General features: G+C 43.4%; 2 protein-coding genes and 11 non-coding genes across 13 annotated transcripts; 1 reads left to right on the top strand and 12 right to left on the bottom strand.

Moving 5' to 3' along the window:
- Nucleotides 1-7,492: 7,492 nt before the first annotated feature.
- On the bottom strand, nt 7,493-15,928 carry LOC101734769. The gene is made up of 8 exons (XM_031899544.1): nt 15,860-15,928; nt 12,718-13,104; nt 12,300-12,629; nt 11,647-12,006; nt 8,803-8,901; nt 8,396-8,423; nt 7,928-8,030; nt 7,493-7,812 (listed from the first exon to the last, which is right to left on the bottom strand). Exons 1-8 carry the CDS (start codon nt 15,897-15,899, stop codon nt 7,654-7,656), a joined length of 1,506 nt encoding a protein of 501 aa, XP_031755404.1. The 5' UTR covers nt 15,900-15,928; the 3' UTR covers nt 7,493-7,653.
- A 1,766-nt stretch (nt 15,929-17,694) lies between these two features.
- trnap-cgg lies at nt 17,695-17,766 on the bottom strand. Its single transcript has one exon. It is a non-coding gene; the product is annotated as a tRNA-Pro (tRNA).
- Nucleotides 17,767-25,354: 7,588 nt separating this feature from the next.
- trnas-gcu lies at nt 25,355-25,436 on the bottom strand. Its single transcript has one exon. It is a non-coding gene; the product is annotated as a tRNA-Ser (tRNA).
- Nucleotides 25,437-25,815: 379 nt separating this feature from the next.
- Nucleotides 25,816-25,889, bottom strand: trnat-cgu. Its single transcript has one exon. It is a non-coding gene; the product is annotated as a tRNA-Thr (tRNA).
- Nucleotides 25,890-26,621: 732 nt separating this feature from the next.
- Nucleotides 26,622-26,693, bottom strand: trnap-cgg. Its single transcript has one exon. It is a non-coding gene; the product is annotated as a tRNA-Pro (tRNA).
- Nucleotides 26,694-28,358: 1,665 nt separating this feature from the next.
- On the bottom strand, nt 28,359-28,432 carry trnat-cgu. Its single transcript has one exon. It is a non-coding gene; the product is annotated as a tRNA-Thr (tRNA).
- A 107-nt stretch (nt 28,433-28,539) lies between these two features.
- On the top strand, nt 28,540-28,621 carry trnas-cga. Its single transcript has one exon. It is a non-coding gene; the product is annotated as a tRNA-Ser (tRNA).
- A 914-nt stretch (nt 28,622-29,535) lies between these two features.
- trnap-cgg lies at nt 29,536-29,607 on the bottom strand. The gene has a single exon. It is a non-coding gene; the product is annotated as a tRNA-Pro (tRNA).
- A 14,385-nt stretch (nt 29,608-43,992) lies between these two features.
- Nucleotides 43,993-73,819, bottom strand: LOC101734841. Its single transcript, XM_031899547.1, has 8 exons — nt 73,687-73,819; nt 67,428-67,823; nt 65,778-66,114; nt 63,077-63,445; nt 60,548-60,640; nt 59,617-59,644; nt 45,008-45,131; nt 43,993-44,907 (listed from the first exon to the last, which is right to left on the bottom strand). Exons 3-8 carry the CDS (start codon nt 66,088-66,090, stop codon nt 44,743-44,745), a joined length of 1,092 nt encoding a protein of 363 aa, XP_031755407.1. The 5' UTR covers nt 66,091-66,114; nt 67,428-67,823; nt 73,687-73,819; the 3' UTR covers nt 43,993-44,742.
- A 30,439-nt stretch (nt 73,820-104,258) lies between these two features.
- Nucleotides 104,259-104,332, bottom strand: trnat-agu. Its single transcript has one exon. It is a non-coding gene; the product is annotated as a tRNA-Thr (tRNA).
- Nucleotides 104,333-104,982: 650 nt separating this feature from the next.
- trnat-ugu lies at nt 104,983-105,056 on the bottom strand. Its single transcript has one exon. It is a non-coding gene; the product is annotated as a tRNA-Thr (tRNA).
- Nucleotides 105,057-105,413: 357 nt separating this feature from the next.
- Nucleotides 105,414-105,487, bottom strand: trnat-agu. Its single transcript has one exon. It is a non-coding gene; the product is annotated as a tRNA-Thr (tRNA).
- A 193-nt stretch (nt 105,488-105,680) lies between these two features.
- On the bottom strand, nt 105,681-105,754 carry trnat-ugu. The gene has a single exon. It is a non-coding gene; the product is annotated as a tRNA-Thr (tRNA).
- Between the last annotated feature and the right edge of the window lie 20,649 nt (nt 105,755-126,403).

Below are 126,403 nucleotides of genomic sequence, written 5' to 3'. Positions count from 1 at the left end.
CAGTCCATATAGGGCTTACAAATGGCCAAGCAAAGCCCTTATTTGCCACCACCAGGAAATGTTTGCATGCTTGTGTTGCTCTTTGTAAGGTTTGATATAATATCCTATATTCTCATATTCATATATGCATATATGTTGATACTTTGATACACTTTGATGCTTAGCATATACTCCATTTTAGAAATGTATCTCCATTTTGTAACAGCAACCAGCAAGGCTTGAACATCCCATAATAGTTGTTTTTCCCAATTAGTACCCTTGCACAGCTTGCATCTTATAGGATGTAAACCTTCAAAAAGTAACTTCATCCTATCTATGTACTCTATGTAAAATTTATGTCCCGCCTTGGCCGTCCTTGAAGAACGTCCTTGAGGATAATGAGGTTCTACTCTATTTTTTGGAAATGATTCCTTTGTATCTGCATGTACTCAAAAAGGGTATAAAAGCTATAATCACGTAAGAATAAATAGAACAAGTTTGAACTTCCATTCTGGTTGTGTCGTCCTTGTTCCCGTGCACATCTTTGTCCCGGCAGGAGGGCTCCCACGGCTTACTTGTTTTAGGATTTGCGGTCAAGAACCTTAAACACTCTTCAACATTTTTAAATCTAAAAGTAGTTCACAGGTAAAAACAGGTTGGGGACCCCTGTATTACAGGAACCAATACCCCCATGGCAGTCAGTGGGACATGAACATGGAGAACATTGTAGCAGCTGGAGTTTTTGCTTTGAATCTGTATAAATCATGCACTTTTCTCTTGTTTTCGGTGAGTGTGGGGAGTTGGGTTCCTTAGAAACCAATTAACAACTTTACACATCAATATCAACGGCCAACCAACTCAGGCAACTAAAGAAATAGCTCCAGCCCAGTAAATTAAAGAAGAAACCTACAGTGGCCATCAACATTGGGAAGAGATTCATTTGACGCTGCTCTTTGATTGTGTTGCTTTATTTTCAGTTAGATGAATAACACAATTGTTCCATTTGCTCTTAATAGACCGAAATTAGAATGAAATGTAAACATCTTGTGGGGGTGGAAAAGAGGAAACGCTCTAATTGTGAAGATGGGCCAGCAGCCAAGGGAAGTGACTGTGTGGGCAAAAGTAGAAGTTGGAGTCATATGATTGAGAAAGGAATGAGAAAGGAAAATATCATTCCGTGAGGTTTATCCATATTGTTAAATGTATGTATCATTAAACTAAAATCTGGGAATTGGGGAGTGGCCTGTCTGCGGCCAATGGGATTTTATATAAACCATGTGGCACACTGGGCAATCGTACCATACGTTCTTACAGTTGTAGGCTTAGGCTGCTCCCTGGATGGTCATTGGATACATGGGCTACTAGCATTGCCTTTTCCAAAAAAATTAGGCTAAAAGAAAGTCTACTTTTGTACCGGGAAGAGATATTTTTTGCATTTCAATTGCCTTTTACTCTGCTTGAATAAAGATTTTAATGTTAAGAATGTTTTTCTGGGACTTTACTTTTTCTTTCTCCTCTTTCTTTCTTTCTGGGGTGCAGCAAATGGGCAAGAACAACCTGTGCTCCATGTGGTATTCACAAAACTGGAGATGTGCAGCAGGGAAGGACCATGGTGACATGTGAAGCCCTCAGACTTATCGCCATCCCTCTAACCAATGGTTACAGTATCTACAGGTCGAAAGGAGTTTACTGAAACAAAACGCCTGTTATCTCAGAACCTGGTGATAGACCAGATGGTGTGAGGGTCCCCTAAAGGGCTAATATCAGTATTATATACTTGTTTACATGGAAAGCTATTTAGTAGAAACTAAGAAACAAATGGGAGAGTGACTTGGGCCCCCTGAATCATGACAAATGGACTGAACTCTTCGACTCTCCATTACTGGTCTCCCTTAACTATAGAGACAGAATGGTGCAGTTATACTTTGTACACCGGGTGTGCTTATACTCCTGCTAAACTATATCTGATTTTTCCCAGGACCCCTTCAGAATGTCCCAGATGCCACGCAGAAAATGCCCTAGTACAAATGGTAAGGGACTGCAGGCTTTCACCCCTCTTGGACTGAGGCCTTAGATAAACTAGACTCAGGTTTGGATTTGCAGATCCCAAAACCTGCTCTAGTGGATAAATCAAGGACTTTTCCATCAGCTAGATTGTATCTCCTTTATAGGTCTATGTAGAACTTATGGTCTATGAGAGTGGGTCTTCAACATCAGGTTTTCTGGTGGAACCCAGGAGACCCAGTCCCACACTGGCTGACTTTGTGTTCCAACAGTAACTGGAATGTTGCATATAAGCAAAACAATGGAGATATTTTGTACTTTTTTGATCATTATATTCCTTACGATGGTCAGTGTGGTGGCAGGGGGCTCAGTTGATATTACTGTCTCTGCTGAGCCCAAACTAAACCTATTGGTCAGTATCATTAACTGGCCAGAAGCTCAAAAGCTTATCTAGACCTTGGCAAACTCTGCCCTCTGAACTACTGTACATTAGTCCATTGTAGACATAACAAGCGCATTTGTATTTCCCCTCAGATCCCCCTGGTTGCACTTAATATCTCAGGAACTGCCGGTTGGGTAATAATGCAACTAAATGTGCAATAAGTCACAGAGCTAAAAGCAGAAGTGTGCCGGGCACAGACATCCTAGAGAATGAACATCATTAAGCTAATGGCCTGCATGTTACATCTTATAATTGTAACCCTTTCTTGGCACACTCACTTCTTTTGGGCTGTTTACTTGCATATCCAGGAGATTTTTAGTTCTCTTTGCAAATGTGAAAGATACTGGGAACTGGGATTTTAGCAGAGTGCCGCCACCTAGTGGACACTGAGGAGCACATCTCAAGGGGATTTCCACTAGGAAAAATAATCAGCACAAACTATGCAGCAAGGATAACTTTATATAACCATTGAAATAGAATAAAACAACTTTATGGATAACTCATTATCCTGCCCTGAGGAACCTGGGCAATCTATCCACTCCTGGCACAGTCTCTGTAGGTGCCCAGTCCCAACTTCAATCCGGATAGACCACAAACCTTTTATTCAGTTTAGTCCCTTCCAAAAAAGCTCTTAAGTCCCCCCAGGTAGCGCTACCTGCCCCAGGATTCATTCCCCTTTGGAAAGGTGGCTGCTCCCACATATCATCAGGCAAGCGAGCAATACCTGCCCTCACCACAAGGGGGGACACATGGAGATTCCACAGAGGACTCTGTAATCACCAGCAGCCCAGCAGACTTTGCAGTCTGAGCTTTCAACAATTGGTACAGGCTACTCATTCTGACTCTCTCTTAAGTGCTGGCAAACAGGGACCTACTTTATAAACTGCTGGGCCAACCCCTGATTTAGCTATTTCCAACTGAGCTTAGAATGGTTCCCTCCTTCCCATTCTGTTGCCAAGACACATATTTGTGAGCAACACCTGTGATTGTAGCTGGGGGTCCAGATGAATGCTATAGAAATAAATAGAGACTGACTCTGACAGGCTGATTTACTATTTATTTTTTTTTTTTATGGCCTTGAAAGTCGTATAAACTGGACGTGGTATGAATTCAAATTAAACTCGATCATTGCTGTATTTATAAAATGTCACAATAATGCTTGAATCGTTTGTATTATAACGAGTTTAGATGGACATTAGTTACCATGAATCCTCTTTATTTTTCCCAAACAGGAATTGCTCCAGCGACCATTTTAGGAGTGTTGGCGCTCATTCTTGGAAATCAATAACGTGTTTAAGTTTCTCTTGAAACTGTGTGAAATAGAAAACAATGATGGGATTAACTTCCCCTTGAATACATATGAGATAAAAAATGATGGGCAGGTTGACTTCTCCTTGAAACTGAGTGAACCAGAAAAGAAAACAATGAAGGATCAATCTAGTATAAATAAATCTAAAGCTACTGAACTTGTTAAGTAATCATTGAAGATGTTTCACTACTCATCCGAGCAGCTTCTTCAGTTCAACTGACTGGTATGGGAAGCCCTCAGCATATATACTCTTCCACTAATCCAATCACATTGAACGGGTATGGGAAGCCCTCAGCATATATACTCTTCCACTAATCCAATCACAATGGACGGGTATGGGAAGCCCTCAGCATATATACTCTTCCACTAATCCAATCACAATGGACAGGTATGGGAAGCCCTCAGCATATATACTCTTCCACCAATCCAATCACAATGGACGGGTATGGGAAGCCCTCAGCATATATACTCTTCCACTAATCCAATCACAATGGACGGGTATGGGAAGCCCTCAGCATATATGCTCTTCCACTAATCCAATCACAATAGACGGGTATGGGAAGCCCTCAGCATATGTACTCTTCCACTAATCCAATCACAATGGACGGGTATGGGAAGCCCTCAGCATATATACTCTTCCACTAATCCAGTCACCATGGACGGGTATGGGAAGCCCTCAGCATATATACTCTTCCACTAATCCAATCACAATGGACGGGTATGGGAAGCCCTCAGCATATATACTCTTCCACTAATCCAATCACAATGGACGGGTATGGGAAGCCCTCAGCATATATACTCTTCCACTAATCCAATCACAATGGATGGGTATGGGAAGCCCTCAGCATATATACTCTTCCACTAATCCAATCACAATGGACGGGTATGGGAAGCCCTCAGCATATATACTCTTACACTAATCCAGTCACCATGGACGGGTTTGGGAAGCCCTCAGCATATATACTCTTCCACTAATCCAATCACAATGGACGGGTATGGGAAGCCCTCAGCATATATACTCTTCCACTAATCCAATCACAATGGACAGGTATGGGAAGCCCTCAGCATATATACTCTTCCACTAATCCAATCACAATGGACAGGTATGGGAAGCCCTCAGCATATATACTCTTCCACTAATCCAATCACAATGGACGGGTATGGAAAGCCCTCAGCATATATACTCTTCCACTAATCCAATCACAATGGACGGGTATGGGAAGCCCTCAGCATATATACTCTTCCACTAATCCAATCACAATGGACGGGTATGGGAAGCCCTCAGCATATATACTCTTCCACTAATCCAATCACATTGGACGGGTAATGGGAAGCCCTCAGCATATATACTCTTCCACTAATCCAATCACATTGGACGGGTAATGGGAAGCCCTCAGCATATATACTCTTCCACTAATCCAATCACAATGGACGGGTATGGGAAGCCCTCAGCATATATACTCTTCCACTAATCCAATCACAATGGATGGGTATGGGAAGCCCTCAGCATATGTACTCTTCCACTAATCCAATCACAATGGACGGGTATGGGAAGCCCTCAGCATATATACTCTTCCACTAATCCAATCACAATGGACGGGTATGGGAAGCCCTCAGCATATATACTCTTCCACTAATCCAATCACAATGAACGGGTTTGGGAAGCCCTCAGCATATATACTCTTCCACTAATCCAATCACAATGGACGGGTATGGGAAGCCCTCAGCATATATACTCTTCCACTAATCCAATCACAATGGACGGGTATGGGAAGCCCTCAGCATATATACTCTTCCACTAATCCAATCACAATGGACGGGTATGGGAAGCCCTCAGCATATATACTCTTCCACTAATCCAATCACAATGGACTGGTATGGGAAGCCCTCAGCATATATACTCTTCCACTAATCCAATCACAATGGACGGTTATGGGAAGCCCTCAGCATATATACTTTTCCACTAATCGAATCACAATGGCACTTTGTAACTCTTCAGAAATTTGAAACTCACAGAGGTGTGAATGCTGTGGAGGAGAGGATTACTAAAGTATCATGCAACTCTTCAAAACAGGTGTTACTTGTTAGAGTTGCATGAATGGGTGTGTGAAGAGTTCTGAAACTGTTAGAACAGCATTGTATGTAGCAGACAGATGGTGTCGAAGGCCCCCGCCTCTGTTTAGGGATGGTTTCTCCACTTTAACTTGAATGGCCTCTTTTATACCACTTTCAAACCAGCGGTCTTCTTTGTCCAAAATTTGGACGTTGCTATTTTCAAAGGAGTGTCCCTTGTCTTTTAAGTGTAGAAATACAGCAGAGTCCTGGCCTGTAGTGTTCACCCCCCTATGCTGAGCCATTCGCTTGGAGAGCAGTTGCTTTGTCTCACCAATGTAAAGGTCGGTGCACTCCTCGCTACACTGGACTGCGTATACAACATTGCTTTGTTTTTCCTTTGGTGTTGGATCCTCTGGGGGTACGAGTTTTTGTCTCAGTGTGTTGCTAGGTTTGAAAAACGCAGGGATGTGGTGTTTGTTGAAAATTCTCCTGAGTTTCTCCGACACTCCTGCTACATATGGGGGTGACTATATTGCGCCTTCTCTCTGCCTCAGGGTGGTTATTCCTTTTGGGGTTCCTGTTGGGCTTAGTTGGGTATGTTTTTTTTATATTTGCCTCTGTACACTGCCAAGTTTGGTGTAAGATTTTACTTTACATGTAATGTTTGCCTGTACAGGCCCTCTATAATTCGGCTTTTTTGTTTAAATTTTTATTATTGTTTTATTTTTAAAATGGAACAAATTTACAGCATATCATAATGTGCAGCTGAACAATATTACAGGTCTGCGTCGTTATTACTTTTATGTTACAATCAAAGCTAATTGCATTCAACAGTAAAAACTGCATCCAGTTACGGCCCCAATGTTATGTCTTTGCCCTTATGTAATTAGCCCGCCCCCTGATAACATCACTCCACCCCCATTATCCGGCTTTTGCTGCTGGGAAAGGTGGCAAACCTAATCTTAGTTTATACCTTGGGGGGTGAGGAAGGTATTCACTCCATACAAATCAGTTTTTGTACATAGTTACATAGGGTTGAAAAAAGAGTCCATCAAGTTCAACCCTTCCAAGTAAACCCAACACCCCCAAACCTATACTTACCAATCTATACACTCACATACATAAACTATATATACAACCACTAATACTAACTGTAGATATTAGTATCACAATAGCCTTGGATACTGTGCTTGTTCAAGAACTCATCCAGGCCCCTCTTATAGGCATTAACAGAATCTGCCATTACCCCATCACTAGGAAGGGCATTCCCCAACCTCACTGCCCTCACCGTGAGGAACCCCCTACCCAACATCCCCCGGCAGGGCATTCCCCAACCTCACTGCCCTCACTGTGAGGCACCCCCTACCCAACATCCCCGGCAGGGCATTCCCCAACCCCCTCACTGCCCTCACCGTGAGGATCCCCCTACCTAACATCCCCCGGCAGGGCATTCCCCAACCCCCTCACTCCCCTCACCGCGAGGAACCCCCTACCCAACATCCCCCGGCAGGGCATTCCCCAACCTCACTGCCCTCACCGTGAGGCACCCCCTACCCAACATCCCCGGCAGGGCATTCCCCAACCCCCTCACTGCCCTCACCGTGAGGAACCCCCTACCCAACATCCCCCGGCAGGGCATTCCCCAACCCCCTCACTCCCCTCACCGTGAGGAACCCCCTACCCAACATCCCCCGGCAGGGCATTCCCCAACCCCCTTACTCCCCTCACTATGAGGAACCCCATCTTATGGTAAGACATTTTAGGTTCCCTTTCAAACTAGGCTCTTCTTGACCACCATGAGCTTTTTCTCCAACCACAAAGTTAATACTGTAGCTCATGTAGCTGGAGGAATCATAGTCTATGCCTACTGAATGGTCGAGTATACATCATTGGTGTTTGCTGTTTTCACCGTGGCATATAGGATCCGTGGGCTATCTTCAGGTTCAGTCCCTCCTGTCTTTTTCTTGTGTTTGTTTTCCAAAGCCCCCATGTTTAACTGGGCATAGAAAACTCCTCCAGACTCCTATAGGTAATGAAAGTCAAAAATGAGAGAAATGCCTTAATATATACTTACTTTCCCTTTGTGTACCAGTGATTTGCTATGAGCCTTTCTTTGTTGAGATCTTTATTTCTCTCACCTGTGGGCCATGTGTGATATCTGGATTATTTTCATACTCAGACTCCATGTTATTAAGCTGGCCTCTTGGAGGAACATCGGTCAATGTAAGGTCCATATTATCTCTGTGGAGAAGATCTATTGATGAACTGTATAATATGTACAACAGCAGAACTAGATGTAAATATTAATCTTACAGAGAAAGGTTACTTAGTGAGAAGGTTAAACCTTTCCCTGTTCGGTTTCAGGAATGTTCTATTTATCTAACATATCCATCACTTGACCCACATCCCTGTTCTGGTCAATGGAAGTGTAAAGGACAAAAATATCTGCTGTCACCAGTATCCATCCTGGTTCCCATTTAATATCTCATCACAGCATTGGTGTCTTTCAAATATGGCGGTATACAGGGTATTATTTATCTAATAGGGGGAAGGACAGCTATAATAAAGGAAAGGGCGGGCATATTTTGCATATATTTAATACTCACGGACTATTTCGTGACTTGAAAAATACACCTGAAAAATAACAAAATCTGTTATTATTTGAAGCATTTTTACGAGCAGACATAGTAGATGGTTCCCAAAAAGGGATGGATTGTTTGTTAGCAAGTGAAATAATCCAGAGATGATCGGCCAATCGATGATTGCTGCATCATATCCCTCCCCCCACAACATCATGGCCATGCCTCTTCTCCCCTGTGACATCGTGGCTCACTTCTTTGCCCCTGTGACGTCATCCCCCGCCTCCTGCCCAGTGAAGAAAGACATCAGAGGTGGCAACCCTACTCTGACCCCTGTACACATCGTTCTTAGTCTATGCCTAAAGCCTCAGCTACAGTGTTTAGTAGAACAGCAAATTTGGGAATCGTTGATTAAAAAGGGAAAATGTTCTCACCTCTTTTCTTTAGAAAGATCAGAGTTCCAAGCAGGAGAATCACAAGGAAGAAAATGGTAAGAGTGACGACTACAGGAACAATCCACTGATTCCCAGGGCCTGAATCAGAAATAGAAAGAAGCCAACCAGTTAGGAGATCATCATCAGTTGGGTGCAATAGATAGAATCTTAATTGGGTTTTGCCAAAGCATTGGATAATGCATACCCAAAAAATAATTACTTTCTAAGGCAGGGATCCCCAACGTTTTATACCTGTGAGCCACATTCAAATGGAAAAGGATTTGGAGAGCAACACAAGCATGAAAAAAGGTTCTGGGGGTGCAAATAAGAGCTATAACTGGCTATTTGGTAGCACCTATGTGGACTGGCAGCCTATAGAAGGCTCTCTTTAGCAATTACACTGGGTTTTATGCAACCAAAACTTGCCTCCAAGCCAGAAATTCAAAAATAAGTACCTGCTTTGAGGCCCCTGGGAGCAACATCCAAGGGGTTGGTGAGCAACGTGTTGCCCCCGAGCTACTGGTTGGGGAACACTGTTCTAAGGTCTTAATAAAGATGTTTGCACATGGATAGGAAACTAGGTACAAAATCATGTACAGAGGGTGGTTGTCAATGGTACATTCTTTACATGGATTAGTGTTCTTAGTGGGGCACCTCTGGGTTTTCTAACTTCTCTATTGGGCTTCCAAAATGGAAACAGAACTCCCACAAGGGACTGTGCTGGGTAGAGGTATGGTGGATCAAAGGGGTCAAATGTCACTGCAGATACAGTAAACGACCTGAAGAGGGAGTAGACTATCATGGTTGCAGTTATTGCTTTTACAGGCACATCAGAGGACATTATAGATAGATAGCAGGAATCTTTTTTTAAGTAAAAACTAGCAAAGTGACTAGCAATGGTAACAAGAGCAATTAATACATATTTTCAGCCCTGTATGGGGGGACATTTATTGAGAAAGTAGAGATAAAGTGAATAAAGGGTGATTATGACAGAAAGGGAAAACAAACAAGTATCTTTCAATAAAAATCACCTGTAAGTGAATCTTTGTCAGGAGGTGTCGGGCCAGGTGACCCTCCTGCATGAAATAATTTTTACTGTATATTATATAATCCAAAAGTAACTCTTTCCTGGCTCATGAGTAACATGTTGCTCCCCAACCCCTTGGATGTTGTTCCCAGTGGCCTCAAAACAGGTTCTTATTTTTGAAATTCGTGGTTCTAGACAAATTTTGGAGACCCTCCTGCAGGCTGCGAGTCCACTTAGGGGCTGCCATTCACAGCCCATATTTGGCACCCCCAGAAACTTTTTTATGCTTGTGTTGCTCCCCAACTCTTTATACATTTGAATGTGACTCATGGGTAAAAAAGGTTGGGGGTCTCTGGTATAGGATAATGGAAATTGAAATAAACATTCTCGTAAAATTCAATAAAAACGTTCATTTTCTCTATCTAATATTCTTATTAGACACTGGATAGTTTGCTTATAAATACCCCCCCCCACACACACACACACACACACACATTTTAGGCATAAATATAATTACTTTTTTGACAAATACATTTTGTTGCATAAGTTACAAATACATGAAGCCAGTGGTATAAGCATATTTGCATAGTGTAAAATAAACAATGAATAACCCCAAAACCTTCTCATCTTCTCTCAAGTCCCACAGAAAAACAAACTGACTTCTAGATCCCAAGCCACTTGATATTGAGGATCAAATCTGATCATGGGCATGCAAAACAAATTAAGGTTATCCAGTAAATATCTCCCCTCAATGTCCACATAAACCAGACCCAAATAGTACTTGGAACACTCTAGTTCCCTGCATTCACTCTACAGCAGGTAACATGGTGGCAGCAAGGTCCTCCACTTGCAAAAGAAGACCATTTGGGAGTTGTCCAACTACTACACTAATTGGAATCCCAGCTCTCTACATCACTTTTGATTCATAGCTCATCCACACTGAAGAATTTCCTGGATATTCAACCTGAAGGTCCTCATGAGAAGTATATATATAAGAAAAGGCCTTGGCACCTTAAATCTACTCTACTTCTAGTGGTGATGAAGGAAGGCTCTTCAACCTGAAGGTCCTTATAAGAAGAGGCCTTGGCACCTTATCTATATTCTACTTCTAGTGGTGATGAAGGAAGGATCTTCAACCTGAAGGTCCTCATGAGAAGTATGTATATAAGAAAAGGCCTTGGCACCTTATCTATATTCTACTTCTAGTGGCGATAAAGGAAGGATCTTAAACCTGAAGGTCCTCATGAGAAGAATGTATATAAGAAAAGGCCTTGGCACCTTATCTCTACTCTACTTCTAGTGGTGATAAAGGAAGGATCTTCAACCTGAAGGTCCTCATGAGAAGTATGTATATAAGAAAAGGCCTTGGCACCTTATCTCTACTCTACTTCTAGTGGCGATGAAGGAAGGATCTTCAACCTGAAGGTCCTCATGAGAAGTATGTATATAAGAAAAGGCCTTGGCACCTTATCTCTACTCTACTTCTAGTGGAGTTGAAGGAAGGATCTTCAACCTGAAGGTCCTTATGAGAAGTATGTATATAAAAAAAGGCCTTGGCACCTTATCTCTACTTCTAGTGGTGATGAAGGAAGGATCTTCAACCTGAAGGTCCTTATGAGAAGTATGTATATAAGAAAAGGCCTTGGCACCTTATCTCTACTCTACTTCTAGTGGTGATGAAGGAAGGATCTTCAACCTGAAGGTCCTTATGAGAAGTATGTATATAAGAAAAGGCCTTGGCACCTTATATCTACTCTACTTCTAGTGGCAATGAAGGAAGGATCTTGACTTATATACAATACAGTTAGCATCCTTACCTGACACATGCATCCTTGTTCCTTGCCCGTATTTGGCCTTTGTACTAAAATTATTAGTATTTTCACATGTTCGGAGGATGACAAAGCAGAAATATATGGTGTCATCAGTTGGTCCTACATTTCTTATGTGGAGATCTGCCTTCCCTCTCAGCTCTGTTCTGTCCATGTACGTAGGGTGGACCATCTTCTGGAAAGGGTGATAGGCAAAAAGTCCTGTTTCGTTACCCGCTCTCCAGAAAACCCCCTCCCATAAAGGGTCAGTGGTAGAACTGAATGTGCAGTTGATAGTGACAGACTGCCCTGTTTGGGCTGTGAATTCATTACTTTGATTGACGAATAGGCCATTTCTTATTCTTGAGGCTGCAGATAAAAACACCAGATGTTGAATTACAGACATTAACCAGCACCGTATTATTTTTTACACAGGTGACAATTTTTTTGCCTGTTTCGTCAAAAAATGGCAATGGGGAAACGTGGAAATTCGCTGTGAATCCATGTCTGCCTACAAATTTCGCCCATCACTAATGATTTTCTATCTATAATTTTCCCGCTTGACCTCGTTAATAAGCGAAAGCCAAACTAGGACTTCTGTACATCTACATTAATGGGCAGTTGTCAGTACAGTAATGGACAAGGTTGGTCAGTGTACTTACCTATAACCAGCTCTGTTCCCTGGAGTCTTTGTATTGTTTTTCCTTTTGCTATCACTTCACAACAGTAATATTTGCTGGTAGCAGAACCTGGGTTCTCTACACGCAATGAAACATCCCTGGGTGGGTCAATTAGTGAGAATCCTGTAAATGTATCTGATTGTAACATTTTATGCCATGTTATTAGATGTTGGTTCTTACTACAGATGCGACTGGAACTTCTCCACCATGTTACTGACTGTATTTCCTGTGGTGGGAAAACATAACAGGGTATAATGGGGTTTTCATTCACTAAAGCTGGAACCGCATCTGGCTGCTCAACTCTGGATTCATCTGTAGGCAGGAAATAGACAAAGTCACAGACATTCTGAGCTACAGGGTGGCACATAGACAAAAAGTCATGAGTCGGTTCTTCACTTACTTTGGAAGTTCAGGACTGTCCCATTGATATTTTGCACTGCTCCTGGGCTTGTGCCATGTAGTTCCACACGGCAGCAGAACATCGGCCCATCTGAGCGCCTGATCCCCTGGATTCGAAGAGACACCACATTCTGTTCCTTTGGGTTTCCCTCCAGGCTGATTCTCCCTGTGTACTCCCCATGGACCTGGTTCTCTGTGTGATTATAAATGGCTATATTTCTCCCACAGGTTCGGGATGTTGATGCTCTCCAATAAATTCTGACATCAGTGGAGCTTTCCCGCTGATTCCTGGGGTAACTGAACCAACAGGGGATAGTGACACTGCCCCCCTCGCACACTTCAACAGATTCATATTGATAGGTGCAGTAGGGGTTACAATGGATTCCTCCTGCAGCACAACAACAACAACACAACAATTTTAGTTGTCTATGAAGATTCTCATTCATCCATGAGATGATATACAGTATCTAGTAGAATTAAGTCTAAAACAACTGGACTTTTCTGAGCTTTTCTTGAAAATGTTTCACCACTCATCCAAATGGCTTCTTCAGTTCAAATAACTGGTAGGGAATTCCCCGGCATTTAAACCCTTGCCACTTTGACATCCTTACCCCGCACAACAGTTCTCACTTCCAGGCATGTACTTTGGAGGATTAACACCTGCCTCAATGAGAATCATGGTACCATTGTGACTGGATCATACCTTCTTACACCTGTCACTTTCAGCCAACACCTAACTGAATAAGTTCAATAGAACCATTGTGATTGGGGGTCTGTGACTGTACTACCCTCAAGGGTTTAAATGCCGGGGAATTCCCTACCAGTCATCTGAACTGAAGAAGCCACTGGTGGTGAAATATTTTCAAGAAAAATCTTGGTCAAGATTTGGCCTTTTTTGGCAGGATTCATATTTGGCCGAAATCCACACTCCTGGCCGAACCTTAATCCGAATTCTTAAAATCACGTGACTTTTTGTCATGTAAACACGGAAGTTGAAAATTTTAACCCTTCCAAAACCAGATTCGGTTTGCTATTCGGCCGAATCTGTCACAAACGATTCAGGGTTCGGACAAATCCAAAATAAAGTGAATTTGGAGCATTCCTATTCATTTTATTTAATGATTATACTGGAACATCTGGGGTTACTATGCTCATTATCCATTTTCTGTAGTAATTAAACTTGCATGTCTAGGCTTAAAATGCCCTTTATTCATTTAATTTAATGACAATATGCATAAGCATGTCTGAAGTTCCTATGCATGTTATCTATAGTATATATAGTAATTTTACTGGAATGTCTGGGGTTAAAATGCTCATTATTTATTTTCTGTCTTTATTATACTGGCATGTCTGGGGTTAATGTGCCCTTTATCCACTGTATTTAGTAATTTTGTTTTTTTAGTCATTATAGTAACACATCTGGGGCAAACAGGCTCACTATCCATTTTCTGCAGTAATTATACTGGCATACTATTTGTGCCCTTTAACCATTTTATTTGGTGATTATATGGGGATTAATATTGCTGTTGTTATCCATTTTATTTAGTGGGTATACTGGCATGTCTAGAGTTAATATGTCCTTTATATATTTTGTTTAGTTACACTGGCACATATGTGGTTATCTATTTTATATAGTTTTGCAGTTATTATACTGGCTTTGGAGTGGTACATAGGGGGAAACAAAATCTTGACTCAGTCTTTCTCTTTTTTAAATGTTGGGAGTAGTGATGGGCGAAAAGTTTCGCCAGGCATGGATTCGCGGCGAATTTCCGCGTTTCGCCATTGGCGGATTGTTTCGCGAAACGGATGAAAAATTTCGACGCGGAAAAATTCGCCGCACGTCCAAAAATTGTCGCCGGCGTCAAAAAAAGAATAGTCGCGGGCGACAAAATAATAGCCGCGGGCGACGAAACAATAGCGCGCGACGAAACAAGAGCCGCGCGACGAAACAAGAGCCACGAGACGAAACAAGAGCTGCGCGCGACGAAACAATAGCCGTGCGACAAAATAATAGCTGCGGGCGACGAAACAAGAGCCGCGGGCGACGAAACAAGAGCCGCGCGACGAAACAAGAGCCGCGGGCGACGAAACAAGAGCCGCGCGACGAAACAAGAGCCGCGGGCGACGAAACAAGAGCCGCGCGACGAAACAAGAGCCGCGCGACGAAACAAGAGCCGCGCTCGACGAAACAATAGTCGCGCAACAAAATAATAGCCGCGGGCGACAATTTTTTTTGTCGCACGACATTTTTGCCGTTTCGCGAATTTTTCGCCGTTTCGCGGATCTTTTCAAAGATTCGCGAATTTTTCGGCGAAGCGAAACGGAACAGATTCGCTCATCACTAGTTGGGAGGTATGTGTTTTCCGGATCATCCCCAGGTGAGTGCCCTGTGTATGATGGATTGTGACCTTGCTCTGATGGAGTGTGCTGAGCAGGGTTGGACTGGGCTGCCAGGATAACAGGAAAAAACCCGGTGGGCCCGGTGGCCCAGACCTCATCCTTGTTGCTGCTTTCCCAGCTGCCGATGTACTACCCTGACGCGTTTCACTTATGTGTGCTAAGGGGAGGATGTCTGGCGATTGGTGGGGGCCCTGCAGGGGGCATGGCCATCAGGGGCACCTTGGGGGGTGTGGGGCCCGGTGGCAGCAGCCCGGTGGGCCCTGCACCCCCAGACCGACCCTGGGGCCGAGAAAGGGTTACATGCATATAATTCATGACCTACAGCCTATTTATGTCTGTAAGTTACCCTCCCATATAGATTGTAAGCTCTATGGGGCAGGGACCTCCATCCTCTTGTGTCCTCGACTCTTAACTTATTGCAGCTGTATTTATCTTGTATTTATTGTTATACTTTGTATTTATCTATTATTATCTTATTAACCCCCTGTTTATATTAATCTATTCTACTGTACAGTGTTGTGTACATAAGTAGCGCTTTATCAATAAAGATATACATATATACAAACATGGAATATAACAAATCTCTTCTGGAACTGTCTTCATATTCAGGAGGAGGCCAATAACTACTTCAGCATCACACTAGAAAATTCCTTAGAGACCAACCAAATGCAACAAAACATCTCGGTCTTACCCAAAAGTACAATACACAGCCTGAGCGAGAAGAAGGCGATGGAAGCACTTACCATGAAGAGCCCCGAAAAAGAGGAGTGGGAACAAGTCCATTGCTTTCTGGTGAATGTGTGAATATAAAGGGTCTGATTACACTGAATAACAACATAACTTGCACCATTTCCTTTGAGTCATAGATTGAATTTAGTAACTGGTTCCCCTTTCTGGTACAGTGTGCAACCGAACCCAACCAGCCACAATGGAGATATCTCTAAATACCTGAAATGCAAACAATTGCATTAACTCACACGGAAAAAATGTTTTAGGCAAAAGTGTAATTAGCTATAAGCAGACTCTACAAATGATGGGAAAGGGGCCCTGTACCTTTCTCTCTATCTGCACCATGTGATGCATCTGTAATGTACCATGAGGGGCCCCCAACATTGAGGTGTATCTGGTCCTTTCATAGAAGTCCATGATATAACATGATAAAAGAATGAAGGATACAAACGCACTGGGTTTTTACAAAATCATATCTTTTATTGGGTTCAATTGGCCAAAATTTCCAAAAACATATTCTTTAAGCTCCTTTACGCTTCAAACCAGCAGTATCCTTAAAAAGCCTTGGGCTCGTCCAGGATCTCTCGCACCCAAAGCGAGAATCATACCCCTAGACCAACGAGCCTGTTCTGGGAGCCTGCGGCCTGGCTCTGGGCCCAGCTGCTTTGCCAAACCTACATTTGTGCCATGCTGCCCATCAAACAATGTCCTGGCCCCCAAAGCCAGGGCAGGCCCCAGTGGCACAATCGGTTAGCGCGCAGTACTTATATGGCAGTAACTGTTGGGCAATGCCGAGGTTGTGAGTTCAAGCCTCACCTGGAGCACAGCTGGCTCTTTTACATCTTGGTTAGTTTCGCCATATGCATGGTCAGCCGTCTAGGTGCTTTCCTGTAAGAAAGGAGGTTACGCCCCCCATCACCAAATACAGAGTTTCAAATCAAGTACAGAAATGAAAGGAGTTGCTCACATGTTGGCAGAAAAACCAGAGCTTCAAAAGTCAGCATGTCATGAAGCCTACATGTCTTATATGCTTAGAGAGGTGTTTATGCATGTGTGCATCTATATATGACTCTATGGTGAGGGTCATCAGGCTCAAACTTTTCTTCACTCGCTGAAAGAACTGAATGGGGCAAAGTCTCAGTTCTGGGCATTAACCCCGCAAGAGTTCCAACACTCTAAAGAGCATGGAAACCCTGCGCCGCCTTGGGGATGACAAAGAGCTCTTTGCAGGGCAGTTTTGAGAAAGCGCTGGGCAAAAGTGGCCTCAGGGCAACTGTTGCCACTCTAACCATACCAGAGGAAGCACTGACACCACTGCTGTCCACAGACAGCATCCATGGACAGGCCAGAACTGCATGGTGCTATTGTTGCAGAAACCAGGCCTTGTCCAGGATTTGAACCTAGAACCTCTCACACCCTAAGCAAGAACCAAACCCCTAGACCAACGAGCCAGCAGTGGGCTCTGCTATCCCATGTCACTCTGGTGTTTGTCGCTAACAGCCTTCGGGCCTTATTTTCAAAAAGTCTGCTTTCCCGAGCATGCCGTTATGGGTCTCACGCAGGTCCCTAATAGCTTGGCCATTTCTCTCCAATGACATGCTGCTCTCCAAATACACCGAGCGCCTGTTCAGCTACCTCCAAAAGAGGGGCTTTTGACTCTTTACGGATACCAGAGCTCTTCTGGCACAGCTTTCCTTTCATGAGGATTTCAAAGGACTGCACGAGGGAAGGCAAGGCCAGGTCATATAAGCTGTCCTAGTTCTTGCCTCTGTTGACCATTTGTGATCCTCGGGTTTCCATGCCCATCACTCGTCGGTGGCAGACTGATGCCGCTCATTCTAAATGTCTAGGGCTCGTCTGGGATTTGAACCCGGGACCTCTCACACCCGAAGCGAGAATCATACCCCTAGACCAACGAGCCAGACGTTGCACTTTTGGGGATGAACCAGCCCTGAGATGCACGGCCCAGCAACATGATTGAAATCACAAGACTGCACCATGTACCCCTCACTGAATATGCCTGTTGTAAACCCGAGTCTTGTCTTCTTTCCACATTGCATCTTTTATGCCTTTCATCCACCAGAATGGTACTTCTGCATGTTACCCTGGTGATGGATGCATCTGCTCCTTGAAGGAAAACATTTTATAACCTTCCTTTTGCAGGGATACATTTTCACCCGGTACCTCTAAAGCAAGGCATCCCCGTTGGCCAGTATCTGAGACTGAGAAGAAATTGCTCTAGTCTTGATGAATTTAAGAAGCAGGCACTGGATTAATGCAATAGATTCTTACAAAGAAGATATCCAAAACGGTGTTTGAAAAGAGTGTACCATAGAGCCCTTTTTGTGGAACGGGACACACTCTGTGTAGAGACAAAGACTGAAATAACACAACAATCTCAACAGCTCAGGTACATTGGCACTTTTAATAACCAATGGGGCAATATAAATTTGATTCTTGGAAATTTCTGGAATGTCTTAAAAGGTGACTGTGATCTAGCAAAAATTTTACCAGACAGACCTATTTTGGTAGCCAGGAGATCCGAGAGTCTCTCCGACATCTTGGTACATAGTCATTACTCTGAAACCAAAACTGCAAAGAAACACTTCTTGAGCTCAACTATAGGGTCCTATAAGTGTAATAATTGGGAAGCTTGCCAGTATATGAGGCCTACGAAGGTCTTTTGCAGTCCACACTCCGCACGGACTTATGAAATAAGACAATTTATCAATTGTCGGACATCTGGTGTGATTTATGTTGGAGACTGTACCTGCCCCAGGTTCTATGTAGGTAAAACTTTCAGGGAATTTAGAAAAAGGGTCTTAGAACACATCGGTATGATCATACATAAAAAGCACACTCCATTGGCGAGACACATCAGAGATTTTCATCAATCAGATGTACGGGAGATTTCCTTTTTTCGGTATTGAGAGAGTAAAGCTAGGTATCAGAAAGGGAGACATTGATAGAACCCTCTTGAGAAAGGAGTGCCAATGGATATACAGGCTACAAACTAACACCCCATTGGGTCTCAATGAAGGCTTCACTTATACCCCGTTCATTGTAAGATAAGTAGCATTCAACCAATGTCCTTTGGAAGATCCTTTTCATTTCTCCCCTTGCCTTGATTTTAAGGTATATTTATTATCAGCAACTCTTTTGAATACTTACCCTTATTCTTCTCCTTGTTTGATCATTTACAATATGGATTTTGATCTTCTCTTCAGTCATGCTATTATTATTACGATCACTCTACCCCTTTTGGGTTTATTCATTTATTATTTAATCATTACATTTTATATTTTTGGCTATGTGTGGGATTCAATAGCATGCAATTATAATCTTTGGCGCTTAGATAGTGCTTTATACACAATATACGTCATTACTAATTGACCATTTAAGGACATGAGGATCCGTGACTGTTTCATTGATTTCCCCTGATGAAGTCATTTTCATGATGAAATGCGTAGGGCAGGTGGGGGTGCAAACACGTAGGAGCCAGTTTAGTCAGTCTGCTAGCTGCACGCATTGAGAATAGGTGGCTCTTGATAGCCGCAGGCAGTAGAGGGAGTTGCCTGGGTACGGGAGTAAGGGGTTTGTGCGACCGGTTGGGAACCAAATAGGTGGCTCTTGATAGCCGTGGGATGTGTGGGGTGGCGGTCGGTGTGAGGTGAGTGCAGGTTGTTAAGTGAAGCCGGAATATTTGAGTGGCTCGTGATAGCCGTGGCCAGATTGGGGATGGTGGTTGGTGCGAGGAGAGTGCACAACGCTCAATGGGATTAGTTATTAAGCACCTGCCCTAGTTGTTGAATTAAGCAAATAGCTTTAAATAGCCTTGGTGAATTGGGAACTGGTGGCCTGTGTCCGCAAGGCTTATCTAAAGGCTGATGCCACATGTGGCGTTTTTATGCTGCGTAATTTCTAATTCTCTCAGCGGCTAAAAAACGCCTGATATCATCATCCATAGCAATAACTTTTTCATGGTGATGGTGGTTTTTCACGGTGAGGGCAGTGAGGTTGGGGAATGCCCTTCCTAGTGATGGGGTAATGGCAGATTCTGTTAGTGCCTTTAAGAGGGGCCTGGATGAGTTCTTGAACAAGCAGAATATCCAAGGCTATTGTGATACTAATATCTACAGTTAGTACTAGTGGTTGTATATATAGTTTATGTATGTGAGTGTATAGATTGGTAGGTGTGGGTTAGGTGTGCTGGGTTTACTTGGAAGGGTTGAACTTGATGGACTCTGGTCTTTTTTCAACCCTATGTAACTATGTAACTAAAAACCACACAATGCGTAAATACACTAGAAAACGCCTTAGCACGGAGTTTTCAAGCGTTGGCCGAAATACGCCAGTATTTACATAGTAACATAGTAACATAGTAACATAGTAAGTTGGGTTGAAAAAAGACATACGTCCATCAAGTTCAACCATAATGCCTATACCTAACCTGCCTAACTACAAGTTGATCCAGAGGAAGGCAAAAAACCCCATCTGAAGCCTCTCTAATTTGCCTCAGAGGGGAAAAAATTCCTTCCTGACTCCAAGATGGCAATCGGACCAGTCCCTGTATCAACTTGTACTGAGAGCTATCCCCCCTACCCCTGTATTCCCTCACTTGTACTGAGAGCTATCTCCCCTACCCCTGTATTCCCTCACTTGTACTGAGAGCTATCCCCCTACCCCTGTATTCCCTCACTTGTACTGAGAGCTATCTCCCCTACCCCTGTATTCCCTCACTTGTACTGAGAGCTATCCCCCTACCCCTGTATTCCCTCACTTGTACTGAGAGCTATCCCCCGTACCCCTGTATTCCCTCACTTGTACTGAGAGCTATCTCCCCTACCCCTGTATTCCCTCACTTGTACTGAGAGCTATCCCCCGTACCCCTGTATTCCCTCACTTGTACTGAGAGCTATCTCCCCTACCCCTGTATTCCCTCACTTGTACTGAGAGCTATCTCCCCTACCCCTGTATTCCCTCACTTGTACTGAGAGCTATCTCCCCTACCCCTGTATTCCCTCACTTGTACTGAGAGCTATCCCCCCTACCCCTGTATTCCCTCACTTGTACTGAGAGCTATCTCCCCTACCCCTGTATTCCCTCACTTGTACTGAGAGCTATCTCCCCTACCCCTGTATTCCCTCACTTGTACTGAGAGCTATCCCCCCTACCCCTGTATTCCCTCACTTGTACTGAGAGCTATCCCCCCTACCCCTGTATTCCCTCACTTGTACTGAGAGCTATCTCCCCTACCCCTGTATTCCCTCACTTGTACTAAGAGCTATCTCCCATAACCCTGTATTCCCTCACTTGTACTAAGAGCTATCTCCCATAACCGTGTATTCCCTCACTTGCTAAGAATCCATCCAGCCCCTTCTTAAAGCTATATAATGTATCAGCCAGTACGACTGATTCGGGGAGGGAATTCCACAACTTCACAGCTCTCACTGTAAAAAATCCTTTCCGAATATTTAAATGGAACCTCCCTTCTTCTAACCGGAGTGGGTGCCCTCGTGTCCGTTGGAAGGACCTACTGGTGAATAAAACATTAGAGAGGTTATTATATGATCCCCTTATATATTTATACATAGTTATCATGTCACCTCTTAAGCGCCTCTTCTCCAGTGTAAACAGACCCAACTTGGCCAGTCTTTCTTCATAACTGAGACTTTCCATACCCTTTACCAGCTTAGTTGCCCTTCTCTGGACCCTCTCTAGCTCAATAATGTCCCGTTTGAGCACTGGAGACCAAAACTGAACAGCATATTCTAGATGGGGCCTTACCAGTGCTCTGTAAAGGGGAAGAATAACCCCCTCCTCCCGTGAATCTATACCCCTTTTAATACAGCTCAGAACCTTGTTTGCCCTTGCAGCTGCTGCCTGGCATTGCTTGCTACAGCCAAGTTTATTATCTACAAGGACTCCAAGATCCTTCTCCATTATGGATTTGCCTAGTGCAGTCCCATTAAGGTTATACAGGGCTTGCATATTTTTACATCCCAGGTGCATGACCTTACATTTATCCACATTAAATCTCATCTGCCACTTAGCTGCCCAGATTGCCAGTTGGTCAAGATCCTGCTGCAGGGATGTCACATCCTGGATAGAATTGACTGGTCTGCAGAGTTTTGTGTCATCTGCAAACACTGATACATTACTCATAATACCCTCCCCTAAGTCATTTATGAACAAATTAAACAAAAGTGGACCCAGTACAGAACCCTGAGGGACCCCACTGAGAACCTTACTCCAAGTAGAGAATGTACCATTAACAACCACCCTCTGTACCCGATCCTGTAGCCAGTTTTCTATCCATGTGCAAACGACTTCACTAAGACCAATAGACCTTAGCTTAGAAAGCAGTCGTTTGTGGGGAACGGTATCAAATGCTTTGGCAAAATCCAAATAGATTATATCTACTGCATCCCCACTGTCCAGCTTCTTACTTACCTCATCATAAAAAGCAATTAAATTGGTCTGACATGACCTGTCCTTCATAAAGCCATGCTGATTACTGCTCATAATGCCATTCTCCACTACATAATTTTGAATGTGATCCCTTAACAAGCCTTCAAATAACTTGCCCACCACGGATGTCAAACTTACAGGCCTATAATTGCCAGGCTGAGATCTTATTCCCTTTTTAAATATGGGAGTGACATTCGCCTTCTTCCAATCACTAGGTACCATACCTGATGAAAGAGAGTCTGAGAATATCAGAAACAAGGGCCACTGCAATTCTGCCCCTAGCTCTCTCAGTACCCGAGGGTGTATTCCATCTGGCCCAGGTGCCTTGTTTACATTTATCGTGTGTAACCCTTTAAGCACCATATCCTGTGCCAACCACTGTGTAGTTGGAGCTGAGGCAACAGTGAAGCTATTGGGTGGGACTTGGCCCACTGGCTCCTCTACTGTATACACAGAAGAAAAGAACTGGTTAAGCACATCTGCCTTTTCTGTATCCGCTGTAACCATATTGTTATTATAACTCAATGGGGCCACACCCTCAACCTGCATCTTTTTACTATTAATATACTTAAAAAACTTTTTGGGGTTAGTCTTGGCCTCGGCTGCGATGCGCTCCTCATTTTCTATCTTTGCCTTCCGGATTGCTGTTTTACAACACTTGTTATAGTGTTTATATTCATTAAACGCAGCTACTGTCCCCTCTGACTTATATTTCTTAAAAGCTTTCCTTTTTCTCCCTATTAACTTCTTTACCTCAGAGTTAAGCCACATAGGGTGATTCTTAACACTTCTACTTTTTCTTATTAATGGAATGAATTGAGAACAGTAATGATTTAATATCATTTTAAATGACAACCATTTCTGCTCTGTATTTTTATCAGAAAACATAATGCCCCAATCTATGCCCTGAAGCGCTGCCCTTAAGGAGCTAAAATTTGCCTTCCTAAAATTCAGTGTCTTTGTTGCCCCCGTGTAAATTTGTTTCCTGCACCAAACATCAAATGAAATAACATTATGGTCACTATTACCCAGGGGTTCAACCACTTGCACATTTGCTATACGTTCTGGGACATTAGAGATCACTAGATCTAGTATAGCATTGTTCCTGGTTGGCTCCTCAACAACCTGTGACATAAAGTTGTCGTGCAGCAAGTTTATAAACTTGTTCCCATTTACTGTCCTGGCAGTACTATTGCCCCAGTCAATATCAGGGTAATTAAAATCCCCCATTATTATCACTTGCCCCAAACTAGCAGCCTTTTCTATTTGCAACAGGAGCTGGGCCTCCTCCTCTTCGCTTACATTAGGGGGTCTATAGCATACCCCTACAATTAGCTTGGTAGATTCTTTACTATCTGTGAGAAGCTCAACCCATAAGGATTCAGCTCCCTCTGTTACCCCCATCACTTCCTCCTTAATATTTGCTTTTAAGTCGTGCTTAATGAACAGACACACTCCTCCTCCTTTCCTATTGCCCCTGTCCCTCCGAAACAATGTATACCCCCCAATATTAACAGCCCAGTCATGAGACTCATTCAACCAAGTTTCAGCAACACCAATCACATCATATTTCCGCTCCAACGCCAGTACCTCCAGCTCTCCCATTTTACCAGTCAGACTCCTTGCATTGGTAAACATACATTTAATACTGGTTCCGGCGTGAGAATGACGTGTAAACAACTTATGGGCCTCCCTGCCATTATCAGTATCCCGAAGCAAGTCTCCTCCCCCAATTTTCCTTACTATGCCCACTACCTCATCTATCCTGTCTACCACAGAATTTCCCGCTGCACCCTCCCCCCCCACTCCTAGTTTAAAATCTCCTCCAACCCTCTAGCCATCTTTTCCCCCAAAGCAGCTGCCCCATCATCATTGAGGTGCAGCCCAGGTGCAGCCCAGGTGCAGCACAGCAAGCTATTCCTATGTATATACAAAGGCAGCTGCCAGACCTAGCGGAAATACACAGTGTTTTTCACTAGTTTGCACTATTAGCACCATGGGAAACGGGATTTGCTACGACACCAGTACTAGGCTGAAAAATGCCATAGTCAGGGGCTGTGTGGCTTGTGCAGCGTTTTTAGGCTGAGTAAAAACGCAGCGTAAAAACGCCACGTGTGGCATCAGCCTAAGAAGTAACGGCTTCTGATCCAATGCTGCAGTGTGTTTTTTTGACATCTGCACTAATTGGCTTCCTGCCTTCCCTCTCTAAAGATCCCGCACAACCCTTACTACATACATGTGACTTTAGATTGTTTGTCCGAATCGGTCATAACATCAGTACCTCTTCTTTATTGCATGTAAATACTAATTGATTGTTATCACTTGGTACTGAGTTTGGCTTGAACCTCCCCCGGGTTTATACCAACGGGCACACCCTAAACAGTGTAAATAAGTGTAAATATATGGAATTGACCCACGTGTTTTCTATCCCTCGTAATTATGCTCTGAAATTGACATCTTGATGAAATAAATCATGTGATTAGATTAACTCAGAGCATTTATATGTGCACAGTTTGTGTGTTTTTAACTTAACTTGATTTATCCATGCCACAGGTTGACATGGATTAAAGAATTAGGATCTTTATTTATTAGCGTCTACATCAATTATTACCTTTTAATGTAACATGAATTAAAAGTTATGTATTAATTTATTAATCAGATGAAGCACAAAATTTTTGCCTGTTTGAAGTATATTGAGCTAGGGCGGTAGACACCCTGTGTAATCTGATCTTGTGGTTACACTGAGTTTTCTGTTGTTTCTCCATACATTTTCTCTATATTTTTTTCACATAAAGACCTTTTTATCTGTGAAATGACTTCTTTGTAGTAGTCCTTTAGTAGGAGTAAGTCCTCGCGAGAACCTGTGACGGCCAAAGCGCTTCTTTGGGTGCACAGACCGTGCCATCTTTGTGCCAGTCTTGCTGATAGAAGACTGTTATGCATCGTCACTTAGATTTTCCATGCTATGCCATCAAACGTGGCTTTGAGAAAGCTTGCTTACGTATCATTCACTGTTTTAGCAATAAAAATAAAGCAGTCGACGAGGATGGGATTCGAACCCACGCGTGCAGAGCACAATGGATTAGCAGTCCATCGCCTTAACCACTCGGCCACCTCGTCTTGGCTTGAGCATCCGGGAAGCGATCTCTCAAACTCATGCAGAGGAGCCTCTTCTGCTCAGGGGAGAGACAGGGTGCCAGCCATTGCATTTGTTATGTTGCCCACCCTATTTCTTCTTCATTAATGGGTACATCCCAGGGTCTATGTTGACATACAGTGCCCAGAAATAGCGGACCTTGCTTTCATACTTATACTTCCTATGACTAGTTTATTAGACTACTTGAACCAGGTGGGGGAAGGGGTCGATGTACGCCCGCCTTTTGTATGGGAGGGACCTGCTTTTCCAGCCTGAGGATGAGATTTGCATGGGAAGGGCACTGGGGTTTTTAGGGGGCTGTCTCATACCTGGTGGAGGATGTAGGGCCAGTCACTTAAACAAAGGCACTGCTGAGATTTGAACTCAGGATCTCCTGTTTACGAGACAGGCGCTTTAACCAGCTAAGCCACAGCGCCCCTGGGATGCTGCGCTTTTACGTGTTTTGGATGGAGGGGGAAAATTGGTGCTCGTAATATGATATATTGCGTGTAGTGGTCGCTGACAAATGCTGTTGGGCCCTTACTAATTTCCTGCCGGTATGGCGACCTTTTCCCCCTCTATGAAAAAAATCTGAGCTCTTCTCCTTCAGGCTGTGTTTTTTCCCCCAGTGGGGAGGAGTGCTTCAGGTGGATGGGAGCATTTTTGGACCACTTGGGGACAAACAGCAAGTAAGCTGGTAAGTAGCAAATGGAAGATTATTTGTTTATAAAATGTTGCCATTGTCGTCTTGCGGCGCTTGGGCTCAAAAAAAGCGGTGACTTGTCCCAAGACCCCTTCTAATTTCTATGCTACGTAACCACGTACATGCCTACAATAAAACCATGCTGTATTCCAGTGGTGCTGGATTTGATTTTTCCCGGGTTGGGTTGTGCAATTTCAACCATGTTGTAGGTATTGCCTGACCACTTGGGAAGGTATGGGACAGCGTGGGTGCATTTTCACAGACCCTCGAGCGTTCCTTTTGGATCGTGGTGGGTCAGTCCAAAGTGCTGAATTAATCTGCCAATGCATTGCCATTTTCAGCAACTGTTCTTTGAATTCCAAGCACCTTCTGTTGTTAGGGGTCGCGGGAGCATTTTTTTGGACTTGCACCTGCATGAATCCTTGCAGAACTTCAGTGAGATGTTGTGGTATCCTTAAAATGCCTAGGGCTCGTCCGGGATTTGAACCCGGGACCTCTCGCACCCGAAGCGAGAATCATACCCCTAGACCAACGAGCCAGACGTTGCCCTTTTGGGGATGAACCAGCCCTGAGATGCACGGCCCAGCAACATGATTGAAATCACAAGACTGCACCATGTACCCCTCACTGAATATGCCTGTTGTAAACCAGAGTCTTGTCTTCTTTCCACATTGCATCTTTTATGCCTTTCATCCACCAGAATGGTACTTCTGCATGTTACCCTGGTGATGGATGCATCTGCTCCTTGAGGAAAAAAGTTTTAGAAAATTCCTTTTGCAGGAGAACATTTCTCCTATATTTTTTCACATAAAGTCCTTTTTATCTGTGAAATAACTTCTTTGTAGTAGTCCTTTAGTAGGAGTTTGTCCTCTCGCGAGAACTCGCGACGGCCAAAGCGCTTCTTTGGGTGCACAGACCGTGCCATCTTTGTGCCAGTCTTGCCGATAGAAGACTGGTATGCATTGTCTGTCATGTCTCCAGCATAGCTTCCATCATCTTTTTGTTTATTGTTACTCATTAGCAGTGACCGCCCTCTGCTGGCTGTTTGCTATAAATGCAGTGAAACATAAACAGAACAGTTTTTAGGTCATTTCTGAAAAGTGTCACAATGCTTCATTTTACCCCATTATGTACCACCACATTTTGTACCATATCAACATAAAACATTCTAAATATGAATGCCAGGGGTCTACTGAACAGTTTGATGCCCTATATGCATAGATTTACCAAACTATGTGGGGTACAGGGGCACCCAAATAAAAATAGTGCATATGAATTTTCACATATGACGCTCCGGCTCGTGCAGTTTTTGCACCCGGTATGTGTATTATGTGCCATAAGACGTCCTAACAGTACAGAGACCCTAGCAAACCATACATTTTCCGAAAGTACACATTCTGACAAAACAAAAATGGGTAAATACATCTTTCTACTGCAAACTACCAAACTACAAAGCTATGCTAAACAGAACGGTTTTTATGACATTTCTGAAAATCATCACAAAGCTTGCATTTTACCCCATTATGTACCCCACAAGCAAACAACAACTATGCATAACTGAAAATGCAATAAAATGGCTTAAAATGCAATAAAATACCTAAAAATGCACTAAAATCACAGAAAATGTAGTAAAAACTCCAAAATAATACACAAAAGGTATTGCGCAGTGCAGTTAGCGAATACGCTATCCACAATGGCAATAAAACATATTTTCAGGCAAGAATAAAAACGATGCAGTTGCAGAGAAAGCCTTGGATTGCAGGTATGTGCTATGGGGCCCCTGGGTGATTGTGCTCCAGGGGCCACTTGTTCCCCCCTCTGACTGTTGTCTAGGGGCTGGGGAACAAGTGAGGAGCAAAGGAGTGGTCTGAAAAACCACTCCTCCGCTCCCAAACCCAGAAGTGCAGCAGGACGTAGATTCTACGTCATGTGGCACTTAAAGGGTTAATGGGTACATCCCAGGGTCTATGTTGACATACAGTGCCCAGAAATAGCGGACCTTGCTTTCATACTTATACTTCCTACGACTAGTTTATTAGACTACTTGAACCAGGTGGGGGAAGGGGTCGATGTACGCCCGCCTTTTGTATGGGAGGGACCTGCTTTTCCAGCCTGAGGATGAAATTTGTATGGGAAGGGCACTGGGGTTTTTAGGGGGCTGTCTCATACCTGGGGGAGGATGTAGGGCCAGTCACTTAAACAAAGGCACTGCTGAGATTTGAACTCAGGATCTCCTGTTTACGAGACAGGTGCTTTAAACAGTTAAGCCACAGCGCCCACGGGATGCTGCGCTTTTACGTGTTTTGGACGGAGGGGGAAAATTGGTGCTCGTAATATGATGTATTGCGTGCAGTGGCCGCCGACAAAGGCCCGCGCCCGGAATGGCTGTGATGGCCGAGTGGTTAAGGCGTTGGGTTCGAAATCCAATGGGGTTACCCTGCACAGGTTCGAATCCTGTTCACAGCGTGGAGTTTTACAAAGCCCGACTGTTTAGATAACTAGCCAGTTGTACATGCCTGCTACTAAGGTGTCCCAGCTGGTTTTGGCATGCAAGGCAAATTGAGGGGAGGTGCTAGCCATGGATGTTTGTTTAATTGATGCGCAAAGCTTTGCAAAATAAAATATTTAGATATGTTAAGCAAGGTTATTTATTAGGTGGCTGACAAAATCCCACCCATAATGCCATTAACCAAACACCTGTCACAAGCGAGCTGGGTCCCGACAACTTTCTTTGAAAAGTGCTGTTGGGCCCTTACTAATTTCCTGCCGGTATGGCGACCTTTTCCCCCTCTATGAAAAAAATCTGAGCTCTTCTCCTTCAGGCTGTGTTTTTTTCCTCCAGTGGGGAGGAGTGCTTCAGGTGGATGGGAGCATTTTTGGACCACTTGCGGACAAACAGCAAGTAAGCTGGTAAGTAGCAAATGGAAGATTATTTGTTTATAAAATGTTGCCATTGTCGTCTTGCGGCGCTTGGGCACAAAAAAAGCTGACTTGTCCCAAGACCCCTTCTAATTTCTATGCTACGTAACCACGTACATGCCTACAATAAAACCATGCTGTATTCCAGTGGTGCTGGATTTGATTTTTCCCGGGTTGGGTTGTGCAATTTCAACCATGTTGTAGGTATTGCCTGACCACTTGGGAAGGTATGGGACAGCATGGGTGCATTTTCACAGACCCTCGAGCGTTCCTTTTGGATCGTGGTGGGTCAGTCCAAAGTGCTGAATTAATCTGCCAATGCATTGCCATTTTCAGCAACTGTTCTTTGAATTCCAAGCACCTTCTGTTGTTAGGGGTCGCGGGAGCATTTTTTTGGACTTGCACCTGCATGAATCCTTGCAGAACTTCAGTGAGATGTTGTGGTATCCTTAAAATGCCTAGGGCTCGTCCGGGATTTGAACCCGGGACCTCTCGCACCCGAAGCGAGAATCATACCCCTAGACCAACGAGCCAGACGTTGCACTTTTGGGGATGAACCAGCCCTGAGATGCACGGCCCAGCAACATGATTGAAATCACAAGACTGCACCATGTACCCCTCACTGAATATGCCTGTTGTAAACCAGAGTCTTGTCTTCTTTCCACATTGCATCTTTTATGCCTTTCATCCACCAGAATGGTACTTCTGCATGTTACCCTGGTGATGGATGCATCTGCTCCTTGAGGAAAATTTTTTTTTATATTTTTTTCTCATAAAGACCTTTGTATCTGTGAAATAACTTCTTTGTAGTAGTCCTTTAGTAGGAGTTAGTCCTCTCGCGAGAACTCGCGACGGCCAAAGCGCTTCTTTGGGTGCACAGACCGTGCCATCTTTGTGCCAGTCTTGCTGATAGAAGACGGGTATGCATTGTCGCTTAGTAATAAGAGCACAGGCTCCTCAAATGCATGGGGTTGCATACGCTTGAGTCCCCAAACTTTGCAGAGGAAGTAACTGGGTGACTTTTACTTTGAAGTGGGCACACCCACCAATCACAATTCGCCTATTGACTTTTATTGGTTTAAATTTATGTTGCTGTTCTTTAACTATTAATCCTAGTGTCCTGAGTTAGTCATTGGGTAACTGCAGTTCCAGGTTAGAAAAAGTGGGTGGAGCCACAAACCACCAATCAGATGTCAGCTACTGACTTTCAGTCCACTCAGATACTATTAAAACCAGGGTCCCCACACTTTGCACAGTGGTTTTTGCTATATAACTGTGTGTCCAAGGTTAGAACTTTTCACAGTTCGTCAGGAAGTAATTACGTACCAAGTTTAGAAAAGTGGGCGGAGCCAACAACAGCCAATCAGATTTCATTCCGTGAATTCATGTTTTTCAAACCAACATGAGGTTTGTTCTCAAACTTCCCTTTCTAGTTACTTTTATACACTTTCACTTGTTGGTGTAACTGTTCCTTTAACGGCCTCTGCTGACTAAGAGCAGGGGTTGTGTCCCCCTATAGCTGCCCAGTACTTGGTTTGGCCCAATAGACTGCATGCAGTGACCACTGACTACAATAGATAGTAGCTCCTGTGTATAGTAATCAGGCCTAGGGGTGACCCAGCCTTTATTGCGCCCTGATATACAGAGCCCCACTCAATTAATAAAAACCAATTAAATGGCCACAATTAATGTTTTTATAGGAAATACTGGTGCATCTTCTTTACAGGGCAATAACTAACATGTAGGCAAAGCTGCCAATACCCACAAACCATATCAGAATTTCACAAGTTCCCACAAGTCAGCTCTGTCAAGGGGAAGTTACACCATCCGGTGGTTACACTGTTGCAACCTAGGGTGCATCCACATGAGAAGAATTCACTCACGGTGCTAATGTTGTAGAATCATATAGACTCTAGCTATCTGTATAACAGAGCCTTCTGTCACAGTGGCACAGATCCTATCTGATCCTCCCCCCCCCATTGTAAGCAGCAGTCCTGCCCTGCTTTATGGCTGAGATTCTAGCTATCTGTATAACAGAGCCTTCTGTCACAGTGGCACAGATCCTATCTGACCCCCCCCATTGTAAGCAGCAGTCCTGCCCTGCTTTATGGCTGAGATTCTAGCTATCTGTATAACAGAGCATTCTGTCACAGTGGCACAGATCCTATCTGATCCCCCCATTGTAAGCAGCAGTCCTGCCCTGCTTTATGGCTGAGATTCTAGCTATCTGTATAACAGAGCATTCTGTCACAGTGGCACAGATCCTATCTGATCCCCCCATTGTAAGCAGCAGTCCTGCCCTGCTTTATGGCTGAGATTCTAGCTATCTGTATAACAGAGCCTTCTGTCACAGTGGCACAGATCCTATCTGATCCTCCCCCCCCCATTGTAAGCAGCAGTCCTGCCCTGCTTTATGGCTGAGATTCTAGCTATCTGTATAACAGAGCCTTCTGTCACAGTGGCACAGATCCTATCTGACCCCCCCCATTGTAAGCAGCAGTCCTGCCCTGCTTTATGGCTGAGATTCTAGCTATCTGTATAACAGAGCATTCTGTCACAGTGGCACAGATCCTATCTGATCCCCCCATTGTAAGCAGCAGTCCTGCCCTGCTTTATGGCTGAGATTCTAGCTATCTGTATAACAGAGCCTTCTGTCACAGTGGCACAGATCCTATCTGACCCCCCCCCCCATTGTAAGCAGCAGTCCTGCCCTGCTTTATGGCTGAGATTCTAGCTATCTGTATAACAGAGCCTTCTGTCACAGTGGCACAGATCCTATCTGACCCCCCCCCATTGTAAGCAGCAGTCCTGCCCTGCTTTATGGCTGAGATTCTAGCTATCTGTATAACAGAGCATTCTGTCACAGTGGCACAGATCCTATCTGATCCCCCCCATTGTAAGCAACAGTCCTGCCCTGCTTTATGGCTGAGATTCTAGCTATCTGTATAACAGAGCATTCTGTCACAGTGGCACAGATCCTATCTGATCCCCCCATTGTAAGCAGCAGTCCTGCCCTGCTTTATGGCTGAGATTCTAGCTATCTGTATAACAGAGCATTCTGTCACAGTGGCACAGATCCTATCTGACCCCCCCCCATTGTAAGCAGCAGTCCTGCCCTGCTTTATGGCTGAGATTCTAGCTATCTGTATAACAGAGCCTTCTGTCACAGTGGCACAGATCCTATCTGACCCCCCCATTGTAAGCAGCAGTCCTGCCCTGCTTTATGGCTGAGATTCTAGCTATCTGTATAACAGAGCATTCTGTCACAGTGGCACAGATCCTATCTGATCCCCCCATTGTAAGCAGCAGTCCTGCCCTGCTTTATGGCTGAGATTCTAGCTATCTGTATAACAGAGCATTCTGTCACAGTGGCACAGATCCTATCTGATCCCCCCATTGTAAGCAGCAGTCCTGCCCTGCTTTATGGCTGAGATTCTAGCTATCTGTATAACAGAGCATTCTGTCACAGTGGCACAGATCCTATCTGATCCCCCCATTGTAAGCAGCAGTCCTGCCCTGCTTTATGGCTGAGATTCTAGCTATCTGTATAACAGAGCATTCTGTCACAGTGGCACAGATCCTATCTGACCCCCCCCATTGTAAGCAGCAGTCCTGCCCTGCTTTATGGCTGAGATTCTAGCTATCTGTATAACAGAGCCTTCTGTCACAGTGGCACAGATCCTATCTGACCCCCCCATTGTAAGCAGCAGTCCTGCCCTGCTTTATGGCTGAGATTCTAGCTATCTGTATAACAGAGCATTCTGTCACAGTGGCACAGATCCTATCTGATCCCCCCATTGTAAGCAGCAGTCCTGCCCTGCTTTATGGCTGAGATTCTAGCTATCTGTATAACAGAGCATTCTGTCACAGTGGCACAGATCCTATCTGATCCCCCCATTGTAAGCAGCAGTCCTGCCCTGCTTTATGGCTGAGATTCTAGCTATCTGTATAACAGAGCCTTCTGTCACAGTGGCACAGATCCTATCTGATCCCCCCATTGTAAGCAGCAGTCCTGCCCTGCTTTATGGCTGAGATTCTAGCTATCTGTATAACAGAGCATTCTGTCACAGTGGCACAGATCCTATCTGATCCCCCCATTGTAAGCAGCAGTCCTGCCCTGCTTTATGGCTGAGATTCTAGCTATCTGTATAACAGAGCATTCTGTCACAGTGGCACAGATCCTATCTGATCCCCCCATTGTAAGCAGCAGTCCTGCCCTGCTTTATGGCTGAGATTCTAGCTATCTGTATAACAGAGCATTCTGTCACAGTGGCACAGATCCTATCTGATCCCCCCATTGTAAGCAGCAGTCCTGCCCTGCTTTATGGCTGAGATTCTAGCTATCTGTATAACAGAGCATTCTGTCACAGTGGCACAGATCCTATCTGATCCCCCCCATTGTAAGCAGCAGTCCTGCCCTGCTTTATGGCTGAGATTCTAGCTATCTGTATAACAGAGCATTCTGTCACAGTGGCACAGATCCTATCTGATCCCCCCATTGTAAGCAGCAGTCCTGCCCTGCTTTATGGCTGAGATTCTAGCTATCTGTATAACAGAGCATTCTGTCACAGTGGCACAGATCCTATCTGATCCCCCCATTGTAAGCAGCAGTCCTGCCCTGCTTTATGGCTGAGATTCTAGCTATCTGTATAACAGAGCATTCTGTCACAGTGGCACAGATCCTATCTGATCCCCCCCATTGTAACCAGCAGTCCTGCCCTGCTTTATGGCTGAGATTCTAGCTATCTGTATAACAGAGCATTCTGTCACAGTGGCACAGATCCTATCTGATCCCTCAGTGTAAGCCACACTCTCGTGCTGAGTGGAGGTGCTGTGAGGGAGCTCCTGTGAGGTGAACTTTCCCCAGGCCCTGTAAGGGTCTGGGGGGCTGTTTGTTTCCCGGTTTGGGGCTTAAAAAGAAAAACAAAAAACTGACTTTCTTTATTGTTGTGGAAAATGAAAAGAAGATTTTCTCTTCGTGTGAGGAATGAAAAGAAAGCTGTTGTTTCTGGAAGGAAAGGCTCAAGCCAGAAAATGGCGGCAGAAAGTGAAGTAAGTAAAGCTAAGCCCAAGAGAAAGAAGGTGGGAGGAAGGGAAGATAGTGGAAGCAGCATGGAGGAGGAGGATATGAATGAATCCTTTTCACAAACAATATCAGAAGATTTGGAAAGAACTCCAGTTTTGTTGCCTGATGAGCCTGACCCACAAACAAGCATGTCCCCCCCCGAGTATGCCTCCCATCCCTATGTCTGGCTCTGAAACCCCTCAAAGTGCCACCAATAGTCAGTTGTGTGAGACCCCTGCGCAATTATCCTCCAGTGACCTGTTGGGGGGTGACAGTGTGGAACCTGAGACCCCCGGGAGGAGCGGGGAGTTTGGTGCAAGTAAAGTAATGGCAGCTGGGAGAGCAGAGAGATCCAGCAATGTGCCTGCGGGGCCTGTCTGTGTGGAGCTAAAGCATCGGGAGGCTAGCAGTGCATGCTGGGAGTTGTGTCCTGCGGAGGGCACGCATAATGCTGATGCGGCTGCTGAAAATGCTGCTAATTGCGCCTGTGAGAATCTGGCTATGGCGGTGGCAGAGGGGGCTTTGGATTGTGCAGAGGAGCCTGGAGTGGAGGTGGGGGAAGGGGGCTTTGGGCAGGTGAGCAAGGACTGTGTTACTGCTGGGAATCCAACTGCTACTATAGCGAAAGCTAAAATGTCTTATTCTGCTGCTGTGGCTTCTCCTGCTACTGGTGGGGCCGCTATTCCTGCTGATCCACTGACTGTTACTGACTCACTTTCTGCTGCTGATAATAATGTTATTTCTGCTGATTTAAAGACTGTTTGTGCTGCTGCTAAAGAGACATTTTCAGCCTGTATAGAGACTGTTGCTGCTGTGAGTAAAGAGACTGATACTAATTGTGCTAACGAGGCACTTGCTGCTGGAGAGAATCCTGACCCTATGGTGATTGCTAAAGCTCTAAGGACTGTGAACTTTCTTAAAGACAAAAAGAGAGCTTTGGAGAGGGATATTGAGAGGGGGATTGCTAACATTAAGTTTGCTAAAGGGGAAGCTAGAGCTTTAGGAATAAGAAAGCTTGCTATAATAAATAAAGAGTTGGAGGAGGCTGATGGGGAAATTGAGCAAACTATGCTGTTAATTAAACCCTGGGAAGAGGTGTTTAAAAACAGAACTCGTTTTGATGAAATGCAACAGGCTGGTAAAGGGGGGAAATCATTTGAAGCAATGTATATGGATTTTGTGCTTAGGGGGGAGGAGGAGGGAACAGGGAAAGGGCAATCTGCTGTTATGTCTGTACCTAAACCCTCTGATTCTATTTCTACCTCTAATCCCCCTACCTGTACCCCCCTACCTCTAACCCCCCTACCTCTAACCCATCCACTCTTAACCCCTCTACCTCCAACCCCCCTACCTCTAACCCTTCTAACCCCATTGTTTCTGCATGTTCTGTGGATAATGGGAATAATATGCTGGTAACTCCTGATGTTTTGGGTAAAGCAAATGAAGTGGCAAATCCTACTAAGTCAATGGAAATGTCAAATGCAGGGGGAGAGGATCAAGGAAGTAAAGGGTTTTGGGAAAAAAGAAGATTTTTTGCAAGACAACAAGAGACTCTTTTTGATGGGCCTGTGTTTAAAAGGATAAATGTAGTTAAGATTAAATGGGATGGGGAGAAGGAAAAGATGCCAGGCAGTAGGTATATCTGCAGGAATTTGATAAAGGAGTCAATGGGTTTTACACCTTCTGATGTTAATGCTTTCATAACAGTGTCCGATGTGGAATTTGAAGTAAGTTTTAAATTACCACAAGGTTTGGATAGATTTTGGAGTCTCTATCAGGAGAAGGGAAGATCCCCAGAGTGGGAAGGTTTCAGGGCCATACCTGTTTCAAAGCCAGAAGTTAAGAACGTCACTGTCATTTTTAAAAATGAATCCATTCCCCCGGAAGATGTTTTGGTCTGGCTTAAGCGCCAATGTAAGGTCCTGGCGCCACTGACAAGGTTATATAATGAGGAGGGTTTCTGGATTGTGGGATGGAAAGTACAAGTGAGATTGGATGTATCCAATAATGTTACTAAGCATCTCCCAAACTCTTTCTTTATCGGAAAGGAGAGGGGTGTTTGTTTTTATCCAGGACAACCCAAGCAGTGTTTCAAGTGTGGTTCAAAGCGTCATCTGGCCAATGATTGCACTCTCAAAGTTTGTGCATTATGTGGGGCTCAGGGGCATGTTAGTAAGGAATGCAATAAGGTAAGGTGCAACCTTTGTAATGATTTGGGACATACGCACCGGGAATGCCCAGAAGCCTGGCACAATATTGTAAGGAAATGCCCTAGAATCGAAAAAGAGTTTTTTCAGGAGGAGGTACCCAGGGTGGAGGTGGGTGTATGTGAGGAAATCACTAACAGGAAGGGAGGTGGGGAAGTTTTGTCCCAGACTATTGAGAAGGATGGGGGAGAAGGGATAAGAAGGGAAGTGGAGGTTGAGAAAGAAGGATGGGAGGAGGTAGGAAGAAAAACAAGGAAGAGGGTAGGCAAGATGGTTTTCCAAACAAATATTGAAACCTCTAATAGGTTTGAACTCCCTGATGGGAAATCTTGGGGGGATATGGCTGAGGAAGAAGAGGAAGAGTTAAACAGGTTGGAGGATGAAGAGAGGGAGCATGGGAAAGAAACAGGGAAGAAGCAGAAAAAGAAGAAGGCGAAAAAGAAATCCAAGGCTTCTTTGCCTCTTGTGACAGAAGAAATGAATTGTGAAATTGAAGAACAGGTCCCTTCCCATGTAGAAATGGAGATAACTGAGGATCAGGGGAAGAAAAGGAAAGGTCGGACAGAAAGTGATGAGGAAAGGGAATCTATAGATGGGAATGGGTTTTTTGAGAAAGACGGTGGCCCTTCAAGTGGATTAGGGAAGCCTCAGTATAAAAGATTTGGAGAGGGGAAGGAGGGAAGGCTGGCTAAATCTCCAAAATGTCAAAACAAGTGATTCATTTTTGTACTATCAATGTGTGTAGTATAAAGAACCATAAAACAAGGGCTGAAGTTTATGATTTTTTAGGGAAATCTAATTTTGATGTTCTTTTCTTACAAGAAACAAGGTTAACTGATAGGACAGAAATATTTAATGCTAAAAGAGAATGGCAGTTTGGACCCTCTTTTTGGTCTATTGCAGAGGAATCTGCAGGGGGGGTGGGAATTCTTTTTAAAGGTCATTTTGATCTTAAAATCAAACGTTTTTTGGAGATCAGAATAGGACGCTGTATACTCCTAGATGTTCATTTTCAGGGTGAGACGTTTAGGCTGATTAATGTTTATGGGCCACATACGATAGCAGAGAGGAAAGAACTGTTGGGCGAAATTAAACCTTTTTTGTGTGTTTCTTGTCCTGTCATTCTGGCTGGGGATTTTAATGAAGTCCTGAAGCCGGGGGACAGGACAGGTAAATATAATAAATATGAAGGGGCCTTTTTGTCTAATATTATCAGGCAGGCGGGGCTGGTGGATGTGGCGACCTGGAATGGGAGGAAGGGTGTCCATACTTATTTTTGTGCAAACCGTAGTAGTCGCATAGATTTGGTTTTTGTTAAAGAGAGAGATACTTTTTCAGATGTAAAGGAAACATTGGTAGATTTTTCAGACCATTTAATGGTTTCCTTTAAATATGGGATGTCAGAGCTCCCGAGAAGGGGTAGAGGGTTGTGGAGACTTGGATTTGAGTCATTGAAGGAAGCTGCAAGGAATGGCTCTTTTAAGAGTTTTTTTGAGGCCCAGTGGTCAAAGCTGGACTTCTTTGATTCAATCCAACAGTGGTGGGAGGGTACGAAAGAAGAAATCCGAACCTTCTTCACAAAACTATCTGTTAAAAGGGAGGGTATAAGATCTAGAACATACCAGTCTCTGAGAAAGAAGTTGGAAACCTTAATTTCGGCCAGGGTGGTGGGGGAGAAAATTGCCCAGTTGAAAACTCTGATGAAGCAGCATCAGTACAGTCGCCAGGACTCTATGGTTCTGGAAAGGGATTTTGGGGCAAAAAACTCCCCGGACCCTTTCCAGAACTGTAGAGAGACCTTTAAGAAAAAGCAGGTGACTGGCCTTATTGATTCTGAGGGAAGTTTGCAGAAATCCAGGGAGGGTATCCTCAGAGTTGTAAGGTCGTACTATGCCGGCTTGTTCAGACGTAAGGCTTTGGAGAGGGAAAGGACTGAAAGCTTCTTAAGGGCGACCCCAGGACCTGATACAGCTAATTTGGATTTCTCCCCTTTGACAGCAGATATTGGGGAAGAGGAGGTGGAGGGTGCGATTGATAAGTTAAACAACAAGAAAGCTCCTGGGCCTGATGGGCTTACAGCAGAATTCTATAAGACCTTTAAGGAGCTGTTAGTCCCGGTGTTAACAAAGATCTTTAATGGATGTCTGGGGAGTGGGTTGTGTGAGTCAATGAGGTGCTCTGCCCTGATTCTGCTGTCAAAGGGGAAGGATGATGAGAGGATTGAGAACTGGAGGCCGATTGCCCTTCTCAACTCCGATAGAAAGATTCTGGCAAAGATCCTTTTTTCCCGGTTAATTTTATTTTCAGGCACTTTATTATCGTCCTGTCAGTTCTGCACGGTGAAGGGGCGGAGCATCTTTGGGGCGATCCTTACTATAAGGGAAGCCTTGGAGTCATGCAAAGCTCATGGTTGGGGTAAGTATCTGTTGTCTCTGGATCAGACAAAAGCTTTTGATAATGTTAACCATGATTATCTATGGGCTGTTTTGTCTAAATACGGCATCCCGGGCAGATTCATTAGTTGGATTAAAGTTTTGTATGAAGGGGCAAAAAGCTTCCCATTGATTAACGGTTGGCAAGGTGAAGACTTTGAGGTTGGGGCCGGGGTGCGGCAGGGCTGCCCTCTGAGTCCTCTTCTCTATGTATTCACTCTGGATCCCTTCCTGAGGATGCTGGAGAGGAAAGGCTTGGAGGGGGTCTGTGTGCCCGGCGGGCAGCCCCTCAGGTTTGTTGCCTATGCGGATGATGTGTCAGTGATCGTTTCTAAGCAGGCGGAGGTTGAGGTGGTCACTGATTGCATCAGAAGTTACTCGGGGGCCTCTGGCTCCTCTGTCAATCGGGAAAAGTCGGAAGCTTTTTGGGTTCTAGAAGGGGAACCAGCTTTTCAGGTTGGTAATTTCCCAGTAGCCCCAGAGCAGGTAAAAATCTTGGGAGTTAAATTCGGGAGGAATGATAATGGTCTGTTAAATTGGGAAGAGAAACTGGATGCTGGTTTGGCAAAAGTTCAGCGCTGGAAATCTTGGAAGCTGACCTATAGAGAAAGGGTTAATTTGATTAAGACTTTTCTGATCCCGTTGTTTCTTTTTGTTGCCTATGTGTTTCCCCTGCCAGAATCTCTCTCTGCTCGGCTCTACAGTCTGTTCTTTCAGATGCTCTGGGGGAGCAGACTGAACCCAGTTAAAAGAGGGGTCACTTTCCTGCAGAGAAAGAGGGGGGGTTAGGGATGGTTTGTCCAATCGCGTTCTTTGGCACCATTTTCCTGAAATTTAATTTTGGGAATCTGGGCCAAAGGACGTGTTCTCTGTGGGAGAACTGTGTCAGGTCCTGGGTTTCGCCTTTTATCAGAGACTGGATGGAGGGCGGTAGAGTGAAGGGGGTCCGGATTAGGGGGGGGGTACTTTCCACAGCATTTAGTTTTAGGCTTAAAGCTGATAAAGAAGTGGAATTTGGACTTTGGGGCAATAGGGAATCTTACCAGGAAGCAGTTATATGAGTCTGTATTGAATTCCTTTTTTATCTCTGCCCCAGTCCTGAAAGACTGTACAACTGAACAGATGAAAACTTGCCTGAAGTTCCTGAATGGCCATAGGCTCCCGGGCAAGTTCCTGGATAACGCCTGGCTGGCTTTCCAGGGGAAACTCTTCCTTAGGGGCAATCTGAGCTATCTGAGTGTGGTAAACAGGCTCTGCCCCTGGGGGTGCCAAGTGGAAGAGACCACAAATCACTTTTTATTAGAGTGCTCGGTATCTCGGGCTCTGTATAATGAAGTCCTGTCAGTTTTGAAAATTGGAAGGTTCTGTCGGCACACGTATGGGGAAAGGGCGTATGGGCTGGTAAGGGGAAAGCATCCTTTGGATAATGAGACCTTTTTTGTGATTTTCACTGTCATTAGATACTTTTTGTGGATAATGAGGTGCAGTAAATCTTTCGGGGGGGAGGATGGAACTATTGATCCAACAGTTAAAAGAATCTTGAGGGAACTGTTTTTCATCCGTTTCAAAGAAATTGGCATTAACAAGGACAATGCTAAACTGTGGAGGGAGGTGGATTTCACATGGGTGCAATCTTCGGATGTTATTTAATTAAAATGTCATTTTGATGTTATGTAATTGAATTTTCATTTTGATATGTAATTGAAAGTTTGATTTTCTGTTTTATGTTTTAATTTCTTAATAAAAATCCCTATCTGACCCCCCCCATTGTAAGCAGCAGTCCTGCCCTGCTTTATGGCTGAGATTCTAGCTATCTGTATAACAGAGCATTCTGTCACAGTGGCACAGATCCTATCTGATCCCCCCCCCCCATTGTAAGCAGCAGTCCTGCCCTGCTTTATGGCTGAGATTCTAGCTATCTGTATAACAGAGCATTCTGTCACAGTGGCACAGATCCTATCTGATCCCCCCATTGTAAGCAGCAGTCCTGCCCTGCTTTATGGCTGAGATTCTAGCTATCTGTATAACAGAGCATTCTGTCACAGTGGCACAGATCCTATCTGATCCCCCCATTGTAAGCAGCAGTCCTGCCCTGCTTTATGGCTGAGATTCTAGCTATCTGTATAACAGAGCATTCTGTCACAGTGGCACAGATCCTATCTGATCCCCCCCCATTGTAAGCAGCAGTCCTGCCCTGCTTTATGGCTGAGATTCTAGCTATCTGTATAACAGAGCATTCTGTCACAGTGGCACAGATCCTATCTGATCCCCCCCCATTGTAAGCAGCAGTCCTGCCCTGCTTTATGGCTGAGATTCTAGCTATCTGTATAACAGAGCATTCTGTCACAGTGGCACAGATCCTATCTGATCCCCCCATTGTAAGCAGCAGTCCTGCCCTGCTTTATGGCTGAGATTCTAGCTATCTGTATAACAGAGCATTCTGTCACAGTGGCACAGATCTGACAACACAAAATCCAAAGTAGTCCAGTTATCGGGGTGCTTTGACCCCAAATCCCAGTGACACCGTGCTTGCCCCTTGGAAAGAAATCTGGCACAGCCCCAGCAGCACAAAGGGACCAGGATTTAAAAGGACACTGTCATGATATTTATGGGGCACTTTTTATTTCTAAATGACACTGTTACACAGCAAATAATTCCCTCTGCCATTTAACCTTTTATTCTTGAACCAACAAATGTATTTGTAGCTGTAATATTGGTGTGTAGGCGCCATCTCAGTGCCTTGTGCCTGAGTCTGAGCTTTCAGCCAGCGCTACACATTAGAACTGCTTTCAGCTAACCTATTGTTTCTCCTACTCCCATGTAACTGGAGGAGTCCCAAGCCGGACTTGGATTTCTTACTATTGAGTGCTATTCTGATACCTACTGGGAGCTGCTATCTTGCTCCCTTCCCATTGTTCTGCTGATCGGCTGCTGGGGGTGAGGGGGGGGGATATCACTCCAACTTGCAGCGTAGCAGTAAAGTGTGCCTGAGTCTGAGCTTTCAGCCAGCGCTACACATTAGAACTGCTTTCAGCTAACCTATTGTTTCTCCTACTCCCATGTAACTGGAGGAGTCCCAAGCCGGACTTGGATTTCTTACTATTGAGTGCAATTCTGATACCTGGCTGTGGCAAATACATTGATCAACACAGGGGAGCACTCACCAGGATAGCAAGCTGTGCTGCCATGCCTCCCAGCGCCCCCGATACAGGCGAACTTTACAACAAAAGAGAAATGGAAGTGGAGCACTGTATCACTTCTTAATAAAAACTTTTATTTCCATTTTATTTCCATTTTTAAAATCACCTTAAACAGCTTCATGCTTCTTCCTCAGAAGCTGCTACGGTGTCCCAAGTCAACCATACTTAAATAGGCACAGCAACTCACACCCACTATAACAATTAACCCCGTCAGTGCCAAAAAATATATAAAAACAGCATACATCAAACATGGGATAAAAAAGACCCCAGCCATAACAGTAATTAAGCTCTAGAGTGTGTGTCCAATTTAAATACAATTATGTATAACAAATCATATAAGAATCCAAGGTTTTTCATACCTTTTAAATTTTAGATATCATAGCATCACCAAATGTAGTACATGTTGCGCATACAATTACATTCAAAGGGATTTCACCATATATTTATAAGCTAAGATCATTCATATATATATATATATAGCAGCATTCAGATTATTTACACCAAAAACTATTTACAATAACATGAGACCTCCCATTCCCTGTTATGTCCCCCATATTGTTCCGTAGTTTTAAGATGATAGATCCAATATACCTCCTTTCCAACAGCTTCTTACCCTCATCACCTTTCATAAAACAGGTATCGGATCCCTTATCCGGAAACCCATTATCCAGAAAGCTCTGAACTACGGAAAGCCAATCTCCCATAGACTCCATTTTAATCATATAATACAGAATTTTAAAACTGATTCTCTTTTCTCTGTAATAATAAAACAGTACCTGTACTTGATCCCAACTAAGATATAATTACCCCTTATTGGGGGCAGAACAGCCCTATTGGGTTTATTTAATGGTTAAATGATTCCCTTTTCTCTGTAATAATAAAACAGTACCTGTACTTGATCCCAACTAAGATATAATTACCCCTTATTGGGGGCAGAACAGCCCTATTGGGTTTATTTCATGGTTAAATGATTCCCTTTTCTCTGTAATAATAAAACAGTACCTGTACTTGATCCCAACTAAGATATAATTACCCCTTATTGGGGCAGAACAGCCCTATTGGGTTTATTTAAATGGTTAAATGATTCCCTTTTCTCTGTAATAATAAAACAGTACCTGTACTTAATCCCAACTAAGATATAATTACCCCTTATTGGGGCAGAACAGCTCTATTGGGTTTATTTCATGGTTAAATGATTCCCTTTTCTCTGTAATAATAAAACAGTACCTGTACTTGATCCCAACTAAGATATAATTACCCCTTATTGGGGGCAGAACAGTCCTATTGGGTTTATTTAATGGTTAAATGATTCCCTTTTCTCTGTAATAATAAAACAGTACCTGTACTTGATCCCAACTAAGATATAATTACCCCTTATTGGGGCAGAACAGCCCTATTGGGTTTATTTAATGGTTAAATGATTCCCTTTTCTCTGTAATAATAAAACAGTACCTGTACTTGATCCCAACTAAGATATAATTACCCCTTATTGGGGCAGAACAGCCCTATTGGGTTTATTTCATGGTTAAATGATTCCCTTTTCTCTGTAATAATAAAACAGTACCTGTACTTGATCCCAACTAAGATATAATTACCCCTTATTGGGGGCAGAACAGCCCTATTGGGTTTATTTCATGGTTAAATGATTCCCTTTTCTCTGTAATAATAAAACAGTACCTGTACTTGATCCCAACTAAGATATAATTACCCCTTATTGGGGCAGAACAGCCCTATTGGGTTTATTTAATGGTTAAATGATTCCCTTTTCTCTGTAATAATAAAACAGTACCTGTACTTGATCCCAACTAAGATATAATTACCCCTTATTGGGGGCAGAACAGCCCTATTGGGTTTATTTCATGGTTAAATGATTCCCTTTTCTCTGTAATAATAAAACAGTACCTGTACTTGATCCCAACTAAGATATAATTACCCCTTATTGGATGCAAAACACTCCTATTGGGTTTAATTAATGGTTTATTGATTTTTTTAGTAGACTTAAGGTATGGAAAGACCCCTTATCCGGAATACCCTTGGTCCCAAGCATTCTGGATAACGGCTCCTATACCTGTATTCATCTTGGGTTTAACTATAATCTGAAATGTTACACGCCCACTATTATCATGTTTCTCAACTAAATGTTTGGCTATTGCCGACTGAAAATCCTTCCTTTCCGCAGATGATAGATGTTCAAGGAACGAAGTTCCAGCTTTCCGAATCGTCTTGCCTACATATTGAGCCCCACATTCGCAGGTAGCTAGATACATTATACCTATTGAGGAATATCATAGATACATCATGTATATGTACATATAAATGTTTTAGATACATTAGTCATGCCTGGGGCACCCTGGGAAATGAAGATTATGGCTAGCCCCATGGGAAAAACAGATTACAATGCAGGATTCTGCTGGAGAAGCTCTATTAACTAATGGGTTTTGTAACAAAAAGGTTTTCCCATGGCAGTATTCCTTAGCTCTCAGTATCTTCACAGGAGAAACATTTCCATCGACCTTCCTTGTAACATTTATTTAATTGTTTTATTTCCCAGTTAAAGTCCATTATCCGGCTGTAGGTAGTTATAACATATGTACCAGCTTTGCCTTATCCAGAGATATTCCGCCGAGTCCTTACACTCTTCTCTGTGGAGCCGAGAGGTGGAACTATTTCCGGTGAAGCACAAAGTGGAAGTAGAAAGATGAAATTCTGCGCTGTGAGGCCTGCGACTGCTCATTTGTTATGTAGGGGGATAACACAACAGGATTTATTTCTTTTGGACAGTTGCATAAACAGGTTGATGTTCTGTGGCTCCTACGACTGCGTATAGTACCGCCGGGCTGCCCTCGCTCTCGGCACTTACATCCTCCTTTTTGTCTTTCTTTCTATGAGGCCTGTGGTTAATCTGAGAATAAAGAACCCCCAACGACTCCTACAGGGTGAGGGATATGAGAAATAAACATTATAAATCACGGCATTGCAATCTTTCCATGTATAACCCGACCAAAAGCAATAGCTGATGATTGGCTCACCTCTGGCCCATTCTGGGTTTGTGGATTTCTGTCTTGTTCCAGATACACGGTACCAAGGTCACAAGGGGGATTTGTTTGGGATTTATTGGAAACATTAGGGGAGAGTGGGAGACTCAATTCCTGGCTGAAAAATCGATAATCAGGAGATATAGTTATACATAGGGGTGATAAACAGAAAGAGGGAGAGCTTTGTTTTATATAAAGAGAGGGACACAGTGAGAGATAGCTGTGTATCTTATAGAGAGAGGGACAGAGTGAGAGATAGCTGTGTATCTTATAGAGAGAGGGACAGAGTGAGAGATAGCTGTGTATCTTATAGAGAGAGAGGGACAGAGTGAGAGATAGCTGTGTATCTTATAGAGAGAGAGGGAAAGAGTGAGAGATAGCTGTGTATCTTATAGAGAGAGAGGGAAAGAGTGAGAGATAGCTGTGTATCTTATAGAGAGAGAGGGACAGAGTGAGAGATAGCTGTGTATCTTATAGAGAGAGAGAGGGACAGAGTGAGAGATAGCTGTGTATCTTATAGAGAGAGAGAGGGACAGAGTGAGAGATAGCTGTGTATCTTATAGAGAGAGAGGGACAGAGTGAGAGATAGATGTGTATCTTATAGAGAGAGAGACAGAGTGAGAGATAGCTGTGTATCTTATAGAGAGAGAGAGGGACAGAGTGAGAGATAGCTGTGTATCTTATAGAGAGAGAGGGACAGAGTGAGAGATAGCTGTGTATCTTATAGAGAGAGAGGGACAGAGTGAGAGATAGCTGTGTATCTTATAGAGAGAGAGAGGGACAGAGTGAGAGATAGCTGTGTATCTTATAGAGAGAGAGGGACAGAGTGAGAGATAGTTGTGTATCTTATAGAGAGAGAGAGGGACAGAGTGAGAGATAGCTGTGTATCTTATAGAGAGAGAGGGACAGAGTGAGAGATAGTTGTGTATCTTATAGAGAGAGAGAGGGACAGAGTGAGAGATAGCTGTGTATCTTATAGAGAGAGAGAGGGACAGAGTGAGAGATAGCTGTGTATCTTATAGAGAGAGAGAGGGACAGAGTGAGAGATAGCTGTGTATCTTATAGAGAGAGAGAGGGACAGAGTGAGAGATAGCTGTGTATCTTATAGAGAGAGAGAGGGACAGAGTGAGAGATAGCTGTGTATCTTATAGAGAGAGAGAGGGACAGAGTGAGAGATAGCTGTGTATCTTATAGAGAGAAAGGGACAGAGTGAGAGATAGCTGTGTATCTTATAGAGAGAGAGGGACAGAGTGAGAGATAGTTGTGTATCTTATAGAGAGAGAGGGACAGAGTGAGAGATAGTTGTGTATCTTATAGAGAGAGAGGGACAGAGTGAGAGATAGTTGTGTATCTTATAGAGAGAGAGGGACAGAGTGAGAGATAGTTGTGTATCTTATAGAGAGAGAGGGACAGAGTGAGAGATAGCTGTGTATCTTATAGAGAGAGAGGGACAGAGTGAGAGATAGTTGTGTATCTTATAGAGAGAGAGGGACAGAGTGAGAGATAGTTGTGTATCTTATAGAGAGAGAGGGACAGAGTGAGAGATAGCTGTGTATCTTATAGAGAGAGAGGGACAGAGTGAGAGATAGTTGTGTATCTTATAGAGAGAGAGGGACAGAGTGAGAGATAGTTGTGTATCTTATAGAGAGAGAGGGACAGAGTGAGAGATAGCTGTGTATCTTATAGAGAGAGAGGGACAGAGTGAGAGATAGCTGTGTATCTTATAGAGAGAGAGGGACAGAGTGAGAGATAGCTGTGTATCTTATAGAGAGAGAGAGAGGGACAGAGTGAGAGATAGCTGTGTATCTTATAGAGAGAGAGGGACAGAGTGAGAGATAGATGTGTATCTTATAGAGAGAGAGGGACAGAGTGAGAGATAGCTGTGTATCTTATAGAGAGAGAGGGACAGAGTGAGAGATAGCTGTGTATCTTATAGAGAGAGAGGGACAGAGTGAGAGATAGCTGTGTATCTTATAGAGAGAGAGGGACAGAGTGAGAGATAGCTGTGTATCTTATAGAGAGAGAGGGACAGAGTGAGAGATAGTTGTGTATCTTATAGAGAGAGAGGGAAAGAGTGAGAGATAGCTGTGTATCTTATAGAGAGAGAGGGGGACAGAGTGAGAGATAGCTGTATATCTTATAGAGAGAGAGGGAAAGAGTGAGAGATAGTTGTGTATCTTATAGAGAGAGAGGGAAAGAGTGAGAGATAGCTGTGTATCTTATAGAGAGAGAGGGACAGAGTGAGAGATAGTTGTGTATCTTATAGAGAGAGAGGGAAAGAGTGAGAGATAGCTGTGTATCTTATAGAGAGAGAGGGGGACAGAGTGAGAGATAGCTGTGTATCTTATAGAGAGAGAGGGACAGAGTGAGAGATAGTTGTGTATCTTATAGAGAGAGAGGGAAAGAGTGAGAGATAGCTGTGTATCTTATAGAGAGAGAGGGGGACAGAGTGAGAGATAGCTGTATATCTTATAGAGAGAGAGGGAAAGAGTGAGAGATAGCTGTGTATCTTATAGAGAGAGAGAGGGACAGAGTGAGAGATAGATGTGTATCTTATAGAGAGAGAGAGGGACAGAGTGAGAGATAGCTGTGTATCTTATAGAGAGAGAGGGACAGAGTGAGAGATAGTTGTGTATCTTATAGAGAGAGAGAGGGACAGAGTGAGAGATAGCTGTGTATCTTATAGAGAGAGAGGGACAGAGTGAGAGATAGATGTGTATCTTATAGAGAGAGAGAGGGACAGAGTGAGAGATACCTGTGTATCTTATAGAGAGGGAGAGAGGGACAGAGTGAGAGATAGCTGTGTATCTTATAGAGAGAGAGGGACAGAGTGAGAGATAGCTGTGTATCTTATAGAGAGAGAGGGACAGAGTGAGAGATAGTTGTGTATCTTATAGAGAGAGAGGGACAGAGTGAGAGATAGCTGTGTATCTTATAGAGAGAGAGGGACAGAGTGAGAGATAGTTGTGTATCTTATAGAGAGAGAGGGACAGAGTGAGAGATAGTTGTGTATCTTATAGAGAGAGAGGGACAGAGTGAGAGATAGCTGTGTATCTTATAGAGAGAGAGGGAAAGAGTGAGAGATAGCTGTGTATCTTATAGAGAGAGAGAGGGACAGAGTGAGAGATAGATGTGTATCTTATAGAGAGAGAGAGGGACAGAGTGAGAGTTAGCTGTGTATCTTATAGAGAGAGAGGGACAGAGTGAGAGATAGCTGTGTATCTTATAGAGAGAGAGGGACAGAGTGAGAGATAGCTGTGTATCTTATAGAGAGAGAGGGACAGAGTGAGAGATAGCTGTGTATCTTATAGAGAGAGAGGGACAGAGTGAGAGATAGCTGTGTATCTTATAGAGAGAGAGGGAAAGAGTGAGAGATAGCTGTGTATCTTATAGAGAGAGAGAGGGACAGAGTGAGAGATAGATGTGTATCTTATAGAGAGAGAGAGGGACAGAGTGAGAGTTAGCTGTGTATCTTATAGAGAGAGAGGGACAGAGTGAGAGATAGTTGTGTATCTTATAGAGAGAGAGAGGGACAGAGTGAGAGATAGCTGTGTATCTTATAGAGAGAGAGGGACAGAGTGAGAGATAGATGTGTATCTTATAGAGAGAGAGAGGGACAGAGTGAGAGATACCTGTGTATCTTATAGAGAGAGAGGGACAGAGTGAGAGATAGCTGTGTATCTTATAGAGAGAGAGGGACAGAGTGAGAGATAGCTGTGTATCTTATAGAGAGAGAGGGACAGAGTGAGAGATAGTTGTGTATCTTATAGAGAGAGAGGGACAGAGTGAGAGATAGCTGTGTATCTTATAGAGAGAGAGGGACAGAGTGAGAGATAGTTGTGTATCTTATAGAGAGAGAGGGACAGAGTGAGAGATAGCTGTGTATCTTATAGAGAGAGAGGGACAGAGTGAGAGATAGTTGTGTATCTTATAGAGAGAGAGGGACAGAGTGAGAGATAGCTGTGTATCTTATAGAGAGAGAGGGACAGAGTGAGAGATAGCTGTGTATCTTATAGAGAGAGAGGGAAAGAGTGAGAGATAGCTGTGTATCTTATAGAGAGAGAGAGGGACAGAGTGAGAGATAGCTGTGTATCTTATAGAGAGAGAGGGACAGAGTGAGAGATAGATGTGTATCTTATAGAGAGAGAGAGGGACAGAGTGAGAGATAGATGTGTATCTTATAGAGAGAGAGAGGGACAGAGTGAGAGATAGCTGTGTATCTTATAGAGAGAGAGGGACAGAGTGAGAGATAGTTGTGTATCTTATAGAGAGAGAGGGACAGAGTGAGAGATAGCTGTGTATCTTATAGAGAGAGAGAGAGGGACAGAGTGAGAGATAGCTGTGTATCTTATAGAGAGAGAGGGACAGAGTGAGAGATAGCTGTGTATCTTATAGAGAGAGAGGGACAGAGTGAGAGATAGCTGTGTATCTTATAGAGAGAGAGGGACAGAGTGAGAGATAGCTGTGTATCTTATAGAGAGAGAGGGAAAGAGTGAGAGATAGCTGTGTATCTTATAGAGAGAGAGGGACAGAGTGAGAGATAGCTGTGTATCTTATAGAGAGAGAGGGACAGAGTGAGAGATAGCTGTGTATCTTATAGAGAGAGAGGGAAAGAGTGAGAGATAGCTGTGTATCTTATAGAGAGAGAGGGACAGAGTGAGAGATAGCTGTGTATCTTATAGAGAGAGAGAGAGGGACAGAGTGAGAGATAGCTGTGTATCTTATAGAGAGAGAGGGACAGAGTGAGAGATAGCTGTGTATCTTATAGAGAGAGAGGGACAGAGTGAGAGATAGCTGTGTATCTTATAGAGAGAGAGGGACAGAGTGAGAGATAGTTGTGTATCTTATAGAGAGAGAGAGAGGGACAGAGTGAGAGATAGCTGTGTATCTTATAGAGAGAGAGGGACAGAGTGAGAGATAGCTGTGTATCTTATAGAGAGAGAGAGGGACAGAGTGAGTGATACCTGTGTATATAATAGAGAGAGAGGGACAGAGTGAGAGATAGCTGTGTATCTTATAGAGAGAGAGGGACAGAGTGAGAGATAGCTGTGTATCTTATAGAGAGAGAGGGACAGAGTGAGAGATAGCTGTGTATCTTATAGAGAGAGAGGGACAGAGTGAGAGATAGCTGTGTATCTTATAGAGAGAGAGGGAAAGAGTGAGAGATAGCTGTGTATCTTATAGAGAGAGAGAGACAGAGTGAGAGATAGCTGTGTATCTTATAGAGAGAGAGAGGGACAGAGTGAGTGATACCTGTGTATATAATAGAGAGAGAGAGGGACAGAGTGTGAGATAGCTGTGTATCTTATAGAGAGAGAGGGACAGAGTGAGAGATAGCTGTGTATCTTATAGAGAGAGAGGGACAGAGTGAGAGATAGCTGTGTATCTTATAGAGAGAGAGGGAAAGAGTGAGAGATAGCTGTGTATCTTATAGAGAGAGAGGGACAGAGTGAGAGATAGCTGTGTATCTTATAGAGAGAGAGGGACAGAGTGAGAGATAGCTGTGTATCTTATAGAGAGAGAGGGACAGAGTGAGAGATAGCTGTGTATCTTATAGAGAGAGAGGGACAGAGTGAGAGATAGCTGTGTATCTTATAGAGAGAGAGAGACAGAGTGAGAGATAGCTGTGTATCTTATAGAGAGAGAGAGGGACAGAGTGAGTGATACCTGTGTATATAATAGAGAGAGAGAGGGACAGAGTGAGAGATAGCTGTGTATCTTATAGAGAGAGAGGGACAGAGTGAGAGATAGCTGTGTATCTTATAGAGAGAGAGGGAAAGAGTGAGAGATAGCTGTGTATCTTATAGAGATAGAGAGACAGAGTGAGAGATAGCTGTGTATCTTATAGAGAGAGAGAGGGACAGAGTGTGAGATAGCTGTGTATCTTATAGAGAGAGAGGGACAGAGTGAGAGATAGCTGTGTATCTTATAGAGAGAGAGGGACAGAGTGAGAGATAGCTGTGTATCTTATCGAGAGAGAGGGACAGAGTGAGAGATAGCTGTGTATCTTATCGAGAGAGAGGGACAGAGTGAGAGATAGCTGTGTGTCTTATAGAGAGAGAGAGGGACAGAGTGAGAGATAGCTGTGTATCTTATCGAGAGAGAGGGACAGAGTGAGAGATAGCTGTGTGTCTTATAGAGAGAGAGAGAGACAGAGTGAGAGATAGCTGTGTATCTTATAGAGAGAGAGAGGGACAGAGTGAGTGATACCTGTGTATATAATAGAGAGAGAGAGGGACAGAGTGTGAGATAGCTGTGTATCTTATAGAGAGAGAGGGACAGGGTGAGAGATAGCTGTGTATCTTATAGAGAGAGAGGGACAGAGTGAGAGATAGCTGTGTATCTTATCGAGAGAGAGGGACAGAGTGAGAGATAGCTGTGTATCTTATCGAGAGAGAGGGACAGAGTGAGAGATAGCTGTGTGTCTTATAGAGAGAGAGGGACAGAGTGAGAGATAGCTGTGTATCTTATAGAGAGAGAGGGACAGAGTGAGAGATAGTTGTGTATCTTATAGAGAGAGAGGGACAGAGTGAGAGATAGCTGTGTATCTTATCGAGAGAGAGGGACAGAGTGAGAGATAGCTGTGTGTCTTATAGAGAAAGAGGGACAGAGTGAGAGATAGCTGTGTATCTTATCGAGAGAGAGGGACAGAGTGAGAGATAGCTGTGTATCTTATAGAGAGAGAGGGACAGAGTGAGAGATAGTTGTGTATCTTATAGAGAGAGAGGGACAGAGTGAGAGATAGCTGTGTATCTTATAGAGAGGGAGAGAGGGACAGAGTGAGAGATAGCTGTGTATCTTATAGAGAGAGAGGGACAGAGTGAGAGATAGCTGTGTATCTTATAGAGAGGGAGAGAGGGACAGAGTGAGAGATAGCTGTGTATCTTATAGAGAGAGAGGGACAGAGTGAGAGATAGATGTGTATCTTATAGAGAGAGAGGGACAGAGTGAGAGATAGCTGTGTATCTTATAGAGAGAGAGGGACAGAGTGAGAGATAGCTGTGTATCTTATAGAGAGAGAGGGACAGAGTGAGAGATAGCTGTGTATCTTATAGAGAGAGAGGGACAGAGTGAGAGATAGCTGTGTATCTTATAGAGAGAGAGGGACAGAGTGAGAGATAGTTGTGTATCTTATAGAGAGAGAGGGAAAGAGTGAGAGATAGCTGTGTATCTTATAGAGAGAGAGGGGGACAGAGTGAGAGATAGCTGTATATCTTATAGAGAGAGAGGGAAAGAGTGAGAGATAGTTGTGTATCTTATAGAGAGAGAGGGAAAGAGTGAGAGATAGCTGTGTATCTTATAGAGAGAGAGGGACAGAGTGAGAGATAGTTGTGTATCTTATAGAGAGAGAGGGAAAGAGTGAGAGATAGCTGTGTATCTTATAGAGAGAGAGGGGGACAGAGTGAGAGATAGCTGTGTATCTTATAGAGAGAGAGGGACAGAGTGAGAGATAGTTGTGTATCTTATAGAGAGAGAGGGAAAGAGTGAGAGATAGCTGTGTATCTTATAGAGAGAGAGGGGGACAGAGTGAGAGATAGCTGTATATCTTATAGAGAGAGAGGGAAAGAGTGAGAGATAGCTGTGTATCTTATAGAGAGAGAGAGGGACAGAGTGAGAGATAGATGTGTATCTTATAGAGAGAGAGAGGGACAGAGTGAGAGATAGCTGTGTATCTTATAGAGAGAGAGGGACAGAGTGAGAGATAGTTGTGTATCTTATAGAGAGAGAGAGGGACAGAGTGAGAGATAGCTGTGTATCTTATAGAGAGAGAGGGACAGAGTGAGAGATAGATGTGTATCTTATAGAGAGAGAGAGGGACAGAGTGAGAGATACCTGTGTATCTTATAGAGAGGGAGAGAGGGACAGAGTGAGAGATAGCTGTGTATCTTATAGAGAGAGAGGGACAGAGTGAGAGATAGCTGTGTATCTTATAGAGAGAGAGGGACAGAGTGAGAGATAGTTGTGTATCTTATAGAGAGAGAGGGACAGAGTGAGAGATAGCTGTGTATCTTATAGAGAGAGAGGGACAGAGTGAGAGATAGTTGTGTATCTTATAGAGAGAGAGGGACAGAGTGAGAGATAGTTGTGTATCTTATAGAGAGAGAGGGACAGAGTGAGAGATAGTTGTGTATCTTATAGAGAGAGAGGGACAGAGTGAGAGATAGCTGTGTATCTTATAGAGAGAGAGGGACAGAGTGAGAGATAGTTGTGTATCTTATAGAGAGAGAGGGACAGAGTGAGAGATAGTTGTGTATCTTATAGAGAGAGAGGGACAGAGTGAGAGATAGCTGTGTATCTTATAGAGAGAGAGGGACAGAGTGAGAGATAGCTGTGTATCTTATAGAGAGAGAGGGACAGAGTGAGAGATAGCTGTGTATCTTATAGAGAGAGAGGGACAGAGTGAGAGATAGCTGTGTATCTTATAGAGAGAGAGGGACAGAGTGAGAGATAGCTGTATATCTTATAGAGAGAGAGGGACAGAGTGAGAGATAGCTGTGTATCTTATAGAGAGAGAGGGACAGAGTGAGAGATAGCTGTGTATCTTATAGAGAGAGAGGGAAAGAGTGAGAGATAGCTGTGTATCTTATAGAGAGAGAGAGGGACAGAGTGAGAGATAGATGTGTATCTTATAGAGAGAGAGAGGGACAGAGTGAGAGTTAGCTGTGTATCTTATAGAGAGAGAGGGACAGAGTGAGAGATAGCTGTGTATCTTATAGAGAGAGAGGGACAGAGTGAGAGATAGCTGTGTATCTTATAGAGAGAGAGGGACAGAGTGAGAGATAGCTGTGTATCTTATAGAGAGAGAGGGACAGAGTGAGAGATAGCTGTGTATCTTATAGAGAGAGAGGGAAAGAGTGAGAGATAGCTGTGTATCTTATAGAGAGAGAGAGGGACAGAGTGAGAGATAGATGTGTATCTTATAGAGAGAGAGAGGGACAGAGTGAGAGTTAGCTGTGTATCTTATAGAGAGAGAGGGACAGAGTGAGAGATAGTTGTGTATCTTATAGAGAGAGAGAGGGACAGAGTGAGAGATAGCTGTGTATCTTATAGAGAGAGAGGGACAGAGTGAGAGATAGATGTGTATCTTATAGAGAGAGAGAGAGGGACAGAGTGAGAGATACCTGTGTATCTTATAGAGAGAGAGGGACAGAGTGAGAGATAGCTGTGTATCTTATAGAGAGAGAGGGACAGAGTGAGAGATAGCTGTGTATCTTATAGAGAGAGAGGGACAGAGTGAGAGATAGTTGTGTATCTTATAGAGAGAGAGGGACAGAGTGAGAGATAGCTGTGTATCTTATAGAGAGAGAGGGACAGAGTGAGAGATAGTTGTGTATCTTATAGAGAGAGAGGGACAGAGTGAGAGATAGATGTGTATCTTATAGAGAGAGAGGGACAGAGTGAGAGATAGTTGTGTATCTTATAGAGAGAGAGGGACAGAGTGAGAGATAGCTGTGTATCTTATAGAGAGAGAGGGACAGAGTGAGAGATAGCTGTGTATCTTATAGAGAGAGAGGGAAAGAGTGAGAGATAGCTGTGTATCTTATAGAGAGAGAGAGGGACAGAGTGAGAGATAGCTGTGTATCTTATAGAGAGAGAGGGACAGAGTGAGAGATAGATGTGTATCTTATAGAGAGAGAGAGGGACAGAGTGAGAGATAGATGTGTATCTTATAGAGAGAGAGAGGGACAGAGTGAGAGATAGCTGTGTATCTTATAGAGAGAGAGGGACAGAGTGAGAGATAGTTGTGTATCTTATAGAGAGAGAGGGACAGAGTGAGAGATAGCTGTGTATCTTATAGAGAGAGAGAGAGGGACAGAGTGAGAGATAGCTGTGTATCTTATAGAGAGAGAGGGACAGAGTGAGAGATAGCTGTGTATCTTATAGAGAGAGAGGGACAGAGTGAGAGATAGCTGTGTATCTTATAGAGAGAGAGGGACAGAGTGAGAGATAGCTGTGTATCTTATAGAGAGAGAGGGAAAGAGTGAGAGATAGCTGTGTATCTTATAGAGAGAGAGGGACAGAGTGAGAGATAGCTGTGTATCTTATAGAGAGAGAGGGACAGAGTGAGAGATAGCTGTGTATCTTATAGAGAGAGAGGGAAAGAGTGAGAGATAGCTGTGTATCTTATAGAGAGAGAGGGACAGAGTGAGAGATAGCTGTGTATCTTATAGAGAGAGAGAGAGGGACAGAGTGAGAGATAGCTGTGTATCTTATAGAGAGAGAGGGACAGAGTGAGAGATAGCTGTGTATCTTATAGAGAGAGAGGGACAGAGTGAGAGATAGCTGTGTATCTTATAGAGAGAGAGGGACAGAGTGAGAGATAGCTGTGTATCTTATAGAGAGAGAGAGGGACAGAGTGAGTGATACCTGTGTATATAATAGAGAGAGAGGGACAGAGTGAGAGATAGCTGTGTATCTTATAGAGAGAGAGGGACAGAGTGAGAGATAGCTGTGTATCTTATAGAGAGAGAGGGACAGAGTGAGAGATAGCTGTGTATCTTATAGAGAGAGAGGGACAGAGTGAGAGATAGCTGTGTATCTTATAGAGAGAGAGGGAAAGAGTGAGAGATAGCTGTGTATCTTATAGAGAGAGAGAGACAGAGTGAGAGATAGCTGTGTATCTTATAGAGAGAGAGAGGGACAGAGTGAGTGATACCTGTGTATATAATAGAGAGAGAGAGGGACAGAGTGTGAGATAGCTGTGTATCTTATAGAGAGAGAGGGACAGAGTGAGAGATAGCTGTGTATCTTATAGAGAGAGAGGGACAGAGTGAGAGATAGCTGTGTATCTTATAGAGAGAGAGGGAAAGAGTGAGAGATAGCTGTGTATCTTATAGAGAGAGAGGGACAGAGTGAGAGATAGCTGTGTATCTTATAGAGAGAGAGGGACAGAGTGAGAGATAGCTGTGTATCTTATAGAGAGAGAGGGACAGAGTGAGAGATAGCTGTGTATCTTATAGAGAGAGAGGGACAGAGTGAGAGATAGCTGTGTATCTTATAGAGAGAGAGAGACAGAGTGAGAGATAGCTGTGTATCTTATAGAGAGAGAGAGGGACAGAGTGAGTGATACCTGTGTATATAATAGAGAGAGAGAGGGACAGAGTGAGAGATAGCTGTGTATCTTATAGAGAGAGAGGGACAGAGTGAGAGATAGCTGTGTATCTTATAGAGAGAGAGGGAAAGAGTGAGAGATAGCTGTGTATCTTATAGAGATAGAGAGACAGAGTGAGAGATAGCTGTGTATCTTATAGAGAGAGAGAGGGACAGAGTGTGAGATAGCTGTGTATCTTATAGAGAGAGAGGGACAGAGTGAGAGATAGCTGTGTATCTTATAGAGAGAGAGGGACAGAGTGAGAGATAGCTGTGTATCTTATCGAGAGAGAGGGACAGAGTGAGAGATAGCTGTGTATCTTATCGAGAGAGAGGGACAGAGTGAGAGATAGCTGTGTGTCTTATAGAGAGAGAGAGGGACAGAGTGAGAGATAGCTGTGTATCTTATCGAGAGAGAGGGACAGAGTGAGAGATAGCTGTGTGTCTTATAGAGAGAGAGAGAGACAGAGTGAGAGATAGCTGTGTATCTTATAGAGAGAGAGAGGGACAGAGTGAGTGATACCTGTGTATATAATAGAGAGAGAGAGGGACAGAGTGTGAGATAGCTGTGTATCTTATAGAGAGAGAGGGACAGGGTGAGAGATAGCTGTGTATCTTATAGAGAGAGAGGGACAGAGTGAGAGATAGCTGTGTATCTTATCGAGAGAGAGGGACAGAGTGAGAGATAGCTGTGTATCTTATCGAGAGAGAGGGACAGAGTGAGAGATAGCTGTGTGTCTTATAGAGAGAGAGGGACAGAGTGAGAGATAGCTGTGTATCTTATAGAGAGAGAGGGACAGAGTGAGAGATAGTTGTGTATCTTATAGAGAGAGAGGGACAGAGTGAGAGATAGCTGTGTATCTTATCGAGAGAGAGGGACAGAGTGAGAGATAGCTGTGTGTCTTATAGAGAAAGAGGGACAGAGTGAGAGATAGCTGTGTATCTTATCGAGAGAGAGGGAAAGAGTGAGAGATAGCTGTGTGTCTTATAGAGAGAGGGACAGAGTGAGAGATAGCTGTGTATCTTATAGAGAGAGAGAGAGGGACAGAGTGAGAGATAGCTGTGTATCTTATAGAGAGAGAGGGACAGAGTGAGAGATAGCTGTGTATCTTATAGAGAGAGAGAGGGACAGAGTGAGAGATAGCTGTGTGTCTTATAGAGAGAGGGACAGAGTGAGAGATAGCTGTGTATCTTATAGAGAGAGAGGGACAGAGTGAGAGATAGCTGTGTATCTTATAGAGAGAGAGAGAGGGACAGAGTGAGAGATAGCTGTGTATCTTATAGAGAGAGAGGGACAGAGTGAGAGATAGCTGTGTATCTTATAGAGAGAGAGAGGGACAGAGTGAGAGATAGCTGTGTATCTTATAGAGAGAGAGGGACAGAGTGAGAGATAGCTGTGTATCTTATAGAGAGAGAGGGACAGAGTGAGAGATAGCTGTGTATCTTATAGAGAGAGAGGGACAGAGTGAAAGATAGCTGTGTATCTTATAGAGAGAGAGGGAAAGAGTGAGAGATAGCTGTGTATCTTATAGAGAGAGAGAGACAGAGTGAGAGATAGCTGTGTATCTTATAGAGAGAGAGAGAGAGAGAGAGAGAGAGAGAGAGAGGGACAGAGTGAGAGATAGCTGTGTATCTTATAGAGAGAGAGAGAGAGAGAGAGAGAGGGACAGAGTGAGAGATAGCTGTGTATCTTATAGAGAGAGAGAGAGAGAGAGAGAGAGAGAGACAGAGAGACAGAGTGAGAGATAGCTGTGTATCTTATAGAGAGAGAGAGGGACAGAGTGTGAGATAGCTGTGTATCTTATAGAGAGAGAGGGACAGAGTGAGAGATAGCTGTGTATCTTATAGAGAGAGAGGGACAGAGTGAGAGATAGCTGTGTATCTTATCGAGAGAGAGGGACAGAGTGAGAGATAGCTGTGTATCTTATCGAGAGAGAGGGACAGAGTGAGAGATAGCTGTGTGTCTTATAGAGAGAGAGAGGGACAGAGTGAGAGATAGCTGTGTATCTTATCGAGAGAGAGGGACAGAGTGAGAGATAGCTGTGTGTCTTATAGAGAGAGAGAGAGACAGAGTGAGAGATAGCTGTGTATCTTATAGAGAGAGAGAGGGACAGAGTGAGTGATACCTGTGTATATAATAGAGAGAGAGAGGGACAGAGTGTGAGATAGCTGTGTATCTTATAGAGAGAGAGGGACAGGGTGAGAGATAGCTGTGTATCTTATAGAGAGAGAGGGACAGAGTGAGAGATAGCTGTGTATCTTATCGAGAGAGAGGGACAGAGTGAGAGATAGCTGTGTATCTTATCGAGAGAGAGGGACAGAGTGAGAGATAGCTGTGTGTCTTATAGAGAGAGAGGACAGAGTGAGAGATAGCTGTGTATCTTATAGAGAGAGAGGGACAGAGTGAGAGATAGTTGTGTATCTTATAGAGAGAGAGGGACAGAGTGAGAGATAGCTGTGTATCTTATCGAGAGAGAGGGACAGAGTGAGAGATAGCTGTGTGTCTTATAGAGAAAGAGGGACAGAGTGAGAGATAGCTGTGTATCTTATCGAGAGAGAGGGACAGAGTGAGAGATAGCTGTGTGTCTTATAGAGAGAGGGACAGAGTGAGAGATAGCTGTGTATCTTATAGAGAGAGAGGGACAGAGTGAGAGATAGCTGTGTATCTTATAGAGAGAGAGAGAGGACAGAGTGAGAGATAGCTGTGTATCTTATAGAGAGAGAGGGACAGAGTGAGAGATAGCTGTGTATCTTATAGAGAGAGAGAGGGACAGAGTGAGAGATAGCTGTGTATCTTATAGAGAGAGAGGGACAGAGTGAGAGATAGTTGTGTATCTTATAGAGAGAGAGGGACAGAGTGAGAGATAGCTGTGTATCTTATAGAGAGAGAGAGGGACAGAGTGAGAGATAGCTGTGTATCTTATAGAGAGAGAGGGACAGAGTGAGAGATAGCTGTGTATCTTATAGAGAGAGAGGGACAGAGTGAGAGATAGCTGTGTATCTTATAGAGAGAGAGGGACAGAGTGAGAGATAGCTGTGTATCTTATAGAGAGAGAGGGACAGAGTGAAAGATAGCTGTGTATCTTATAGAGAGAGAGGGAAAGAGTGAGAGATAGCTGTGTATCTTATAGAGAGAGAGAGACAGAGTGAGAGATAGCTGTGTATCTTATAGAGAGAGAGAGAGAGAGAGAGAGAGAGAGGGACAGAGTGAGAGATAGCTGTGTATCTTATAGAGAGAGAGAGAGAGAGAGAGAGAGAGGGACAGAGTGAGAGATAGCTGTGTATCTTATAGAGAGAGAGAGAGAGAGAGAGAGAGAGAGAGAGAGAGACAGAGAGACAGAGTGAGAGATAGCTGTGTATCTTATAGAGAGAGAGAGAGAGAGAGAGAGAGGGACAGAGTGAGAGATAGCTGTGTATCTTATAGAGAGAGAGATAAAGATTTAGAGATATTAATATTACATATTGTGAAACTAATAGCTGTATATTGTTTTGAGGTATATAGGAATACTTACCCTTTGCTCGGATTCATACACATTTTGCCTTAAAATAAAGGATAGAATACAATGAAGTTTTTTTTTAGTCTTTTTTCCTATTTTACAGCTGCACTGATGGCTTTTCCTATTTGTAAAATGAATGAGACGCCATCAAATAAGCATCAATAGTTTAATATACTGCTATCAAATGAATAGGGGTGATACACCCCCAGAATGAACACTTAACCAACAGATAGTTATTATATTTATATTATATTAAGTGGCCTATTAAAGAGTCTCCCCAAACTGGAATATATATATCAGTAAATATTGCCCTTTTACATCCTTTCCCTTGAGCCGCCATTTTGTGCTGGGCTGTGTGCTCCCTCAGAGATCAGCTGACAGGAAGTGATGCAGCTCTGACTGTAACAGGAAGTAGTGTGGGAGCAAAAGGCAGAACTCTGCCCATTCATTGGCTGATGGGGCCTAGCATGTATGTGTGCCTTGGCTTGTTTGTGTGCACTGTGACTCCTATGATCCCAGGGGGCGGCCCTTAGTACCTAAAATGGCAGTTTCCTATTTAGGATTACCCAATGGCACATACTGCTAAAAAAGTATATTTATATGAATTATATGAATGCCCACCCCTATTTGAAACACAGACAGGGACCTGATAGGATCTATAATTTTTAGCCCAAAGTGAAACCGGCACCATATATTATTCATAATTCCCTACAAGATTAGAGGTTTTCTCATGTATTCTATGTCTCCATTAAGTGCTGGCCATGGAGTAATACCGCCCCCTAGACACTGACTAATATACAATATATGTAATTATTTTGATTTTTTGAAAGGAAAATATGAGAGAAGATGGGCATGAAACCAGAAATAGCCGAACAGCATGGACTGACATTTAGTAGAATGGCAGTTCGTATAAGATGGAGCCTTAATAGGGGAAACTGAATCTCACCTTTCATCCTCAGGTAGGTCAAGGTTCCAACCAGGAGAAGGACAAGGAGCGCAATGAGAGTTACCACTGGAACCACCCATCCTTTCTCAGATTCTGCAAATGGAAGAGGTACAGAGTCAGCTATTTAGGGTACAGAGAAGAGTTACAGAAAACCTTGGGGTAGTTCCACCACAAAGTAAGGCACGTGATACTAAACCACAAGCATCATAATTAATCAAAGAGGAATCCTGTTTTGTGGCTGCGGTAGTTGTGTTTCCTTGTTTCTCAGCACCGCAGACCACAGATTGTTAAGTAGTTAAGTATCAGTAACTATGAGGGCTCAGGTAGGAAACTACAGACCAGCAAGTCTGACACACATTTATGGCATTTTTTTGTGAAACTAATATCAATTAACTCTTAATTTAATATAATTATATTCTAGCGCCAGCACTTTTATATTGTACAATTGATTCATAAACAATTAGTAGAAGGTTGTTTTCATTGCAATGACAAACAGCATTATCTCCACACACTTTGCACTAAAACCTTAAATAGATCATTCATCCTACATAGATTTATTAGTTTCACATCACTGCCAAGCACCAATATAACACCAATATAACCAATATAACCAATATAACACCAATATAACACCAATACCATGCAACGCCCACCAGTAGCGATGAACAAAATTTTTTGCCTGACATGGATTTGTGGTGAATTTCTGCATTTCGCCATTGGCTGATTTTTTCACAAAATGGGCACAAAAATTTGGCATGGAAAAAATACACAGCAAAAAAATCTCATGCGTGTCAAAAAAAATTATGTTTCGCTAATTTTTTAAAGTTCTTTTGGAAGTGTTCTGTACCGTGTTCGCCAGTTCAAAAAGTTATAGGGTAAAACTTTTGATATGAAGCATAAGAAAGAGGTGGAAAAGTGATACCTTTATTGGCTCGCTGGGATGCTAATTACAGAACTAGTGATGAGCGAATCCATCCCATTTCACCAGAAAAACTGCGAAACTTCAGAAAAATCCGTGAAACGCAACATTTTTTAACATTCACGACTTTTTTGCTACTGCACCCATAATGAAGAGTCTAATTTTTTTTTTTGTGACTGCAAATTTTCCGCGTCAAAATTTGCACCCATTTCACGAAAAAATTCGCTGATGGTGAAATGCGGAATTTTGCTGTGAATCCATGCCTGCTGAAAAAATTCGCTCATCCCTATCTCTACATGGATTTGCAGTGAAATTCTGAATTTCGCCATTGGCAATTTTTTGGGAAACTAGGGTTGCCCCCCTGGTTTTGACTCAAACAGTTCTGTTTTCCTTAGGCCGGTTTGGGTCTCAACTGTTTGTTCCGTTTTCAGCCCAAACAATAATCTGTACAATAAATGAAAAACATTTAAATACTGAGGTTTTTTTTCTGTTAACATGGCTTAGTTATCATCAAGTGATGAGATGGACAAGGGATGAGAGGAGAACTGGGAGGGGGAGAGAGCAGAAGGGAGGAGATGACAGGAGAGCTGGGAGGGGGAGAGAGCAGAAGGGAGGAGATGACAGGAGAGCTGGGAGGGGGAGAGAGCAGAAGGGAGGAGATGACAGGAGAGCTGGGAGGGGGAGAGAGCAGAAGGGAGGAGATGACAGGAGAGCTGGGAGGGGGAGAGAGCAGAAGGGAGGAGATGACAGGAGAGCTGGGAGGGGGAGAGAGCAGAAGGGAGGAGATGACAGGAGAGCTGGGAGGGGGAGAGAGCAGAAGGGAGGAGATGACAGGAGAGCTGGGAGGGGGAGAGAGCAGAAGGGAGGAGATGACAGGAGAGCTGGGAGGGGGAGAGAGCAGAAGGGAAGAGATGACAGGAGAGCTGGGAGGGGGAGAGAGCAGAAGGGAGGAGATGACAGGAGAGCTGGGAGGGGGAGAGAGCAGAAGGGAGGAGATGACAGGAGAGCTGGGAGGGGGAGAGAGCAGAAGGGAGGGGATGACAGGAGAGCTGGGAGGGGGAGAGAGCAGAAGGGAGGGGATGACAGGAGAGCTGGGAGGGGGAGAGAGAGGAGCAGGACAGCACAGAAGGGGAGAGAGGAGAGCAAACTGAGCAGACTCGTGTCATGCCCTGAAGGATTTTTCTAAGAGAAAGAAGTCTGACAGAGAAGAACATGTATACATTGTAAGATAATATGCAACTGGTTTTCATTTCTTATTATTTGTGGGTTTTTTTTAATTTATTTTACTTTTCATTCAGCAGCTCTCCAGTTTGGAATTTCAGCAGTTATCTGGTTGCTAGGGTTGACATTACCTTAACAACCTGGGATTGGTTTGAATGAGAGACTGGTATATGAATTGGAGAGGGACTTCGATGTTTTAAAATCATTGGTGGCAGTTTGTGATGTAATTGGGTATACTGAGCCTCTTGACTGAACTGTAAGTTCCAGAGAAAGCAACACTGGGCTCAGAGGTTGCAACAAAGACAAATAATTATTACTTACATTGTAGTTTTTAATCAAGATGCTCTAGTGTCCTGGATAATTGTGTAACCATTCAGAACGTCTCCTACCTGTCACATGTAGGCTGGTCCCTGTCCCATAAAGGGTCTCAGTAGTGAAGCTGTTACTGTCCTCACAAAATCTGAGTATAACGAAGCAATAATATGAGGTGTTATTATCAGCCTCCTGCACGTTCCTTATATAGAGATCTGCCTCCCCCCTCAGCTCTGTCCTCCCCTTGTACATAGGATGGACCATCTCCTGGGAGGGGTGATAGGCAAATGGTCCTGTGAGGTTCCCCACGCGCCAGTAAACTCCCACCCACAAGGGGGCTCTGTGGGGAGGATAAGAGAAGGTGCAGTTGATGGAGGCTGAGCCTCCGGACTGAGCTGTGACTTCCAGACTCTGGGAAACAAAGAAACCAACACTGGGCTCCGAGGCTGAAAAGAAGAGAAATAATTATTACTTATATTGCAGTGTTAATTTCTGTACCTTTGAGCATTCCTGTACGTTTATATTCAGTATTGTGGCGCTACAAGAGGTCATTGCTGAATGCTTATATTTGTTTTATAGAGAATTTATTTTGTCTTTTCAACCATTTCCACAGAGGATACACCGTCCCATTTAGTTTAACAAGCCACATATACCAAATGAGATATTGTTTATTTTCCTGATGTTTAGGTAGTTATATGGTAGGTTTTAGCATTTAATCACATGTTATACAATATTGAAAACAATTGTGTATTAGATGAGAAAAAGGTAAGAGTTGAAACCCTGTAATATGTATAAAGACAACTGAATTGTCCCATGGATATGCTTTGTAAATAATAATCATGAGTCATTAATGATACAATGAGTACTGATTGGCTGATTTTTTAATTGTTGGGAGGGGATCGAGGTTTTACATACTCTGTGTGTATCTAGTGCTACTTTCTGCCATTTTGGCATTAAACGCGTAAGGCCTATGTAACAATGGGGCTTGTATGTTTTATACTATGGTATAATAAAGATTTTTGTATTTTAATACTATATTGGAGTGCAGAATTAGTTTTTGCACCCTATGGATACTGGGGATTGTATGCAATTCTGTGCATTTCTATAATAGCAAAAAATATCCCTCAGCGAATTACAGTGTTTTTTATGGGTACATGCACAGGTGACAAATTCCATCTATACTACAGGTATGGGACCTGTTATAGGTCCAGAATAGTCAGGACCTGGGGTTTTCTGGATAAGGGGTCTTTCCGTAATTTGGATCTCCATAACTTAAGTCTGCTAAAAATCATTCAAATATTGAATAAACTTAATAGGCTTGTTCTGCCCCCAATAAGGGGTAATTATATCTTAGTTGGGATCAAGTACAGGTACTGTTTTATTATTACAGAGAAAAGGGAATCATTTAACCATTAAATAAACCCAATAGGGCTGTTCTGCCCCAATAAGGGGTAATTATATCTTAGTTGGGATCAAGTACAGGTACTGTTTTATTATTACAGAGAAAAGGGAATCATTTAACCATTAAATAAACCCAATAGGGCTGTTCTGCCCCAATAAGGGGTAATTATATCTTAGTTGGGATCAAGTACAGGTACTGTTTTATTATTACAGAGAAAAGGGAATCATTTAACCATTAAATAAACCCAATAGGGCTGTTCTGCCCCCAATAAGGGGTAATTATATCTTAGTTGGGATCAAGTACAGGTACTGTTTTATTATTACAGAGAAAAGGGAATCATTTAACCATGAAATAAACCCAATAGGGCTGTTCTGCCACCAATAAGGGGTAATTATATCTTAGTTGGGATCAAGTACAGGTACTGTTTTATTATTACAGAGAAAAGGGAATCATTTAACCATGAAATAAACCCAATAGGGCTGTTCTGCCCCAATAAGGGGTAATTATATCTTAGTTGGGATCAAGTACAGGTACTGTTTTATTATTACAGAGAAAAGGGAATCATTTAACCATTAAATAAACCCAATAGGGCTGTTCTGCCCCAATAAGGGGTAATTATATCTTAGTTGGGATCAAGTACAGGTACTGTTTTATTATTACAGAGAAAAGGGAATCATTTCTAAAAATTAGGATTATTTGCTTATAATGGAGTCTATGGGAGATGGCCTTTCCATAATTCGGAATAACATTCTGGATAACATGTTTCCAGATAAAGGATCCCATACCTGTACAAAGATCAGCTGTTTGTGCATGTACCCTCCCTGGCCCATCAGTGCTTAGGGGACACATGAATCTGCCTCTCTATAATTATATCCTACTTGACAACAGAGAGTCAGCTCGACTGGCAATACGTGAGTTTCCCTCTATTCTATTTCAACTTTTCTAAAGGATCCACCTACATACCTTGGTGAGTAGCAGTCCTTTATTAAAGGTAAACTAAACCATCCAAAACAAATTAATACAAAATTGCTCTTCTGCTCCCCCAAAAATACCGTTGGTCTTTAGCAAGCAATTTTTCTGGGCTTGCTCGAGTGCAATACCCCCAACCTGAGGGTTCTATCACTGGGCGTGCCATGACAATGAGGGGTATAGGAACATCAATCATCTGTTACACTCTTGGGTTCTGGCAAGGCTATAGATGATCATGAAGATGGTAAGTAAATTAACCAACTAAGGGTGGCTCCCCATGCAACCATCCCATGTTCTAAGGGGGTGGGTTACCCCCTGTTTGCCTATTATAGCTGCTATCACAAAAATACACACTGTGCAGTCAGTACCTCTAGGATACACTCAGTAACATCAGTAAGTTGTGTTACCTGCAACTCCCAGCTCTGTGCCATGAACACTTTGTGCAGTTTTATTTCCAACTCGCACCAGACAGCAGTAATGTTTCCCATGGGAAAAGGTGACTCCTTCTATCTGTAATGAGACGTCTCTAGGGAAATCCACCAGGGAGAAATTTTTGTCCTTCTCTGATTTGTTTTCTGCCGTCCATGTCTTAATGTTAGGGTTATCAATACATGTGTGTTTGTCCCCCCAGCGCCATGTTACTTCCCGTATCCCCCCCAGGAGCAGAATGAACAATACAGGGGATAATGACGGTTTCTCCCTCAATGGCAGGAACTGCATCTGCCTGTTCTACAGAGAATTCACCTACAGACAGGAGAGATATAAAAGGTCATTTATGACTGCAGTGCAGCATGTAAAGTGCAATTTTTGGACACAAAATGCCATTTTTTCCACAATGCAGTGGGGTTTTTTTTGCCATTTTTTCCCAGCATCAATACAGTTGTGTTCGGAGTTGCCCCTAATCGTGATCGTGCCCAATTCATAAAAAACATGGAAGTACTATAGTGTATTTGATTCAAAGAATAGGGTGCAATTAGCAGCTGACGTTTTTAGAGTGCTGACTGTGTCACTTTCATCGTGCCAATGCAGTGATAATGGCACACTGTATGTGTGCAGTTCTTTTGGTGGAAGCCTGTTGTTGCTATAGACACAACCCTGTAATTACCACCGTATCCAGAGGGACACTAATTCCAGGGTTCCAGAGAATCAATAGGGGCCCATGCACACAATTTGTCAGAAGGGGCAGGATGGATAGAATGGCTTTTAGTGCAAAATATGCAGAAGTGCATGGAGTGAGTGCGAGTATATTTCTTTGCTTCTGGTTTAGTGTGCCACACTCAGACTCATACCCCTTGTATAGATACACAGGAGCTGGGGGTGCAGAGCCCACTGGGGCTGCCATGACAGGGGTCCCACACCATCCCAAGGGAACCCTACCGTGGTCCCCACAACCTCCGCCCACCTAATCCTTCCCCCAAATGTGCATACTTAAGTACATCTGGGGGAGAGGTTCTGGAACAGTGGGGCCCACTGGGTTTTTTTCCAGTGTTCCATTGGCCCAGTCCAACCCTGCACAGGAGAATAATATAAACAAAGAGTAGTATAAATATACCTGCAGGTTTAGTCATTTAAGTTTAGTTATCTGTCCCTCTCCTGCACAGAGATGTCAACTAACTCCAAACCATTATGGAGATAATGATCCAAGATTGTTCTTTTATTTTCTTTTTAATCTAATTCCTCTCCTCTCTGAATGGTAAATAAGTGAAATAAAAGAGTCTTTTTTGCACTTTGCCCACTTCATGGGACATTGTATATGAGCTCTACAGTCTCATAAATACCCAGAATATATTATGAACAACTTAATGACATAGGGTTAGTTGATATCTCTGTCCCTCCCCCTGCAGGGTGACACAGACACAGGATTCTTTCTCCCATATGTAATAAATGGCACTAAGTTTGCCCAGGAACAGTAACCCATAGCAGCCAATGAGATATTTGCTTTTAAACAGGTGACCACTGAATTCTACCTGCTGATTGGTTGCTATGGGTTACTGCTCCTGGCAAACATTACTTTTTATTGCATAACCCCATTTATATCTTATATCACTCCAGGCTACCTGAAAAATGTATGAATGTTCCCTGGATATTTTGCCATGGTTTTAATGTTTTGCCTTCTGGTTCCAGGCGGCAGCAGAACATCGGCCCATCCGAGCGCCTGATCCCCTGGATTCGGAGAGACACCACATTCTGTTCCTTTGGGTTTCTCTTCAGGCTGATTCTCCCTCTGTAATCCCCATGGACCCAGTTCTCTGTGTGATTATAAATGAAAGGATTGCTCCCACATGGGCGCTCTCTTGCTGCTCTCCAATAGACTCTCAGACTGATGGAGCTGTCCCACTGATTCCTGGGGTAACTGAACCAACACGGGATAGTGACACTGTCCCCCTCCCTCACTCGCACCGACTCATTCTGGATAGAACAGTATGGCTTCTTTCCTTTGCTATGGATTCCTCCTGCACAGAGAGAGATGGAAAGGAGACATAGAAAAAGAGAAATGAGTCCATTGGCCGCTGCTTCCATGGTCACATGATGCCCTTGGGTAATAGAACACAACAGAAAATGAACAGGGGCTCAATCTTATCAGCGCAAGGACACAAGACATACATAGAAATGTACACTCTAGCACAATAAACAGATAATAAGAGTGGGCAAAATAGGAGGTCAAAGAGATTACTGGATAACGTGAAGTGAAAATAGCAAGATAGTAAAAAGATGCCATACATGTATCAGATATGGAAACTGAATACTTCCCTGAAACCAGCCCCCAGCACTGTAGGAAGGAACTATTCTGTTGTGCTTGGAAGTCAAAGGGAACAGGCAGGGAGCAGTGTAACGGTAACGGAGTAGAACCCAACAAGTGCGGAGGGTGAAACTTCATATTCCCTATTACATACAGGCACCCATCCATCAGGTTTAAATCCTGTCCAACTTCTGCCTGGTCCAGAGGAACGAGATAAAGAAATAGTTCTACCTTTTCCACTGCAGCCCAGGGGCCCTATTTGAGGACAACCAGTTAAGCCGGCCATACACCTTCAGATTTTAGTCTTCTACTGATGGACATTTGGATATCAGTCATATGTTTAAATGCAACGGTCTAAAGCTCACATTCAGCCTGAAATTGTAGGATAAAGTACTAAAATACAAATAGGAGAACATGAAATAGTTAGCAGCACCAATCAGAGGAAAGTGGCTTCCATTGTAGGTCCCCAAGGATATCGGCAGATACACAATACTGCACAGATTTTATCATTTTGCGACTGAAATGTTCTACCCTGTCCCATCGACTAAACAACTGATCCCCATGGCACGAAAATGATTGGGACAGTAATTCAGCTAGCTCTGCTCACTTTTCTCTACTCTTGACTCAATCTTGCCTCTGTCCTATTCCTGTTCTGAGACAGAAACAAGACCCCCCTGCACTCCCCCATTATCAATATATATAGGGGCATTAACCCATTCTGTGCATTAAACTACCAAGCAATGCCCTCCCCTTTAAGCAAAACTCACCCCCGGTCTGGCCAGTCCTACACTCACTCACCCCTGGTCTGGCCAGTCCTACACTCACTCACCCCCGGTCTGGCCTGTCCTACACTCACTCACCCCCGGTCTGGCCTGTCCTACACTCACTCACCCCTGGTCTGGCCAGTCCTACACTCACTCACCCCCGGTCTGGCCTGTCCTACACTCACTCACCCCCGGTCTGGCCAGTCCTACACTCACTCACCCTTGGTCTGGCCTGTCCTACACTCACTCACCCCCGGTCTGGCCTGTCCTACACTCACTCACCCCCGGTCTGGCCTGTCCTACACTCACTCACCCCCGGTCTGGCCAGTCCTACACTCACTCACCCTTGGTCTGGCCCGTCCTACACTCACTCACCCCCGGTCTGGCCCGTCCTACACTCACTCACCCCCGGTCTGGCCCGTCCTACACTCACTCACCCCCGGTCTGGCCCGTCCTACACTCACTCACCCCCGGTCTGGCCTGTCCTACACTCACTCACCCCCGGTCTGGCCAGTCCCACACTCACTCACCCCCGGTCTGGCCTACACTCACTCACCCTTGGTCTGGCCTGTCCTACACTCACTCACCCTTGGTCTGGCCTGTCCTACACTCAGTCACCCCCGGTCTGGCCTGTCCTACACTCACTCACCCCCGGTCTGGCCAGTCCCACACTCACTCACCCCCGGTCTGTCCTACACTCACTCACCCTTGGTCTGGCCTGTCCTACACTCACTCACCCCCGGTCTGGCCAGTCCCACACTCACTCACCCCCGGTCTGTCCTACACTCACTCACCCTTGGTCTGGCCTGTCCTACACTCACTCACCCCCGGTCTGGCCTGTCCTACACTCACACCCCCGGTCTGGCCTGTCCTACACTCACTCACTCATCCCCGGTCTGGCCTGTCCTACACTCACTCACCCCTGGTCTGGCCTGTCCTACACTCACTCACTCATCCCCGGTCTGGCCTGTCCTACACTCACTCACTCATCCCCGGTCTGGCCTGTCCTACACTCACTCACTCATCCCCGGTCTGGCCTGTCCTACACTCACTCACTCATCCCCGGTCTGGCCAGTCCCACACTCACTCACCCCCGGTCTGGCCTATCCTACACTCACTCACCCCCGGTCTGGCCAGTCCTACACTCACTCACCCCCGGTCTGTCCTACACTCACTCACCCCGGTCTGGCCTGTCCTACACTCACTCACTCATCCCCGGTCTGGCCCGTCCTACACTCACTCACCCCCGGTCTGGCCTGTCCTACACTCACTCACCCCCGGTCTGGCCAGTCCTACACTCACTCACCCCCGGTCTGGCCTGTCCTACACTCACTCACTCATCCCCGGTCTGGCCTGTCCTACACTCACTCACTCATCCCCGGTCTGGCCTGTCCTACACTCACTCACCCCCAGTCTGGCCAGTCCTACACTCACCCCCGGTCTGGCCAGTCCTACACTCACTCACCCCCGGTCTGGCCTGTCCTACACTCACTCACTCATCCCCGGTCTGGCCTGTCCTACACTCACTCACTCATCCCCGGTCTGGCCTGTCCTACACTCACTCACCCCAGTCTGGCCAGTCCTACACTCACCCCCGGTCTGGCCTGTCCTACACTCACTCACCCCCGGTCTGGCCTGTCCTACACTCACTCACTCATCCCCGGTCTGGCCCGTCCTACACTCACTCACCCCCGGTCTGGCCTGTCCTACACTCACTCACCCCCGGTCTGGCCAGTCCTACACTTACTCACCCCCAGTCTGGCCTGTCCTACACTCACTCACCCCCGGTCTGGCCTGTCCTACACTCACTCACCCCCGGTCTGGCCTGTCCTACACTCACTCACCCCCGGTCTGGCCAGTCCCACACTCACTCACCCCCGGTCTGGCCTACACTCACTCACCCTTGGTCTGGCCTGTCCTACACTCACTCACCCTTGGTCTGGCCTGTCCTACACTCACTCACCCCCGGTCTGGCCTGTCCTACACTCACTCACCCCCGGTCTGGCCAGTCCCACACTCACTCACCCCCGGTCTGTCCTACACTCACTCACCCTTGGTCTGGCCTGTCCTACACTCACTCACCCCCCGGTCTGGCCTGTCCTACACTCACACCCCCGGTCTGGCCTGTCCTACACTCACTCACTCATCCCCGGTCTGGCCTGTCCTACACTCACTCACTCATCCCCGGTCTGGCCTGTCCTACACTCACTCACTCATCCCCGGTCTGGCCTGTCCTACACTCACTCACTCATCCCCGGTCTGGCCAGTCCCACACTCACTCACCCCCGGTCTGGCCTATCCTACACTCACTCACCCCCGGTCTGGCCAGTCCTACACTCACTCACCCCCGGTCTGTCCTACACTCACTCACCCCCGGTCTGGCCTGTCCTACACTCACTCACTCATCCCCGGTCTGGCCTGTCCTACACTCACTCACTCATCCCCGGTCTGGCCTGTCCTACACTCACTCACTCATCCCCGGTCTGGCCAGTCCCACACTCACTCACCCCCGGTCTGGCCTATCCTACACTCACTCACCCCCGGTCTGGCCAGTCCTACACTCACTCACCCCCGGTCTGTCCTACACTCACTCACCCCCGGTCTGGCCTGTCCTACACTCACTCACTCATCCCCGGTCTGGCCCGTCCTACACTCACTCACCCCCGGTCTGGCCCGTCCTACACTCACTCACTCACCCCCGGTCTGGCCAGTCCTACACTCACTCACCCCCGGTCTGGCCAGTCCTACACTCACTCACCCCCGGTCTGGCCTGTCCTACACTAACTCACTCATTCCCGGTCTGGCCTGTCCTACACTCACTCACTCATCCCCGGTCTGGCCTCTCCTACACTCACTCACCCCCAGTCTGGCCAGTCCTACACTCACCCCCGGTCTGGCCAGTCCAACACTCACTTTCATCTGATTCATTAAAAATTCTATTGCTTCATTATACATTTTACACGGGGACTGAGTTTCACCAGCAACTACAAAATGATTGCTCTTTTTATTGGCCACCACTAGGGTCACCTGATTGTAGGGGCAGGAACTACAACAAGGAGCTGGCCACTGCCCAGCCTAAAGGTTTAAAATGTAGCGGTGAGTACACCTTTCCTGTTCTGGTTGGGTGTAACAGTCTGTGGCATAATACAATTATATATAAAATTCTTCTATGAGAAGTGCTGACTGTTTACTCAAGTCAAAATCTGGGTTATTAACCCCCAGTTATTATTATTATTAACTGATTAGTTAATTTCTCATGCAGCACTGTGCACCTCAAGTTATTGCTTGCTTGAGGATACAAAACCCAATATGAGAGGGAGGCAGGGTTTGATATCAATCAGCACAATGAGTGCATGGTTCATGTTAGAAATACAAAATCATTTGGATCCAAACAACTGAATTTAAATGATTTGTTTTCGGTAGAGGAGGAGGAGGAGGAGGAGGAATCGCCACTCTAATCAGACTCCAAAAAGGAGAAACAACAGATATGGGAAGGGAAGGAAAGCAGTTTCTTCTAAACTACATTGCAACTGAAAATACTGAACTGAATTACTTCTCTGTATGTTACACACTCTGTATAAATATCACAGCATAGTTACTCAGCAGTCTTACAATATAAAAGAAGAAGAGATGGCTTAAAGGAGAAGGAAAGCTAAAAACTCAGTAAGCTTTATCAGAAAGGTCTATGTAAATACAGCCATAAGCACTCACAGTAATCTGTGAGTCCTCTATCAAAAGAAGCAAAAGATTTCTTGTCTTCTTTTGTGTAAACATGTTATTTGGTATCAGACTTCCTCAGGAAAGATCCTTCAGGGCACGGCTCGAGTCTGCTCCGTTTGCTCCTTTCTTCCCCTACCTTTTCCTCCCATCAGAATTCGCTACCAGCTAACGGAAGCTACTGAGACCAAGCTAAAATGGCAGCTGCTATCTTAAACAAACACAGGAAGCTTCTAGGGCTGTTTACTCAGGTATGGTAAAGCTTTCTGCAGAATAAATATAGTGTTCTAGGTGGGTTCAATTGATTTTGATCACTACAAGAGTTTGTGATACAATGGGCGCATATACTTATAAACAAATGTGACCAAGCAGAACAAAATATATATACAAATAATCGACTAAAGTGTAAAAGAGTAGGGGCTTCTTTTCCAGATGCTGATATTCCTGTTGAACATGTTCTTGGCCATTGGAACCCATTGGTTATTGATTGGGAGTGTGAAGTTTCAGTTTCTATAGGTTGCTAGGGCCCTGTTTACCTTAGTAACCATATACCATATTAAGTGGTTCAAATGGGAGACTGGTAAGTAACAATAATAAAATTGTAGCCTCGTTGAGCAATAGTTTTTTTTAGCTGACAGGGTCACCGACCCCCATTTGAAAGCTGGAATGATGTAGAGAAAAGCAAATAGGAGATTCTATAACAGACAAAAGTTGAGTTAAGTTAAAGGTGAACTGCCCTTTAAAATATCTATGGCTTCATTATATGATAAAAAAATTGGAATCCCAGACAAATTCATTCTGCGGCTAGATCAGTGGCATTCAGACTCCATTGTGGCCCAACATTTGGTTAGGGCTCCTTTGCACATAAGGTAGATATTGTGAGATACAGCCATAGTTTAATCAGTATCCCAGTATTGATATTGAGACTGCGCCCCCCCCAACACAAACTACAGTTCATACCAACTATTTTTCAGTCACTCTTATATTCCCCTTCCCGCCTATCACTCAAAATTCCTCGATGAACATTCACCAGAAGAAGTGAGAATGAACGAGCGAGACCCAGTAGCGCCTATATCACTACACATAGTATCTTACCTTGGCAAGTCCATAGCAGAAAGAGCATAAGGAGTAGATTCATTGCTGGTTGTTGGATGGTCTGACTTGATGTAATGCTTATTCTCTGAGCAAAAACTGTGAGTCAGTAACACTGAGAGGAGTCAATTTCCTGAACACGATGGCTTGTGAGAAGAATGGGTCACTCTTTTACCAAGTTCTGCTTTATGGTGTGAAATATAGCAAAGAGGAAGAAAAGAGAAAGAGCTTCAAGGGGTATAAAAAGCTCATGAAAGTCAGAGTCAGGCAGGAACTTATTGCCTTATCCAGCAGAATTAAAGGGGAACTAAAGTCAGGGAAGGATTGTGTAACTTTCTTATCTTGGTTCACAAACTGCGGTGGCTGCTGGTGTAATCATTTTAGCTTTTAAAACCAATGTAAAAGCACAAAGATAATGTGGAAATGGGTAAATAGACATAAGAGAGAAAGGAGAGGGGAGTAGAAAGAGAACAAGGCAGAGTGGTTGGAGAAAGTAACTGGCTACTTGTCTGTATTAATTTGGTTGATTGTCTATCTGACTTGTTTTTTATCATTATAATTTATAATCAGGAATCTTTGACTCTCAATCAATTGCCCTGTGGTTGGTATCACTGCCTTACATTAGTGAGCTTACTGCATCAAACACATGCACTTTTCTTTCCACGCCCCTTCTCCAGATTATTAAACCATGAAGCTAAGGAGCACAAGATACATTTATGACTTATGGTATACCAATCAAGCAAGCTTAAAGGTTCAGGTTCAGTGTAAAAATGAAACTGAGTAGACTGGATAGACTGTGGAGTAAGCAGATGTCTAACATAATAGCCAGAACACTACTTCCTGCTTTCAGCTCTCTAACCTCTTAGTTAGTCAGTGACTTTAGGGGGAGCACATGGGACATAACTGTCAGTTAGTTTGTGAGCATGCAGGTCAGATTAAAATGCAAACTAACTTAATATGTCCCATATGGCCTCCCCATCAAGTCACTTCATTTTTACACTGAACTGCTCCTTTAAAATATTAGGCTCTGCTCTTATAGCTCCCTCTGTCCCACCATTTAAATGACATTGAGTATCAGTTCTTTTCCATAAAAATGTGTTGCTTTATTTTGTTCTGGGCAAGCGGTGTGAGCCCTGGCTTGGAGCCATATCTGTAAGCGCTTGTCCCTCCCCCAATTATATTTTTTTGTCCTTTCTCAAGACCTTGTGTGTACACCTACAGTTGCAGAGTTTTGGTTTAATGTGCATTTGTATTCTTTTGTAGGAAACCCACACATATTTTGTTTTTCCAATTCTAACTTCTGAAAGTGCAGAATCCATGGAGCCTGTGTCAAATAAACTTCATATTTCTAACTCAAATGACCTCCAGTAAGTTAGAACCATGGACAGATCACTTTCCAACCTAAGTTAGAACCATGGACAGATCACATTGCAACCTAAGCCAGAACTATGGACAGATCACATTCCAACCTAAGTTAGAACCATGAACAGATCGCATTCCAGCCTAAGTTAGAACCATGGACAGATCCCATTCCAATAATAGTTCGAACCATGGACAGATCCCATTCCAACAATAGTTCGAACCATGGACAGATCACATTCCAACAAAAGTTAGAACCATGGACAGATCAAAATCCAACCTAAGCCAGAACCATGGACAGATCACATTCCAACCTAAGCCAGAACAATGGATAGATCACATTCCAACCTAAGCCAGAACAATGGACAGATCACATTCCAACCTAAGCCAGAACCATGGACAGATCCCATTCCAGCCTAAGTTAGAACCATGGACAGATCACATTCCAATAATAGTTCGAACCATGGACAGATCACATTCCAACAAAAGTTAGAACCATGGACAGATCAAAATCCAACCTAAGCCAGAACCATGGACAGATCACATTCCAACCTAAGCCAGAACAATGGATAGATCACATTCCAACCTAAGCCAGAACAATGGAAAGATCACATTCCAACCTAAGCCAGAACCATGGACAGATCACATTCCAGCCTAAGTTAGAACCATGGACAGTTGCAGAGTTTTGGTTTAATGTGCATTTGTATTCTTTTGTAGGAAACCCACACATCTTTTGTTTTTCCAATTCTAACTTCTGAAAGTGCAGAATCCATGGAGCCTGTGTCAAATAAACTTCATATTTCTAACTCAAATGACCTCCAGTAAGTTAGAACCATGGACAGATCACTTTCCAACCTAAGTTAGAACCATGGACAGATCACATTCCAACCTAAGCCAGAACTATGGACAGATCACATTCCAACCTAAGTTAGAACCATGAACAGATCGCATTCCAGCCTAAGTTTGAACCATGGACAGATCCCATTCCAATAATAGTTCGAACCATGGACAGATCACATTCCAACAAAAGTTAGAACCATGGACAGATCAAAATCCAACCTAAGCCAGAACCATGGACAGATCACATTCCAACCTAAGCCAGAACAATGGATAGATCACATTCCAACCTAAGCCAGAACAATGGACAGATCCCATTCCAACCTAAGCCAGAACCATGGACAGATCCCATTCCAGCCTAAGTTAGAACCATGGACAGATCACATTCCAATAATAGTTCGAACCATGGACAGATCACATTCCAACAAAAGTTACAACCATGGACAGATCAAAATCCAATCTAAGCCAGAACCATGGACAGATCACATTCCAACCTAAGCCAGAACAATGGATAGATCACAATCCAACCTAAGTCAGAACAATGGAAAGATCACATTCCAACCTAAGTCAGAACAATGGAAAGATCACATTCCAACCTAAGCCAGAACCATGGACAGATCACATTCCAGCCTAAGTTAGAAACATGGACAGTTGCAGAGTTTTGGTTTAATGTGCATTTGTATTCTTTTGTAGGAAACCCACCCATCTTTTGTTTTTCCAATTCTAACTTCTGAAAGTGCAGAATCCATGGAGCCTGTGTCAAATAAACTTCATATTTCTAACTCAAATGACCTCCAGTAAGTTAGAACCATGGACAGATCACTTTCCAACCTAAGTTAGAACCATGGACAGATCACATTCCAACCTAAGTTAGAACCATGGACAGATCACATTCCAACCTAAGTTAGAACCATGAACAGATCACATTCCAACCTAAGTTAGAACCATGGACAGATCACTTTCCAACCTAAGTTAGAACCATGGACAGATCACATTCCAACCTAAGTTAGAACCATGAACAGATCGCATTCCAGCCTAAGTTAGAACCATGGACAGATCACATTCCAACAATAGTTAGAACCATGGACAGATCACATTCCAGCCTAAGTTAGAACCATGAACAGATCGCATTCCAGCCTAAGTTAGAACCATGAACAGATCACATTCCAACAATAGTTAGAACCATGGACAGATCACATTCCAGCCTAAGTTAGAACCATGAACAGATCACATTCCAACAATAGTTAGAACCATGGACAGATCACATTCCAACCTAAGTTAGAACCATGAACAGATCGCATTCCAGCCTAAGTTAGAACCATGGACAGATCGCATTCCAGCCTAAGTTAGAACTATGGACAGATCACATTCCAACAATAGTTAGAACCATGGACAGATCACATTCCAACAAAAGTTAGAACCATGGACAGATCACATTCCAACCTAAGCCAGAACTATGGACAGATCACATTCCAACCTAAGTTAGAACCATGAACAGATTGCATTCCAGCCTAAGTTAGAACCATGGACAGATCCCATTCCAATAATAGTTCGAACCATGGACAGATCACATTCCAACAAAAGTTAGAACCATGGACAGATCACATTCCAACCTAAGCCAGAACAATGGATAGATCACATTCCAACCTAAGCCAGAACAATGGACAGATCACATTCCAACCTAAGCCAGAACCATGGACAGATCCCATTCCAGCCTAAGTTAGAACCATGGACAGATCACATTCCAATAATAGTTTGAACCATGGACAGATCACATTCCAACAAAAGTTAGAACCATGGACAGATCAAAATCCAACCTAAGCCAGAACCATGGACAGATCACATTCCAACCTAAGCCAGAACAATGGATAGATCACATTCCAACCTAAGCCAGAACAATGGAAAGATCACATTCCAACCTAAGCCAGAACCATGGACAGATCACATTCCAGCCTAAGTTAGAACCATGGACAGTTGCAGAGTTTTGGTTTAATGTGCATTTGTATTCTTTTGTAGGAAACCCACCCATCTTTTGTTTTTCCAATTCTAACTTCTGAAAGTGCAGAATCCATGGAGCCTGTGTCAAATAAACTTCATATTTCTAACTCAAATGACCTCCAGTAAGTTAGAACCATGGACAGATCACTTTCCAACCTAAGTTAGAACCATGGACAGATCACATTCCAACCTAAGTTAGAACCATGGACAGATCACATTCCAACCTAAGTTAGAACCATGAACAGATCGCATTCCAGCCTAAGTTAGAACCATGAACAGATCGCATTCCAACCTAAGTTAGAACCATGAACAGATTGCATTCCAGCCTAAGTTAGAACCATGGACAGATCCCATTCCAGCCTAAGTTAGAACCATGGACAGATCACATTCCAACAATAGTTCGAACCATGGACAGATCACATTCCAACAAAAGTTAGAACGATGGACAGATCACATTCCAACAATAGTTCGAACCATGGACAGATCACATTCCAACAAAAGTTAGAACCATGGACAGATCATATTCCAACCTAAGTTAGAACCATGGATGGATCAAAATCCAACCTAAGCCAGAACCATGGACAGATCCCATTACAACTTAAGCCAGAACCATGGACAGATCACATTCCAACCTAAGCCAGAACAATGGACAGATCACATTCCAACCTAAGCCAGAACCATGGACAGATCACATTCCAGCCTAAGTTAGAACCATGGACAGTTGCAGAGTTTTGGTTTAATGTGCATTTGTATTCTTTTGTAGGAAACCCACCCATCTTTTGTTTTTCCAATTCTAACTTCTGAAAGTGCAGAATCCATGGAGCTTGTGTCAAATAAACTTCATATTTCTAACTCAAATGACCTCCAGTAAGTTAGAACCATGGACAGATCACTTTCCAACCTAAGTTAGAACCATGGACAGATCACATTCCAACCTAAGTTAGAACCATGGACAGATCACATTCCAACCTAAGTTAGAACCATGAACAGATCGCATTCCAGCCTAAGTTAGAACCATGAACAGATCGCATTCTAGCCCAAGTTAGAACCATGGACAGATCACATTCCAACCTAAGCCAGAACCATGGACAGATCACATTCCAACCTAAGTTAGAACCATGGATGGATCAAAATCCAACCTAAGCCAGAACAATGGACAGATCACATTCCAACCTAAGCCAGAACCATGGACAGATCACATTCCAGCCTAAGTTAGAACCATGGACAGTTGCAGAGTTTTGGTTTAATGTGCATTTGTATTCTTTTGTAGGAAACCCACCCATCTTTTGTTTTTCCAATTCTAACTTCTGAAAGTGCAGAATCCATGGAGCCTGTGTCAAATAAACTTCATATTTCTAACTCAAATGACCTCCAGTAAGTTAGAACCATGGACAGATCACTTTCCAACCTAAGTTAGAACCATGGACAGATCACATTCCAACCTAAGTTAGAACCATGGACAGATCACATTCCAACCTAAGTTAGAACCATGAACAGATCACATTCCAACCTAAGTTAGAACCATGGACAGATCACTTTCCAACCTAAGTTAGAACCATGAACAGATCGCATTCCAGCCTAAGTTAGAACCATGGACAGATCACATTCCAACAATAGTTAGAACCATGGACAGATCACATTCCAGCCTAAGTTAGAACCATGAACAGATCGCATTCCAGCCTAAGTTAGAACCATGAACAGATCACATTCCAACAATAGTTAGAACCATGGACAGATCACATTCCAACCTAAGTTAGAACCATGAACAGATCGCATTCCAGCCTAAGTTAGAACCATGAACAGATCGCATTCCAGCCTAAGTTAGAACTATGGACAGATCACATTCCAACAATAGTTAGAACCATGGACAGATCACATTCCAACAAAAGTTAGAACCATGGACAGATCACATTCCAACCTAAGCCAGAACTATGGACAGATCACATTCCAACCTAAGTTAGAACCATGAACAGATCGCATTCCAGCCTAAGTTAGAACCATGGACAGATCCCATTCCAATAATAGTTCGAACCATGGACAGATCACATTCCAACAAAAGTTAGAACCATGGACAGATCAAAATCCAACCTAAGCCAGAACCATGGACAGATCACATTCCAACCTAAGCCAGAACAATATATAGATCACATTCCAACCTAAGCCAGAACAATGGACAGATCACATTCCAACCTAAGCCAGAACCATGGACAGATCCCATTCCAGCCTAAGTTAGAACCATGGACAGATCACATTCCAATAATAGTTCGAACCATGGACAGATCACATTCCAACCTAAGTTAGAACCATGGACAGATCACATTCCAACCTAATTTAGAACCATGGACAGATCACATTCCAACAAAAGTTAGAACCATGGACAGATCACATTCCAACCTAAGTTAGAACCATGGACAGATCACATTGCAACCTAAGCCAGAACTATGGACAGATCACATTCCAACCTAAGTTAGAACCATGAACAGATCGCATTCCAGCCTAAGTTAGAACCATGGACAGATCCCATTCCAATAATAGTTCGAACCATGGACAGATCACATTCCAACAAAAGTTAGAACCATGGACAGATCAAAATCCAACCTAAGCCAGAACCATGGACAGATCACATTCCAACCTAAGCCAGAACAATGGATAGATCACATTCCAACCTAAGCCAGAACAATGGACAGATCACATTCCAACCTAAGCCAGAACCATGGACAGATCCCATTCCAGCCTAAGTTAGAACCATGGACAGATCACATTCCAATAATAGTTCGAACCATGGACAGATCACATTCCAACCTAAGTTAGAACCATGGACAGATCACATTCCAACCTAAGTTAGAACCATGGACAGATCACATTCCAACCTAAGTTAGAACCATGGACAGATCACATTCCAACAAAAGTTAGAACCATGGACAGAAATATTGGGAAGGGGTTATTGGGAAGTGTATATCCAAATACAGCAGCACACACCGTAATCACTCGAAGACCACAACAATCAGAGAATATGCAGGAACACAATAATTGTCCCTTTGGAATACCCCTTTAGAGATGATGTGAATGGCAAGAGTTCAGCCCTTGATAGCAAATGATGGGGTTCAGCATAGCTCATGCTTTTCCTTAATGGCAGTGTATAGCAGCACTGTGAGATTTTTATTATCTCACCACCACCAACAAACCTCCACTTTTACCCATTGTTTAGAGAAATCCCATTGATCTTTTATTGGAATGGCACTAAAGCTTGAGATGTTTATGTGGAGATGCTCTATTTCAGTTAGCCCGTATTGAGGTGGAATATATTTTGAGGTTTCTAGATAAATGTTATTTATATTTTTGTCAATAGATGGCAGCAACCTCTCAAGTTGGACACAGACAGCTCTGCCACTATTCCCGGTTCCCCAAGGTGGGGGCACAGCCCCACAGATCCAGACTGACATGAAGGATGAATAAGAGACAGGTTAGTTCAGTGCTTCTCAAACTGTGGGGTTGGGCCACTTGGGGGAACATGGCAGTGGTTTTGGGAGTCTCGGGGTAAAGGTCACTAAGGGTAAGATTTGGGGAAACCACTCATTACAGAGACTCCCAGAAGCCCTTCTTTAAGGTTAATTGGGGTAAATTTTGGAGTGAACGCATAGTTTCCCCTAGATATTGGAATCCAGTAAGGAGGTTAGTCTGGGGCACAGCATGTGGGGCTCAGGTTGATCACAGGAACCCAAGGTGCTGCAGGAAAGGTAGAATGTGCAGTGCAGCAAGCCACAGAGTTGGCAGGGGGAATAGTATCCTCTGGCCCCGTAATTGCCTGTAACTGCTCAGGCTGCTTGGCCTTGAGCTGTTAACAATAAAGGCCAACTGCAACATCTTTATTCTCAGCAGCAGACACTAAGACAAGGAAGTGAATTTGTTATTTTCTGAAAAACCACAAAGCTGTAACCACAAAATCAAACTCACTGAAATACCAGCCGCCTGTTGGAAGGCTCCCAGCTCTTGTGGCTCAGACTCATTGCAGTAACTCTTATCTATCAGCTTGATCATGCGTTACTAATAACCAGAGCGGATGCCACATACACCTTTCTAAATTCCTAGGCTGCCTGCTTTGCCCAAACTAAACCTTATATTTTAGATCCTTTTCATTTTTACATTATAAGTTGTTGTACAGCTCTCCTAGTTTGCAGGTTTATATGTAGTGATGAGCAAATTTTTTTGCCAGGCTTGGATTTGCAGCGAAATTCTGCATGTCGCCATTTGCAAATTGTTAAGCGAATCTTTCGCAGAATTTTGCAGCAAAAGTTCACGGTTGTGCCAAAACGGCGCAGTCACGTAAATAAAGGCGCTCGCCCAATCACACATTTTTTTCGTAGTTTTGAGAATTTTTCTATGAAGCAGAACGGGACAGATACACTCATCACTATTTATTGGGGATGCACCAAACCCAGTTTCTTGGGTTCAGAAGCCCGAAGCAGGGGTAGGGAGACAGAAGAGGTACGTGCCTAGTGCCCCCACCATCATTTTGTTATAAGCACGTGCCCTTATGCCTACCTCTAGCTCTATCCCTGTCCCCAAGTGAGAGTTTTTGGGGCAATTAACCCACTCAGGACTTCAGTACATGAGGGAGTAAGAGATGAACCTGGGGGAATATATCTGCCTCCACACTCTTCTCTAGATACCAGTTCACAGTATATATAATGACATAATGAAATAATAGCTGTAAAAAGATTTAAACAATAAACAATAATTATTAAACATTTTCTTCTTTACATTTTATTTTTTATAATTTAGGCCTTGAAAGTGGTATAAACTCGACATGGTATAAATTCGAATTAAACTTGATCATTGCTGTATTTATAAAATGTCACAATAATGCTTGAATCATTCGCATGAAAATTCCGATTTTACATTCAAAAATCGCAAAAGTATTGTTAAAAATTGTAACATTTGAGTGTAAACAGATGTTCATTTCCATGAATCCTCTTGATTTTTCCCAAACAGGAAGTGCTCCAGCAGCCATTTTAGGAGCATTGGCGCTCATTCTTGGAAAACAATGATGTGTTTAAGTTTCATTTGAAATTGGGTGAAACAGAAAAAAGTGAGGTGATTAACTTCCCCTTGAAAATGTGTGAAATTGACACAATGAGGGAATCAAGTTCCCCTTGAAGCTGGGTTAAACAGAAAACAATGAGAGGTTAACTTCTCCTTGAAACTGGGTGAAATAGACAACGATGAGGGGATAAGCCTCCATAGGACTCAATGGTACTCGACAGATCAAACTTGGCAATTTTTTTTTTTGCCAAAAAAATTAACCAAAAATTAATAAAATGAATAGATTATTATAATAAAATTTAATAGAAAAAAAATCAAGTTCTGGCGAAAACCCATTCATAAATCTTCAATTTATCTAGAAGTCTAGTAAAAAATCCAACTTTATCTCAAAATTGCTTAGTAAATGTGCCCCTTACTGTTTATACTTTGGGTACCCTAACTGCTATGTATTTAATTCAAGCAAGTTGGATATCCATTTTCTTACTGTTTCTGACCTTGAGGAGTTGCATGAGATAAAAGATAACTCTGGATTACAGATGGTTACGAGGTTGGGTCGCTACCTGTCCAGTTTTGACCCAGATAGCCTGGTTTTTGTTTTTTTAGATGTGTTCTAAAGGTGGCCATACATGCCAAGATCCACTTGGTTGGCAAACTCGCCAAGACTACAGGTGGGCGATATCAGGCTAATTCAGTCATTTGGCAAGAAAAATATACACAGGAGCACTCACCGGTAGAGCGCGCTACACATGCACCACCCCCGGATGGGCGTCATCTCTCACAATACTAGCCCCAAGCATGGAGCAAAAGCCAGTCCATTTAAAAATACAAAAGTCTTTATTAATATTGTAAAAGCATCAAAGAGACATAATGGGCTCAACCGCATAACATACCCTGCTTGGCTTGACACGTTTCATTGCCCTTAGCCACTTCCTCAGAAGCTGAGGGGGCCAAACGATCAAATTAGAATGACTGGTATAGGTGCCATTGGTTTGTAGACCACATCACCAAGCCGATGTGGTCCCCAATCCAGTGGAAATCAAACCTTTCCAATCGAGATCTGCTCGATTTCAGGCCTGTCGTTCGTGCCTGTACACGTTAGTTAAGCTGCCGAATTAGTCTAAAGGACTGATATTGGCCACCAATATGGCCACCTTAAGTCTCTCACAACCACCCCATAAACCTGTAAATCAGAAGAAGCCAGAAAAGCACGTATCAAACTCTTCCCCATGGTTATTGGCCTGACCAGATGAATACTGTATATCCCAGAGGAGCACAGAGTCTGCACTTCTTTATCTGTATCTATAGATGGTTCCAATTAAAAGCTATGAACTCCAGGGAGAAAATTAAATAAAAAGAGTTGGTTTTGGCAGTGGTGGAAAGCAAAGGCAAAGTAAAGGTACATAGAGTTCATAACACGAGCCCCTAATCGCGTTTATGAGAATAAGATTTAATATGGCAGAATGTGGCACAGTTATTTGTAATTCATCCTACAAGGAACATAACCGTCCATATAAATCCTGGGCTCGGCCTCTTATACATCCGGAAACAGCAGCACAGCGGGCAATTCTTAATGGCGTTGTCTTCTACTGGAAACCATAGGCCTGTAAGACAAACAGTCACTTATACATTGCATGATAGTGTACATTTATGGTGAATTGGTACTCACACAACTATAAGCTACACCCTAACTTTTCCCTGAGGCATGAGCCTTCGCACATGGTGGAAGCCAAGGTGTTGTGCAACTGTAACTGTCACAAAGAGGGGGGGCAGTGGTTCTTGAACTCAACCATGAACTATTTATTTATCTTGAGCCACATAGGAGTAAAAACAATAATGCAGCATTCGCTCATAGCACAGATCAGGTATATACTCCTGATACTTGCTCAATAAGACTCTATCCTCGCATATTCAAACAGGAAAAATATTTAGCAACACAAGAACAATGGGTTAACCGCAGCTTTTCCTTCCAAGGGGAACCAAGGCAATTCCTCTATCTAGCCCTGAGTCTGTAGACTTGTTCAATACTCCTGGATAACAGTACACCTGGAGTTTTAATTCCACTAACAATCCTTGTCAGAGCCAAAGCTGCTCTCTAGCTAACTCTAAATATCTGTCGCACCTAGAGTGATCTGTTACAGAGTATATCCACATCTATCTACACCTAAACCTAGGCTTAGGTTCCATGGTGTCCCACTTGCCTGCTCAGGTGGGCATCTACACAAAATAGACCACATGGCTGCTCTACAATATATATATATTACACTTGTGGCCAAACTACAGAACTACATTGGTCAAACTTTGACCCATGAAAGGGACTTACTTCCCATCTAAAATATGGACCCCCTTAGTCATCTAAATTACTAGGGGACTGCCAGGGAAAGGGGCAACCATTTTACCAGTCCCCTAAATTAGGGTCTCAGTCCTGTCTGGGCATGGATTCTGCCAAAGTAATTTGTGTGCAACAAACCAACCTCCATGTATCTTTATCTATTCAGGGCTGCTGATTTGCTATAAATCTATCTGTCTTGTGACAAAAAGGGTTGTCTCAGTAGGCATTTTATGTTTGATGTAGGGTTTCCACCTCTGCTGGCTTTCTTAGCCAGGCAGGGGGTGGGGTGATGTCATGGGGGCGTGGAAGAGGTGGGACAGTGATGGTGCCATGCCATCATGGGGTGGGGCTATGACACAGCAATTGGCCGATTGCCTCATACATGTTAGCGAGTCCTGCCTAGTTTTCCTAATTGGGAAACCAGGCAGGAGGTTTTGACCCGACCAGCTCTTCTGAAAACTGGGCTGTCCTGGTCAAAAATGGACAGCTGCCAGCCCTTGTTTGATGGCAGATATATAATTTGCAATTTTGTTGCAAACCGGAGTGGCCTGTCCCATCTGCGGAGCTGAGGTTCCAGTCCTCTACCTGCTTCTACCAGCTATTTCTCCCTCAGTCTTCAGAAGAGTTAAAAGAAACTTCTACAAGTTCCTGCATTGACATATAAAGGTACCTGTAATGAAATATACTCACTGCGGGGTCCCCAATTTCAGGAGACCAACAGCCCCTGTCAAAAGAGATGGTGCAGAACGTTATTCATTTGGAAATCTTTCCTTTTAAAATGTTGCTAAACTATTAATTAGAACCAGTAATAATGCCATGAACCAGGTTAAAGATGTAGCTCATCTCATGCAGACAATTATATCTTTTTAGATAATTTGAAATTGGTATTCTTTTTAAATTGATTTTAGCCATTATCTGGTTCCATTTAACCAGGCAGCGGTTTGAATGATAGACTTAAAGGTGAATAGGAATTGTGACTTTAGGAATAAGCACTCACCCCAAATCCCCCCCTAACTGGCCTTCAGGCTGGGCCCCCTTAGCTCATAACAAGGTTACAGATATATAGAAACATTGGGGTAACAGTCACCCTGCTATAGTTCCAGGGGTACCCAGGGCACAAATAAGCACTCACCCCAAATCCCCCCCTAACTGGCCTTCAGGCTGGGCCCCCTTAGCTCATAACAAGGTTACAGATATATAGAAACATTGGGGTAACAGTCACCCTGCTATAGTTCCAGGGGTACCCAGGGCACAAATAAGCACTCACCCCAAATCCCCCCCTAACTGGCCTTCAGGCTGGGCCCCCTTAGCTCATAACAAGGTTACAGATATATAGAAACATTGGGGTAACAGTCACCCTGCTATAGTTCCAGGGGTACCCAGGGCACAAATAAGCACTCACCCCAAATCCCCCCCTAACTGGCCTTCAGGCTGGGCCCCCTTAGCCCATAGCAAGGTTACAGATATATAGAAACATTGGGGTAACAGTCACCCTGCTATAGTTCCAGGGGTACCCAGGGCACAAATAAGCACTCACCCCAAATCCCCCCCTAACTGGCCTTCAGGCTGGGCCCCCTTAGCCCATAACAAGGTTACAGATATATAGAAACATTGGGGTAACAGTCACCCCGCTATAGTTCCAGGGGTACCCAGGGCACAAATAAGCACTCACCCCAAATCCCCCCCTAACTGGCCTTCAGGCTGGGCCCCCTTAGCCCATAACAAGGTTACAGATATATAGAAACATTGGGGTAACAGTCACCCCGCTATAGTTCCAGGGGTACCCAGGGCACAAATAAGCACTCACCCCAAATCCCCCCCTAACTGGCCTTCAGGCTGGGCCCCCTTAGCCCATAACAAGGTTACAGATATATAGAAACATTGGGGTAACAGTCACCCCGCTATAGTTCCAGGGGTACCCAGGGCACAAATAAGCACTCACCCCAAATCCCCCCTAACTGGCCTTCAGGCTGGGCCCATAGCAGAGGTGGGGGTCTAAATTGTGGGGTTTTGTGAATTTCCATAATTCTATGAGTACACCCTACAAAGTTTTACCGGGGGGAAAAGAAGAAACATTTAGGTCGAAATATATTTACAAAGCCACTAACCTTTTACCTTCCGATATCCCAGAATCCCACAGGTGATGATGATGCAGAGAAGGACACAGCGGACAGTGAGAATAATGTGCAGTTTCCATTGGGAAGAATCTGAAAGAAGTGGGAAATAAAGACATTGCTGATATGAGATTAGAAGTGAGGACTAAATATATGGCTGGTATCATTACAGAATCCAATTAGTGCCCAACTGGCCCTGCAGATTGGGATGATGGTATAAAACGTCCTTGTTTCCTGCCAAATCACTTAAGTCTCCTCCTGTCTCATTATTGCCCTACAATCAATATTAAACGTAATGTTACTACATACTCCTATGATCTCTCACTTATACTTATAGCCCATGTCGCTATGTGATGGACTCTACTGGGGAGAGATGTGACACTGGCAGGGGAATGATAGAGCCCCAAATTACTGCCATACTGAGGGCCCCATAGAGAGAGAAACATCTCTTACCTGTCACATGTAGGCTGGTCCCTGTCCCATAAATGGTCTCGGTAGTGAAGCTGTTACTGTCCTCACAAAATCTGAGTATAACGAAGCAATAATATGAGGTGTTATTATCAGCCTCCTGCACGTTCCTTATATAGAGATCTGCCTCCCCCCTCAGCTCTGTCCTCCCCTTGTACATAGGATGGACCATCTCCTGGGAGGGGTGAAAGGCAAATGGTCCTGTGAGGTTCCCCACGCGCCAGTAAACTCCCACCCACAAGGGGGCTCTGTGGGGAGGATAAGAGAAGGTGCAGCTGATGGAGGCTGAGCCTCCGGACTGAGCTGTGAGTTCCAGACTCTGGGAAACAAAGAAACCAACACTGGGCTCCGAGGCTGAAAAGAAAGAAACAGAAAGACATTCATTTTTATATTTCTCTAAAACAAATGGTTTATAAGAGCTTCTGTACTATTCTGGCCTATTTAAAATGCTTATTTTATTTTTTATTCAACAATTTCCTATGGAAAAGCCATCGATGCATAGGTGGCATACCTAATAGTGCCCCCAACAAAATGTTTCACCCGCTATGTGCAAAAACATTGCAGGTGACCCACTATTTCACATGTTCCCCAGTCCCCCATGGGCCCCCTACAGAGGGAGCAGACCCAGCCCCCCCCCCACAGCTGTGGGGTCTGCTTCCTCTGTAATTGCACCACTGTAAAGGCTTATTATGATCTAGGACAACTCTACTTTAATGTGTCAGGTCAAAATTCTGCTTCAGTTTTCCAACAACTCTATCCCACCCCTCAAGATAGAATCCAGGGCTGCCATTGGGGGAGAGAAGTAGTGTTGGCAGGTTGTGGCTCAAACTCGGCCCACGGCTCTTCATGCCAGTGACATATGCCACTGCTCTGGCCATTTGCTGGTGCCGCTGGGCTGGGTTCAGGTTAGGAGGGTAGGGTTGGGTGCAGGTTGACTTTTTGTAACCCATATATTACTAGTAGGAAGTAACAACTAGAATATGTAGTACAACACTGTGCCTTTCAGTGCAGCTATAAAGGAGCCTAGAGGGGCAGATCTGATTCTCTTCATTAGTGATGGGCGAAAAGTTTCACCAGGCATGGATTCGCGGCGAATTTCCGTGTTTCGCCATTGGCGGATTGTTTCACAAAATGGATGAAATATTTTGCTGTGAAAAAATTCGCCACACGTCAAAAAATTGTCGCCGGCGTCAAAAAAGAATAGCCGCGGGCGACGAAATAATAGCCGCGTGCGACAAAACAATAGCCGTGCGACAAAACAATAGCCGCGGGCGACGAAACAATAGCCGCGCGACAAAATAATAGCCGCGTGTGACGAAACAATAGCCGTGCGACAAAACAATACCCGCGGGCGACGAAACAATAGCCGTGCGACAAAACAATAGCCGCGGGCGACGAAACAATAGCCGTGCGACAAAATAATAGCCGCGTGCGACAAAATAATAGCCGCGTGCGACAAAACAATAGCCGTGCGACAAAACAATAGCTGCGGGCGACAAAACAATAGCTGCGTGACAAAATAATAGCCGCACGCGATGAAACAATAGCCGCACGACAAAATAATAGCCGCGGGCGACGAAACAATAGCCGCGTGACAAAATAATAGCCGCGGTAGACAATTTTCTTTGACGTACGACATTTTCGCCGTTTCGCGGCGTTTTCGTTTCGGCGAAACGAAACGTAACAGATTCGCTCATCACTACTCTTCATCTCTCTACAATACACAGGCAGAGAGAGGTGGGCCATACGCACAGTGTGCCCTCACTCTTATGGTAGGCCTCTGCTTCTGACAAAATGAGATAACCCAAAATACCTGGTCAATTTATACACTAAATTTATTCAAGGTGAGGCCTTACCAGGGACCTGTAAAGGGGTAAAATTATGTTTTCATCCCTTGAGTCAATGCCCTTTTTTATACAAGACAGCACTTTATTTGCTTTAGTAGCCACAGAATGACACTGCCTGGCATTAGACAACTTGTGATCTACAAAAATTAAGGATCCCCTCAATGCACTTAGGGGCTCATAATGGTTTCACTTGACTCTTGTGCCCCCTAAAGAGACATTATAGCTGCTAGTGGGAATATAATTGACACACTGAGCATTGAGAACTTTCTCAGATCTTCTCAATAAGGTAAGTAAGTTGTGAAAACTATAGGCCTGTTAGTCTGACATCAGTAGTAGGAAAACTTTTGGAAGGGGTAATAAGGGATAGGGTACTTGAATACATTGCAGTTCACAATACTATTAGTTTGTGCCAGCATGGTTTTATGCATAACAGATCTTGCCAGACTAATTTAGTCGCCTTTTATGAGGAGGTGAGCAGGAACCTTGATGCTGGAATGGCAGTTGATGTCATCTACTTGGACTTTGCTAAAGCGTTTGATACAGTACCTCACAGAAGGTTAATGATCAAATTAAGGAATATTGGCCTAGAACATAATATTTGTAATTGGATAGAGAACTGGCTGAAGGATAGAGTACAAAGAGTGGTTGTAAATGGAACATTTTCTAATTGGACCAGTGTGGTTAGTGGAGTACCGCAGGGGTCAGTCCTTGGGCCTTTGCTGTTTAACTTGTTTATTAATGACCTGGAGGGGGGCATAGACAGTACTGTGTCTATTTTTGCTGATGACACTAAATTGTGCAAAACTATAAGTTCCATGCAGGATGCTGCCGCTTTGCAGAGCGATTTGACAAAATTAGATAACTGGGCAGCAAACTGGAAAATGAGGTTCAATGTTGATAAGTGCAAAGTTATGCACTTTGGTAGAAATAATATAAACGCAAACTATCTACTGAATGGTAGTGTGTTGGGGGTTTCCTTAATGGAGAAGGATCTAGGGGTTTTTGTTGATAACAAGTTGTCTAATGCCAGGCAGTGTCATTCTGTGGCTACTAAAGCAAATAAAGTGCTGTCTTGTATAAAAAAGGGCATTGACTCAAGGGATGAGAACATATTTTTGCCGCTTTATAGGTCCCTGGTAAGGCCTCACCTTGAGTATGCAGTGCAGTTTTGGGCTCCAGTCCTTAAGAAGGATATTAATGAGCTGGAGAGAGTGCAGAGACTGCAACTAAACTGGTAAAGGGGATGGAAGATTTTTACTATGAGGTGAGACTGTCGAGGTTGGGGTTGTTTTCTCTGGAAAAGAGGCGCTTGCGAGGGGACATGATTACTCTGTACAAGTACATTAGAGGGGATTATAGGCAGTTGGGGGATGTTTTTCCCATAAAAACAATCAACGCACCAGAGGCCCCCCCTTTAGATTAGAGGAAAGGAGCTTCCATTTGAAGCAGCGTAGGTGGTTTTTCACGGTGAGGGCAGTGAGGTTGTGGAATGCCCTTCCTAGTGATGTGGTAATGGCAGATTCTGTTAATGCCTTTAAGAGGGGCCTGGATGAGTTCTTGATCAATCAGAATATCCAAGGCTATTGTGATACTAATATCTACATTTAGTACTAGTGGTTGTATTTATAGTTTATGTATGTGAGTGTATAGATTGGTAGGTGTGGGTTAGGTGTGCTGGGTTTACTTGGATGGGTTGAACTTGATGGACACTGGTCTTTTTTCAACCCTATGTAACTATGTAACTATGTAACTATGTAACCTGCAACTCCCAGCTCTGTGCCATGAACACTTCCTGCAACTCCCAGCTCTGTGCCATGAACTCTTCCTGCAACTCCCAGCTCTGTGCCATGAACTCTTCCTGCAACTCCCAGCTCTGTGCCATGAACTCTTCCTGCAACTCCCAGCTCAGTGCCATGAACTCTTTGTGCAGTTTTATCTTCAACTTTCACCAGACAGCAGTAATGTTTCCTATGGGAAAAGGTGACTCCTTCTATCCGTAATGAGACGTCTCTAGGGAAATCCACCAGGGAGAACTCTCTGTGCCTCTCTGATTTGTTGTCTGCCATCCATCTCATAACAGTGGGGTTATTTACACATGTGTAACTGCCCCCCCAGTGCCATATTACTTCCCATATCTCCCCAGGAGCAGAATGAACAATACAGGGGATAATGGCGGTTTCTCCCTCAATGGCAGGAACTGCATCTGCCTGTTCTACAGAGAATTCACCTACAGACAGGAGAGATATACAGTTATATACACAGGGCAACCACAACTACCTAGGTCATAGCTTACAGCTATATTAATATATCTGTGTTTTTAGCCTTTAACCCTTTCACTGCCAGCCGTTTTGAACAAAGTGGAACTTCTACTGCCAGACAGTTTTGAACATTTTGTTTCACTTTAGGGGCCTTTCCTCGGGGGGACTTTTAGTTTACCCAGGAAAACAATATATCGTTTTCTTCAGGACAACCTAAGCCTTCAAAATGTGGTGGAATGTTTCTGTAATTTCAATTCTGTAACAAGATATAGGCTTCTAAATGTCTAAAAAATTTTAAAAAAAATATTTTCCATAATATGAACACATACACCAGAAACAAAAATTATTTTATGTATGAAAATACAACTTATTTGGAAAGTCCCATGTCTCCTGAATGTGCCAATACCAAATATATATAGTTTTATGGAGATTTGTCACTTGTTTAGGTCAAAAACTCCCAGGAGTAAACTACCAAATTCCCAAAGCACTGCCCCAGAAAGCTGCATACTTTAAATTTCAAGGTCAAAAATTCCACTAACAGAAGGTTTATCCAAGAAAATTATGCATTTTTGGAAAGAACAGATTCTGGGGAATCCAGAATAGGCACAACTGTCTGTCTGCTCCAAACTATCAAGTTGCAATGCTTTCCTAAATTTCTTGGTTTTTATCAAAATTTATGAAATTTCTTAAAAATCACTTCAAAGCTTCTTGTCTATAGTATCTTATCTCCTACAGGTCATAAAGTAACCACATAAAACACCCTAAATATGAATGCCAGGGGTCCACTGAACAGTATGATGCCCAATATGTATAGGTTTACCTAAGTATGTGGCATGTAGGGGCCCCAATGGGAACATACCCCCATATGTACTGTCATTTCTGTCATTTCAGCTTCTGCATTTACATCATTTTGTGTGGGACAATGCTACAAAAAAGTACGCTCACCCCAGAAAGCCATATATTTTTGTAAAGTACACATTCCCCCGAATCTAAAATGGGTACCCATATCTTTCTACTCCAAAGTACCAAGTTGCAAAGCTTTCCTAAAGTTGGCAATTTTGATAATATTTCCAAAAATCCTCTCAGAGCTTCCAGTTTGCAGCATCTTATCTCCCATGTATCAGGTCATAAAGTAACCAGATAAAACACCATGAATTTGAACGCCAGGGGTCCACTGAACAGTATGATGCCCAAAATGTATAGGTTTACCTAAGTATGTGGCATGTAGGGGTCCCAATATGAACATACCCCCATATGATCTATCATTTCTGTCATTTCAGCTTCTGCAAAATCAACACATTTACATTATTTTATGTGGGATAAAGTTAGTAAAAAGTACACTCACCCAAGAAAGCCATATATTTTTGGAAAGTACACATTCCCCCGAATCTAAAATGGGTACCCCTGTCCTTCTACTCCAAAGTACCAAGCCGCAAAGGTTTCCTAAGTTTGCCGATTTTATGACATTTCCAAAAATCACCTCAAAACTTCCAATATGCAGCATCTTATTTTCTATAGGTCATTAAGAACCAAGATAAAACAGCCTAAATATGAACCACAGAGGTCTACTGAACAGTTTGATGCCCACTGTACATAAGTTTATCAAAGCACATGACCCTTAGAGACCCCAAAATATACCTTGTGCCACTAATTTCATGGCTTACCTTTACCTAATTCATAACCACATGGCAGTTTTATGTGGGATAGAAACTGCAGAAATGTAGGGTGACCCCTGAAAACCATATATTTTTGCAAAGTACACAATATGACAAATCCAACATGGGTAAATAGTCCTTTCTACAGCAAAGTACCAATCTGCAAAGTTTTTAGTTAGTGGTTTCTATGACATTTCAGAAAATTGCCTAAAAATGTTGCAATTTGCCGCATTTATCTCACACAATTTCTTACATAAAAAGGCAAATCACCCCAAATAGGAACACCAAAGGTCTACTGAACAGTTTGATGCCCTGTATGCATAGATTTAACAAACTATGTGGGGTACAGGGGCACCCAAGTAAAAATAGTGCATATGAATTTTCACATATGACGCTCCGGCTCGTGCAGTTTTTGCACCCGGTATGTGTATTATGTGCCATAAGACCCCCTAACAGTATGGAGATCCTAGAAAACCATACACTTTCCAAAAGTACACATTCTGACAGAACAAAAATGGGTAACTACAACTTTCGACTGCAAACTACCAAACTACAAAGCTATGCTAAACAGAATGGTTTTTATGACATTTCTGAAAATCGTCACAAAGCTTGCATTTTACCTTATTATGTACCCCCACAATTTGTAACTTATCAACATAAAACACTCTAAATATGAACGCCAGGGGTCTACTGAACAGATTGATGCCCTATATGCATAGATTTACCAAACTATGAGGGGTACAGGGGCACCCAAATAAAAATAGTACATATGTATTTTCATAAATGGCACTTCGGCTCGTGCAGTTTTTGCACCCGCTATGTGTGTTATGTGCCATAAGCCACTAACAGTACGGAGACCCTAGAAAACCATATATTTTCCAAAAATACACATTCTGAGAAAACAAAAATGGGTAAATACATCTTTCTACTGCAGACTACCAAACTACAAAGCTATGCTAAACAGAACGGTTTTATAACATTTCTGAAAATTGTCACAAAGCTTGCATTTTGCCCCATTATGTACCCCCACATTTCATAATGTACCCACATAAAACACTCCAAATATGAATGCCAGGGGTCTACTGAACAGTTTGATGCCCTATATGCATAGATTTACCAAACAATGTGGGGTACAAGGGCACCCAAATTGAAATACAGTTTTCCTAGTGATATCTGAAGTCAGAATCACAATTTGAGTATTTTGGCTAGAGCAAATTAGTTTTTCAGACAAAGTCAAGCGAACATCAACTATGCATAACTGAAAATGCAATAAAATGACTAAAAATGCGCCAAAATCACAAAAAATGTAATAAAAACACCATCATAATTTATCAAAGGTATTGCGCAGTGCAGTTAGGGAATATGCTATCCTCAATGGCAATAAAATATTTTTTTTAGGCAAGAAAGAGAGGATAAAAAAAAATACAAAATTGCATAAGTGTGTAAGTTTGTGTGTAACACATGGCAAAATGTAAGAATGTAAGTGTAAGAATAAGTGTGTATTAGTGTAATAAGTGTGTGATTGTGTGTTTGTGTGTGTATCTGGCACTAACCTGGGGTCGAGAAGCTGAAGATCGCAGGAGGGAGACAGGAGAGAAGCAGGCACAGCAGCAGTCGAGTCCATTTGTGGGCGGCACAGGATATGAAGGGGGAGTGCAGGAAGGGGGGGGGAGAGCTGCAAAAGCCTGACACATATAATCCACGTGTCAGGCTTTTCCCATGGGGCCCCTGGGCGATCGCGCTCCAGGGGCCTCTAGTAACTGCTCTCTGCTCATTCCCTAGGAGGTTCTTTACCTTGCACTCATTCTCTGCACTCAGATTAAGCAGTGAGTGCAGAGAACGAGCGCAAGATAAAGAAAACATAGCTCCTACGTGCTTGGCGTTAAACATCTTTTTATGCCAGCATGTAGGAGCTACATGCTTGGCAGGGAAAGGGTTAAAGGGTGACACGGTGACAGATTCGCACAGGGAACATATTTGCCCTGCCGGTGTTTATATTTATAAAGCTGGACATGACTGGTGCATTTAGTGTCCAAACATAATTGTGAATTTTTTAATCATAGTGTGAAAGTTTTTAAATATGGTTTATTTGAAAACTGCAAACATGTCTGTGGACACTCTGTGTCCAACTTACACCGCGACTTTGGTGCCGGAAAAAATGTTCACTAAACTGATTCTAAAAATTGTGAAATTCTTTTCAAAAAGTCAAAATCGCCACTTTATTTGCACACAATAAACGCGCACAGAGAGCCTCCTCATGCAAACCGCAAATTTTGGGGCACATTTTCATTTTAGGAAAGACAGCACAGCAGTGCAAAATGTAACCATTTAGGGGAAACATGCGCAAAACAACCATTTGTGAAAAAAAATTCTCTGCATGAACTTTATAAATGACCCTCAGTGACAGACAGAAGGAGCTGTGAGTCTGCCCCTCCCCCTGCAGGGTGACACAGTGACACAGACAGAAGGAGGAGCTGTGAGTCTGCCCCTCCCCCTGCAGGGTGACACAGTGACACAGACAGAAGGAGCTGTGAGTCTGCCCCTCCCCCTGCAGGGTGACACAGTGACACAGACAGAAGGAGCTGTGAGTCTGCCCCTCCCCCTGCAGGGTGACACAGTGACACAGACAGAAGGAGCTGTGAGTCTGCCCCTCCCCCTGCAGGGTGACACAGTGACACAGACAGAAGGAGCTGTGAGTCTGCCCCTCCCCCTGCAGGGTGACACAGTGACACAGACAGAAGGAGCTGTGAGTCTGCCCCTCCCCCTGCAGGGTGACACAGTGACACAGACAGAAGGAGCCGTGAGTCTGCCCCTCCCCCTGCAGGGTGACACAGACAGAAGGAGCTGTGAGTCTGCCCCTCCCCCTGCAGGGTGACACAGACAGAAGGAGCCGTGAGTCTGCCCCTCCCCCTGCAGGGTGACACAGACAGAAGGAGGAGCTGTGAGTCTGCCCCTCCCCCTGCAGGGTGGCACAGTGACACAGACAGAAGGAGCTGTGAGTGTGCCCCTCCCCCTGCAGGGTGACACAGTGACACAGACAGAAGGAGCTGGGAGTCGGCCCCTCCCCCTGCAGGGTGACACAGTAACACAGACAGAAGGAGCTGTGAGTCGGCCCCTCCCCCTGCAGGGTGGCACAGTGACACAGACAGAAGGAGGAGCTGTGAGTCTGCCCCTCCCCCTGCAGGGTGGCACAGTGACACAGACAGAAGGAGGAGCTGTGAGTCGGCCCCTCCCCCTGCAGGGTGACACAGTGACACAGACAGAAGGAGGAGCTGTGAGTCTGCCCCTCCCCCTGCAGGGTGACACAGTGACACAGACAGAAGGAGCTGTGAGTCTGCCCCTCCCCCTGCAGGGTGACACAGTGACACAGACAGAAGGAGCTGTGAGTCTGCCCCTCCCCCTGCAGGGTGGCACAGTGACACAGACAGAAGGAGGAGCTGTGAGTCTGCCCCTCCCCCTGCAGGGTGGCACAGTGACACAGACAGAAGGAGGAGCTGTGAGTCGGCCCCTCCCCCTGCAGGGTGACACAGACAGAAGGAGCTGTGAGTCGGCCCCTCCCCCTGCAGGGTGGCACAGTGACACAGACAGAAGGAGGAGCTGTGAGTCTGCCCCTCCCCCTGCAGGGTGACACAGTGACACAGACAGAAGGAGCTGTGAGTCTGCCCCTCCCCCTGCAGGGTGACACAGTGACACAGACAGAAGGAGCTGTGAGTCTGCCCCTCCCCCTGCAGGGTGACACAGACAGAAGGAGCTGTGAGTCGGCCCCTCCCCCTGCAGGGTGGCACAGTGACACAGACAGAAGGAGGAGCTGTGAGTCTGCCCCTCCCCCTGCAGGGTGACACAGTGACACAGACAGAAGGAGCTGTGAGTGTGCCCCTCCCCCTGCAGGGTGACACAGTGACACAGACAGAAGGAGCTGTGAGTCTGCCCCTCCCCCTGCAGGGTGACACAGTGACACAGACAGAAGGAGCTGTGAGTCGGCCCCTCCCCCTGCAGGGTGACACAGTGACACAGACAGAAGGAGCTGTGAGTCGGCCCCTCCCCCTGCAGGGTGACACAGTGACACAGACAGAAGGAGCTGTGAGTCTGCCCCTCCCCCTGCAGGGTGACACAGTGACACAGACAGAAGGAGCTGTGAGTCTGCCCCTCCCCCTGCAGGGTGACACAGTGACACAGACAGAAGGAGCTGTGAGTCGGCCCCTCCCCCTGCAGGGTGACACAGTGACACAGACAGAAGGAGCTGTGAGTCGGCCCCTCCCCCTGCAGGGTGACACAGTGACACAGACAGGAGCCGTGAGTCTGCCCCTCCCCCTGCAGGGTGACACAGTGACACAGACAGAAGGAGCCGTGAGTCGGCCCCACCCCCTGCAGGGTGACACAGTGACACAGACAGAAGGAGCCGTGAGTCGGCCCCACCCCCTGCAGGGTGACACAGTGACACAGACAGAAGGAGCTGTGAGTCTGCCCCTCCCCCTGCAGGGTGACACAGTGACACAGACAGAAGGAGCCGTGAGTCGGCCCCACCCCCTGCAGGGTGACACAGTGACACAGACAGAAGGAGCTGTGAGTCTGCCCCTCCCCCTGCAGGGTGACACAGTGACACAGACAGAAGGAGCCGTGAGTCGGCCCCTCCCCCTGCAGGGTGACACAGTGACACAGACAGAAGGAGCTGTGAGTCTGCCCCTCCCCCTGCAGGGTGACACAGTGACACAGACAGAAGGAGCTGTGAGTCGGCCCCTCCCCCTGCAGGGTGACACAGTGACACAGACAGAAGGAGCCGTGAGTCGGCCCCACCCCCTGCAGGGTGACACAGTGACACAGACAGAAGGAGCTGTGAGTCTGCCCCTCCCCCTGCAGGGTGACACAGTGACACAGACAGAAGGAGCTGTGAGTCTGCCCCTCCCCCTGCAGGGTGACACACTGACACAGACAGGAGCCGTGAGTCGGCCCCTCCCCCTGCAGGGTGACACAGTGACACAGACAGAAGGACTCTTATATCTTATATCACTCCAGGCTACCTGAAAAATGTATGAATGTTCCCTGAATATTTTGCCATGATTTTAATGTTTTGCTTTCTGGTTCCAGGCGGCAGCAGAACATCGGCCCATCCGAGCGCCTGATCCCCTGGATTCGGAGAGACACCACATTCTGTTCCTTTGGGTTTCCCTCCAGGCTGATTCTCCCTGTGTAATCCCCATGGACCCAGTTCTCTGTGTGATTATAAATGAAAGGATTGCTCCCACATGGGCGCTCTCTTGCTGCTCTCCAATAGACTCTCAGACTGACGGAGCTGTCCCACTGATTCCTGGGGTAACTGAACCAACACGGGATAGTGACACTGCCCCCCTCCCTCACTCGCACCGACTCATTCTGTATAATACAGTATGGCTTCTTTCCTTGGCTATGGATTCCTCCTGCACAGAGAGAAAAAAGAAGAGTTGAGTCCAACAAAGCTGCCTCAGTACAATGTATTTACTCATTAAACCAGAGTGTAGCAGACTGGATTCAATAATACAGTGCCCAGCCCATTCCCCCATTCTCATCCCTGTCCTTATTGCTGATAGTACCATCTACATGGGCTCAGTGGGGCACAAGTTTCTCATCTCCACTTACTTCACTCAACATCCAGTCATTTATGATAAAAGTCACAGACTGTAAATCCAAATCTCATGTATCTCCAGATAAGTGCAGGCAATATTTCATGATAAAAGTACAAACATTAGCTTGTAGCAAAGAAGAAGACAAGACTTTTGTTGCAGTTGGTTTCTGCCTTATTGTTTCAGGAGTCACAACCAAAATAGAATATAAACGGCCTGACAGATGCAATTCTCACCACCGTACATATCTTACCTTGGCAAGTCCATAGGAGCAGCAGAAAAAGAAGCTGCTTCATCGCTTGTTGTTGAAGTTTGTAATTGATATCAGCCCTGATGTTTATTCTCTGAGAAGAAGTCGTTAGTCAGTAACAAACTGAGGTCCCTGATTTCCGGAGTATTATGCAGGGTGGGCAGAGTGGAGCAGAGTGTTACCAAGTTCTGCTTTAGAGTGTGAATTATAGCAAACAGAAGGGAGAAAAAAGAGTTTCTGGAGCTATAGAAAGCTCATGAGAAGTTACACTCCCCAGAAGGGGAACTAGAGGCAGAAAATGTTTGTACAAGAAAGGATGTTATAGAAATAGTAGTCAGCACAACACTTTGTATTTAGTTTATAGCAGTGCAGGTTCCCCATCGGCATATCCAGGTACAATCGATATCTAAATATCGGTCTCAGGTCACATTCAATTATAATTGCTGTTCGAATGTACAAGTGGGAGAGGTGCTTTACCACCCTAGAAAAGGTAATGCGATTAAGATACGCGGAAGATACTCATGTTACTCAATGTATGCAGTGTATGTCCATGTGGGCTGGCATATGTTGGGCAAACAATGAGATTGGTCCATGAGTGAATATGGGAACATAAGTCAGCAATAAACACAGGTAAAACTGATCAGGCTGTTGCAGGCCATTTTATTGAATGCGGACGCAGAGTGAATCAACTTAAATTAAGTTGTTGAAACGGTTGAGTTAAAAAGGAGAGGAGGAAATAGACTGAAGGAATTGCTGTACAGGGAGGCCTTTTGGATAAGTAAATTGGAAACATTAAGTCCTTTTGGACTAAGGCTGATGCCACACCAGGCGTAGGGCTGATTTTTTCGGCAAGCGGAAAAACGCTTGCCGAAAATTCAGCCCTACGCCTGCTACTTGTGCCTGCACCCGAATGAATGGGATACGCTCGGGTGCAGGCACATGTAGCCGATATACGCACGAAAATGCGAGAGAATCCAAAGTCTCGCGTTTTCGTGCGTATATCGGCTACATGTGCCTGCACCCGAGCGTATTCCATTCATTCGGGTGCAGGCACAAGTAGCAGGCGTAGGGCTGAATTTTCGGCAAGCGTTTTTCCGCTTGCCGAAAAAATCAGCCCTACGCCTGGTGTGGCATCAGCCTAAATAAAGAATATGATCTGAGACCAATTTAGATAAAAAGATTTTATTCCTCCTCTCCTTTTTTATGTGTTTTTTCCTTACATGATTTTTTCTTTACATGGTTTTTATGTTTTAAATGATTGAGATTTTAAGATGTAGATTTGTGCAATGTTGCATTTTAACTAACACTTGAGGATATATAATATGTAACAATCACTTGATTGTAACACATAAATGTTTATTCGGATACATTGTTGTTTGCTACTCTATTGTATTTGAAACTATATCCACTAGGTGGCGCACAGGGTATAAAAGGAGATGTGTGTAATTGCCAATTAGCTTGATAAAAGGCCATACATGGCCTGAAACGTTGCTGTTGTTTGCCCCTGAAATTTGCAATAAAGGCATTTTAATTTAAAAGATAAGAGGTGCTGTTCCGGATCGTTTGTACAAGAAAGGATATAACATGTGTAACCCTTTCTTGGCACACTCACTTCTTGGGCTGTATACTCGGTTAATCAGGAAATAATATAAATTATTGAAATCACTTTGCCCCGAAACGTTGCACTTCCGCAATAAAGTTTGAACTTAAGGGCTTGTCCCTATTGCAGCTGTGAGTGCCATTGCATTTGTGGTTACTTTGGATTTTTGGAGGGTGCCGATCCCCCAGCAGTGTGCACCGGGCACATAACTTAAGTTGGAGAGCTAAGGGTGTGAGAGGAAGGTCTCTGGTTCGCTTAGTAATTTTTTAACACATATTTCACAAAAAAAATATTTTTTAAAATTTTTTTCACATTAGGCAGCGTTGCTTTATCACTTGGTGTAATTTATTATTTGCACTGTTGATCATGGAGGAACTTTATGAAAATAACATAAGATTATGTACGGCTAGTCAAGTATTTGGTTCCAATTCGGATTTATTACAAATGAATGAATGTCTTTTAAAGAATATGAATGAATGTTGACTTAGAATTATACACTTGGTGGGATAGAGCATCTTTGGAGAAATAGGCAGAAACCCAAATGATTCCTCGTGGTCAAAGAATGAAGAAATTTCCATCGTTTATAGAGGGAGATGAAGTCTTTATTACAAGTTGGAACAGGATACTTTCAGACTGCGGTTTTAAATGATAGACCAGTGCTGTCCAACTGGCAGCCCGCGGGCCGTGGCCCCCCACCTGTCTGGCTGCTTTGATGGCTTACCTATGTTTAAGCTTTAAATGGTATCAATACTGGCCCCCTGCATGGTTAACACCTCAGATTCAGGCTGTAAACCCCCTGTATTGTTTAAAAATGTAATCCCCTGTGTTGTTCACACCTCTGCATTGTTCATCCCCTGCAGTGTTCACACCTTAGGCTCAGGCTGTAATCACCCCCATTGTTCAACTGTTCACACCTCAGATTGTAGGAGCAGTAGAAACCCAAAAATAAACCCTGCACACTATAAAAAGAACATATACTGCAATTAAAAAGTTTTTTTAATATATAGGTATTGTGCAGACTGTAGGAGCAGTGCCAGCATTGTGTCACTGCAGACTGCCTGTGTGTGCCATACTCTGCCTGCCCTATGCTGCCTGTGTGTGCCATACACACAGGCAGGGTAGGGAAGGCAGAGTATGGCACACACAGGCAGGGTAGGGAAGGCAGAGTATGGCACACATAGGCAGGGTAGGGAAGGCAGAGTATGGCACACAGGCAGCATAGGGCAGACAGAGTATGGCACACACAGGCAGGGTAGGGAAGGCAGAGTATGGCACACACAGGCAGGGTGGGGCAGGCAGAGTGTGGCTCACACAGGCAGGGTAGGGAAAGCAGAGTATGGCACACACAGGCAGGGTAGGGAAGGCAGAGTATGGCACACACAGGCAGCATAGGGCAGACAGAGTATGGCACACACAGGCAGGGTAGGGAAGGCAGAGTATGGCACACACAGGCAGGGTGGGGCAGGCAGAGTATGGCAGGTTTTTGCTGTACTACCACCAGTAATATGGCTATGGTCATGTAATAACATGGGTGTGGTTTCAAGTGGGTGTGGTTTTAAAAAGGGGAGTGGTCAAAACTAGCTTCCATTATCGGCCCTCCACCACGGAGGCCGGAAAAATTCCGGCCCTCGGTGCCACAGATGTTGGACAGCACTGTGATAGACGATAGAATTTAAAAGTAAAGCACATGATCAATTAGAGGTTGAACTTAAAAGGGCAGAGAAAGACATTGACACATTTAGGGAATCTGGACATTTTGATGACATTGTTAAAAAAAGAGCAAAAAAGAGTTAAAAAGGTTGAGACAGAAGTTATGGATAATAAAAAGAGAACATTTATCCGAGACACCATAGATTATAACCAAGGACAAGTGTATAATTGGGCACAGGAGAAAAGGGAAATTAGAGAAACCCCGGAGACAAGATTACAGATCAATTTTAAAAAATACCCCTAAGAAAGTGAGTTTCTCAAGTATGGAATGGGATGAGTTTTCAGAAGGCTCTTTTTCTGGTTCTTCTCCTGTTTCTTCACAGATTATCTGAATGGAAAAGGCTCAGGAAGTTTTTTAGGGGAACAAGACAGCAACAAATCCCCAAACAGACAATGGAATCGCAAAAAGACCAACAGATCCCTATGGAAAACAAGGCAGGATCAAGAAACTCCAATGGAACAAAGGGAGAGAACACAACTGATACACACTGAGGAGAAGGCCACAGAAAAAGTTTTGAATTTGTCATCTAAAGTATTGACTTGGGTTCACTATGGGTCTCTCTTTCTCTACTAGCAGAAACTTTGATATATTTGAAAAAGTACTTGATGTCAATCAGTTAATTGTCCTTAAAAGGTATTTTTTACAGGAAAAGGATAATACACATTTCGAACCAGAGACTGAAGTAAAGATTAGACAGTGTGCTATCATAAATACCATCAAATTTAAGAACAGGAGCACCTTCTACCCTACTCACTTTAGGGGGCCTCTAATAGAGGTTTATCAACAAAGCGCGGACATGAAGATATGACAAGGCAGACGCCCTCTAATCTGACTAGGGAATAAAAGAGTGCTATTAACCCTTTCCCTGCCAATGACGTAGCTCCTACGTGCTAGCATAAAAAGATATTAAACGCCAAGCACGTAGGAGCATATTGTTATTTATCTTGCGCTCGTTCTCTGAACAAAGCAGAAATAGAGACTGCACTCAAGCAAAATTTCAGCTGGGGAGCTTACCCTATTTACAGCCCATTTGTAAAACCCTATCCAATAAAGGATATTTTTCTCAATAATCCTCACTGCCTCGTTATATTGTGGGCTAAAGGTCAATACACAGGTTACAGGATTATCTGAGCTGGGGAACAAACTTAAAGCCACTGACAGCCATGCTGGTCAACTGCTGCCCGGATAGACTGAAGGAGTTCTCCAACACCGGACATTATAACAAGAAGCCACTGTGCAGGGAAGCTCACTGCTTTAGAGAAACAGCAGAGTCCTGAGACAAAAGATTTTAACGTGAAATAATAACTCCCCAAACGTTATGGAGAATGTGACTTCCTGGTCTTTCCTGTGTCCACTCCGTTTCAACATGGCAGTTCTTTTACCTGTTCCAGCAGCTCTGGCTTCAATTTTTCCTGCCGAAGCTTCTGACACTCACATGTCACCTTATACCTATAATCACATTAGCAGCACAGGGTGGGGCATTTGTAAATGAAACAACCCACTAAAGGCAGGCACTGCTGAGAGTTGAACTCAGGATCTCCTGTTTACTAGACAGGCGCTTTAACCAACTAAGCCACAGCGCCAGGCTTCAGCCTCTGTCAAGGGCATAAAAATAAAAAATGGGCACATGCAGAAGATTGCACCAAGATCAGGATTATTGGGCAAGTATTACTTGCTGTTAAACTCTAGAGATATCTGTTAGACAGGCGGATAATTAAGAAGAAGAAGGCCTTGATTGAAACATATTTGTCAGCTCTGCCTTAAAACTCATGACAAAGTCTTGATTCAGGTGTGAGCCTTGCTCCTTGGCAGGCGTGAGCAGCGCTTATTAGCAAAACCAAATCAACAACCTGAACACATCCTTTATTACCAAGGAATTTCCCCCCAACGCACATGTTTTACCTCCAACCACCAATACCTTTCGTCCCCAGTCTGTAGCTTGAAGCTCAGTAAGCCTAGCTACTTTGCAATCTTGACAGGAACATTATTCGGGCTAAGCATGAAAAGATGTGTCTAATTGACCCAAGACACAGTTCCACACTTTGATAGGAAGCGGCCGTTGCTTGGTTGGTAGGCATACACTTGCCAGGAGACTGACATCTGCATGTAAAACAGGCTGGGAGTTTTCAGAGGAACCATGCTTTAACGGGCAGATAAGTTCAGAGAACAGACATGGGCAAGAGAGCCAAAGGCACGCTCTAGCCGCTCCCCGCAAGCTTTAAAGGAAGAAGGCAGGCACTGCTGAGAGTCAAACTCAGGATCTCCTGTTTACAAGACAGGCGCTTTAACCAACTAAGCCACAGCGCCAACCGTTTGGGGCAGAGCCCGCGGACAGAAAGAGAAATAAGCACACTGATGCCCCATTCCGCAACTTCTTTCTCCCTTGCCTGTAAATTCAGTGAGCTACAAGTGTGCACCTTTCTACAAGGGCAGCTAAAGGGACAGCTAAAAGCCCCTCCGTTATTCCCTTCGTATCGCCAAAGGAGTCACGCTTCTGCTTATTTGCATGTCGCTTTGAAATTTCCCAGTGGCCATTTTAGTTTGACTCCTTTCTTTTGCCTACCATACCGACATCATCTTTTGTAAGGCTGCTAGTGAGAGATATTGCACACAGGCGGGAAGCTCGTACTTCCAAGTTTGAGGTTGGGGGAAACGAAAAAGGGCAGGCACTGCTGAGAGTCGAACTCAGGATCTCCTGTTTACTAGACAGGCGCTTTAACCAACTAAGCCACAGCGCCAGACTGCTGCCCCTTTCAAGGGCATAAAATTGAAAAATGGGCACATGCAGAAGATTGTATCTGCATGTAAAACAGGCTGGGAGTTTTCAGAGGAACCATGCTTTAACGGGCAGATACATTCAGAGAACAGACATGGGCGAGAGAGCCAAAGGCACGCTCTAGCCGCTCCCCGCAAGCTTTAAAGGAAGAAGGCAGGCACTGCTGAGAGTCGAACTCAGGATCTCCTGTTTACAAGACAGGCACTTTAACCAGCTAAGCCACAGCGCCATCGGTTGAAGCCTCCGGAGGTTAGGCAATATTATATATATTTTAATATATATATATATATATAAAACTCATGAAAAATTTCAAGGACGGGATAGTTGAAAACATCTATTTATTTACAAGTCTTGCTCAATTTTGAAGTTTGAGCTCAACACTAAATATTAAAATAAGGGATTAATATAGAGTCTCATGGGGGCCGCAACTGGCCAGGATGGCAGAGTGGTTATCCATTTATTTTATTATTATCAGAGTACCGCCTTACGCATTTCGTGTTCACAGACACTTAATCATAGGCAAAGATGTAACAATAATCACAAGATATATAAAGGAGGTCTCACCAATCAAAGCACACAAGTTAATTATTTCACCGGTCGTAAAAGGCTTCAATTTAAAATGCATATCAAGGTACCCCCAGCCCACCATATTAGTACTCTAATAAGTGAACTCTATTCAAAGCATAGGAAACTTTACAAAACATAAAACAAGCAAACCCAATCCCCCATATTGGTGCTCTCATTTGAAGCTAATACAAATAGCAAAAAACTTTATTAGTACAAAACCTTTAAAGTAAGTCTTTTAGACTATCTACAGGCAATCCCAATTAGAGTCATTATGATAAGAGCAGTATCCAAAATAACACAAAATATCATACTCACTATTCATGCCAAATGGATACCTATTAGCGAGAGTAAAAATCCATTTTGTTTCATGGAATAATAGTTTCTTAGTTACAGCACCTCCTCTCCTACCCAAGGGAATCCTCTCAATACCATGAACCATAAATAAATCCAAGTTAGGGTGAAGACACACTGAGCTACTTGTAGCAGCTACTTTTCATGGCTACAAAACTCCAGAAAATCCCCTGCCATAGAAAATACTGAGAATTACCTCTGCTAAAACACACATAGAGACAATTATCAGTAAATGATCAGCATTGTCTATTTTAGTAGCCATGACAAGTATCTGCTACTACAGGTATGGGACATGTTGTACAGAATGCTTGGGACCTGGGGTTTTCTGGATAAGGGAACTTTCTATAATTAGGATTTCCATAACTTAAATCTGCAAAAAATCATTTAAATATTAAATAGACCCAATAGGCTTGTTTTGCCTCCAATAAGGATTAATTATATCTTAGTTGGGATCAAGTACAGGTACTGTTTTATTATTACAGAGAAAAGGGAATCATTTAACCATTAAATAAACCCAATAGGGCTGTTCTGCCCCAATAAGGGGTAATTATATCTTAGTTGGGATCAAGTACAGGTACTGTTTTATTATTACAGAGAAAAGGGAATCATTTAACCATGAAATAAACCCAATAGGGCTGTTCTGCCCCCAATAAGGGGTAATTATATCTTAGTTGGGATTAAGTACAGGTACTGTTTTATTATTACAGAGAAAGGGGAATCATTTAACCATGAAATAAACCCAATAGGGCTGTTCTGCCCCCAATAAGGGGTAATTATATCTTAGTTGGGATCAAGTACAGGTACTGTTTTATTATTACAGAGAAAAGGGAATCATTTAACCATTAAATAAACCCAATAGGGCTGTTCTGCCCCAATAAGGGGTAATTATATCTTAGTTGGGATCAAGTACAGGTACTGTTTTATTATTACAGAGAAAAGGGAATCATTTAACCATGAAATAAACCCAATAGGGCTGTTCTGCCCCCAATAAGGGGTAATTATATCTTAGTTGGGATTAAGTACAGGTACTGTTTTATTATTACAGAGAAAGGGGAATCATTTAACCATTAAATAAACCCAATAGGGCTGTTCTGCCCCCAATAAGGGGTAATTATATCTTAGTTGGGATCAAGTACAGGTACTGTTTTATTATTACAGAGAAAGGGGAATTATTTAACCATTAAATAAACCCAATAGGGCTGTTCTGCCCCCAATAAGGGGTAATTATATCTTAGTTGGGATCAAGTACAGGTACTGTTTTATTATTACAGAGAAAAGGAAAATATTTTTTTTAAATTAGAATTATTTGCTTATAATGGAATCTATGGGAGATGGCCTTTCTGTAATTTGGAACTTTCTGGATAATGGGTTTCCGGATAAGGGATCCCATACCTGTAGTAGCTCAGTGTGTCTTCATCCTTAGAGAGAGAACACTCTCTGATTACATTCTATGTTATTAATATTCTCACGTATTCTGTCTCTCAAGGCTCTGCCTGCCTGTCCTGTGTATTGTTCCCCACAAATTCGAAAAAGGAAGTCATATCAATCAGCCAATCAGAACACTGGCCAATATATGGGCTACACTGAAAGCCTGGGGCAACATTCACCCATTTGTAATTCTTATTTCCAACTGTAACATGAAATTGTAAATTGGCCAGAACATAATGATAAAATGGAGAAGCAGGGTGTCAGGCTTACCGGATGCAGGAACCAGGTATGCTGAGGAGGACTGCTCTTACAGCTCCCCACTGGTACTCTCAGGCTGAGATGAGAGAGAAGTGAGGCGAGGTACGAGAGCCCAGAAAAGGTCCAGCGAAGGTCTAAGCAGAGTGGACTGCGAGGCGTAGGCTCACGTAGAAATAGGCACAGCGAAGTCAGCAACGGGTATCGGAGGCACAAGCGGGTACAGATAAGGATGATCACAGAGAAAATCAGCCAGGCCAAGGGTCAGCAACAATAAGCAAGCAAGGTACAAGCGCAGCAGGGCGTATCCGAGAGAATGGTCAGGCAGGCAAAAGTTCAATTTAACAATAGCAAAGTCCAAAAACAAGTAGAGCTAGGAAAAACAATGTCCGAGCACTTACCAAAATCAGAAGCCAGTCTAAATAGTGCTCTTCCGCCTATGTCACAGCATCTGCGTCGAAAGGTCACAATTCTGCGTCAACCAAGCTGTTTGTGCATGCTGGAACGCACCGCCATCTTGGACCGACGCAAGGAGAACCGGCGCGCCGCTGGAGCAGGACAGGTAAGGTCTTGACACAGGGCATCCGATCTGAAAAGGTCAAATTAAATATACTTTACTCCTCTTTTCTCACATATCTTTACATTTTCAGATATTTTAAGCACAATCCCATAACTTGCTGATCTTTCCAGCAGAAAAATGTGAAACATTTGAGAGATTCGTGAAATTTCAATGACAATGGTTCTTTTCCATGTGTCCTCTTTATTTTTCCCATACAGGAATTGCTCCAACGGCCATTTTAGGAGCATTGGCGCTCATTCTTGGAAAACAATGATGTGTTTAAGTTTCACTTGAAACTGGGCAAAATAGAAAACAATGATGCGATGAACTTCCCCTTGAAACTAGGTTAAATAGAAAACAATGATGGGATTAACTTCCCCTTGAAACTGGGTGAAACAGAAAACAATGATGTGATGAACTTCCCCTTGAAACTGGGTGAAATAGAAAACAATGATGTGATGAACTTCCCCTTGAAACTGGGTGAAATAGAAAACAATGATGCGATGAACTTCCCCTTGAAACTAGGTTAAATAGAAAACAATGATGGGATTAACTTCCCCTTGAAACTAGGTTAAATAGAAAACAATGATGGGATTAACTTCCCCTTGAAACTGGGTGAAATAGAAAACAATGATGGGATTAACTTCTCCTTGAAACTGGGTGAAATAGAAAACAATGACGGGATTAACTTCTCCTTGAAACTGGGTGAAATAGAAAACAATGATGGGATTAACTTCCCCTTGAAACTAGGTTAAATAGAAAACAATGAGGGGATTAACTTCCCCTTGAAACTAGGTTAAATAGAAAACAATGAGGGGATTAACTTCCCCTTGAAACTGGGTTAAATAGAAAACAGTGATGAGATTAATTTACCCTTGAAACTGGGTGAAATAGAAAACAATGATGCGATTAACTTCCCCTTGAAACTGGGTTAAATAGAAAACAATGATGGGATTAACTTCCCCTTGAAACTGGGTGAAATAGAAAACAATGATGTGATGAACTTCCCCTTGAAACTGGGTGAAATAGAAAACAATGATGCGATGAACTTCCCCTTGAAACTAGGTTAAATAGAAAAAAATGATGGGATTAACTTCTCCTTGAAACTGGGTTAAATAGAAAACAATGATGTGATGAACTTCCCCTTGAAACTAGGTTAAATAGAAAACAATGATGGGATTAACTTCCCCTTGAAACTGGGTTAAATAGAAAACAATGATGTGATGAACTTCCCCTTGAAACTAGGTTAAATAGAAAACAATGATGGGATTAACTTCCCCTTGAAACTGGGTGAAATAGAAAACAATGATGCGATTAACTTCCCCTTGAAACTAGGTTAAATAGAAAACAATGATGCGATGAACTTCCCCTTGAAACTAGGTTAAATAGAAAACAATGAGGGGATTAACTTCCCCTTGAAACTAGGTTAAATAGAAAACAATGAGGGGATTAACTTCCCCTTGAAACTGGGTTAAATAGAAAACAGTGATGAGATTAATTTACCCTTGAAACTGGGTGAAATAGAAAACAATGATGCGATTAACTTCCCCTTGAAACTGGGTTAAATAGAAAACAATGATGGGATTAACTTCCCCTTGAAACTGGGTGAAATAGAAAACAATGATGTGATGAACTTCCCCTTGAAACTGGGTGAAATAGAAAACAATGATGCGATGAACTTCCCCTTGAAACTAGGTTAAATAGAAAAAAATGATGGGATTAACTTCTCCTTGAAACTGGGTTAAATAGAAAACAATGATGTGATGAACTTCCCCTTGAAACTAGGTTAAATAGAAAACAATGATGGGATTAACTTCCCCTTGAAACTGGGTGAAATAGAAAACAATGATGCGATTAACTTCCCCTTGAAACTAGGTTAAATAGAAAACAATGATGCGATGAACTTCCCCTTGAAACTAGGTTAAATAGAAAACAATGATGGGATTAACTTCCCCTTGAAACTGGGTGAAATAGAAAACAATGATGCAATGAACTTCCCCTTGAAACTAGGTTAAATAGAATTAACTTCTCCTTGAAACTAGGTTAAATAGAAAACAATGATGCGATTAACTTCCCCTTGAAACTGGGTTAAATAGAAAACAATGATGCGATTAACTTCCCCTTGAAACTAGGTTAAATAGAAAACAATGATGGGATTAACTTCCCCTTGAAACTGGGTGAAATAGAAAACAATGATGTGATGAACTTCCCCTTGAAACTAGGTTAAATAGAAAACAATGATGGGATTAACTTCCCCTTGAAACTGGGTAAAATAGAAAACAATGATGTGATGAACTTCCCCTTGAAACTGGGTGAAATAGAAAACAATGATGCGATGAACTTCCCCTTGAAACTGGGTGAAATAGAAAACAATGATGCAATGAACTTCCCCTTGAAACTAGGTTAAATAGAAAACAATGATGGGATTAACTTCCCCTTGAAACTAGGTTAAATAGAAAACAATGAGGGGATTAACTTCCCCTTGAAACTAGGTTAAATAGAAAACAATGATGGGATTAACTTCCCCTTGAAACTGGGTTAAATAGAAAACAATGATGGGATTAACTTCCCCTTGAAACTGGGTGAAATAGAAAACAATGATGCGATGAACTTCCCCTTGAAACTAGGTTAAATAGAAAACAATGATGTGATGAACTTCCCCTTGAAACTGGGTGAAATAGAAAACAATGATGGGATTAACTTCCCCTTGAAACTGGGTGAAATAGGAAAACAATGATGCGATGAACTTCCCCTTGAAACTAGGTTAAATAGAAAACAATGATGCGATTAACTTCCCCTTGAAACTGGGTTAAATAGAAAACAATGATGGGATTAACTTCCCCTTGAAACTGGGTGAAATAGAAAACAATGATGCGATTAACTTCCCCTTGAAACTGGGTTAAATAGAAAACAATGATGGGATTAACTTCCCCTTGAAACTGGGTGAAATAGAAAACAATGATGGGATTAACTTCCCCTTGAAACTGGGTGAAATAGGAAAACAATGATGCGATGAACTTCCCCTTGAAACTAGGTTAAATAGAAAACAATGATGGGATTAACTTCCCCTTGAAACTGGGTTAAATAGAAAACAATGATGGGATTAATTTCCCCTTGAAACTGGGTTAAATAGAAAACAATGATGGGATTAACTTCCCCTTGAAACTGGGTGAAATAGAAAACAATGATGGGATTAATTTCCCCTTGAAACTGGGTTAAATAGAAAACAATGATGGGATTAACTTCCCCTTGAAACTGGGTTAAATAGAAAACAATGATGTGATGAACTTCCCCTTGAAACTAGGTTAAATAGAAAACAATGATGGGATTAACTTCCCCTTGAAACTGGGTTAAATAGAAAACAATGATGGGATTAACTTCCCCTTGAAACTGGGTTAAATAGAAAACAATGATGGGATTAACTTCCCTTTGAAACAGGGTGAAATAGAAAACAATGATGGGATTAACTTCCCTTTGAAACTGGGTGAAATAGAAAACAATGATGGGATTAACTTCCCCTTGAAACTGGGTTAAATAGAAAACAATGATGGGATTAACTTCCCCTTGAAACTGGGTTAAATAGAAAACAATGATGGGATTAACTTCCCCTTGAAACTGGGTGAAATAGAAAACAATGATGGGATTAACTTCCCCTTGAAACTGGGTTAAATAGAAAACAATGATGGGATTAACTTCCCCTTGAAACTGGGTGAAATAGAAAACAATGATGGGATTAACTTCCCCTTGAAACTGGGTTAAATAGAAAACAATGATGGGATTAACTTCCCCTTGAAACTGGGTTAAATAGAAAACAATGATGGGATTAACTTCCCCTTGAAACTGGATTAAATAGAAAACAATGATGGGATTAACTTCCCCTTGAAACTGGGTTAAATAGAAAACAATGATGGGATTAACTTCCCTTTGAAACAGGGTGAAATAGAAAACAATGATGGGATTAACTTCCCTTTGAAACTGGGTGAAATAGAAAACAATGATGGGATTAACTTCCCCTTGAAACTGGGTTAAATAGAAAACAATGATGGGATTAACTTCCCCTTGAAACTGGGTTAAATAGAAAACAATGATGGGATTAACTTCCCCTTGAAACTGGGTGAAATAGAAAACAATGATGGGATTAACTTCCCCTTGAAACTGGGTTAAATAGAAAACAATGATGGGATTAACTTCCCCTTGAAACTGGGTGAAATAGAAAACAATGATGGGATTAACTTCCCCTTGAAACTGGGTTAAATAGAAAACAATGATGGGATTAACTTCCCCTTGAAACTGGGTTAAATAGAAAACAATGATGGGATTAACTTCCCCTTGAAACTAGGTTAAATAGAAAACAGGCTGCTGCCTTGTGTTACATTGTTTCAGGAGTCTCCTTCAGCGAGTCAGGTCTGTCGCTTTGTGTTAAATTGTTTCATATACCAGAGCCCCCAGGGCAAAGAATAGAAAAGGACAGACAAACACTGCATCTAATAGCAATTATATATACAAATGACTCAAAAACCATTGCAAATTTCCAATCAATGTATATTGCAAAGTTGCTTAGAATTTTGTTTTCTTTTATTAGGCAAAAAAGTATATTTTGGGCTGATTTGTCCTTCCAGAAACTGGATAAAGCCCGCAAAGTGATATAGAAAGAAGCCCGATGGATCTGTAAGACAGGCTACATTAGCTCTGAATATTAAATATACGGCCTAAACCTATTTAGAGATAATGAAAAGGATATTGATTTGCTGTTTAAATAGGTTTTATTGTCTCCATTTCAGATGGGAATACAGAGTTAAAGCTTCAAGTGTTACTGTTTGTATCAGCAAATGTAAAACTGCTTGTGATCATTAGTGTGATGGGGGGTGTATGGTTCTGCTTGTCTTTGCTTTTCTTATGAGATCCTGAACCCTCTCATTGACTCTTCTAGGGAGAGAAGGGTATCCTGGATCAGTGGAACCCTCTCAGGCTGTAATAGGTGCCCTTTATCCCCAAACGTTCTTGTGTTGGTCATGGAGTCACTCTTTACTAGCATGAGGGAAACCTAGATATATAGGATTTGCCCACTCTGTCCTGTCCAGTCCTGTCAAGTCTATGCCCACTCCATTCTGTCAAGTCTACGCTCGCTCTGTCCTATCAAGTCTATGCCCACTCCATCCTGTCTTGTCAAGTCTACGCTCACACTCCTGTCCTATCAAGTCTATACCCACTCCATCCTGTCTTGTCAAGTCTACGCTCACACTCCTGTCCTATCAAGTCTATACCCACTCCATCCTGTCTTGTCAAGTCTACGCTCACACTCCTGTCCTATCAAGTCTACACTCATTCTATCATGCCATAGAGACTCACCTTCCCATCTCCCACTCGTAACACCAACTCTGGGGTGATGCAGGGGTGATGTATATTTTTTCCCACTAGCAATTTACATTGTCACAGGTAGGAACCAGATTTGGATGGTGCAGGCACTAGAGACAAACACCCTGTGTGCCAGGGCCCAAGCTGTTATTTCTGCAGAGATCTCCTTATTTAGTTACTGAACATCTCAACAAGCCGTTCTATGATTAGAAACAAGAGGAAGTGGCAATACCACTAACCAGACGTGCTAAGGTGAATTACATCTCTGCCCCCTTACTTCAGCTTTCAGTTTCAAGATTTTTATAGCTTCACCTTTTTTTAATCATTAGGAAGCGACATCACACATTGAGTTATTTGAACCCAGGGGCTGCTCTGAGAGGGAACAGTACGGCACCAGTCGTCCTTTAGACATGAAGGAAAATACCATATTGGGTCTTCTTCTTGTCCTGTTCTTGCAAGGTAAGGTCCCCAGGCTTTAGCCTATTGGTGTAATCATCACCCGTTGCTTTGTGTTTAGGAGAACATAGAATAAGCAAGTTTTAGATGGCGTATTTTTACTTATTTACGTATTCCCTTTTGTCATGTTATTGTCGCATAATAAAAAGTTGTTGTGTTTTTCAATGGGGAAAAAAATAGAGAATGTTAGTTAATGGGCCCCTTACTGTGTTGTATTTCTCACTACAACCAACTATAATTCTGGGATGGGGGGATATGAGGCCACAAGATGCAATAGAGCTCTGTTTCTGCTCTCTCAGACCACTTTGCATGAAAAAGCAGCCCAGGAACTCACACCCAGCCTACAGCAAGGGTTTATATGCCGAGGATTTCCCATACCTGTCAGTTGGTGACTGAAGAAGCTGCTCAGATGACGAGTGAAACATCTTCAATGATTACCAGTTGCTCTAGATTTACTAGATTTACTAGATGAATGAATGAAAACCTTCATAGACATATTCAGTTAACAAACATTTACTGTGCTTATGGTGGAACCTGCCTTCCTCCCCAACATAGTTCTGTTACGTTATTGTATACATTTACACATAATGCATTATGGGCTTTCTGCATAGCGCAAACTATCAGTTCCCTAAAACAGTTCTTTGCTAATATAATTAGAAGGTTTTTCTAGACTTGCTTTAATATGCTAGAGACAAGGGGACTTTGGGGGGTCAACCAATCATATGTCCAAGTTGCAGGAGATTAGAGAGAGAGTGTAAGACATCTGCACAAATTATGTCCACAGAGCAAAGATTTCTTCTCTTGGAAAGATATTAGATTTATTCATTGTCAGATTACTGAGGAGAAACATACATACAGATCTTACAGCATAGGAGACCTTCAGTGGTTCTTCAAGCTTGGATGTAGGTCTAACCTAGGCCTATTGAGTTTACTCTTAAATACCCTGTGCTCCCATAAGGTTCCATAGATTCTATTCTGGAACCCCCATAGTCCATCCTTCTCCCCAATGGCAACTTCCCCCATACCATAAAGGGTCCAAATAAGATCAACTTGCCATAACTTGGAATATACACAATGTCTCTCTAGACCATGAGTTTAATTAGATTCCGCAGATCTTTGAATGTTGAGCAAATAGAGAGAGAGAGGGGTATAAATCATATGCATTACGTGTGTCTATTCCCAATCCTCACACACTGACGTTGGTTCTAGTGATGAGCGAATCAGAAAAGTTCACAAAATAACAAAAATGATGTGCGTTCAAAAATTGACGTGTGTGACCATTTTTTTGACACATGTCAGTTTTTTTATGCCCTCAACAATTTTTTCGCCATGCACACATTTTTCCACAACAATTTTTTTTGCAAAAAAATCCACCAATGGCAAAATGCGGAAATTTGCCACGACTCTACGCCTGCCAAAAAAATGTGTTCATCACTAATTGATTCCTGTAGCAAGCATAATCTGCTAGCAACTTGGGTTATATTTATACCCTGCCAGGCCCAGTTAGAGATTAGTTAACCCTATCATGCCTGCATGTTACAGCCCAAGTTAGAATGAAGCCATTTTTGCTGCCGGATTCTACAGATATTTTCTGAGCTTGAGGTGAGGCAGTAACTGCAGCGCATCTGTGTAGCCGCCATATTCATCTTGTATTTGCGTCTAGTGATGAGCGAATCTGTTCCGTTTCGCTTCGCCGAAAAATTCGCGAATCTTTGAAAAGATCCGCGAAACGGCGAAAATGTCGTGCGACAAAAAAAAATTGTCGCCAGCGGCAATTATTTTGTCGCGCGGTTATTGTTTCGTCTCCCGCGGCAATTGTTTCGTCGCCCGCGGCTCTTGTTTCGTCGCCCGCGGCTCTTGTTTCGTCGCCCGCGGCTCTTGTTTCGTCGCCCGCGGCTCTTGTTTCGTCGCCCGCAGCTATTATTTTGTCGCACGGCTATTATTTCGTCACCCGCAGCTATTATTTTGTCGCACGGCTCTTGTTTCGTCGCGCGCGGCTCTTGTTTCGTCGCGCGGCTCTTGTTTCGTCGCGCGCGGCTATTATTTTGTCGCGCGCTATTGTTTCGTCGCCCGCGGCTATTCTTTTTTGACGCCGGCGACAATTTTTTGACGTGCGGCGAATTTTTCCGCGGCGAAATTTTTCATCCGTTTCGCGAAACAATCCGCCAATGCCGAAACGCGGAAATTCGCCGCGAATCCATGCCTGGCGAAACTTTTCGCCCATCACTATTTGCGTCTCATTGCAGGAATTGGAAGAACTTCATCAGGGTCAGATCTTTCCTGTGCCCATCAGATCAGAACCATCAGAGTGACTGAGGGAGGTTCCGTTACCATCCCCTGTACTTTCACTTATAACAGGAACTTATATAGAGATGGGGAGTCAGAGATCAGGATTGAGTGGGGAGTCAGTACCAGGAGGTACTGTGCAGATTCTGACACTCGCTATGAATTATTATCCATGAGTGAATACTCTGGGAGAATCTCCAGGCCGGACCCTCCCGATTGGAAGAATCCAGTATCAATCACTATCCACAGGCTGCGCCCAACTGATGGGCCACTGATCTGCTGCAGAGTACGGGTATCTGGAGAAGGTCTAACTACCTATACCTGGTACAGTTATGGGACCCTGCTGCTCTTTTCTGGTAATAATGTCACTTTTCTACTCAATATATTGTAGTTAATAAATAAGTTTATAAGGATGGGATAGAATAGAGTAGCCCCTGATTCTATACTGGGGTGTCTATAATTCAGTGGTACTGTAATCATCTGGCACCTAGAACTGGTTGTTCTCATTTACTTTAGGGGCATTACCTGGGGGAAACCATAGGTTGCTTCCATTAACCCCATTAACAGGAGCAAATCTCCAAGACAATGTTTCAGAAGGTTCCAACTCCATTCAGTAGTGTAATCAGTATCTGATGCTGATGGGAGGTTACGAAGAAATGAAAAAAAAAAACAAAAAAAAAAATCCTTTATAGTGGAATATATTGATACCAACACTAAATTCTTAAATTTCTAAAAGCTTCCAGTTTTTGACCCACATGTGATATAAATATTGAAAGGTACAAGTGCAGATAATTACAGTTTACATCCTATTCCACCCAAATATTAAACGCCAACAATTCAAGTGTTAAATGCAGAACTACAAGTAAACATGAAGGGGATGGCATATTAGTAGTAATAATAGTAATAGTAGTAATAATAGTAGTAGCATTAGTCCTCATAGTAGTAATAGTAGTAGTAGTAGCAGCAGCAGTAGTAATAGCAGTAGTAGTAGTAATAGTAATAGCAGCAGTAGTAGTAATAGTAATAGCAGCAGTAGTAGTAATAGTATTATCAGTAATAGTAGCAGCAGTAGTAAATACTGCTGAAAGTGAACACAGTTGTTTCTATTACTATTACTATTGCTATATTTCCAGATGGGAAGGTTCCGATACCCACAGCAAATGTATATTCCAACACAAACGGAAACAATATAATTCCGCTTATACGGAAGATACTGCAAACTGAGCTCCCTGATTATACAGTGTCACGGGTATAAGATGCTGAAATTGATCATAAATATGTTTCAGTTAAAATAATGGTGCATTTATATGAAATAGAAGCTGCCATATAATTAAAATAAGCTGAACACTTAGGGGCACATTTACTAAGCCACGAACGGGCCGAATGCGTCCGATTGCGGTTTTTTCGTAATGATCGGTATTTTGCGATTTTTTCGGAAAAATGTCGCGACTTTTTCGTTACTAATACGATTTGTGCGAAAAAACGCGAGTTTTTCGTAGCCATTCCGAAAGTTGCGCAAAATCGCCCGATTTTTCGTAGCGTTAAAACTTGCGCGAAAAGTTGCGCCTTTTTCGTAGCGTTAAAACTTAAAAGGTGCGACGTTTCGCGCAAGTTTTAACGCTACGAAAAAAAGCGCAACTTTTTGCGCAAGTTTTAACGCTACGAAAAAAATCGCCAGATTTTGCGCAACTTTCGGAATGGCTACGAAAAACTCGCGTTTTTTCGCGCAAATCGTATTGGTAACGAAAAAGTCGTAAAGACGCCGAAAAAATCGCAAAAAATACGAAAAAGTCGCAAAATGTTCGTTTTCAAATCGGAATTTTTTCCAATTCGGTTCAGATTCGTGTCTTAGTAAATGTTCCCCTTAGCCTAGAAAATAACAACCACCGCGGTTGTTACTCTTCTTGTTGTGTAAAGAGATTCCTCTGTCTGGGCAAGAACCCAGGATCTATAGATGGATTATTTCCCCCTGTTTTTATCCTACAGAGAAATATTACATATTGTTTCCCTATCCCTGCCCCCCTTCTCTCTCTGTAGAACCTGCCCAGATCTCTGTGGAACAGTTGGATGTGATTCCTGCCCTCCCAGGAGAAACCATCGCTATCCCCTGTTATGTACATTACCCTCCCGGTGCCAGTGAGAGAGGGCAGAGAGTTACCTGGAGAAAGGGGCGAGATGCAGTCTGTAGTAATTCTCCGACACTGGATACACGAGATGGAGCCGGTCGTTTCTCAGTGATGGATTCCCCTACTGATGTCTCCCTGAGCATTAACAGAGTCCGGAGAGAAGATTCAGGATATTACTGCTGCATTGTGGGAAATAACACTGTACTTGGCACTGAGCTGGTTATTGAAGGTAATAAGGATTCTGGGATTTTTTACCTACAGGAAACTAATAGGGCCATGTAATACAGTAGGATAATGTAGTTTGCCCACATCTATTAATCCAAAGCAACTAACCAGGTTGGTGTTTTTAAACAGTAAATGCTACTTGTTGATAATTGATTGCTATGGGTTACTAGACAAGTAGAAATTTTAGACCATTTATTATCACCCCCTACCTATTCATAGTGACAAACTACAAACAGCGATCGCAAATATAATCAGTATCTGTCAGGCAGAAGCAACTCCACCCAAACAACAGTGCAGGATTAGGCTAATGATACAAAATGGAGAAGGTCGATCCTGCCTGCACCCATCCCCTCAGGGATAAATGATCTGCCTGTCACATGGGGAGAATAAAAATAATGATAGATTCCTCCCTTTATAGACACACAGAAGGTGCAGTAACCCTTAAACTGTGACCCACCTTTAAGGGGTAACCCCTTCATCCCTTAGACATTGCTCTAATCACTGCTTCTTCTCAGAATATATATTCTGTATATTTGTTCCAATTAAAACTTTCTCTGTTCACAGGATGTACAAATCTATATAACAGTAACATTTTCAGACACTTCTAATGCTATTTCCATAGAGATTACATATCAGTGGAGACTGGTTGATAAGCAAGTGAGACCTGGGTGAATAAAGGTTGGGAAGTCCTGCTCCGATCAATAAGGAGAGGAAGGACCTTATGTGCTGGGTGTTTCCCAGAGGTAGAAATACTGGGCATGCCTATGGCAGCCACACTGGTGGTGCAGATACTGTAGGGGAGGGATTAGGGGAGGGGAAGATGTAGGACTAGAGGCTGGAGTTGGAGGCCCCAGTAAAGATTAGGCCTGGGTTGGTGGAATAAGTGCATGAGGCCTAGTTGTTGTGCTGTAGATGTTGCAGTGAGGGTCAGTGTTGGACCAAGCAGGACGTGTGCCCTAGTCACCCTGCCCAGCTTCCTTGCCCAACTTTGTCCCCCAAGTGTGAGAAATGTGTGAGCTGTAATGCTGTACATAACAGAAAAGTAGGGAAACGTTTAATGTATGTGAGACCCCCTCAATGGCTATTGGCACTTTGCTCGTGCGTTACACAGTACAGCTGACATAGGGGACTGTGTAAGAGGGCAGTGTGCTACGTGTGAGTGAGAAGGAGAAGGGCTTATTGTAAGTATAAGGGAGAGTTAGGCTGCCAGTATTACCAGCTGTTCCCAACCTGCCAAGTCTGTGCTTTGGTTCATTGCAGTAAAGTCTCTGAGTTTTTGGGACCCAAAATGATTATTATAATATTAATAAAATAATTAATGTTAGAAATAAATTATCATGAATTAAGTGATATGTTAATATAAAAAAGCTTTCATATTCATTTGCCAGATGACACGGGACCGTGCAAATCTCACCAGCAACTCTACTCTTATCCAGTCCTTTTCTTTTCTTTCTAGATACCAGCACCCAGTCAGAATTCCACATCCATCAGTCCCATCATGCCACAGTGCCAGAAGGAGGCTCAGTCACCCTCAGCTGCTCATTCCATCCCACAGAGACACCATTGTGGGCCTGGATTTACTGGAGAGTGGGGAGCCCCTCAGGGGATTATGCCTATCACCCCAACAAACAAATGGTTCATTCCAGTTATAAGGGAAGAACAGAGCTCAGAGGGCCGGCACATCTCCATATAGAGGGGGTGCAGAGAAGTGATTCAGCCACATATTATTGCATAGTGATCTTACAGTATTGTGTTACTTATTTTGAACACAAATCAGTTACAAACCATGGGCACGGGACTAGCCTGGATGTGACAGGTAAGAATATATCCACCTCATACAGGCAGCAGCCCCCCAATCTCCCTGTGTTCTACATTATTAGGTGTGAATACTTGAGATATGACCATTGTGTTGTGAATATATACAGGGTGTAACTCCTTCCCCACCATTTTGTATCTGTTTATTCTCACACACATAGGCAGACGGTGTTGGCCCAACAACCCAAATTGGTATCATTTATAATCTGAAATGTTAGTAAATCAGTTTGGTTAATGATTGTTAGCCATGTGGATTTACCAATGTGTATTGTTAGTTAAAGGATTACTGCAGCAACCCCCCCAAATACTTCTAAAACCACAAAGCAAAGAAAGATCTTCCAGTTGTAAAAGGGACATCTGCCATTGACTTCTACATGATTTCAACAGGATTTACATGGTGTATTTTTCCTTTCGGATTTGTTGCAGTTTTGTTGCATATTAATTTGCAACAAAATCACACTTTTAGCATCAAAACACCTGAACAGAAAAAAAAATTAAATGCCCCCCTTAGTCATAGACAATTTCTAAAGAAGAAGGAAAGGCATTTTGGCATTTTACTGCTAGTAGTAAATAGTGCAAGTTACAATGCTAAATTTATCCTGCAGAAAGCTTTACCATACCTGAGTAAGCAGGCCAAGGTGCTCTCTCTGTTTGTTTAAGATAGCAGCTGCTATTTTAGCTTGGTCTCAGTAGCTTCTGTGCTGCAGCTCTGGCTGCTGGTAGCTTGGATTACACAGGGTTGGTAGAATTCTGATGGGGGAGCAGGAAAAGGAAGAGGGAGAGAAGAGCAAACTGAGCAGGCTCATGCCTGTGCCCTGAAGGATTTTTCTGAGAGCAGGGAGTCTGACACTGAAGAACATGTGTACCCAAAAGGAGACAAGAAATCCTGTGTTTCTTTTGATAGAGGACTCAGTGCAGCTTTTACGTGAGTGCTTATGGCGTTATTTATATAGAGTATTTATATAGAGTTAAACCAGGGCAGTAGGGTAAGGGGGTTGCTGGTATCACCACCTCTTTTAGTCAGAGAGACTCTCTTCAGCAGAAAAGATATCCAAATGGCCAAAACCACATTCAAAAAAACATTAAGCAAAAACTGCCATTACTGATTATGTTTAATAAAAAGAAGTTACAAAAAAAAAAACATTTAGCAACATTGGCTTCATGTTTAGACTTAATGTTGTTCGGAAGGCAGATTTAATACAATTCGAATTTCTGTAATTTTTGTGGATATTTCTACAAGAAAAACTCACAAACTAAAAAAGCATAAATGTTAATTTATTGTTAAAAGATCTGACTATAGAAAGCACAAAAGGGTTATATACACAGAATGAATACAAATAAGAATCCAAAAACCTCAAAATCCTAATTTTTGTAATAATTTGTGGGCGATTACAAATGAAAAACTCCAGGAAAACTCTAAAACCAAGAAATACATAAAGACTGTTCCAGTTTGCCTGGGAGAGGTTCCATTGGCTCCTACATGAGCTCGGCAGCTTTTAGATGGAGTCGTTGTGTATTAGTGGTTTTTGTGGATTTTACACTTGATAACAAAAAAATTCTGTTTTTGAGTAATTGGTAAAATTCACAATTTTTAGTGCTAAAAAAATCGTTATACTCCCATATTGAGGTCTGTATGTTAATAAGCAAAAATTGTCCAATAGAAATGTTGAGTCAGTGTCAATAGTCAGATAGAGGTGTGGGAAGGCCATAGATGTGGGATGTCTACTTTTTGTAAATAATAGGTTTAAATTGTTGTTATTCCTATAGTTACAAAAATCTCTCAAAAGAATCATTATCCCCCGACCAAACCAAGATAAGATCCTCAGTGTAACAACCATATAATGATTAGATTCCGGGAAGGGGTCATCCTCATGGTATGTAGTAGGCTCCTCCCACCAACCCAACTTTGTCTCCATCCCTGTACCACCGTAAATCACGAATTATGGGAGTTATTTTCAAAACACTTGAATTTTTAGGGGAACAACAACGAAAAACCCATTCATTTATCTCAAAATTATCTAGAAGTAAGTAAAAATCCGACTTTGGAGCCGATTCACAAAAGGTCGAAAAAACGAGCATGCTTATTTTTAACATGCTTTATAAATAGTATCACTTCTTATACTTAGAGAATTAACGATCGATTCACCAAGAGGACACTTGCCTGACTTAAGAAGCGATGTTATTGTAATCGATATTTTAATCGATATTCAATAAATTTATGCGTTATTTTATAGCACGTGACATTATCATACACTATTACCCAGGTAACCGTTACTTTCTGAAAATTAGCATTTCCCTGAAAACTCGAGGATGCATCACTCTAGGGTCAACACATACTTGAGTCTCTTCTTCAGATTCCAGAAAAAATCCCACTGCAAACTCCATCTTATCACCACAGACAATCACCACCTGCAATGTTGTTTAGTAACGCCCACTCCTGGGAGGGGTTAAGTTTCACAGTAATTTTCTCCACATTTTATGTTTTTTAAAGCTTAAAATATGTCTGTGAATTATGCGCTAGTATTATTTCTATTAGATAATTATCGCAATGGGATGGACAGATTTTTGTGCACGCGAAATGACTCTGATGAATCATTACTTAATTAAAGATCACTTTTTAATGCATAAAACTATGCATTAAGTGATAATGTCCTTTTGTGAATCAGCCCCTTTATCTCAGAATTGTTTAGTAAATGTGCCCCATAGTTTTTACATCTTTAAATATCCCCAGACTATGCCAATCACCAGTAGGAGCTGCATATATCCCTTTACTTCAGTACAAAAACTGTAGTACCGTGTTAGCCAGTGTCAAAAATAATAATAAAAAAACAACAAAACACAAATACAAGAGTATTGTAGAAATGATACCTATATTGGCTAACAATAAAAATACATTGCAAGCTTTCGGAGCTCTAAGGCCCCTCCATCAGGCAAAATACAAATGAGAACTGAAATGGCACAACATTTAAGGTGGCCATACACGCACCGATATTATCGTACGAAACCTCGTTTCGTACGATAATCGGTGCGTGTATGGTATGTCAGCGAGCCGACCGATGTCGCAGGAAGCTGCTGAAATCGGTCGGCTCGCCGATCGGCCAGGTTAGAAAATTTTGATCGGGCGCCATAGAAGGCGCCTGACCAAAATTCTCCCTTCAGAGCTGAATCGGCAGAAGGAGGTAGAAATCCTATTGTTTCTACCTCCTTACCTGCCGATTCAGCCCTGAATGGTGTGTGGCGGATCTGACGATGTTTCGTGCGACCGATGGTCGTACGAAACATCGTCGGATCACCACGTGTATGGCCAGCTTTATACTGATAGATCAGAGAGAAGTGTTTACAAGCAATAAATTAGGAAGTTACAGATAGATAGAGATAACTTGTGAAGATAGTGAAAGTAATTAAGGTTTATTAGGGTGGGTTGTAAATAGTCCAGGGGTCTGGATTCAGTCAGATCAGATAGTGTGACATGAAACCTGACCCCAAATTAAGGCCCTGTCTTAATGTGTTAAATAACTCCATACATTTGAATTCATAGATCTTCCTTTCTCGTTCAGATCCAAAGTTCCCTTTTAGAATTAACACCTTCATGTCCTGAAGCCTGTGCTCCTGATTGCAGAAGTGTTGTCCCACTGGTGTATCACACGCTTTGGTCTTGATCTTATGTCTGTGATGGTTCATCCTTGTGCGCAGTTTTTGCCCTGTTTCTCCAATGTACATTCCTCCTGTAGGGCACTTAGTACATATGATCATGTACAGCCCATTGGAGGAAGCACATGAATAGCAGTCCCGAATGGTGTAGACTTTTTGTGTATTCGGTATTGCAATTTGATCTTTGCACAGGATGTATTTGCAAGTCTCACATCTTTTGCTGTTGCAGGGAAATGTCGCTGCTTTAGTTGTATGGGGAAAAGCACTTCTAACAATCATTTTCCTCAGACTGGGTGGTTGTTTATAGGACAGAAGGGGTAGTTCAGGGGTTGTGGGTTGTAGGTGACTACAATTGGTACCCTGGTGATTTCTATTTTTTGTTTGTAATCCAAGAGTGTGTCTCTGGGTATTTGAGTTGCTCTGTGGATCTGATCATCAATAACCTGTGGATGGTAGCCCTGATTAACAAAAGTTTTCCGTAAGGAATGGAGATGTTTATTTCTTTCATCAGGATTTGAGCAAATCCGGTTGTATCTAAGAGCCTGGCTAAAAACAATTGATTTTTTAATGTGATGTGGATGGAAACTGTCCCACCTAAGATATGCTGGACAGCCTGTTGGTTTTTGGTATAGGGATGTCTGTATGATTCCATTCTTGATGTAGATAGTGGTATCCAGGAAATTGATGTGTGAAGAGGAGTGGTTGAGCGTAAGGTTAATCGTGGGATGAAATTGGTTGAATCTTTGGTGGAATGTCAATAGTTCCTTTTCTGATGCTGTCCATATTATAAGTATGTCATCTATATACCGTAAATAGGTCAACGGTCTGGTGTTGCAGGAAGCCAGGAAATTTTCTTCTAAATGGGCCATAAACAAGTTTGCATACTGAGGTGCCATTTTGCTTCCCATAGCACTTCCCATCAGTTGGAGGTATTTGGCATCTCCAAATGAGAAGTAGTTGTGTGTTAGTATAAATCTGATTAGTTGTAGAGTTGGCATTGTGGACATATGAGATTTTTCAAGGAAATACTGGCAGGCTGCAATACCATCTTCATGTGGGATGTTGGTATAAAGAGACTCCACATCCATGGTAGCTAGGATGGTGCCCTTTGGAAGTGGACCTATGGTAGCCAGTTTGTTTAGAAGGTCAGTAGTGTCCTGTATACTTCAGTACAATTCCTCTCCCACCCTTGTTCCTCCTCCTCCATGTTCTTATTCACATTTTCCTATTTTATTTCCATGTATAGGATCCAGTGTTATCCTAACCGTCCGCTGTGTTCTATTCTGCATCATCATTCTCTGTGGGATTCTGGGATATATAAAGATGAAAAGTAAGATCATTTACCTGTACTACATTCACACGTGTATAAGGTGTTGCTGTATTTTGAGGTCTCAGATTGATAGGAACTGTCTCTTATTTAGATGTTAATGTTGGCAACTACCAATATAAATGGGGGGGTTAAAACCTTTCATAGCAGTGTTGCTCCACTGAAATCCAGCAGAACTACAGCTTCCAGCATTCTCCAGTATAACATCAAAACATGCCCAACACCAAGCAGAAATGTCATGGTGATTCAGTCTCAGACTGGGGTGTCCAGGGCCCACTAAGGATGCCACCTCAAGTCCACCCTTCCCCTCGAATGACTCCACTACATGCCCTCCCACCCACCTTATACCTCCTCCCTCAGGCCCTCTTCCAGGAATTTCAAACAAGTTCAAACTGGAGGGGCATAGGGTCCACCAGGGCTGCCACCCAAAAAGAGGCCCCTTTCAGCCACCTAACCCCCTCCCCCGAGTGTAAAAAT

Source organism: Xenopus tropicalis, chromosome 3 (genome assembly GCF_000004195.4).
Source record: "Xenopus tropicalis strain Nigerian chromosome 3, UCB_Xtro_10.0, whole genome shotgun sequence".
In the NCBI taxonomy this organism is placed as follows: domain Eukaryota; kingdom Metazoa; phylum Chordata; class Amphibia; order Anura; family Pipidae; genus Xenopus; species Xenopus tropicalis.
The sequence above is the reverse complement of the archived record's forward strand: the minus strand, read 5'-3'. Positions and strand labels throughout refer to the sequence as shown.

Bases quoted from the DNA above. Each gene is read 5' to 3' on its own strand.
- LOC101734841 (XM_031899547.1), bottom strand. From the start codon at position 66,090: ATGCAGTTCCTGCCATTGAGGGAGAAACCGTCATTATCCCCTGTATTG. The intron at 60,641-63,076 runs GTAGGAGACGTT...TTCCATTTGCAG, and splicing joins GACCAGCCTACATGTGACAG to AATCTGAGAAAGGATGGGTG. The intron at 44,908-45,007 runs GTGAGCCAATCA...CTCACCCTGTAG, and splicing joins AAACCCAGAATGGGCCAGAG to GAGTCGTTGGGGGTTCTTTA.
- LOC101734769 (XM_031899544.1), bottom strand. From the start codon at position 15,899: ATGGACTTGTTCCCACTCCTCTTTTTCGGGGCTCTTCATG. The intron at 13,105-15,859 runs GTAAGTGCTTCC...GTTGTGCTGCAG, and splicing joins CTTTTTCGGGGCTCTTCATG to GAGGAATCCATTGTAACCCC. The intron at 12,007-12,299 runs GTAAGTACACTG...TTTTATCTGCAG, and splicing joins GGGAACAGAGCTGGTTATAG to CCTCAAGAATAAGAAATGGC.